The sequence below is a fragment of the Barbus barbus genome (genome assembly GCF_936440315.1).
Source record: "Barbus barbus genome assembly, chromosome: 50".
NCBI classification, from domain to species: domain Eukaryota; kingdom Metazoa; phylum Chordata; class Actinopteri; order Cypriniformes; family Cyprinidae; genus Barbus; species Barbus barbus.
In genome coordinates, this window is record NC_136728.1 from 17,041,502 (window position 1) to 17,180,176 (window position 138,675).

The 138,675-nt window shown below is 37.3% G+C and overlaps 10 protein-coding genes and 1 pseudogene across 15 annotated transcripts in view; 7 read left to right on the forward strand and 4 right to left on the reverse strand.

Annotated features, from left to right (window-relative positions):
* Positions 1-866: 866 nt before the first annotated feature.
* Positions 867-16,840, reverse strand: LOC306868288 (voltage-gated potassium channel KCNC1-like; annotated as a pseudogene). The gene is made up of 6 exons: positions 15,762-16,840; positions 6,910-7,843; positions 4,868-5,044; positions 4,265-4,394; positions 3,393-3,506; positions 867-917 (listed from the first exon to the last, which is right to left on the reverse strand). The product of its transcript is annotated as a voltage-gated potassium channel KCNC1-like (transcript).
* Positions 16,841-20,189: 3,349 nt separating this feature from the next.
* Positions 20,190-32,560, forward strand: LOC306867930 (2-oxoadipate dehydrogenase complex component E1). Its single transcript, XM_079413883.1, has 17 exons — positions 20,190-20,503; positions 20,710-20,862; positions 21,594-21,805; positions 21,947-22,141; positions 24,020-24,289; positions 24,440-24,611; positions 25,647-25,845; positions 25,937-26,249; positions 26,491-26,575; positions 26,918-27,057; positions 27,354-27,504; positions 27,622-27,728; positions 27,823-27,987; positions 28,076-28,158; positions 28,565-28,734; positions 31,045-31,130; positions 31,272-32,560. Exons 1-17 carry the CDS (start codon positions 20,329-20,331, stop codon positions 31,371-31,373), a joined length of 2,778 nt encoding a protein of 925 aa, XP_079270009.1. The 5' UTR covers positions 20,190-20,328; the 3' UTR covers positions 31,374-32,560.
* Positions 32,561-32,916: 356 nt separating this feature from the next.
* Positions 32,917-53,286, forward strand: LOC306868099 (calcium/calmodulin-dependent protein kinase type 1D-like). Of its 3 annotated transcripts, none has more exons than XM_079414120.1 (11): positions 32,917-33,479; positions 44,320-44,451; positions 45,007-45,081; positions 45,992-46,130; positions 46,326-46,455; positions 47,407-47,482; positions 47,570-47,682; positions 49,630-49,708; positions 51,502-51,589; positions 51,670-51,820; positions 51,964-53,286. In XM_079414120.1, the coding sequence occupies exons 1-11, from the start codon at positions 33,385-33,387 to the stop codon at positions 52,056-52,058; spliced, it is 1,173 nt and encodes a 390-aa protein (XP_079270246.1). In that variant the 5' UTR covers positions 32,917-33,384; the 3' UTR covers positions 52,059-53,286. The 3 variants fall into 3 exon arrangements, with proteins under 3 accessions (XP_079270246.1, XP_079270248.1, XP_079270247.1); XM_079414121.1 differs by having other exon boundaries at positions 33,363-33,479; positions 51,935-51,994; XM_079414122.1 differs by lacking the exon at positions 45,007-45,081 and having other exon boundaries at positions 33,281-33,479.
* LOC306868100 (putative cartilage matrix-associated protein) lies at positions 52,447-57,494 on the reverse strand. Its single transcript, XM_079414123.1, has 5 exons — positions 57,245-57,494; positions 57,052-57,105; positions 56,878-56,973; positions 55,194-55,292; positions 52,447-53,801 (listed from the first exon to the last, which is right to left on the reverse strand). Exons 1-5 carry the CDS (start codon positions 57,300-57,302, stop codon positions 53,704-53,706), a joined length of 405 nt encoding a protein of 134 aa, XP_079270249.1. The 5' UTR covers positions 57,303-57,494; the 3' UTR covers positions 52,447-53,703.
* Positions 57,495-64,826: 7,332 nt separating this feature from the next.
* Positions 64,827-73,104, forward strand: LOC306868259 (histidine ammonia-lyase-like). The gene is made up of 20 exons (XM_079414352.1): positions 64,827-65,113; positions 65,281-65,341; positions 65,851-65,878; positions 65,961-66,035; positions 66,142-66,214; positions 66,659-66,725; positions 66,818-66,855; positions 67,323-67,448; positions 67,659-67,798; positions 67,925-67,972; positions 68,381-68,528; positions 68,824-68,919; positions 69,007-69,065; positions 69,684-69,764; positions 69,992-70,057; positions 70,139-70,304; positions 70,428-70,562; positions 71,444-71,552; positions 71,686-71,755; positions 72,391-73,104. Exons 1-20 carry the CDS (start codon positions 64,864-64,866, stop codon positions 72,520-72,522), a joined length of 1,968 nt encoding a protein of 655 aa, XP_079270478.1. The 5' UTR covers positions 64,827-64,863; the 3' UTR covers positions 72,523-73,104.
* An 858-nt stretch (positions 73,105-73,962) lies between these two features.
* On the forward strand, positions 73,963-83,845 carry LOC306868163 (NADPH oxidase 5-like; the record flags this gene model as incomplete). Its single annotated transcript, XM_079414214.1, has 16 exons — positions 73,963-74,082; positions 74,171-74,321; positions 74,829-75,039; positions 76,655-76,892; positions 76,962-77,115; positions 77,656-77,831; positions 78,063-78,245; positions 78,351-78,483; positions 79,251-79,393; positions 80,413-80,583; positions 80,672-80,716; positions 80,811-80,935; positions 81,042-81,126; positions 82,940-83,039; positions 83,104-83,270; positions 83,342-83,845. The coding sequence occupies 16 exons, from the start codon at positions 73,963-73,965 to the stop codon at positions 83,471-83,473; spliced, it is 2,334 nt and encodes a 777-aa protein (XP_079270340.1). The 3' UTR covers positions 83,474-83,845.
* Positions 83,846-84,697: 852 nt separating this feature from the next.
* Positions 84,698-90,255, forward strand: LOC306868207 (D-glucuronyl C5-epimerase B-like; the record flags this gene model as incomplete). The annotated part of the gene is made up of 4 exons (XM_079414288.1): positions 84,698-84,814; positions 85,164-85,749; positions 88,892-89,131; positions 89,231-90,255. Exons 2-4 carry the CDS (start codon positions 85,251-85,253, stop codon positions 90,253-90,255), a joined length of 1,764 nt encoding a protein of 587 aa, XP_079270414.1. The 5' UTR covers positions 84,698-84,814; positions 85,164-85,250.
* Positions 90,256-91,377: 1,122 nt separating this feature from the next.
* On the forward strand, positions 91,378-108,899 carry LOC306868441 (activating molecule in BECN1-regulated autophagy protein 1B-like). Of its 3 annotated transcripts, none has more exons than XM_079414604.1 (19): positions 91,378-91,652; positions 92,480-92,700; positions 93,562-93,620; positions 93,725-93,908; positions 94,337-94,509; positions 94,612-94,678; positions 94,797-96,262; positions 97,655-97,741; positions 97,839-98,021; positions 98,172-98,252; positions 99,258-99,358; positions 99,502-99,612; positions 99,764-99,952; positions 100,084-100,238; positions 100,424-100,563; positions 102,552-102,650; positions 102,732-102,931; positions 103,750-103,884; positions 105,622-108,899. In XM_079414604.1, exons 2-19 carry the CDS (start codon positions 92,569-92,571, stop codon positions 106,146-106,148), a joined length of 4,089 nt encoding a protein of 1,362 aa, XP_079270730.1. In that variant the 5' UTR covers positions 91,378-91,652; positions 92,480-92,568; the 3' UTR covers positions 106,149-108,899. The 3 variants fall into 3 exon arrangements, 2 of the variants coding, with proteins under 2 accessions (XP_079270730.1, XP_079270731.1); XR_013784103.1 differs by having other exon boundaries at positions 91,540-91,652; positions 102,732-102,938; positions 105,622-105,738; XM_079414605.1 differs by lacking the exon at positions 102,552-102,650 and having other exon boundaries at positions 91,540-91,652.
* An 848-nt stretch (positions 108,900-109,747) lies between these two features.
* Positions 109,748-111,338, forward strand: LOC306867927 (muscarinic acetylcholine receptor M2-like; the record flags this gene model as incomplete). Its single annotated transcript, XM_079413880.1, has 2 exons — positions 109,748-109,802; positions 110,008-111,338. 2 exons carry the CDS (start codon positions 109,748-109,750, stop codon positions 111,336-111,338), a joined length of 1,386 nt encoding a protein of 461 aa, XP_079270006.1.
* Positions 111,339-111,856: 518 nt separating this feature from the next.
* Positions 111,857-115,134, reverse strand: LOC306868444 (midkine-A-like). Its single transcript, XM_079414608.1, has 4 exons — positions 114,987-115,134; positions 112,944-113,023; positions 112,685-112,852; positions 111,857-112,585 (listed from the first exon to the last, which is right to left on the reverse strand). Exons 2-4 carry the CDS (start codon positions 113,020-113,022, stop codon positions 112,389-112,391), a joined length of 444 nt encoding a protein of 147 aa, XP_079270734.1. The 5' UTR covers position 113,023; positions 114,987-115,134; the 3' UTR covers positions 111,857-112,388.
* Positions 115,135-116,575: 1,441 nt separating this feature from the next.
* Positions 116,576-138,675, reverse strand: part of LOC306868442 (diacylglycerol kinase zeta-like) — a 28,126-nt gene continuing 6,026 nt past the window's right edge. Inside the window, exons 2-33 of the mRNA XM_079414606.1 lie at positions 130,832-130,940; positions 130,574-130,669; positions 129,420-129,497; positions 129,279-129,335; positions 129,135-129,203; positions 128,985-129,056; positions 128,153-128,269; positions 127,809-127,880; positions 127,630-127,725; positions 127,465-127,547; positions 127,325-127,385; positions 126,877-126,990; positions 126,448-126,588; positions 126,234-126,312; positions 126,060-126,115; positions 125,910-125,972; positions 125,531-125,604; positions 125,045-125,156; positions 124,761-124,960; positions 124,202-124,302; positions 123,979-124,058; positions 123,062-123,131; positions 122,816-122,856; positions 122,536-122,726; positions 120,916-121,023; positions 120,510-120,590; positions 120,380-120,411; positions 119,946-119,995; positions 119,730-119,850; positions 119,606-119,642; positions 119,388-119,487; positions 116,576-118,116 (exon numbers count right to left, since the gene is read on the reverse strand). Of these exons, the coding sequence (XP_079270732.1) occupies positions 118,000-118,116; positions 119,388-119,487; positions 119,606-119,642; positions 119,730-119,850; positions 119,946-119,995; positions 120,380-120,411; positions 120,510-120,590; positions 120,916-121,023; positions 122,536-122,726; positions 122,816-122,856; positions 123,062-123,131; positions 123,979-124,058; positions 124,202-124,302; positions 124,761-124,960; positions 125,045-125,156; positions 125,531-125,604; positions 125,910-125,972; positions 126,060-126,115; positions 126,234-126,312; positions 126,448-126,588; positions 126,877-126,990; positions 127,325-127,385; positions 127,465-127,547; positions 127,630-127,725; positions 127,809-127,880; positions 128,153-128,269; positions 128,985-129,056; positions 129,135-129,203; positions 129,279-129,335; positions 129,420-129,497; positions 130,574-130,669; positions 130,832-130,940 (2,878 nt within the window). The 3' untranslated portion in view covers positions 116,576-117,999. The remainder of the gene's footprint in view (positions 118,117-119,387; positions 119,488-119,605; positions 119,643-119,729; positions 119,851-119,945; positions 119,996-120,379; positions 120,412-120,509; positions 120,591-120,915; positions 121,024-122,535; positions 122,727-122,815; positions 122,857-123,061; positions 123,132-123,978; positions 124,059-124,201; positions 124,303-124,760; positions 124,961-125,044; positions 125,157-125,530; positions 125,605-125,909; positions 125,973-126,059; positions 126,116-126,233; positions 126,313-126,447; positions 126,589-126,876; positions 126,991-127,324; positions 127,386-127,464; positions 127,548-127,629; positions 127,726-127,808; positions 127,881-128,152; positions 128,270-128,984; positions 129,057-129,134; positions 129,204-129,278; positions 129,336-129,419; positions 129,498-130,573; positions 130,670-130,831; positions 130,941-138,675) is intronic.

Below are 138,675 nucleotides of genomic sequence, written 5' to 3' on the forward strand. Positions count from 1 at the left end.
CCACTCCTTTCCTAATTAAAAACAGAACTTGATTTTCAAAAATCAACTAAATTAGTGTAACATTTTGTCTGTCAAAAAATAACATGCTCAATACATGGTAGTATTTAATCAAATTTTCAGCGACTACATATTTTCACAGAAAATCAGAATGCAATCGACGTATATTAAACGTCAAATATTAAATATTTAAGACGAGTCAAATTTTGAACCTGTGAGATTTCATTGTGGGCGGAGCCTGATTAGTCGCGTCTGATTAGTACGCGGTGCATCTCTAAAGTTACCAGCCAAACATGAGCTAAAAAATATATCAAATTGCCATTTTTTCTACAGAAAGGAATGTAAAAGTGAACGGTGCAAACAGTGCAAAAGGCATTTTCTACATGGTAACTACAATAGTACAAAATACGGGAAAACAGTTGCTCATTTTTTTTCTCCCTACTCAAACATGATCACAAAACTTGTGGATTTGTTTTCTTTTTTCCCACTGAAATGCGATTAGTGACTGGAGTAACATTTTTACAACATTTAAACAACAGGTCATGTTTTCACAACACTAGCACACACAAGCACCACGTACAACACTGACACTCATGAACGGAAAAACAACAGGCACTTCGCACAGCACGACAGCACAATAAACCACAAACGGAACAACGCTACATACGGCTGAACAACTACAGCTTCTCTTGGTTACTGTGCTACATCTATGCTGAATTAATTCTCAGTCACAACTCGGAAGAGAAGTGCTAATCTACAACAAACACACAGCACTCGCACACACACACACACGCGCTAAATACAGTACTATCAGGTGGGGGATGTGGCTTTATGGTTGACACACATAGTGGTTGGTACACCATGGTTCATTACACACACTGACTCGGTTGGTTGTCTGCTTCGGTTGGCGCGCTGGTTCTCTAAAAAAACACGAAGAGAAAACAACAACAACAAACAACAAGGAAAATCATATTAATACACCAAACGCACGGCACAGAAACATGGGGGAAGGGGGGGGGGTGGATGAAGAAGATTGGCGGGATTGTTGTCCCTTTAACTGTGCAAGCAAACAGGGTGATGTCTGTCAAGCAGGTGACTATGACTATTCTTTACAGGCTCATGGTAAACTCAGGGTTTACCATGCACTCTTCCATGCTGCATTCATTCAGATCCGGTGTAAGTCTACGGGTTATTGTTAATACGATTAACTCATCAGGTCATGCTGTGATTGGGTTTGTACGCAGTGGGACGGTGTGACATGCTCGGTTAATGACTTATGGCATGCTACCGGTGTGCGAAACAGGGCACGATCACCGCTAGTCCTGCCTCGGCTCTCCTGTTTCAATCCCCCCTGCTTTAACGGGAGGTCACACGCTCTCTCTTTGACCTTTCTGACTTTTTAAGATCCAAGTGTGATTGTGTATCCTTTTACCAGGATTGAATTATGAGCTGGTACCACTGGTGCATAATAGTAACTTTAAATACGGACTGTAAAGTCCAAAAATAGCTGCCGGGAAAAACAGCTCTGTGATAAAGATAGGGTGAAAGATCAAAGAGACATCACAATACAGGCACAGCTTATTGCCAAGCAATGTCATGTATGCATGTTCTGTCAAAGAAACCCAGAGTCTATATACAGATTGGATACAAAATTTATTTCATGCAAGGTTCATATTTACAGTTTTGTCATTCGCATATGTATTTTTGCATAAAAGTGCATGCATTTACCTCTCCCCAAGTAATCCCAAAAGCACACTGATTATTTTACTTTTTAAAAGACGGTTTTTTTTTTCTGTCAACTGCACGATACATTGTATGTTTTCTGTGGGACTTGCTACAGTGTTACACGTTTACAAATGTGATATACACATGTATGTATTCCAGAAAAATCACATTTGAAACTGAGTTTATGAAAAATATGGGTTTATTTGTGAAAATAAAACCTTATTTATATAATAGCTGGTATTGTAATTGAAATTATGCTATTTAAATTTGCCTGCTCTGTTTGAGAAAAAGTTAAAGTGCTTTTTTTCACTATTTGCATCTTAATTTGTTTGTCAAAAAGTAGAATGGTCGACTACAGGGTGTTTAAAAAAAACACCAGAGACCATTGTTTGGGGAAAGGCAAAAATAAAAAAACAATTGCTACATATATTGTATGTCATCGTAAATGATATCATACTCTGCATCAGATATATTTAAAGAAGCTTTGGATGAAAAAACTATTTTTCTTACATATTTTCAATAAACTTACATTGTTTTCTCAGATAGTTTCCCATGCAAGGCATGCAAATGCAAATGAGGTTTCTTCAGTCAAGTTTCTATGTTGGTGACGTGTGCATCACTAGAATCATGATTGTTTAGTGTCACTTCAAACTAACTTTATCTTATATCATATATGAAATAGCCATTGTCTCATCTTTTTTTCCTTTTCAATGGTGTCCAATAGCACCTAATGAAAACCACAGCTTAAAACACTCAGGGTTTGGGGAAAAAAGTAGTTATGAAGGAGAGAGATGGGGAAGAATGAAAAGTGCAGAAAATCGAAAGTGAGGAAAGAAATGAGACAGCATAGAGAAGGTGGTGGTGGGGTGGGGGGGGGGTTCAGATGAGACCACTGAATAGGAAGATGAGAGACTGTGGAGAAAAGAAAGAGAAGAGGACAAGAACAGACGGTAAAGAAGATGAGGAGAAAAAAGGGAAGGAAGAGAAGAGAGGTGGAAGGTCAGAGGAAGAAGAAGGGGAAGGGAGGGGGAAGAGGAAAAGGGAAGGAAGAAGAATGCAAAGAGTGGAAGTAGCAAGAAAAAATGCATGAAAGAAGGGGGCGGAGGAAGAGGAAGGAGCAAATGAAAAGAGGAAGATTGAAGGAAAAGGAAGGAGAAGGGGATGAGGAAGGAAAAGAGAACAAGAAGGAGTGGAAAGGGAAGTGGGAGATGAAGCAAGAGGAAGGAGAAGGATAAAAGAATGAGATGAGGAAGGACAAGGGAAGTAGCAGAGGAAGATGAAGAAGAAGATAAGAGGAAAGAAATTGAAAATGAAAGGGGGAGGGTGAAGTGGAAGGAGAAGCACAGGATGTGGAAGTGAGAAGAAGAGGAGGGAGAAGGGAAGAACAGGAGGAAGATGAAGGAAAAGAGACAGAATAGGAAGGAGAAAATGGAAGAGGAAGGAAAAGGGAGAAGGGCAGAGAATTAGAAAGGAAATAAGAAGTAGAAGAGGAAGGAGAAAGCAAGAGGAACAAGAAAAAGTGAAGAAGAGTTCAAATGAAAAAGAGTTTAATGAGAGATGGATGGTACACAGTGTGAGCAGGCGTCTCAGCGCAGCACTGTGGAGCGAGGGCCTCTGATTGGTTAGTGTTGTTGTCCATGCTACAGGATGGATGGGATGGGAGAGTGGACCTGCTGCATGAGACAGGGCGGGCTGCAGGGCAGGGCTGACACTGAGGCCACGCCTCCAGACATGCTGCTATGGCTCCATGGCTTTTCATAACCTTTATTTGAAGAGAAAAAGGGCTTTCAGTAAAACCTCAGAGCAGCAACTCTAGACAAAGACTCTCTGCCAAGGTTTGCTTGTGAATAAATATGCTTGTTAAAGTAGGTTCATGGACAGATAGCTGAGGTGTGTGTACTGTATGTGGTGTGTATGCGCAGATTAGATTTGGTTAGTGTTGCCTTGTCATGTACTAGTTATGTGCATGGTTAGCCAGTTGACATTGACTGATTGACAAGTCAACTGCATCATCCTCCATGCGTTCTATGCTTCAAACTGTCTACTGCATGCATGGGGTGGTTTCACAGTGCTGTACAGCACAACACCGGTTCAGAGAGACATCAAAGAACTCAGCCAGACACATCAGCCCAACAAGAAACAACCGTACATGTACACCCAGTTTACTGGTACTGTAGCTGGGCTAACTACAGGGCTAACAAGCAACAGAAGTATTTCACTTGTATTTAATGCTTAGCCTAACACTTTCTTGTCCTCGAGGTGTTACCTTTGTTGTAAGAGTTAAGGAAAGACTTTGATTCCCTGGCATAGTCTTATCTTGACCACCCTGTTGAAATGACCAGCACAGTTGGATGTGTAATGCATACTGGTAGCAGTGGCCCAAGAAAAGTACTTTACTAGCCCTACCAGCAAGTCTTCTTTGGTCATCCAGCATCACCATGCTGGCCCCATCAGTTGGACCAGCACCTAACAATCCTGGATAAGCATGGGAATTCATGCTAGGAAGCTGGTCTTTTCAGTAAGGTATCATGGCTAATGGCACCTGTTTGCTGTTAATGTGCAACTGAGAGCTTCTGACTGGCTGAGTTCTTGTCATGTGACCACATGCCCCATATCCCATGCTGCATCTCTTGTGAGATTCACCATCACCAGGACCACCCGCCATTGTGAATCTGCATGCAAACAAGCACACTGCTAGACATTATACTGAAGCGTATTTATTTCATTTACCGTATAAAACCATTGTTTTTTCATAAACATTGTTACGTTTTCATTTAAAATTGGACCCTTACATAATGGTCCACTGAATCTGCCTGAAATACGTACTGTAAAACGTACTGCATTCGCATGAATACATTAGGAAAAACTGGCACGGATTGTTCTTCTCAAAGATCTTGTTCAGACTGAGCTATAAATGAAAAGAAGCCCGTTGACGGCTCACTTGGATATGTCATTTCTATCGCAGCTTTTCCTGTCAACCTTAGAGTAACGGCAGACCTGAGGAGCTATCAGACTGCAAGAAAGAAGGTTGAGTGACAGTCGGTCGTTTTGCACTGAAAGAGCATCTTTGATTGACAGCTGCTCCACTTTCAGACACAGCACTGGCAGTGCTCTGACGGCTAGCAGTGATTGTTTGGTTACGTACCCTTCCTGACTCTCCCCCCCTTGTGATTGGCTCGTTCTCCTCCGGAGGTGAGCAGGAAGCAGGGTCTCTCGCGATCCACGGGGCTGAAGACTTCCTCGGGTGACACCGCCTGGTCGATGTGAGGACAGTCCTCATTGGCCAGGGCAGCTTTGGACGGCTCCCCGTTCACTTTAAAATCTCCAGGCACAGGCAAAGAGAGATGACTCAATACAGATTGAGGCAAGGTGACATGCAGGATTTATTTCAAGCTATCAACACTGCGACACATCCTGAAAGCCAAACCACTCTCAGAGTTCAAACCTGCTGATATATGACATTTCTGGAAGAAACAGAGATGCTTTTCCAACCATGCGTGATTGTACACTTATCCAAATTCACCTGGCTCTAATAGTTTCAAATGCTAGAAAGCCATATTGTCCGGTTATATCATGACCTAGGTCTGGGTTACTTAACCCTGCTCCAGGAGACCCACTGTCCTGCCGAGTTTATCTCCAACCTTAAGCAAACACTTGAACCAGATAATCTCTTTCAGGACTACTTAAACATTAAAGGGAGGTTAGCGGAAGCAGGGTTGGACTTCAACTTTAGCCCCTTTCGCACCGCTTTAGTTCCAGAACTAAAAGTACAGTACTAAAGTACTGGGACGATTTTGCGCAAACTATTTCCCAGTACCATTTAAAGGGTTGCATTCGCACCGACAGTGGGTACTACGAAGTGGTGTAAGCCGGTTGACAGCGACGTCATTTGTGCGCGGCGTTCAACAATGAAAACAAAGAACAAAGACGTTAACAACAGGAGGATGGAGGAGCTGTGATCGGAGCTGTGATCGGAGCTGTGATCGGAGCTGTGTTTTTTTCGCGGGTTTCACAATAATGGACATGGAATGTTTACACAGTATGTGTTTACACGGCGTTTTAAATCATGGCGGGTGAGGGCGTTTTTGTACGCGTTTTAGTACGCGTACACTTACTTTCCTATGGAACCGTTTTAGACCCTACTCTGAAGTAGGAGCTAATTTGTTCCTCCAAACAGAGTTCCGTGAACTAAAACAGTTCCTAGTTCCCGGGGTGCGAACACGCCCAAAAGTGGGTAGTTCCACAGTTAGTTTGGGTACTATGAAAAGGTTCCTGCGGTGCAAAAGCGCCTTTTGTAAAACATTGGGTCTCCAGGAGCAGGAATGAATGCCCCTGATCTACATGTAGAAAATTCAACTTATACTACTTATACATTTTTTCAACTTTTGTTCACACAATTCATTGTCAGTTTCACAAGCCATTTTCCCCCTCCATCCTTAAAACATACCATGCCCTTTTAAATCAATAGATTCTCAGCATTCTCTGACATAACTACACACACTAGAGTTTATGCTACCCTTAATTGCTAGGTTGGACTATCTGTAATTTAGATGCCTGTGAAGCTTAGAGTAGTAAGCTTCCATGAGAGCAAATCCACTGATAAATGAAACGATTTCTGCATTACTAAAACTATTAGTACTTTTTAATTTTCACAAACAAGACCACTAATTACTTACCACTTATTACTAATTAATGTCTAAAATCAAACCTACCCGTTTTTCAGATGCATCCAACTCAAGTTCATTCTAGCTAAACATCTAGAGCTCAGCAGATCAACATGCTGAACTAACAGGTTAATGAGTGGCATTAACAAATCTCAATGAACTTTTCAAATAAAAGTTGTTTTATGTGTAACATAACATGTAACATACTCTAGTTTCAGAACTGAAAGACTTGTCCCCTTGTCCAAAAAGTCAATCTCTTTAAACCCTGTTTAAAATGTTACTCATCAGTGTGCTGACTCATCCAATTGCGGTAAAGTAATAAAGACATGCTAAAGAGATTCTTTGTAAGTCTTAAAGGCATAGAACTAAACTTCTACAGTCAGAAAGAGGGTAAAAAATGTGGTAAGACCAAATTAGTGAGCCTCTGAGGAAATCATTTTATGATATGACTCCTTTAAGGTTATCATTTCACTTTCATTTCACTTTTACAGAAATTTACAGATTCTAAAATATTAGCTCCTACCTTGGTATCTGATCTCGGAAACCTCTTCCTGTGCCAGGGGGCATGTGTCACTGTGCGTGCTGGGTCGCGGGGAGTTAATCGCTGACTTGCAGTAGTTGGGAGACCCCAGTTGAGGTGCTCGTGGGATATGCTTATTTTTTTTCTTTGGTAGTTTTTGTTTCGCCATGGCTAGGGAGTAGTACATGCCAAAGTTGTTCACGATTACAGGTACAGGCATTGCAATCGTTAGCACACCTGCCAGGGCGCACAGTGCGCCCACCAGCATGCCGGATGTCGTCTGAGGGTACATATCGCCATAGCCGAGGGTTGTCATTGTTACCACAGCCCACCAGAAGCCAATGGGGATGTTCTTGAAGTGTGTGCCACTACTGGCGTCAGGATCGTTGAGGTTTCTTCCAAAACGTTCAGCATAGTAGATCATAGTGGCAAAGATTAAGACTCCGAGTGCAAGGAAAATAATGAGGAGGATAAATTCATTGGTACTGGCACGGAGCGTGTGCCCTAGTACCCGCAAACCCACAAAGTGTCGCGTCAGCTTGAATATACGGAGAATTCGAACGAATCGCACCACACGGAGGAAACCCAACACGTCTTTTGCTGCTTTGGAGGACAGTCCGCTTAGCCCTACCTCCAGGTAGAAGGGAAGGATGGCCACAAAGTCAATGATGTTGAGGGCATTTCTGACAAATTTTAATTTGTTTGGACAGGTAGTCACTCGGATTAGAAACTCAAAGGTAAACCACACAACGCAGACACCCTCAACGTAGGTTAACTGCACCATAGTCTCCGTCTCAGGAAAGACACGCTCCCGTGTTTCATTTCCCACCATGTAAGTCTCTGTGCGGTTGATGATGGGATTGAAGGCCTCATGAGTCTCCAAACAGAATGTGGTAATGGACATCAAAATGAAGAACAAAGATGCAAATGCTACCCACTGTGGGGGAAAAAAAAGAGAGAGGGGTTATAAAGGACCTTAATGAAACATTCAAAATAATAATTATTTCAATATATCTTCCAAATTTGTATAACATTCTTTCTTCTGTGGAACACAACTAGGAAAATTGTAGAGGATAGGACTGGTCTATACTGGTAGCTTTCGTATGACTTCAGAAGACTTGATACTTTAGTACTTTTATGGTACTTTTTCCATACTTCTAACAACATGACAGAATGACAGAATTCCTTTTTAGGCTTGTTCTTTGAATTCTTTACAAAACAGCTGTAACACAGAGTTCAGCTACAAATAGGTTTCCCAACAGCAGAGCAGACAAAATTAAATCCAATTACAACATCACGAAAACACTAATTGCTCATAAACACCCTTTTCAGCAGAATTCAGGGAAAGTACACTTGGATAGTGACACGTCTTCAGTTCCTCAGCGTGCTTCTGAAAAGTGCCACGTCAACAAATGGGCGGCTTAACAGCTGAAACTCAAGGTCACTGTGCGCTCTCAAGGAGAGCATAGAATGACAGAAAGGCACCAATATAACTACCCTCCATCACTTTGGAATATATTTAGCCTTAGTTCCCTTCACCAGAGAATCCTGGTCAGCCTCTGGCAAGGTTACCACATGCAGATTTGGTGAGATGGTCCCTCGAGTGCTAGAGAAAAGAGTATGGACGAGGCTTGCAAGCATGGACAGATGGAACTGGATTTCTGTAGGGGAGCCCCACCACAGGATGACGGAATACTGGCTTGTGGTGGAATTACATAAGTGCTAGTTGACCATGTTTTCCCTACCATGGGATCTTCTGGCGACTGAGAAAAGCTCTATCCAATAAGTATGAATTGATTATTCTGCTCAAATTAAATATTAAATTAAGGCTGTGAATCTCAATGACAAATCATCCATCAGCACATATATAATAGGGGTGGGAAAATGCATTCAACATGGTACAAATGGAAATTCAGTGCATTCTTGAAATGTAATAATCACTGTAACACAATGTTTGATATATATATATATATATATATACAGTGCCCTCCAAAAGTATTGGAACAGTAAAGACAATTGCTCTGTTGGCTGTGGAGTCAAGCCATATACAAATATGAATAAAAGATGAATATGAGGCAAAACTACAGAATGTCACATTTTATTATTGGGTGATTCAACACATACTGTAGATGTTTTACCAGCTAAGAAGTTCAGCACTTTTAGAGTTTCATCCCTCTATCTGATGTGAGCATAAGTATTGAAACAGTTGCCTCACAGGTCTTTCTAAGTGATATATATATATATATAGAAACACATGCATGTATATATTTAAGAAAAATATGTTATGTTTATATATTAAATAAATTTATATACTGTATATTATACAATATAAGAATATGAATATATAAATGTATAAACGTAAATATTTTTTAAATATATACTGTATGTGTGTGTGTATTCATATATACATATTAAATATACACAGTGCACATACATATATAATGTAAACAAAAACTTTTATTTCGGAATGCGATTAATCGCGATTAATTGTTTGACAGCACTAATAACCAACTCATGACCAAATTTCATTGTATTATTACTGAACCATAACCAATTACAAATGATTTTCATTCATATATCTATATGCATTTACATTATGTAAGCTAATATCAAATATATATATATTTTTTTTTGTTCATATACCATGTTTTCATGAAGTTTCAAAGCATTAATACACCTCCTCTGCCCCTGGTCTGCCTCTGGTTCTGATGGCTAGCAATACCTCTCAGTTCTTCGGTTCCTTCTATCACATAAATTCTTCTTCCACGGGCAGTTTATATCTGGGTCAGCCAGTGCTTAGTCTAACAGACACTATTCCCTAGATGTGCCTCGTTTCCTGTGTTTGTAGGGAGGAGAAACGTTTTGTCTGAAGAAGCCTACGAGCACTTACACACAAAAATGCACATAAATAACATTTCTCACCACTTATTAAGATCGCTTTGACCTGTAGAAAAAGATGAGTTATGGAAAGGAAGAAACCCTATTTGGCAGCGAAAAGCACCTTTATCCATTGATGAAGGTTCAAAAGAATCCATGTATTTTGATGGAAACAAAAAATGTGCAAGAGAGATTTAAATTGCAAATATTTGAATTTCCTATTGTAGATGTTGTTAACAGTGCCTAATTTGTTTTTTGAAGGCTCTTAAAAGTTTAAAATAGACATTTTTTTCAGTTTAACATCACAGCTCATTGGCGTGACAATTTCCTACAGCTCCACAGTAATTATGCTCTGATTCATTCAAAGACGGATGTGGGATACAACTTGATATCTTGATGATGCTCGGAAGATGACGTACAGCATAAGGAAGTAATTAAAATTGCTACACTTCTCAATGAAGACTATGCTAGTGTTTGTTCTACAGATTATTAACATAGAGGAAAATGATTGTGTTTTACAAACCTGTCTCTGCAAACAATGCCTTTATTTTTTTATAGATGTACCTGGAACTTAGTTTTCACAAGTTCTTTCCAGTTTTGTATCAAATATGCATCAGACGGTCAGTGAACAGACTGGGGCGGTAAAAAAGCAGTTAATAATTCATCAAGGTAAGACATGGATTACATCATCACCTCTGCTTTTTTTGCCCAGATGCCTATAAATTTTGTGTAATTCATGCAAAATAACAAATGCTAGAGATGTCACCTCAAATATTTGAAAAAGGCTCTTTTTTAAAATGCTGAATCACTTTTGCTCTCCTCAAACTGAGGGCGAAACCACATTCTCACGACCTTGAAAATCCCAGAGGGCAACAGTTTGATCCACGAGAACGTTTTATCCTCACTCTCTCATTGATCAAGATAAACCCAAGAACAGCTTGATCCCCTTGATCTCAGGGGACACAACATGATCCGTTTCTCTCCCTCTGCCCTCCACGTCACACACTGATGACTTGAAGTGACAGTCCATTTTAAGTTGTATCCCTCCACACACACACTCATCTACTTATTTTGAATGGTCGTCAATGGAGAAAATGCTTTTTTGGGTCCAGATGGTGTATTTACGGCATCTTCCAGCAGGGGCTAATGCAACCATGCTAACCAGCCAAACCACAATCTCTTGCAGTTTCCAAATGAATATTAAAAGAGTCTTGAGAAACTTTCTGGCACTCTATCTTTCTGTGAATCTAGTGCTTTTTCACACCCATAGGGATGTTGACTGCAGATGGTCAATCTGAAGTGTCATCATTTGCAGCCATTTAATCTGAGTTAAAGAGCCTATTTTCATTTTTCAGCCCTTGAAAAAACATGCAAGTTCCAGTGCTGGGAATGTTGAAACTCACTTAAAGTGCTGGTAACTGTATTAGTTGGTGGGCGGCCCGGCGCTGATTCATTCTGCGTGCAAGTGTGTGTTTGTGTATGAACCGATGTGTTGCTGTGATGCTGATGCAGCTGAGATATGAGATGATCTCATTAAATACACTCACACACAGCCCAAGCAGGCAGACTAATGAATGACGTGCAGCTTGATAATTATTGTGAGGACGAGTCTGGACAAGTCGACATGCATGCAGACAGTCTGAACCGATAGGCCTTGTGTGTTCACTTCCTGTTCGATTATGGCACAGTGCGGCTGGCATTCATATTAAGCCAAAAACTCATCACCAAACACCAATGACTTGTACATAAGGGTACTGTCATTTTAGACACGTCCAAAACTGTTGCAACAGAGATGGAAATACAATTTTTAAATACATGAATTATGTTTCCATCTTTGTTGCCACAGTTTTGTTAGTGCCTCTTTCTGTTCTAAAGAAGGGGGTGTCCCAACACTTTTGTCCTCATGTCTATACAAGTCATTGGTGTTTGGTGATGAGTTTTTGGCTCAAGGTCTGCATATAAAGTCACACCAGAGGTGTTCAGCTGCGATCAGGACTTGGCTTTCTGCAGACCAGTCAAGTTCTTCCACACCGACTGAATCAATCATGTCTTTTTGAACCGTGCCTTATACACAGAGGCACTGTCATGTTAGAATAGAAAAGGGTTCTGTCCAAACCGTGCTATAAAATTAGAAGCACACAATTCCCTAGAATATCATTATATGCTTAAATATTAAGACTTGTACTCATAGAAATTACTAAAGTAGTCAAACATGTTCATTAGAAGGGGGTGACCCAGTACTTTATATAATATAGTGTGATATATATAAAGTACTGTCAAATGATTAAAAACGTTTCCATTTACATAATATGTGTGTGTGTGCTCTGTATATTTATTATGTATATATAAATACAAACACATGCAAGTATATATTTAAGAAAATATGTTATGTTTATATATTAAATATATTTATATATAATATAAAATATAAGAATATAAATGTATATGCATGTAAATATTTCCTAAATACAGTATATGCTGTATGTGAGTGTATCTATACATAATAAATATACACATTACACATATATTATGTAAACTAAAACTTTTATAATTTTTTTATCATTTAATCATTTTACAGAACTAATAACTATATACAGTATATATATATATATATATATATTATAAAGATGTTAATATAAAACAGAATGTGTGATGTAAAATAATAATAATAAAATGTAATGGTTAAGGCTTAATAGTAGACAGCATTGTGTTAAAAAATGTAATTTCTTCTTTCTCACTTTCGGTTTTGGGGTTAAAAATGACCTGGACATTGTTCACATGTTCTTGACCGGTTTTGTGACATTCACACCCTCACAGGCATTACTGTATGAGAACGACAGGACACATTATCAACCACAGAGTGGCATCTGTTGTTTGCAATGCAAAGTACAAACTAGCTAACATCAGAAAACAACAGGACACCTCACTCAAAATGATCCTATTTCCTGTTATATTTAAAAAAAACATGCAACTAAGACAAAATGACCCTTTCACCTGATCCTGTACTGAGATACGGTACTGTAGCGTCATCATTTTGAAAGAGGACCAATGCCAAGTTTTCAACAGTTAGCTTTATAACAACGTTTCTGCAATACTGAGGAAAAACATGCATTTATTTTTTTTTCATACTTGCCAGTTTCTAACTCTAAGAAACCTAAACCTTTTGCTTATCAATACAAAATGCATGCCCTCCCAGGCTGCTTGGCTTTTAGTTTAGATAAAGATAAAGAAAGATGTCATCTGTGATCACAGCAGGTAATTGAATTGTCAAGTTCTAAAGTAATTAAGATAATCTTCCTGATGGAGGGGACATAAAAATAACTCAACACAATTGAATTGACTTGATCTAGTGTAGAAACGGCACATACAATGCAGTTTATAAGGTTGACCGCACCACCTCTGCACATGGGAGTCTAGCCATGACTCCAACATCCCAATTCATTCATCTGAAATCTGTGTATTTTTTCCAGCCGCCTCCACTTGAGAAGTAGAGAGGCACTGCATTTAGACAACGTGGTAAAAATAATCCAGCACCGTTGACAGAAATGCATATTTGATGCAGAAACCCAACTTTCCCATCACGCCTCAGCGATTGCTCAGACTGTGTATCAAAAACAAGTCGTGCAGATGATCTACATCATAAATCCTGGCTGTGGTCGATGTCCATAAGCGGACTTCATCAAACCCATTACTGCTTGATTTGCTACCGGGCAGCATGGTTCATGTTTCTCTGTGGTGCTCCCAGGACTCAGGCCACTTTTCCTCAGATCCAGCAGCTCTCTGCTACGGCAGACAGTGTCGGACAGCCTGGCTCCTGGCAGAGCAGCCCATAGCCAAATGAATAATATATTTCCTTCTAGAAAACCAGTCTCACAATTTATTTGTTTAGACGAGTCATCCACATTCAAAACCTACCTGAAACTCTTTCTACATTGGCGGCCAAAAGTTTGTAAATAAATGATTTTTTTTTTAAAAATTGAAATACCTCTCTTATGCTTACCAAGGCAGTTGTGAAATATTATTTTTTTAAATCGGTTTTCTATTTGAATATATTTACGTGATAATTTTTTTTTAAATGCTCAAATGCCCATTTCTTATTTTTATCAATGCTGAAAATGTTTTTTGCTGCTTATTTTTTTAATGGAAACTGTGATACTCTACAATTCACAAATTTGGGGTAAGTATGATTAATAAAAAAGCTGGAAAGAAGTTAATTGAAAAATGAATACCAAAAAAATATGTTTACTTTTATTCAGCTAGAATACGATAAATTCAGAAGTGACAGTAAAAACAATTATAATGTTATGAAAAAAAATATTTCAAATGAATGCAGTTCAATAAACTTTCTATTCATCAAAGAATCCTGAAATTTCCACAAAAATGTTCAAGCAGCAAAAACTTTTTCAGCACTGATAATAATGACCATTATTAATAACTGAACATCAATAATAATTGAGCAGTAAATCAGCATATTAGAATGATTTATGATGGATCATGTGACACTGAAGACTGGAGTAATGATGCTGAAAATTCAGTGTTCCATCACAAGAATAAAATCTATTCAAACACAAAACAGTTGTTTGAAATTGTAATAATGTTTCACAATATTACAATATGCTTCGATCAAACAAATGCAACCTTGGTGAGCATAAGAGACATTTCATATCCTAATTATTCTAAACTTTTGGCCACCATTGTACGTCTAAGTTTTTTCTACAATCTGCTCGCTTAGATCTTGGAGGACGTCCATCTCCTGCTCCGTCAGTGCCAAAGCGGTGGGCTAGAGTCAGTAGAGCTGACCTGTATTAACCTGGTTGCCAAAACTCGTAGAAATGCTGGGATGTCATTCATCTCCGATTAAGAGCTTATAGGGTTCCTGCTGAGAGCAATGATGGGACAGCGGTGAGGGCAAAGAGCTGACATTTGAAATGAGCTAATGAAATGCTCATAAAATCTCAAGGGGAGTGTGTCTTTTACAGAGCAAGTGCCCTTAAATGCTTTATGTGAGTGCATCTTTAGTGTTTGTGTGCCTTGGGGTTGTGTGTATCTGCGTGTCTCTAGAGGTGAGGTGGCTGCATGTCACACATCAAAACAGGCGAGCTGCAGTGGCAGCGTGCTCCTGAACAAAACATGATCTGTATGGACAAACAAGGATGTGAGCAGTCTTTATTTCCAACCCCTAGTCAGTCATCAAATCACAATCACACGACAAGACGACAAAACTAAGGTGCACTGTGGTAAAGACTTGCAAAAAAATTGAGTTATTTTATACTATAAAAGTATGGCAGTGCATGACATCATTTATGGCCCATCTCGTGGCTTCTTTTATCTCACGAAAGAGAAGGTCGGTATTATTTCAAGGTCATGCAGAGTTGTGGGATGGGCTCAGAAATGTGGTCGCCCAGAGTCTCTGTATCTCTCCATAAGTCTGCAAATGGGCCATTCCACAGGGAAAAAAATCTCAAGAATACATGAGTAAAAATGAGTCTGTGTGTGTGTGTGTGTGTATTGTATTATATACACACACACACACCGAAACGATGTAAACTAAATTAGAATATTTTCAACAGGCATTCTTATATTCAAGCATAATCAAATTAAAAATTTAGCTTCAGATTTTTCTTCAGAATCTTTCAAATCTTGCAGAAATTTACTTTGAACATTTATTTATTTATTTTATTTTATTTTATTTTGAAAATCACCTTTTCGAAGTAGAAAGGACCTAGTGGAATGACCCAGTTGATATGGTTGTATCTATCACTGATTTCTCAAATGATCAATTAAAATCAAGTCACCAATGGGCTCATTAGTATAATTTGACCCTCAATTGGTCTGACACTGTATTGGACTATGCCTAAGCTGTTTTCCTGGTCTGTAAACTGGTTTCAATGTGGTTTTGGGCACTTTTCACGTTGGACGTCCAGCAAACCATAGTTTTTCCCGAAAACACACCTAATAGCATTTCTCAATGAACTCACCCGTGCGTATTTTGAGGAATACGGGTCCTCAAAGAGCGCCCACGTCTTCTTCTGCCATCTGCTCCAGCGCCCGGACCTGTTATCGGGCGAGTCGCCTTGCGCCAGTCTCCGGGTCATCTCAACACCCTCATCCCCCTCGGCCGCCTCAGCAACCGCCTCAGGCTCCGGGTCTTCATGCCCGAGATCCAAAGAACCACCGGTGAAGCTGTCCAAAGCCTCCTCCGCCTCTCGATGCTGTCGGTAGGTCATCCAGCAACACGGTTCCACGTCCGTCTCGTCGATCCCCCAAAACGCCAGCTCCTCCTCATACAAAGGTCCACACACATCCGCCGGGCAATGCAGCTTGCCCGTGCGATAATAGTTAAGAATGTGGGCGAAAACGCCGGGGTGACGGTCGAAGAAAAACTCCCCGATGTTCGCATCATAATCAAAGTTATTAGGCGCGTCGGGCTCCGCCAGCCAGGAGAGTCGAGTACCGGGCAGGGTGCGCAGGGTGCTTCGATAGGTCTGGTGCTTGATTCCTCCGACGTTGATCACGATGCGATCCTTGTCGTCCCCTTGGCCCATCGCGTTCCTCTCTAGTCATATCTCCAACCCGTGGACCGTCATTATACCGCTGGGACCCATTTTCAGGTAATTCAAATGTGTTTACGATCGTGCCAGGTGCGCCTCAAAGTGTCTATGCCAACAGTAGAAATCCAAAACCCTTGAATGACTTCTAAGATGCGAACGCGTTTTCCCTCCAATACCCCAATATCCCGACCCCCCGGCTCGGGTTTGAGGGCGTCAGGGAGGTTTTTTTATGGTGTCATTGGGCGCAAGGTGGTGCTGAACGGACAGCGCCAGTCATCCGTCGAGCCTTCATAACTCCAGCGTCCCTATTGTGTTACAGCTTCCCCTGGAAAACAAAAAGACAAAGCGCTACACGTCCGTTTTCTTTGAGGACGAACCAGCAGCAGATCTTGCCTTCAATTCTAGTGGCCTTTAACAAGGTGCACAATCGATGGTGCTTTGAATAGCCTGGGGTCCCATTGAAGCGGATCGCTTGTGATGACGGTCTGAAGAAACAGGCGTCGCAGGAACAAGGGAGGGTCTTTCATTCACAGGAGCAGAGATCGATCTAAAATGTGTTTTCACGCGAACAAAAACGCAACATGTTCTCGGGGTGGAAGACGCACAGTATGGAAAGCCGTTTTAAAGTATAGTCCTAAGAATGAACTATACAGTCTGTTATTTGCTAGCGCTTAATGTGCTGAATACATCAATATGCAATGCATTCTTTGTCCTTCAAAAACTGAACATCTTATATGCAACAACTATTCAAGCGACTGTAATTTACAGGTTAACTCGGTTACTAGCCTAGTTAAGTAATGGCTGCAATTAGCCAAATTAAATACTGTAACTTGCCTATAGGTTGTATATTTACTAATGCACTTAAAATTGGTGATTTGTGTGATAGTGTACTAGAATAAAGATGTACTATGGAAAGTGGAATAGTTACTATTAAAAATGAATACTTGGAATTCATACAAGTGAATAGTTAATATTTGAACAAAAGACCTACAATAAATAGTTACACAGTAGTTATGGAAGCTTATTTGCACTACATATTTAAAAAAAAAAAATATGCTTTTTCCTGCAACTCAGGATTCAGATTTTTCCCCACTCAGAATTGCAAGATATATCAACAATAGATAAACAATTTGAAATAAAGCAGATTGAAAAATGAAAAAGGCAATTGCACAATTTTGACTTTTTTCTTGCAATTCTGAGAAAAAGGAATTGTGAGATATAGACTCGCAACTGCAAAAAAAAAAAAAAAGTCTGACAGGAAAAAGCCCTCTGAATTCTGAAAAAAAAGTCTGCATTTTTTTTTTTTCTGTGGCAGAAATAAGCTTTCATAAATAGTGACTAATATCATATGTGATACAAACATACTAATAAAATAGAAAAAAAAATATTAGTCACCTTCTAGTAGTTAAGAAGTTGAAGCTACTAGTAACATAACAGACACTGGTTAGTTTTAAGGAATATGTTAAAACAGTTTGTCATGCACACTGCGTCCTATTTGTATGAGCAGCAGGTAACCTTGTGTTTATGCTGGAGCTCAGCTTGTGAACTGCTCCGGGTCCATTTTTAAAGGACAATGTGGCGATGAGGAGGAGGTGCACGACTAAAATCAGAGCACATTTGCCTGGGAGGCATGTATGACCACGTACATGTGAAGGCTGGACTAGGGAGGAGGTGATTTGTTTTATTTTGGGGACATCTGTGTGCTGCCTCCCATCCACAGACCTATAAGACGGAAATAATACATGCATATGAAATATCAGAGAAATCATGCAATCTCACTGTGCCTTATGGGTAACTCAGAATTCATTAATTAATGAGAAAAGCTTTTATTTTTCCATTAGAGAAGCTTTAAGCTGTTTGGGGACCAGATACACCAGCCCATTGCAATTATTGTAATTTAATTTTAAAAGATTTTAGATCTTGATACAGATATAATATAAGTGCCTTCGGTTTAGAGATAAAGGTAATTATTTAAAAAAAAAAAAATCTATATGCTACTTGTAATGCCCTTTCTGAGCAGTGAGAGCCGGCAATGCTTATGTCTGCCTATAGGTGGAAGCAAAGTGTTTGTAATATTATTGAAACACCAAATATAAAATATTATTTGAACAATTTTGTTCTAAATAAATACATAGATACATAAAAATAAATAAATAAATAAATAAAAACAAGATAACTTTTATTTAATAATTATCCTGACCCAATTTTACATTCCAAAGAAGATTATTTATTTATCTATTTTTTATTTATTATTATTAATAATAATAATAATAAATCAAATAGATAAATAAATAATACAAATAAATAAATAAAAATAAGAAAGCAAATAAATTTTAGCATGTCAACACATACCATCTTCATAATATTTTAAAATATGCTGAAAATCACTGAAAGAAAATAAAAAGTATAGTATTATTGTGTTATATTATAGGGAAAACATTGCATTATTGGTATTAAAAATAAGACAAAACCTAGATAATGTAATTTTTATTTATTCAGTTATTATTTTTATATATGTACATATTTGTGTATGTGTGTGTTTTAATTAATAAATAATAATAATAATAATTTATTGTATGTGTTGGAGTGGGAAGATTTTATACTTTATATTGTTCCACTGGATTCTATAACAAAATTTGCTTATGAATTAATTAATTCATTCATTATTACTTACTGTGTGTAATTGTTTTTCTTTTTCTCTCTTTATTGTGTTCTTTAACCTTTAAATTGTTCATGCATTCAGGAGATTACAGACATTGTACAGAAAAGACAAGTGAGTGGCCTATTTTACAAGAATATTGAAAAGGGGGTATCTGTAATAACTTGTCAGCTGACTTGATAAAAAAGGTCAACTCTTATCCAAAAGTAACATGGCACCATATATTTTGGTTAATTAGTATTTGTAAAAAAAAAAATTCTTCATGCTACTGTAAGTTCTGGTATAAATTTCATAACACACAGTTACGCAATAGACACTCTTTCACATAGCAATGTATTTATATATCTGTACAGTTGTCCTTATATACTGTAAGCATTCTCAGCTTCTTAGAAACACCTCTCAGTTCACAAAAATATTTGTCTGGAAGTTTGCTAAATAGGCTACTACACATATTTAAGTAGGCATAAACCAGTTGACCTATCCAAGCCCTCTTACAAACCAAAGCCTCAATTCCAACCAATAGGCGATGAGCAAATCATCACCTCCCACACATTAGTGATGCTCGGTGCGATTCATTGTACAGACTCGGTTCTTTTGAACAGTTCATTTCAAACAACCGGTTCAAAATATCGATTCATCTATTATTTGACCTATATAAGTCATCACGTGGTTCCTAACACAGCATGTTCATGCACCTATATCAGTTTATTGCGTTTTTACATATTTAAAACCTAAATATTAACCTATGTGCTACATTATTACACAGTTTTCGGATTAATAAGTTAGTGAGTTAAAATGCTACAGATGTTTCGCGGTTTAACGAGTCAGTGAGTTCGTTTACATGGACATTATGATACTGCGTAATAACAATAAAAAATCAAGCTTATTCTAACTAACTATAGGCCTAATCAATGCGTTTGGGTGATATTTGAAATCATATATGTTTTAAGTTAGCAGAAATGTGCATATTAGGCTACAAATGCTGTCAAGTTCAAACAATTGAAATTGGTGTAATACAAAAATATATCTGCTGATTAAATTTAGCTTAAACCGATAAAATAATCATTTTTCGTGAGTTTACATTCAGACTTTTCGTGTTATGAAACATAAAGTGTCAATGTAAACGCTCTCGGTTAGTAGTTGACTCGGATTCTATCCGTTTCGTGAACGAGCCGTTCAGACTGGACTGATTCATTGAGAAGAATCGACTCACAAGAGTGATTCATTCAGGTCTCGGACACCGCTATCGTTTATTATGACTCCGCGCTAAAATGCGTGGCTCGTAGGGAAACTTTCTATCGCCTTTTGTCGGAGTCTATTTTATTTATTTCTGCCATGTCAGCGGGCATTATGCTTATTAACCTACACCGACTTTTGCACCGTTCTGTCGGTGCCAGAAGGCCGTTTTTAGCGAGTTTATACCACACTCAGCGGGGAGTCTATGGTTTCAGACCGAGAGAGATTCCGGAGAAAGACGCCGGGCTTCCGCAGATCTCCGCGCTTAACCAAGGTCGATCCCTTAACAGTAACCTGCCTCTAATATAGTCTGTATTATTATAATGTTCATGCTTTAGAGACCCATAGCATACGCTTTGGTAGCGTCTTCTTGATGCATTCTTAAACCTGCGAAAACATTAGAGATGCAAAACAAAACCTGCAATGCTGTAATATATGATGCATTACAAGCCGCATTCGCTGGCTGTCTGATGTAAACAGATCACGGGCTGGCGAGACTGGTGGAGGCCTATCGAGCACATGGACACAAAGTGGCTAAAATTAACCCCTTACTCCCCCAAACTCCTGTGCTGGACAGCGTCCCGGAGATCGGCCTGTTGAATGGAGCCCTTCATGGAGTCCTCAACACCTCTGGTGAGTTTCTGCTTGTTTCATGGTAACTTGCATCATTTTGAAGTTGGTCATAAAATACTTCTTACGTGTGTTCCGGGTTCTGCGGTTAAAGTCTGTGAACGGTATGAATTTAGTAGAAAATGAAAGGCTATATTTCAAGATGTCGATTAGCACAAGAATAATTTCCACGTTCAGTTTTGTGCAGAAATGGGTTTACAGTAATGATATTAACTTGTAAGTCTGCATGGGGAAAGGAATTAGGGTTTAAATGCATAAATGTTATTGTTTTATAATAATTATAATGCTATGATTATTTTAATATATTTTAGTTATTTGTATCTTCTTTTTTTTTAACCTAATTGTCATTTTATTTATTTATTTATTTAAGATGAAATGTGTGATTGCAATTTAAAATGTTAGTTTCCCCTCTAAGTTTAGAGGGCTGGACAATTTGGCCCCAAATGTAGTGATTATATATTAATATGAGAGAAGAAGAAGAACCTATTATTATTATTATTATTATTATTATTATTATTATGTTAGCTTGTAATGTTAAAGTTTATAGCGTAATTTATTAAAATCTGCCATGCAATATCCTAATAATGATGATATTGCAATTTAAATACAACAGTGTGGCATGCTGGCAGCATGCGTCTGAGGTTGAGTTGTATTTGCCACAGAATATTTTTAAATCACACTCCTTTAATTTGGCCCGTTTTAGTTCCTTACATTTCTTCTTGTCTTTATTGCAGGATTGCAGCATTTTGGGAAAGCCGAGGCGACTTCTGAAGAAGTGGTGGCCTATCTGGAGAGAACATACTGTGGGAGAATCTCCGTGGAAACCACTCAGCTCCAGAGCTTGCAGGAAAGAGAATGGTTTGCAGACCGATTTGAGGAACTCAAGAAAGAGGCGTTTTCGCCAGAGGAAAGGAGACAGCTGGCTAAACTGATGCTTGAATCACAGGTAGCATAACCGTTTGCATTTTGTCACTTTTATTTTGAATGCCTCAGAATGCCTGTTACAATTTGAATAGCATGAAAATCATTACACACTTGATTCTACTGGCATCAGCAAATGTATGACTCCGGTGTTTTCTTTTTAAAGGAATTTGACCACTTTTTAGCCACCAAGTTTGCCACTGTCAAACGATATGGTGGTGAGGGAGCAGAGAGCATGATGGGATTTTTCTACGAGCTGTTCCGCTCTTCGGCATACAGTGGAGTGACAGACGTGATTATGGGAATGCCTCACCGCGGACGTCTCAACCTGCTTACTGGACTACTGCAGTTCCCTCCAGAGGTTGATCCTTATTTCTTCTGGCTATATTTTCTGTATACTATAGATTGTAAACTGGATAGACTGGATTAATTTACAGTTTAAAGCATGTCTAGACAGATTAGATATATACAGTCTACACATAGAGAACACACTGAAAATGTGGGTATTAAATCCTGGCGATTAACCGTTTTGGTATATTAAAGCAATGTGTTTTTATGTACTAAAGGTAGCATAAAGGTGCTTTAGTTAAAGGGATAGTTCACCCAAAAATGAAAATTCTGTCATTAATTACTCACCCTCATGTCGTTCCAAACCTGTAAGACCTTTGTTCATCTTCGGAACAAAAATTAAGATAATTTTGATAAAATCTGAGAGCTTTCTGACCCTGCATAGACAGCAACGCAACTACCACGTTCAAAGACCAGAAAGGTAGTAAGGACATTATTAAAATAGTCCATGTGACCATCAGTGGTTCAACCTTAATTCTATGAAGCTACGACAATACTTTTGTGCTCAAAGAAAACAAAAATAATGACTTTATTCATCAATTTCTTCTTCTCCTCTGCGTCAGTCTTCAACATGCGCTCACGAGAGTTGTAGCTTCATAAAATTAAGGTTGAGCCACTGATGTCACATGGACTATTTTAACAATGTCCTTACTATCTTTCTGGACCTTGAACGTGTCAGTTGCGTTGCTATCTATGCAGGGTCAGAAAACTCTAAAATTTCATCAGAAATATCTTAATTTGTGTTCCGAAGATGAACGAAGGTCTTATGGGTTTTGAACAACATGAGGGTGAGTAATTAATGGCAAAATTTCATTTTTTGACGCTGAAAGTCTAGTGGTTAGCACAATGCCATATAATGCAATTGATTGCATTATGATGCAATCGAATGAATTGAGTTCAAGTCCTGACTCGCAATCCGTTGCCAACTCTCCACCCATGCTTTCCTGTCATTCTCTACGGTACCGTCTGCTAAGAGAGCATGAAAAAAAGGTAAAAAAAAAAAAAAAAAATATATATATATATATATATATATATATATATATATTTGGGCGAACTATCCCTTTAAGACAAAAAGCAATACATAAAAATAAAAAAGTAAAAATGTTTCTGAAATATGTACAAAAATAAATAAATTCTACACTAATGAAGTCACAATAATTACTCGGTGACACAGATTAATTTAAAATTCATGTAAATGTTGTGCTGGTAAACTTATTTGTTTGTAATGGAAACATACTATATTAATGCAATGTAATATTTTCGCTGCTGATCTTATTTTGTTAATTTGCTGTTTGTGATGACTCTTAAAGGGTTACACAAAAGGTAAATTCTCTCATTATTTAATCAACCATTATTTATTTGTTCCAACCCTGTATGAGTTTATTTCTTCTGTGGAACATAAAAGAAGATATTTTGAAGATTGTTGGTAGCCAAGCAGTTTTGGTTACTATTGACTTCCATTATATGGACAAAAAAAACTCTGTGACATTTCTCAAAATATCTTCTTTTATGTTCTAAAGAAAGTCCTAGAGGTTTGGAACGACATAAGGGGAGTAAATGATAACAGAATTTTCATTTTTGCATGATTTTTATCCCTTAAAATTGTGTTTGCATGCACATCTTCGGTTTGGAAATGATTCCTTGTTTTTCTTCCTTGTCAGTTTTGTTTATGCCATCTTGGTTTAATTCCTCACCCGTTGTTTCTTCTTAACATCTAATCCTCTGAGTCACGATCACCACCTCCTCATTCTACATGAATAGACTCATTCTCTAAGAAATGACAGTTTATTTTGTAACAGCAAGTTTTGGGAGAACATTATAATTGAGTCATTACCTGCAGCCATTATTAAGCTTTTGACGAACCAAATACTTCTTCATTTCTCACTCTCAGCTCATGTTCCGTAAGATGAGGGGTCTCAGTGAGTTTCCGGAGAACTCTCCCTCTATTGGAGACGTGCTGTCTCATTTAACCTCCACGGTGGAGCTGGACTTTGGGGCGGGACACCCTCTCCATGTCACTATGCTGCCTAACCCCTCCCACCTGGAGGCCATCAACCCCGTGACGCAAGGAAAGACTCGTGGCTGTCAGCAAGTCAAACAGGACGGCGATTACTCCACTGACCCTCATGCACGACCAGGAGACAAAGTCATCTGCCTGCAGGTCCTGAGCTGAGATGTTTCAATCAGTTTTAGGATGTCTGTTTTATTTTCCGGATTAGTAAATTCACTAGTTGTAACATTATGCACCATGCTGAGATATAGTAGTTGTGGTAATGTTATAACATAACAGTTCTTTATCTGTTATGTACAGGTTCACGGTGATGCTTCGTTTTCAGGCCAAGGCATAGTAACGGAGACCTTCACCCTGGCAAATCTCCCCCATTTTAGAGTAGGTGGAAGCATCCACCTGATCGTGAACAATCAAGTGGGCTACACCACTCCCTCAGAGAGGGGCCGATCATCTCTGTACTGTAGTGATGTTGGTATGTATTTGTTAGGGTTGTGACTGATTCTTTCCTTCCTTCCTTCCTTCTCACTGTACATAGATTTCCATATTTTCCAACCTGAGATGTATGACCTAAGATTGGCCTGTCGGGGTTTCTTCTTAATTGTCTCGTTGCAGTTATTTAAACTGAATCCAATTATTTGAGATACCTGAAATAATTGTGCAGGTTTCAATCACATTTTGCATTCCTAATAATAGGAAATTATATTGTGGTTATATTATAATATAAATTCACCCAGCAGTGGAAAATGTGACTGCACCTTGAAAGGTCTTCCTGCAGTTTTAAATAATAGTTTGATAAATAATCTAAAAGCAAATAAATTAAGACAGCCGGTAATATTAGAATTGTTATTTTATTATTGTTCATTAAAATAAAAGTGTTATTATTAATAATAATAATAATAATGATATATTTTTATGATAATACAGTAGTATTATTGCAATAATTATATTTATTTTATTTATATGCATTGTATAAATTGTAAAAACATTATATAATTCAGCCATAATATTGCTATGAAAATAGCCACAGAAACTGGAATGCCGTTAAACAAACAAACAAACAATTTATATACATTGTTGTTGTTTATAATTTAAATAATAAAATATTATTTTTATGTATGATCATATTGAATGGGTTAAAAAAACCAGACTTTCTTTTTTGTTTTTAGCTGATCACATGCTTGAATTTCTGCACCAGTGTTATTTTGGTATTATTGAGATACAATATATTTACTAATATAGGAATTGTTCGTTTATTTTTTATTATATTTATATTTTGTCATATTTTATGTTTTAGATTTTAATAGTTTTTATATTTTGTTTTCATTTTAGTTCAGTTTTATGTGGTTTTTGCCATTTTTATTAGTTTTTTGTTTTAAATTCTATATTGTTTTTTTATTTTAATTTTATTTTCAGTTATTTTGGTACATCAAATTAAACTAAATAAAAATTAGAAATGTTTGCTTTGAAAAATAACAACATTTTTGAAATTCTGTTTGTTGCTGTTCAGGTAAAATGGTGGGATGTGCAATAATCCATGTGAATGGCGATGATGCTGAGGAGGTCCTCAGGGCGACCCGGCTGGCCGTGGAATACCAGCGACATTTCAGAAAAGACGTTATTGTAGACCTGCTTTGTTACCGCCAGTGGGGGCACAATGAGCTGGACGAGCCCTTTTTCACAAACCCCACAATGTATAAAATTATTCGGTGGGTACCTCTACCAGTCACGGTTTTGGAAATTCAAGGTTTTTTTTTTTCCCAAATTCAATGAATTTTTCTCTTTTCATTGCCATTCTAGGTCGAGAAAAAGTATCCCTGATTCATATGCCGACCAGCTCATCGCTGAGGGTCTGATGACAGAGGAAGAGCGTGGTCAGATCAAGACCACTTACTACGCTATGCTCAACGACCGGCTGAACAACATGACCCTCTACAGCCCTCCGCCCACCAACCTCCAGGGGCGCTGGGGAGACCTGGTGGAGCCCCAGAACAGAGTCTCGTTCTGGGACACAGGCGTAGCGCTGCCTCTGCTGCAGTTCGTAGGAGCCAAATCAGTAGACATACCTGAGGAGGTTCAATTGCACAGTCACTTGAGAAAGACACACGTGCAGGTATTGAAAGAACATCTCGCTTGATCTTTGCCCCCATTTTGTGCTGTTTTATGGCATTTTGTAAAAAAAAAAGCAACATGACAGTTGAGAGGTTTAACTTTTATGCATGCATTATGCAACAGTAGGAACATCTGTAAGGATATATATGAATGGCTCTTCAAAAATAGGTTTCTCAGTAAAACAATTGATGGCAGTCCAGTTGATTTGAACAAACCTAAACAAATATCTTGGTTTGACACAGGGACGCCTGCAGAAACTGGAAGAGGGCACAAAATTGGACTGGTCCACAGCAGAAGCCCTGGCGTTTGGCTCATTGCTGTGCCAGGGTAAATTATTCTAAGATTCTTATTTTAAGTCAATTTTGAACAATATTTCTTAAGAAACATATTATTATCAATGTTGAAAACAGTTGTTTTTTAGTGGAAACATACAATTTGTTTAGGATTCTTTGATGAATAGAATGTTCAAAAGAACAGTAGCCTATTTGTTTGAAATAGAAATCTTTTATAATAATGTAAAAGTTACTTTTATCCATTTAATTCGTCCTTGTGGAATAATGGCTTTCAGAAAACAACATCCTACAGACCCTACAGAAACTTTTGATCTTCAGTATACATGAAAATATGTTAAGTAAAAAAAAAAAAAATTTTTATATGTATTTATTGCAGGATTTAATATCCGTATCAGTGGTCAAGATGTTGGCAGAGGTACATTCAGTCAGCGTCATGCTATGGTTGTGTGTCAGGAAACCAACGACATGTACATCCCCCTCAATCACATCAACTCTGAGCAGAAAGGCCACTTGGAGGTGAGGCAAACCAGACACAGACACAACATACACAGTGTACTGCAAACATGAGTTATGCATTGCTGCAATCATTTATCACTTTTTTTAATAAATGTTTTTAATATAAAATTTTATATTATGCTGTTTGGTTGATGGAATGTAATGTGATAGCTTTGTACTGTAACTCAATACACCAGCTGCTCTTCATTCCTGACCTGAGTGGTGTGCGGTTTCGATTATTTAAGCCAGCACATTTTTCTGCATATAATTATGTTGTCTGTGTGTGTGTGTGTGTGTGTGTGTGTGTGTCCTCGCAGGTGTGCAACAGTGCTCTCTCTGAGGAAGCTGTTCTTGGGTTTGAGTATGGAATGAGCATTGCTCAGCCTAGACTGCTGCCCATCTGGGAGGCTCAGTTTGGAGATTTCTTCAATGGTGCCCAGATAATATTTGACACTTTCCTCTCTGGAGGTAAACAAAAAATGCAATCAGATGCTAAGGATCACATTATAATTTGCACAATCTATGGTCAAATGGTTAAATACATCTTTAGAGCCTAAATCCTGTTTTGTGGCAAAACTTCTTAAGGTGAGGCGAAATGGCTCCTGCAGAGTGGGTTGGTCATCTTACTGCCACACGGATACGATGGAGCCGGACCAGAGCATTCGTCTTGCCGAATCGAGCGTTTCTTACAGGCAAGTTAATGCATGCTCTCTTACAGGAAAGGTTCAGACTAAACCCTCGAACATCACTAATAATCTTTATAATCGCACTCTCTTCCTCCTGCAGCTCTGTGACAGTAAAGAGGAAGGTGTGGACGGTGACACTGTGAACATGGGAGTGGTTAATCCTACCCTACCAGCTCAATACTTCCACCTTTTGCGGAGACAAATGATTAGAAACTTCAGGAAACCACTGATCATGGCCTCTCCTAAGACTCTGCTGCGCTTTTCTGTGCGTTATAGATATGAATATGATTTGTTTTTGTGATAAAACTGTTCTGTTGTTTTAATAAGGAATATTTACCTCTTTTTTACACTAGGGGGCAGTGTCAAGCTTGGCTGATATGGGACCAGGAACTTCCTTTAAGCCTGTCATTGGTGATACTTCTGTAAACCCTGCAAGGTATCTTCATTGTCACTTTTTAAACACATTTTTGAAAGAAGTGTCTTATGCTCAAATACAGTAATATTGTAAAGTATTTTTGTAATTTAAAATAACTTTTTTTTTATTTGAGCATATTTTAAAATTTTAATTGTTCCTGTGATGCAAAGCTGAATTTTTAGCATCGTTACTCCAGTCTTCAGTGTCACATGATCCTTCAGAAATCATTCTAATATGCTGATTTACTGTTCCAAGAAACATTTATCAATTGTGCTGCTAATAAAACAGCTTTTATTTGATATAGGAATGTTTTATAATAATGTAAACGTCTTTGTCACTTTAACACATTTAATGCATTCTTGCTGAATATAAGTGTTATTTTCTTTCAACAAAAAAAAAAAAACATACTTTCGCTCTTGTATTGCAGTGTGCAGCGGATTCTGTTTTGCTCTGGTAAACATTACTATGCCTTGTTGAAACATAGAGAGACATTATCAGAGGCAGAAAAAAACACAGCGCTGATCAGGGTGGAGGAACTGTGTCCTTTCCCCACGGAAGCCTTACAACATGAGCTAAATAAATACACAAACGCCAAAGGTGAGTTGCTCATATGCACATCTTTTATTCATGGAACAGCTAATCCTTGTATTAATTAGCATGTGTTTCTTTGGTTCAGTGGCAGTTGCTCTGTGAGGGGCCTTTGTAAGAAATTGTAAATGTGTTCCGAATACAGAGGTGTTTTGAAAATTGTAATGTTCATAAACGACACGCTACACAAAGCACCATGAAAAAGTAAATGCAAAATGATATGTGTTTTTCCTTATTTAATGGAATAGAATGATTAAAAAAAATAGTTTAAAAAGTTAATATGAATCTGATTAATGATTAATGAAAACCGTTTTACACAATAACATTCAAAATGTGGCATCAGTAAGATTTAAAAAAAAAAAAAAAAGTCTCTTTTGTATTTAAGGCTGTATTTATTTGATATGTTTCTAAAATGAAGTAAAAGCTTTCAGCCCAAACGACGTAACAGGCAACGTGCTGTCTTCCAGTGGCGTAACGTTAGCGGATGGGCACGCAGGGCACGTGCTGCAAAAGGCCCCGCGATAATCTCCCCTTGCTGGGTTGTGTCGAAAGACGATGATCTTGTATCGACGATAGCCAGAGATCAAAAACATAAATTGTTGGCAATATTAAGATATTTGGCATTTCCAATTAATGTAGGTCTGTTAGATTCTTATTTTTATTAGGCCTGTTATTATTATTGAAGTTATGAAGTTACTTTTATTATTAAATTAAAATTACAATTAATTTGCCCCGCAATAATTACCAAATAACTGACATGCTGAGAGGATAATAAAAGATTAGGCTCCTCTTTTAAAATGTTTAAAAAAAAAGGAATTTTAAAACAGGTCTATTATACAATGGCCTATAATTAAATATTAACACTGCAGTCATCAATACAAATCAATTAAATAAAAAGCTTTTATTTCAAACACCGACTTTCAAAAACAACCTGTTTAACATGAAATATGATTCTTTAAAAAAAAATTCACTATGTAATATTAGAAATATTAAGGGAATGAATTAGGGATGCACGATATTATCAGACTGATATCGGAATCGGCCAATAATGGCTTTAAATGTAAATATCGGCATCGGCCCGATATGAAAAATTATGCCAATATGCCTATAAGAGGAAAACATTAACTCGCATGTGCTCAATGAGTGCTATTAGATCATGTCAGCAGTGTGCCTCATTCTTGAAGCAATGTTTTGTCTTAATAATGATTAGATTCACTCTTTTGGATGGCTGCATTTAATCTCTGAAAGCACATACAGAATGATGCGTTTGGTGTGTGATAGTTTAAACAGTAATAGCACGTGCAGCGGCAGCAGTGACAGCCTTCCTCGGGTCCTAATGCCCGTTCGGTAAGGAGTTTTAATCTGTAGGGGGCGCTGTTGGCCTACTTCTAATTAAACTAAAAGTAAAATAGCCTACACAAATAACATTTAGACTTTCTGATTAAACAATTCAATTAAACTAATTAAATAATTCATGTCACAAAATAATGAGTTTTGATTTAAAGGTCAGAAGCTATAGCTTACATTTAAAAACAAATCATAATTCTAAAAGATTAATTTAAGTACCGGCCAAAATTTACATTTACATTTATTCATTTAGCTGACGCTTTTATCCAAAGCGACTTACAATTGCTATACAGTATATGTCAGAGGTCGCACGCCTCTGGAGCAACTAGGGGTTAAGTGTCTTGCTCAGGGACACATTGGTGTCTCACAGTGGATTCGAACCCGGGTCTCTCACACCAAAGGCATGTGTCTTATCCACTGCGCCATCACCACCCCCCTGAAAATGATCGGAAAAATATCGGCATATCGGATATCGGCAAAATCCAATATCGTGCCTCCCTAGAATAAATGAAAACAGTTAGCTATATACCGTTATCAGCATATGTTGAAATAGATGCGTCTGTCGTTGTCTCTGAGAGAATATGCGTCAGATGCCAAAAGCTCTGTTATTACTCCGTCATTCTGTTTTTACTTTCACTTTCTGCTTAGGGAATTGACTGAGATTAAGCATTCGCCGGCATAACTCTTGCGCAAAGTTTGCACGTGCTTGTGTGTGATATCCATTGGCTCGCCTTCATGGTTTAAGACTTAAATATTTCCAACAATGCGCTGTAACCAACCCCCCCGTACCGAACCGTGACACCAATGTGTCGTATCGAACCAAACTGTGAATTTTGTGAACCGTTACACCCCTGTTTATTTCCTATTAAAGTGTTGTGTTGTGTGTGAACATGCAAATATCAAACTATTGGAAACAAATGTATTTATTGTTTTATTATATTACATCACATATATTTTCCTTTTCCATTACAGAGTTCATCTGGAGTCAAGAGGAGCCCCAGAACATGGGCTGCTGGTCATTTGTATCACCGAGATTTGAAAAACAGTTAGCCTGCAAGGTCAGGTTAACCACTTCACGCTAATAGAGGGCCTCTTAACGAATGCCTTGATCGCCTCTTAGCTTAAAATCATGACATTCGTCAAATTAATTTGATTTGTTGCAAAATGATTGATGTTGGTCTCGTCATTTGTTTCCTCAGTTGAGATTAGTCAGCAGACCAGCATTACCCGCTCCTGCCGTGGGCATCAGTACCCTCCACCATCAACAGCATGAAGCTATCCTGACCACGTCTTTCTCCTGAAACCACACAACCATCAACTTCAAGAAATTATTGTCTTATTGTAGCAAACAAGCTGACTGGTACACTGACAACAAATGCCAGGCTCTGTTTGTAACCTGAGTGCTAAATAGAGGCATATTGCAGGTTTGACTGTTTAATGATTAGGTACAAGGGAATATCTGTTGACTGAAGATTTCTTACTGACATCTAAATCAGTTTCTCCATACACCTATTGAAAGCAACATAACTGATATTTCAGAAGTAATATTTGGCACAAAAATTTGTAGTGTATACAAGAAATGTAGAAAATGTTTTAAAAGCACTTTTAAATTTGATATACATGCAGAGGGCAGAAGACTGAATGTAGGCAAAGAAGAGAATATAAATAATTATCGTTGTGGCAATCAGATGAATATTGTGATTTGAACTGGTAAAGCTCATGATCAAATCAATGGTGCATTAAATGTGTGCATGTGAATTTAAGGGCTGTTTGGAAACCAACTCTTTCCAGATGAATAACAATAATGATGAATAATCAGAGGAAAATAACAAAAAATAATCGATTTTTACGTGTTTACAAAGTGAAAGTATTAATTGAAAAATAATACCTGGCAAAAATCTCACAGAGCTTAACATAATCGAGATCGAGCTTTGTACACAAAGTTGCCGTTTGATAACTAGTTTATGTTGCTGTGAATGTTTACCTATGATAAACCCATCCAAATCCAATTTATAATGTTGAGTTATATGAATTGTTTTCAGTAGTCACAGTGTTGTGTGGATGTAGCTGAATTTGTACTTGAATACTTATTCTGGAGATAAAAAAAATGTTGATCGTTTATAATTAACATTAATAATTAATCCGTTTGTCGTTTATTATATTCATCCTTAAGATATTCAAATTATTGACACAATTGGAATTAAAATTAATGTGCTCTGAAAAACTTGAAAATGATAACCTAGAAAAGTTAATAAAAAGCATGTGTTTTGGAATATTAGGCTATTAACATTAAGTCAAGAGGCAAAGCTTTTTTCATGTACTGGGCAGTTATGAAATTTTGAGCTTTTTTGCTTCCATAAGGTCTTTTTGTCAGAAGAAGAAAACATTCAAAAAATAAATGTCCACTCAAGTAGCACTTACCCCAAAAATTCTAATTTTATTCAATTGATTTATATAACATTTTATTTTCATTTATAAAAAGATTTCCAAAATAATATATATAAAAATATAAAAAACCTTTAATATGTCAGCAAAATTTTTACATTAAAAGTAAACGTTGTTTTTACATCAGCCGTCTGTTCTGCAAATGCATGCAAATTAGTGTACATTTCAATAGATAATCTATCATTTGCATATTTAAACATGCAGTTTCAGAAAGCTTGTAAAGCAAAACAACTATCTTAAGGTGGTAAATCAACTAGGTAAGTATGGGTTATTTTATTCATTTATTTTAAATGACCCTATTCACCTGTAGTGTCTTGAAATATTCATTATTCATGGCTGCATCAGTGTGTGTTTATTTAGACAGACCGTTTATCACTACACAGAGTTTGTATGGCTAATGGGGAATGCAGTATTACTCTTTATGCAGCAGGTGTACCGTTCCTGACGCAGTCTGTTCAGCCGTCTGCTATCATCCCTCACACGCGCTCACCGGTTATTCACCGGGCAACAGTTGCATTATTTGTCAACCGGTGCGGTACAGCAGCCCTGCTTCGCAGTACCTCGAGAACACGGAATCGCGCATTCGCGCGCGTTACGCGTTCTGTCGCTTTCAGCTCGAGCGCGGTGAGTCAGTGAGGCGGGATTGGTTTAGTCGCTGTGCGTCGGTCAGTCCTCGTTCTGCTGGCGGTACCGTAACCGGGCGGCATGAAACGGAATGCGGGCAACGATTAAAGCCGGTCACACAGTCACAGAGACCGATACTCGCGTTCGCTGCTTCATCCGTTTGTGTTGTGTGCTTCCTGTAAGGCTGGAAAGATTGACGCGTTAAGAAGGTTATTCGGAGGCAGCGCTCACCCTGGAAGCACCATGGCCAGGGGAAGCGAGGAATCTCTGAATGGATCGTGGAAAAAACAAGTGGATGACATCAGGAAGATATTTGAGTTTAAGGAAATCCTCGGGACGTGAGTATGAATGATGCTTTGACATTGTAAACGACTGACGGCGATTAATCTCCATATCAGAGTCAGGGTCCTTCAGTTTGCGTTCTTAAAGTTTGACCTGTGCTGTGAGAATATTCTAATGGTATAGACAGCTGAAACAGCCTACTTAACTTTATCATCACATTAAGCCCATATTTGCTGGGTTATAAATGCCTTAAAAAGTGAACGCTTAGGTATTTTTCTGGCTCAATGACTCAAGAAAAGGTTGCGTTTTTGTTCCTATATATATATATAGCCTGTGAAAAAAAAGCTAGTATAATGTATTTACTCTACTTATAGGCATATATACTTATAGGCCTATTTATTAAAGCGTTAGTAGATGGGATGAATTAAAAATACTTAATTTGCATGTTATCTGTCAACCCTGTTACAATCATAAATAATCCTATCTTTCTAGCTATCTACATCTATATCACAATTAAAAAGATAATTCCCTATTTCTAGCACTTACATTTTATAGGGTTTTCAGTCAACACTGTTACCATGATTTTGTACAGTAAACAAGTGATTATTGACAACTGGATATTTTAATATCACTAATAAATTCATTTTCCAATAGACACTTTTTCATAACACTTTACTTTTCATATATGCTTATATTATTCAGATGTTTTTAGACCGGTTGAAATAAAAAAATAAAAAAAGAGTTTGCATCCCCAGGTTATCTGTTGTCATCAAAAATAATTACTGAAATGAAATATAGATTGATAGATATGTATGTATATATAATTTTTTGAAATCCTCTGCTGTTTTTCACTGTCTTACATTTCGTAGGGTTTGTCAGTCAACTCTACCACAATTGTATACAGTAAATAAGTGAATGTTGACAACTAGATATAAATATCAGTATTAGATAACTTTTCTTAACACTTTACTTTCCATACGTGTTTATAGTATTTATTCAGATGTTATTAGACTGGTTGAGCTAAAAAATAAAAATAAATAAAAAACTAGAATTTGCATCCCCAGGTTATCCGTCAACCCTGTTACATGATTTATACAGTAAACAATTCATTATTGACAGCTGGATGTTTGCAGCAATATCAGCATTTTTCTTCTAATAAACACTTTGTTTCATGACCTTGAGCACACGACTGGTAACTGTTAAATGAGCTGTAAAACTGTCAACCCTGTGACTAGGTGAAAGTGTATCCCAGCATTCCCTTATTTGTTCTTATAAACTGCATAGCTGCATATTGAACCAGACATATAATAGAGTGTTTTGATGTGGGCAGTGTGGTCTGTATCAATGCATAATATATATGCATTTTAAATCCATGCTTAACCTACTTGACACAGCAGGTTTTAATGTGCAGGCCTTCTTCTGTCACTTTTAATATCCCACATCCGGCAACATGGCCTTATGTTGTAATGAACAACTGTTCCTCTTCTGTTGTAGCAGCAATGAAATACAGGTTCATATGGGTTTTCCCTGGTAATTCCTTGAAATAGACCGAGATGTCTATTTATATGGTGTACAGGGACCAAAAACAGGACAGGTTTTTTTGTCCCTTAGAGAAAACATTTTTTATATTTCACCATTTGTGTGGTTTTTATTTATTTATTTACTTGTCCTGTAAACTGTGATAGTCCCTTAGCTGACACATTTGGCACCATTGTAAAATGAACTATGGATAATTTTCCAAACAGTTAATCAGAAATTGATCGCAGTTCATCTGTGCTATAGTGACATTTACCATTGTTGTATTAATTTAATTTAATTTATTTTGTATTTTTTTTATTTAATTTAATATGTTTCAATTTAGTGCCTTTTTAAAGATCTTTATAAGGCACATGATCATGGTCAGGTCTATGATACCTCAAATATTTTATTTTATTATTTTTTATTTTATTAATTTAGTTTTACATAAGGCAGATGAGCTCAAATTTTATTTTATTTTGTTAATTTAATTTGTCTATATACGTAAGGCAGATGAGCTCAAATATTTATTTAATTATTTTATTCAATTAAATTATTATTTTATTAATTTAGAGCATTTTCTAAACATCTGAAGATAATGTGTGTATAAGTCAGATGAGGATGCTTGACCCAAGCATCTGGGTGCTTTTTTTTTTTTTTTTTTGTGACCCACAAACGGACATTCTAACACGATGGAGAGTTGTATTACATATCGTTTTTACTATAGGACACCAAAAGTCTCTTACAAAAGGATTTACTGGCAGCTTTAGTGGATACTGTTTTATTTGTACAAAAGCTCCATTAGTCACGCCATTAGCTTTACACCTCATAGAGAAAACTCCAAATTACATGCTTCCATTTCCCAGACTCTGATACTGTATTATATATCAGCGGTCCAACAGCAGGAATCACAGTCGTGTTTGATTGTCTTAATCTGACTGTTTGATTTATATGACTGCAGAAGAGGGGAAAGACTCAGATTATACAGTTTCCAGGTTTTCTGTTGCTCAGGTCTCTCTCTTTCGCTCTTTGCATGTACAGTTTATAATAGTTTTTTATTGTGTTGTACGCACCATTGCAGAAGAGCTTTTAAGGTCATTCTAATGCTTGGAGGACGTCATTTTCCCCCACTGTTCCAGTCATTTGTGTTCTTCTGATTTCAAAGATGATGGTGATTATGAAAAAATGACCATACGTCATCACCGACAGCATGAATTACACCCGAGGTCTTCAAATCTGCTCCTGGAAAACAGCTTCCTGCAGAGTTTAGCTTCATCCTTAATCAAATGCACCTGAACAAGCTAATTTAGGTCTTCAAGACTATACTTGAAAATATGTGTGTTGGAGCTGAAACTAACGGTGCGTCCGAAATCATGTACTGTTTTAGCTAGTATTCCTGGGCCCATTTAGTCCTGTCAATGACAGAATCATGCCGATGAGTGATGCAGTGTCGACTGAGGGCATCAAAATTTTAGCAGGCATCAAATTTTAAATAGGGTTGGGAATCGAAAATCAATTCCGATTCCAGAATCGGATATAAGGTCAGGAATGGGAAACTTGTCAAATTTAAATTTCGATTCCGCCTATCGATTCCTATGCGCTTTTTTTTTTCTGCATCTGTGAGGACTGGACCTAGCGATCTGCCAGGACCTTGCTCGCTAATCTAAGATCTATCAGAGTTTCCACAAAAATATTATTATTACTAAAATATTAATGTTATGTAAATAATAACTGTTCTCAACATTGATAATAATATACTAAATGTTTCTTGAACAGGAAATCAGCATATCAGAGTGATTTCTGAAGGATCACATGACACTGAAGTCTGGAGTAATGATGCTGAAAATTCAGCTTTGCATCACACAAATAAATTACATTTTAAAATATATCCAAGTAGAAAACAGTTATTTAAAATTGCAATAATATTTCTCAATATTACTGTTTTTACTGTATTTAGATTAAATAAATGCAGCCTTGGTGAGCACAAGACTTTTTTCAAAATCACTTATTTTAAACTCCACATTTTTGAATGATATAGTTAATATAGTCTAATATAAAAATAGAATTCCATTTGGTAGTGGATGTTAAAAGCTATTGTAATGATGTGTGCTAAATTTGACCAAGAACAAGCATAAATCTAGAACACGTTTTACTTGGATTATCTCTCTAGGATTTCCCAACCTGAAGATGACATAACAGATTCTCTAATACGCCTTACACAACATTTTCCAGCCACAGCTTTCAGATGCACTAAACTGAAAACAGCTCACAGACATGCCAGATAAATATTTGTTTAAAAATATGTTCTTAGAAATCATAGAATTCAGCATGCAGATTTCTATAATAATAATGTACCAAGTTCCTATAGCATCCATAAACCTTTTACAATTAGATTACTTTGAAGAAAAGTTGTTTATTCTTCATATTATTCTTAATATTAAATTAAATTATACCTATTTATTATTCATCTGTGCCTTTTATCATATCAGCTATGCTTTACAGTAAGCCTAGACACTCTAAAACACTCCTATATATTCTGTAATGGAATGTAATCTGCATGCAAGCATGTTTTTGATTTATATAAAGACAATGACACGTGTTGTTTTGGTTGAATGACTTTGGCCGCATTTCCTACACCCAATGAGTCAACAAAAACCTCCACCCATCCACACAGTCTCTATTGTTCAAACTGTTTGTACCGCTTTAGGCATTTCTAAATGAGAAAATACCATCAGTGTAGTGTTAATCTGTCAATTTTAGATTAATCCCATCTTAATCCTGTTACCGTCCAAGTGGAGGGGCCAGTTTTCCTGAATTCACCTGAGGTCGTGGTCGCTCAAGTTCAGTATGTCATTGCTGAAATGACAAATAGTTCCTTTTTTTGGTTGAATTATTCTTAATTATTTTTAGTAATAATAAATAATAGTAATAGTTATAAATAAATAAGCCTTTTTTATCCCATAGTTTGTGACTACACCCACATCCCATACGCTTATAATGAGTTATGAAAACTGACATTTGCTTGAGAAATTCAGCATTAGCATTGAGGTCATGGACCACAGAGTCATGATGTATGAAGACTAGTTCCTCGTTGACCTCATGCTATGAAAATGAGGAGTGTAATAGGCAAACATATGCATGCTTTCCAGAGAAGAGCTTTGTTGCAAAATATACTTTACAATCATGTGCATGTCAAGGAACACAAAGCACACAAAGGTCAGTGGATGTGGGTTAATGGCCTTTACCTTAAGGTGTAACACACGTGGCATTGAGTTTCTGAGTATACACTTCCTGTGGCTTTGATGATTTCCTCTGCTGTTGGTTGACTGGAAACAGCTAATCTGTTGCACTCTACTGTATATTAGTTAGAAGGATATTGATCTATTAATTTTATTTGATTTGAACTGAATCACCCAAATTATGGGTTTTGAGGTTTTGTGTGCGTTTTTTTTTTCCTCTTTTTTGGTTTTTGGTTTTATTTTGTTTTGGGTTTTTTTGTGCGCAGCTTGTTAACAAGGTGTGTTATTACTTTTCTAAATAGTCAAATTTGCTGTAATGACTTGGCCCAATAAACATACCTAACAACCACCCATAAATCTCTAGCAACCATATTCATTCATTCATGCATCTTATCTTATCTTATCTTATCTTATCTTATCTTATCTTATCTTATCTTATCTTATCTTATCTTATCATCTTTTTATGTTATTTTTTATTATTTTTATTTGCTGCTTTGAATTGAATCACCTGAATTATGGGTTTTGTTTTGTTTTAGCAACCACCCATAACTCACAACCACATAACATTGCTCTTAAAACTACTCTTTATTTTATGTTATTATTTATTTGCTTTGAATTATGGGGTTTGTTTTGTTTTTTGTTTTGTATTTTGGTTTGCCTTTAGTATTATTTTTCGTTTCATGTTTTGTGTGTTTGTTGACTTGAGGTGTGCTATTACTTTCTAAGCAATTCAGTTTGCCATTTTATTTTATTTTGATTTGCTTCTTGCTGAATTGAAGCATTTGAATTGTTGTTTTTCATGCTGTTTGTTGATGAGGTGTCCATTTACTTTCTAAACAATTAAAATTAGCTGTTTTGTTCTATTTTGTTTTGTTTTGTATTGTTTTGATTTATTTTTGTTTGTGTGTGTGTGTAGCTAGTTGACTCGAGGTATGCTATTGCTTTCCAAACAAGCAAACTTGATATGTTTTATTTTGTCCTATTTTATTTTTTTAATTTTTCATGCTGCTTGTTGACGAGGAGTGCTATTACTCTCTAAACAATCATATTTGCTATGTTTATGACTTGGCCCAATAAACAGTCACCTAGCAACCACCCACAACTCTCTAGCAACTGCATAGCAAGGCATCCATACCACTCGGAGCATCTTAACAACCACCTAGCAACTTCCTGGCAACCATCCATAACACTCCAGCACCGAAAAACACCGCTCGTGTTGTCCTGTGAAAGGTTTCTGAATTACATATGTGTTAATTCTGATGTTTAATGCACTCTGTCCAACCACACGCTGTTGTTTTTCTTCTAGTTTAATCCTTTGCAAAGATGAACACTGCGTCCACTGCAATCTCACATGCTTATGTGAACACATAGCTTACAAAGTACTCAACCTGCTGGGCGCTCGGCCAATGAGTCACTACATTTCTAGTCTCCTGAAGGGTTTACGTTTCAATCACAGATGAGAGTTGAATTTTACAGTTTAAGAAACAAATGACAAATGCTTCATTTTGGCAAAGCACCAAGCCCTATATTTGGTAAACGGTTCAGGAAACCTTTTGACTGAAATACAGCCTTTTGTTCCAAGCTTTCTGGATTGCGGCAAGTACTCGTGTTAGTGTTTGTAAATGACTGTGTGTGTGCCGAGGGATTAGAGTGGATTTTCAGTGACCAATAAAGGCTTAGCTGCAAGCCACAGTGGCCAACTGATTACACATAGTTTTGGAAACAAAATGGCGCCGCTGATGGCAGCTATTGTGCGTTGCTCCTCGGTGTTTGTATTGTTTTTGTTTGTTTTTCCTGTTTTTTGTTTTTCAAATAAGATCAGCTTTACCAGGGATGATCTACTGAACATTCGGCAGAACACACCACAAAATCTTCTACCGGTTTTTGATTTTTCGGACGTTTTGCTGGACATTGTAGTTGGCGGAGCTGTAGCTCTGGTCAAACGCTTCAGGAGGCGCAGACGGGGAAAGAGAGCCGGCGCGCTCGTGAAACTTCGTCAGCGCGGATTTAGAACGGCGTTGCCTAGCATCCATCTGGCGAATCTCCGCTCTCTACCCAACAAAACGGACGAACTCCTTCTGCTCTCCCGGACAAACAAGGACTTTTCTAACTCTGCTGCTCTATGTTTCACGGAAACCTGGTTGAATGGCGACATACCGGACAGCGCGATCCATCTGCCTAATTACCAGCTGATAAGAGCAGATCGGGACACAGAATCAACGGGGAAATCGCGCGGCGGCGGGACATGCTTTTACATCAATGAGAGGTGGTGTACAGATGTAACTGTGTTAAAGAAGATGTGCTGCTCAGATCTAGAAACGCTCTTCATTAACTGCAAGCCGTTCTATTCGCCGCGAGAGTTCTGCTCGTTCATTCTCGTGAGTGTTTACATTCCACCGCAAGCGCACGTGAGCACAGCTCTACAGAAACTCGCTGATCTGATCACAGAGAGTGAACAACAACACCCGGACTCTGTTTTAATCATTCTCGGGGACTTTAATAAAGCAAATCTCTCCCGTGAACTGCCAAAATACAGACAGCATGTTACATGTCCCACCAGAGACAGTAATATATTGGATCACTGTTACACAACAATAAAGGACGCATATCACTCGGTTCCACGAGCAGCTTTAGGACTCTCTGATCACTGTTTGGTTCATCTTATTCCATCCTACAGGCAGAAACTTAAGTCTGCGAAGCCTGTATTAAGATCTGTTAAAAGATGGACTAACGAAACAGAGCGGGATTTACAAGCCTGTTTCGACCTGACTGATTGGTCTGTTTTTGAAGCTGCAGCAAATGACCTGGACGAGCTCACAGAGACTGTAACATCATATATCAGTTTCTGTGAGGATATGTGCATTCCTACCAGGACTCATCTATTCTACAACAATGACAAACCATGGTTCACTGCCAAACTCAGACAGCTCCGTCAGGCCAAAGAAGATGCTCACAGAAAGGGGGATAAAGTCTTGTACAAACAGGCCAAATACACACTGGAAAAGGAGATCAGAGTGGCAAAGAGGAATTATTCTGACAAGCTCAGGAACAAATTCTCTTCCAGCGATCCGGCTTCAGTGTGGCTTGGATTAAAGGACATCACCAGCTACAAAACACCACCCCCCAGCACTCTGGAGAATCAACACCTGGCAGACGACTTAAACGAGTTCTTTTGTCGTTTTGAACGATCACCCCACACCCGCCCAGAACACCCCTCCACACAACCATTCACACCTCCAGCAACCCCTCTCTCCCCCACACCTACAATTCAAATCAGCGAAGACGATGTGTGCCAGGTCTTCAGGAAAAACAAAAGAAGGAAAGCACCTGGTCCAGATGGTGTGTCACCAGCCTGCCTAAAAATCTGTGCTGAGCAGCTGGCCCCCATCTTCACACAGATCTTCAATAGATCACTGGAGCTGTGTGAAGTCCCCTCATGCTTCAAACGCTCCACCATCATCCCCGTCCCAAAGAAACACAAAATTACTGGACTTAATGACTACAGACCTGTGGCACTAACGTCTGTAGCCATGAAATCATTCGAAAGACTGGTTCTGGCTCATCTGAAGGACATCACTGGACCCTTACTGGACCCCCTGCAGTTTGCCTACAGAGCAAACAGGTCTGTGGATGATGCAGTCAACATGGGACTGCACTTCATCCTGCAGCATCTGGACAGACCAGGGACTTATGTGAGGATCCTGTTTGTGGACTTCAGCTCTGCTTTTAACACCATTATCCCGGAAACCCTTCAAAATAAACTAACTCAGCTCTCCGTCCCCACCTCCGTCTGCCAGTGGATCAACAGCTTCCTGACAGACAGACAGCAGTTAGTAAAGCTTGGCAAATTCTCATCCAGCACTCGAACCATCAGCACTGGAGCTCCTCAGGGCTGCGTACTCTCCCCACTGCTCTTCTCCCTCTACACCAACGACTGCACATCTAAAGACCCCTCTGTCAAGCTCCTGAAGTTTGCAGACGACACCACACTGATCGGCCTCATCCAGGACGGTGACGAGTCTGCTTACAGACAGGAGGTTAAGGAGCTGGCTGTCTGGTGCAGTCTCAACAACCTGGAGCTTAACACGCTCAAAACTGTGGAGATGATCGTGGACTTCAGGAGAAACCCCCCTGCTCTCCCCCCACTTACCATCATGAACAGCACCGTGACTGCAGTGGAGTCATTCAGATTCTTGGGCACCACCATCTCTCAGGACCTGAAGTGGGATATTCACATTGACTCCATTGTCAGGAAGGCCCAGCAGAGGCTGTACTTTCTTCGCCAGCTGAGGAAGTTCAACCTGCCACAGGACTTACTGAAACAGTTCTACTCTGCCATCATTGAATCCATCCTCTGCACCTCAATAACTGTCTGGTTCAGCTCAGCTACCAAATCTGACCTCAGAAGACTACGGAGGGTAGTCCGGACTGCTGAGCGAATCATTGGTACAACCCTCCCCACTCTCCAAGAACTGTACTTATCCAGAGTGAGCAAAAGGGCTGGTAAAATCACTCTGGACCCCTCACATCCAGCACACAACCTCTTTGAACTGTTACCATCTGGTCGACGCTACAGAGCTCTGAGCACCAGAACGACCAGACACAGGAACAGTTTCTTCCCTCAGTCAATACATCTCATGAACACTCAATAAATAAACGTAGAACACACAACTAATACATTATCCATTCACCACACTCACTTATTTTATTTTCTCATTTCTAATTTGCACATACTTCACCTGTACATACATAGTCGCCTATATTATATATTATATATTGTGTATTTTTTATTTTTTTTGCTGCTTTGTACATTGGCTATTGGCTATTTCCTGTTATTTTGTTTCATTACCTGTGTCCTGTCCTGTTACTGTCTTTCTGTTGCACTGTGGAGCTTCTGTCACTACAACAAATTCCTTGTATGTGTAAACATACTTGGCCAATAAAGCTCATTCTGATTCTGATTCTGATTCTGATTCATAGTGCATTTGATACAACATCTACAGAATCACAGCAGACATGAATGTGTTCGTACAGGTTTGGCTTTAGTTTAAACAAATATTTGAAAAAGTACAGACTTTTGAAGTGGGTCCTTAGTATTTGAAATGCTCATATATTGGTGAAATTAAATGATTGTGCAGAATTTTTTATTTTATTTTATGTTACTGTCCGTCTGCTGTCTACGTTTTTTTTTTTTTTTTTTTTTTTTAGCTTTATGCTTCTGCTGCCCCTTTGTAGGCTGTCTGAAGCACTGCTATTTTATTTTATTTATACATCTCTCCCTTTGTTGGCTGTCTAAAACACTACTATTTTTATTTTATTTATTTTTTAATTTTATGCTTCTGTCCCTTTTTTATTTTATTTTATACTTCTGTCCCTTTGTAGGCTATCTAAAGCATTTTCCCCCCACTTTGTTTGTTTGTTCATTTATTTATTTATTTATTTTTCTTCTGTCCCACAACTGCTCATTTTATTTTATTTTACTTTATTTTATTTTGGTTCTGTCCCTTTATAGGCTATTTTGTTTTATGCTTCTGCCTCTTTGTTGGCTGCCTTAAGCAGTACTATTTGTATTTTATTTAATAATTGTTTCATTTTATTTTATGCTTCTGTCCCTTTGTAGGCTTTCTAAAGCATTATTTATTTATTTATTTATATTTATTTTCCCTTCGTATGCTGTCTAAATCACTAGTTTATTTATTTATTTATTTATTTATTATGCTTCTGCCCCACAACTGTTTATTTTATTTTATTTTATTTTATTTTATTTTATTTTATTTTATTTTATTTTATTTTATTTTATTTTATTTTATTTTATTATTTTATTTTATTTTATTTTATTTTATTTTTTATTTTATTTAATTTTATTTTATTCTAGGCTGTCTTGTTTTATTGTATGTTTAATTTTATGATTATTTTATGTTTTATTTTATTTTGTTCTGTTTTATTCTGGCTATCTAAAGCACTACTATTTTATTTTTATTTTGTATTTGATTTTATTATTAAGTTTTCATTGTTATTTCAGACTATTAGACCCTACCATATGCTGCTTACCTTTCAAGCACCTTATTTTGCCCTTTTTTCTGTGTTAAAAATCTCCAACCACTATTTTACACTTAGCCTTTCTTTCATGATTTTTTTCCAGCGGGGCGTTTTCTGAGGTGGTCTTGGCCCAAGAGAAGGCCACAGGAGAGATGTATGCCGTGAAATGCATCCCAAAAAAAGCACTAAGAGGAAAAGAGAGTGGAATTGAAAACGAGATTGCTGTGCTGAGGAAGTAAGTATTCTAAAAGCTCCCAGAAAAGGCTTAAAATAACAAACCAAACACCCATTATGCTTTACACAAGCTACTGACGGAAACACTAAAGTTCAAAGGAAGCTGTTAGTGGGAGTTTGAGCTTTTCTCCACAGAGCGAGAGAGATGACTCAGCCTTTACGACACGCCCCTCACAGCCTGCTACCTTTACTGACTCCTACCTGTCCCTGTCAAAAGCTTTGGAAGCATTTTAAAGGCCGTACAAATGATTCATGTGGCCTCCACCGCAGACCTCTCTATTCACCGCACGTTGAGGCCGAGCGCAGGTCTGCGGTTGTCATGGTAAAACGCTGGCGAGTAAAAACGCTGCAGCTGGATTGGAGATACGGTGGTCAGAATGATAGAATTTTTTGTTTAGTGAGTTACATTTGGGAATTTCTTTTGTTTTCATCATCTGCATGAATAAAATAGCTCAACATACCAGCCCAGAACTTCAGCCATCCAAAACAAAGCCTAAATACTCCACTCCACTTGGCTTTGCTGTAATTGATCAAATATTTTGTCTGTTCTTTTCAGGGTCAAGCATGAGAACATTGTGTCACTGGAAGACATTTATGAGAGTCCTACTCATTTGTATCTTATTATGCAACTGTGAGTAGAATCTGTTTGCTACTTCAATTAATGATTTAAGTCTGCAGAGTCTTTGAAAGGGAGCCAAACTATGTGAAGCAGGTTTGCAAGATGGAAAGCTTGAAACACTCAAGAAGTAATCTGCTCTTAATGTGTGACTGTTGAATTTCTTTGAATTGCAGTCCAGGATATTCTTCTTCCTGTCATTTCAATTCACATTCCAGTTCAACGTCCTGTGGGGCGTCCAACTCATGACTTGAAACGGGGCCAATTCTTATTTTGATTCATGCACAAGCCTGCTGCTGTTGTTCGAAATCATTTAATTGATCTGAACAACAGATGATTACCACAGTCTCCATCCTTTATCTATAGGTTGACATGAGAAACATTATCATTTTTTAAACCCAGATTTAAGTATTTTTTATTTTATTTTTATTTATTTCATTGTTTTCTGTTGTTGAATTGAATCACCTGAATTGTTGTTTGTTTGTTTGTTTGCTTTGCTTTGAGTTGTTTTGTTTTTGCTTTGCTTTTTATGCTGCTTGTTGACTCAAGTTGTGCTATTATTTTTCTAAACAATCATATTTGCTATGTTCTGACTTGGCCCAGTAAACAAATACCTAACAACCACCCATGAATCCCTAGCAACCAAATATTAATGTATTAACCACTCTTTATTTTATTTTATTTATTTATTTTTTGAAAAGTGAATATAAAAGCTATAATGAAGTACACTACCATACACCAACATACATTACCATTCAAAGGATGTCAGTATATATATTTTTTTCTGTAAGAAATGAAACCTTTTATTCATCAAGGATGTATTACATTTTAGTGACTGCATGCAATTTTGACTTTAGTAACTAACTATTATATGTTATTTAAAAAAGAAAACATTTGTTAAAAACAGATTTCTTTTATTTTTCAGTGTGTCAGGTGGGGAGTTGTTTGATCGTATCGTAGAGAGGGGTTTCTACACGGAGCAGGATGCCAGCGCGTTAATCAAGCAAGTTCTGTATGCGGTTAATTACCTGCATTCACTGGGGATAGTCCACCGAGACCTGAAGGTAATGATTTCCATCGACTGATTTCCTTCACACCAAAACAAATCGATATACTTTCACTATACAGTATAATAGGAAGCTGAAACATGAGACTTGAAATGTCACCACACTGCGATCACTCACTTCCACTTCAGTACGGTGTAAAATAACTCCCTGTGACTTTTTAACCTTATCACCTTCTCTCTCATCTCTTGGCAGCCAGAGAATCTGCTCTATTTTAACCCACATGAAGAATCCAAGATTATGATAAGTGATTTTGGGCTGTCCAAGATGGAGGGCGCAGCCAATGACATCATGTCCACAGCCTGTGGGACGCCGGGATATGTGGGTAGGGATGTCGATCCACTAAATATCTGTTATTCTGCACCAAATCTGAATATCTAATAAAATGATTGTCATTTTATTGGTAAAAACTGCTAATTAGTTAACGGTAAGTTCTTTATATGGTGAAAACGAATAGATCTATACTGTTACAGTACAATGCTGTTAAATATACAGTTTTTAAAAAGTGAAAAAGAACAAGTTATCTTATACTGTAACCGTACACTGAAAAACCATAAACTGACAGAATTCTCTGTGATGTAACAGCTCGATTTGATTACTGAAATAACTGTCTTATAAGTTTTGTTTTTTTTCTGAAGGGTTTTAGTAATAAATATTGCATCAATTTAATGTAATTTCTCCTTACCACCTGTGTTTTTAAAGTATTTGTCATTGTATAAAGGTAAAAAACTATTTAGTCATTTGGTATGTTAGTATACACTTAATGAAATATATGCATTTTTTTAACCATAGTGCTATTTTTACAGCAAATTTCAGTGATTTAGTTTTTACAGTATACTTAAAGGAATAGTTCATACAAACATAAAATTTGGTGTTTCAAATCCATATGTTTTTGTTTCCATATTTAAATGTTTCATATCCATTTATTTCGGTGAAACACAAATATAACATATTTTACAAATTTCTGTCCAAAACGGGATTTTTAAAAAAAAGGAATAGCAACTTATTAAATCTCCCAATTAAGTCATTTTTCTACGAGTTTATATCTTGCAATTCTGACTTTCTTCTGAGAATTGTAAGAAGTCTGAATTTTGAAATAAAATAAAAATGCAATCATCTTCTTTTTTTTTTATTACATGACAAAAACTAGCTTCTATGGACATGAGATGATCAAAATGATGATTAAATTTGTTTTGGGTCAATTATCTTTAATTAGCCATTTACACTTTAGTAAATGCAACATTTCATTTGTTTTCTCTGTCTTTTATTACTTCAGCTCCAGAGGTATTAGCACAGAAACCTTACAGCAAAGCTGTGGACTGCTGGTCTATAGGAGTGATTGCTTACATCTTGTGAGATTTTTTTCCCACATATGAAACACATTTGGCTGCTTTCAAAACCATTTTTACTGACTACTTTTGAATTCTCGACCTCCGCAGGTTGTGTGGATACCCTCCGTTTTATGATGAGAATGACTCCAAACTGTTTGAGCAAATACTGAAGGCAGAATACGAGTTTGATTCCCCGTATTGGGATGATATTTCTGATTCAGGTGTGTATGGCATTGGAAATCACTGTGAAATGAATCTTATATTAAACAGACCTCATTTACTCACCCTCATGTCATTCCAGACCACAAAAGAAGATATTTTGAAGAATGTTGGTGACCCACTAGGTCATAGTATTTTTGTTTGTACCATGGAAGCCATGGAAGTTCAATGAAACTACAGTGGGGAAAAAAAATTATTTGAACCCCTGCTGATTTTGTACGTTTGCCCACTGATAAAGAAATGATCAGTCTATAATTTTAATGGTAGGTTTATTTGAACAGTGAGAGACAGAATAACAACAAAACAATCCAGTTGATTTGCATTTTAATGAGTGAAATAAGAATTTGACCCCTTCCCAAAACATGACTTAGTACTTGGTGGCAAAACCCTTGTTGGCAATCACAAAGGTCAGATGTTTCTTGTAGTTAGCTACCAGATTTGCACACATCTTAGGAGGGATTTTGTCCCACTCCTCTTTGCAGATCCTCTCCAAGTCATTAAGGTTTGGAGGCTGACGTTTGGCAACTCGAACCTTCAGCTCCTTCCACAGATTTTCTAAGGGATTAAGTTCTGGAGACTGGCTAGGCTACTCCAGGACCTTAATATGCTTCTTCTTGAGCCACTCCTTTGTTGCCTTGGCCGTGTGTTTTGGGTCATTGTCGTGCTGGAATACCCATCCACGACCCATTTTCAGGGGCTTCAATTCCCTGGCCCTGACGGTACATCGTCCATCGTCCCTTTGATGCGGTGCAGTTGTCCTGTCCCCTTAGCAGAAAAACATCCCCAAAGCATAATGTTTCCACCTCCATGTTTGACAGTGGGGATGGTGTACTTGGGGTCATAGGCTGCATTCCTCCTCCTCCAAACACGGCGAGTTGAGTTGATGCCAAAAAGCTGGATTTTGGTCTCATCTGACCACAACACTTTCACCCAGTTAAATCAATGGCAAACTTCAGACGGGCCTGTACATGTGCTTTCTGGAGCAGGGGGACCTTCTGGGTGCTGCAGGATTTTACTCCTTCACGGCGTAGTGTGTTACCAATTGTTTTCTTGCTGACTATGGTCCCAGCTGCCTTTAGATCATTGACAAGATCCTCCCGTGTAGTTCTGGGCTAATTCTTCACTGTTCTTAAGATCATTGAAACTCCACGAGGTGAGATCTTGTATGGAGCCCCAGTCCGAGGGAGACTGACAGTTATTTTGTGTTTCTTCCATTTGCGAATTATCGCACCAACTGTTGCCACCTTCTCAGCAAGCTGCCTGGTGATGGTCTTGTAGCCCATTCCAGTTTTGTGTAGGTCTACAATCTTGTCCCTGACATCCTTGGACAGCTCTTTGGTCTTGGCCACGGTGGAGAGTTTGAAATCTGATTGATTGATTGATTGCTTCTGTGGACAGGTTGTCTTTTATACAGGTAACAAGCTGAGAGCAAACGTACAAAATCAGCAGGGGATCAAATATGTTTTTCCCAACTGTATTTAGTTTCCGAAGTTTTATTTTTGGGAGATTTATCCCTTTAATGACCCTTTAATGAGATAAACTCTTACATTTATTCGTATCAGCTTCAGTCTTGGATAAAATGACACCCTTCTTCACCTCTTGTTGTCTCTTCTACCCACTTAAATGCCATCATTAAGTATGACTTGGCTTTCTTGTGTTTACTTGTCACTGACAGTCACGACTTTTTTTTCCCCATGAGCAACACTTTAATAAGGATTTTTCGAAAGTAACATGTGGTATTGCAGCCAGATATAAATCAGCAGTTGAAAAGCATTATCTGGCGCTAGGCCATTCTGCATCGTTTGAAAATAATAACTCGACACCCACACCTCAAGCTGTTCCCTGGTGTCTGGGGAAGTGTAGGAGGGTGTCATTTTTTCACAATTAGAACTGCTCCCTTGTGTAACTGATTCAGGTTTCTTTATTTTCACATTTGTGTTGTTTTGTAGCTAAAGACTTCATTAGTAACCTGATGCAGAAAGATCCAGAAAAGAGGTTCACTTGTGATGAGGCTCTTCGGCATCCGTGGTGAGCGACCAGGAATATAGACACATTGCGTTTACATCCTTTCTCATGAAAATTCTGTTTCTATAAAGTGGCAGTGTCAATTCAGCATTGCAATACACAAAAAAAATGCATTTTAAAAATATATTACAATAAAAAAACATGTATTTTATGTTTTAAAATATGTTTACATTTTAGATCAAATAAATGCAGCCATGGTGAGCATAAAAGATAAATATATATATAAATAAATCTTATTTATATATAAGGTCATATGGCGTTATTTTGTGTATTTGGTGTAATGCAATGTGTTTATGATGTTTAAGGTTCAAAAAACACATTATTTTCCACATACTGTACATTATTGTTGCTCCTCTATGCCCCACCTTTCTGAAACACGTTGATTTTTACAAAGCTCATCGTTCTGAGAAGCGAGGCATGCTCTGATTTGCCAGCTATCCAGTGCGTTGTGATTGGCCGAATACCTCAAGTGTGAGATGGAAATGTTACGCCCCTCACCGTATTGTGATGCAGTGTCCCGGAGCGACCACACAAAAACAATAAAACCCATTATAAACAAGGCATTTGTTGCATCCAGTGGGGACATAATTACTGATTATAATGACTTATACTGGCTTTTTACGCGTTGCGTTGCATCCATGTCCATGTCTGCATTTGTGATTGGAGAAATGACAAACATTTTTAATGCAAATTTTTTAAATAAGAAAACATGCTTACAGGCTGTGAGTCAATAGCGCCAGACTGTCCTTACAAAGTTGGAATTGCCCCACTTTATAGAAACAGCCTTTGAGCACAGTTGGCAGGCTACTCCCAGGTTCAGGAAATAGTCCTCCGTAAAATGCGCTGCACACACTCTAATATTTGGGTTGAACTGTTCTGGAACAGTGTTATAAATACAACTTAACCACTGATTTCTAGTTGTGTCCTCTTTTGGAAGCCCAAAATAGTTTCACCTTTAACAACGAAACACAGTGTCTTCAGGACATCAGGGAGAATAAAAATACAACAGGGAGAATAAAAATCACGCCCCCTTTCATTGCGTATACATTTGGGCGGTGTTTTGCAAATGTTCCCAGACTGTGACGTAGACATGTGGGGGCGTGTTTAAATGAGCCGTTTTAGGGGGGCGTGGTCGAGTCTTAACTTTTATAAAGAATAGCTCTTTGTTTTTGAGACTTTAGTCTTTGCAACTTCAGGGATCTTATCTATGCACAAACAGCTTGTAAAACTCCAAAGAGAAAGGAAAACTTGAAATCGCATCATATGACCCCTTTAAAAAATACATAATAATAAATTATATTAATTATTACCTTGAAAGAACTGCAATTATATTCATCTCATGATGTTATTGAGCAAACGGTTAAAAGTTTACTAAAACTAAACTGAATACATTTTTTTATTATTATTACTTAAACACTAACTTTCATTTAAATTTTATTTCAGTTAAATGTATTTTATTTTAGCCAGTAGCCAACATTTCTAATTTTAACATGTACTAAACATAACACTAAAATACAAATTGACATAGACATTTATAAAAAAGTAATAAATGTTAAACATAAATAAAATTCAATAAAATTAAAAAAATAAAATAAACAACAAAATGTCAAATGTAAAAATTTAATTAATTTAAAATATAAATGGAAACCATTATAGTATCTCAATTATACTAAAATAACACTGGAGCGCAAAGCTTCATGTTTTTACATTATCTAGTTATAGTCAAGACTCTGCCTGCTTATGGATGCCAGATGATACTACAGGAAGTCCAACTACTGACTCTCCTCTGATTGCAGGATAGCTGGTGATACTGCGCTCTGTAAGAACATCCATGAATCAGTCAGCCGGCAGATGAAGAAGAACTTTGCCAAAGCAAAATGGCGAGTAAGTGACCACTTCCTTTCCCTCCTACGGTGAACAGCATGAAAGGAGATTTCAAATTCTGTATTCTTCTCTCCTCACAGCAAGCGTTTAACGCTACCGCAGTGATCAGACACATGAGGCGTCTTCAGCTCGGCAGCAGTATGGATTCCTCTCAACACAGGAAGCAGAATCCTATATCCATGCCAGGCAAGAGTCAGTCGGTCGACATTTCCTCAGTCCACCGCAACGACTGTAAGTTTTTGCCAAAATATTTCATGAAACTCACAAGACTTTTGTTGACCAACTTAAGTTACTCATCAGCAGTGGTGGTGTGCTGTGTGTTGTATTATGTCGATTGTCGAACAGTCCTTGAGGAGGGTGTTATCTTTGTCTAGGTTCGTCCACGCAAGCGGCAAACTCTTCCTCGAGGACGCCTGAGCGGCACACGCGGCCATCCACGGTCACTACCATCATCACTGGCTCCAAATGACATCACTTCCTGTCAGGCTGCTCACTTAACTGTTGTACTTTGTGGAAAGACGTGTTTTCTCCTATTTAACGGTAACTTCCATTGTTCACAGTCGCCGGTTCAAACCGGTTTTCCTTTCTGGAAAGCCAATGGCGTGCTATAAAACGAGACTGATTCAAAAATAACGGCCTGCGTGAAATTCAGGGGACTGTTTTAGGTGGCTGTTGAATGGAGATTATGAACCTTGAGATGAAGAACATCTGCTTTGAGTCTTAACAGAAGACAGAAAGGTGTAGATAAAAGGGTTTTCATTCATTAAAGAGTTCTCGTAACGTTTTGCTGCTTTATTTCAACCTGCTGCTGTTTTGAAGAACCAAACGATAAATGATGTGAGATTTACAGTTGATGTAGTAAATACAGGCTTTAAACCAATAGCCACGTTTATTGTCATCCAATACGTATAAACTTGAAATTCGGTCCTGGATGCATCTGGCATTTATTATTGAGAGAAGGATGTGAATATTGTATAAACCAACACAAATGTTCACAGCAATTTGTTAATATCAGTGACAGAATCTGGAGTGATTTGTGTGTCAAATGTATAAAATGATGGTGAAAAGCACTATTTTGTGTATGTTTTGGATTTATTTTGTAAGTTTAGTTTTTTTAAAATGTCTTTACATTGCAGTGGTTATGTTGCTTTGTAATATTTTGTGTAAATTCAGGTATTTATTGCTGTTGCCACTTAAATTACTATGAATAGTACATTATTATTAAATATATGTAATATAGACACTGTAATGTAAACTGTCATTATTCTTTTAATTGTGGCTAATGATGAGATTGATAAACGCTTGACTGATAACGTGATTGTTTAATCGCCGATCTATATGAAAAGTACCAGCTTCAGTGACGGACATTTGTATTTGCCAATCTTGTGTTTCAGTGAAGCGAAAACAACTACAATTTCACACAAACATGGCAGTTTTTCAGTTTAACTGAAGCTGTTTTGATATGATGTGTCCACTGATATACGACCATGAGAGGTTCAAACAGTTTCTGCTCTAAATCTTGCATGTCATCCTGGTCTTCATACCGGCCCTCTGAATTTAGCATCTGGCTGCTGGTTCTTTCATTCAGGTCGCAGAAATGATGTAAGCAGTGCTTTCTCTTTAGTAGGTTTATTCTGTGGTGAGTGTTTTTGGTGACTGTATGGTTATACATTTTCATTAAAAACAAAGATAACACCAAATTTATTGTTGACTTATTGTGATTCAAACCAAAAGAGCTGTTACAAAGATTTACAACATGAAATGTTTGTATTAAATGTAGCACTTTGCATTGTCCCAGCACAAAATTAATAAAAATCGGGTTACTTTAAAATTAAGTTAGAATTAATAATGATTAAGTTGTGTCATTATAATGTACAATACATTTTAAACTAGCCAAGTTATTAGTCATACAGTAAGGGTTATAAAAGCCTACATATGAATAAATGTACATATTTTAAAAGAATGATATGATACATGGATTACATACGTTCTGCGTGCATGAATACACATATAAGGCTACGTTCTTTTACTGCATGCCAAAACGCCTTCACAGAATCTACTGTAAAGTACTGTAAAGCTCTCTACCCGTTCTCTTGTAGTTATTATCCTCTGTTTTACACCGTGTGTCGGTTGTACTCATAAGATGGGTCGAGGCCGTCGTAGTGAAACTCTCTCCACTGCTCTGTCTTCTCTCTGGTGCGCTCGTCTTGCTCTGGAGCAGAGTAAAAATGCAGGAATTTTAGCTTTAACTGTGTATTCAGATGATTACACGTAGGCCTTCACAGTACCAGATATAATATTTGAGTAACTGTGTAAATATTTGATGCTATACTGCACTAACAATATGACCATGTGCGTGATTGGCAAGTATAGCTACTGTAGGCTACAGACATGAAATATAGCTTAATTACATGCTATTAGTTTTGTATTGTCACAAATGATAAATGCTGAATTCTATATATTTATATATCAGTCAATTTCTCTCACATACAGTAGCAACGGCATTTATTGTATTACACAGGTCTAGTGTATTTTTTCTCTCAGTAGGGCCTATTTTGAAAAGTATATGCAAGATATTAAAAGAATATTACAGTGAATAATGACATTTGTTTTTCAATTAAACTAACAATTATTTGTATATATTTTTTAAAAATAATGAAATGATGAAATACAGCATGGAATGTTGCAATTCACAAATAAACAATAAAATGTAAGCATAAGTAAATGAAGTAAATAAGATGTGAAATAAATGTATTTATTAAATACATGAAATTAAATATGCCTTAAAATAAAAAAAACCTTATGAAATACGAAATTAAATGCACCTTGAAATAAAATTATGCAGACAATATGACAAATATATCACAAAATATTCAAATATATAATGAAATATTATTATATTCAGTTATTATATATATATTAGTGCTGTCTAATGATTAATCGTGATTAATCGCATCAAAATGAAAGTTTTTGTTTACATAATATGTGTGTACTGTGTATATTTATTATGTATATATAAAGACACACACATACAGCATATATTTTGAAAACATTTATATGTATTTACATGTATATATTTATATTCATATATTTAATATATAAACGTAACATATTTTTCTTAAATATATACATGCATGCCTGTGTATTTATATATACATAATAAATATACACAGTACACACGTTCATTATGTAAACAAACATATATATATATATATATAAGCGAGTACATAAACTGGCATGAATTGTATTTATTAATATTACATGGAACACGAAAAATATCCCAAACTAAATTTAATTAAAGATATAATTAAAATTAAATATAATATTTAATTAATTAATCATATATTCTATTTTTGTTTGTTTGTTTACATACACCTTGAAGTTAACAGCCATTTTCAACCAGAGTCCCGAGGGCGGTGTCCTTATTTATTTATTTATTTTTTTGCTTAATTCAATTTGGTAAACCTGTTTTGTAAACCCTACAAGGTTCAGCTAAGGTCATGAGTAATCCTGTTTGCTTGAGTGACTTGTGTTGAATGATCTCAGAACGCTAGTAATGCTGCCTGATCCAATAGACTGCCAGGTGAGTGATTTGAGTTCTCACCGTCATGCTCCTCTTCAGCGTAACTCTCAAACTCATTCCTCTGTTCCTCGTGATACTCCCTCCTTCTCTCATCTGCGGCCAGCCGCTGTCTCTGTTCAGCTAATAACACAACAAAAAGTGAGAGGAAGAAAAAGGGAGGGAAATAAAAACAGAAATATGCTCAAACAACATGAAACAAGATATGAAAACGTTCACAAATGATTCAGAAGAAATTTTAGCATAGTAAACATACTGTTTTTTATTGTATCATAGTTTTTATTATACCTTTAACTAAATGCAGTTTATCCTCACTTCATGATATGAATTATGAATTATAATGTATTTTCAGTTTAAATAGTATTCTTAAAGAAAGGCTGTTTGTTATTACATCACTGTTTATATTACATAATAGTATCACCTGATTTGGTGTGACAGCAGCAGTGGATTATAAAACACCAAAGCTGCATACTAATTCATTTTATTTCATTTTAAGTCCAAAAGGAGCTATCTATGATTCCACTTGGGATGTTCTACACCATTGGTCTCAAACTCAATTCCTGGAGGGCCACAGCTCTGCACAGTTTAGCTCCAGCCCTAATCAAACACAGCTGATCCAGCTAATCAAGGTCTTCAGGATTACTAGAAACTTCCAAGCAGGTGTGATTTGGAGCTAAACTGTGCAGAGCTGTGGCCCTCCAGGAACTGAGTTCGAGACCACCGTTCTACACAAAAGAAAGTCCTCTTGTCCTGATCTTCACCTCACAATTTGAATACATAGTCATGAATTCTCCAAGGTGAGTCAAACATAATTTCTGGTGAGCCCATAACCATAAACTAACAATCTCAGTCCAGGTCGAAGCCGCGGCAGCAGAGCCCCTCCTCCAGCACTGGCAGGAGCTGAAGACTGAAGGCTGGTTTCTCCAGCCTGCCCTGTGGTTCCTGCTATGTGCTGCGGTTCACCGTCCTTACATTCCTCAGCTGGCTCAAAACGCAGCACCTGTGTGGCCAGTGCTAGCCGCTACTAAAAAGGCTCTTTATTACCGTTTTACACTAGCAAGCCTGACCAAAAAGTCCTAGAAGCCACAAAAGTGATGTGATTGATGAACATTTATTTTGCAAGACTTTTTCTTTGTTTGTGGTCATTAAGATTTTTGTAATGTTTTTAAAATAAGTCTCTTTTGCTCACTAACGCTGCATTTATTTGATCAATAATACAGTATAAACAGTAATATTTAGAAATATTATATTTTAAAATAACTTTTTTGTTGTTGAATATAATTTACATTTTATTAATTTATTCATATATTTTAATTAATTTCTGTGATGCAAAGCTGAATTTGATCTGTTTTATGGCTTTATATTTTTGTGGAAACTGTGATTATTTTTCAGGATTTTTTTTATTTTTGATGAAGAGAAGTTAAAAAACAGCATTTATTTGATTTTATTTTTGTTACATCGTAAATGTATTTACAGTCACTTTTGGTCTGTTGAATGCATCCTTGCTGAATAAAATAAGTGATTTCTTTCAAAATCTGACGGTAAACGTTTGAATGCTAGTGTTCCTATATATACATTTTTATTTATTATTATTATTAATATAAAATCCCCAGTTGTACTCAGTTATTCTGTCTAAATCAAACATTCTGGATTGTCCATTGTAGTTGACACTTGAATTGAGTTTTTACACAAGCACAAATAGCCTCACCGTTTATCTCATCTTGAGTTTTCACAGACCTCTTGCCTCGCCGTTTGAAGAAGCTGGAGGCATCTGCTTCTGGCATGAAGACCTTCCTCAGTGCACCTTCAGTGAAGAAGAACATTGATGAGGAGGAAGAACTCTTGAGAAATATCTACAGCAACATTGTGAATTTTTGGTCACCTTGAGGTTTGACTGCCTTATCTGACACAGCGGCACTGTCGGCTCCATAGAACACTGTAACAGAGGAAACACGGTTGAGGTAAGTCCAAAAGATTTGCCACACTTTCCAGGGAGTATTAGACCTGTGGTTCCCCACATTGGTATATCAACACTTCCCTTGGTCAGTACAGTTAACCACGGTCCAGTTACTCACAGGTGATGACGGACAAAACAATGAGACAGGTGAGAAGAAGAGGTAGAGTCCGAGACATTTTTAGATTTAGCTGAGCAAGAGCAAAGAAAAAGCGGCTGATGTTCTCAGGGGTGTCCTGCCTGAGATTGGGCTTGTGGTCGTGAGAGCAGTGAATGGAATTTGACCAGGAGGGTGAAGGAGGGGTGGAGTCTTGGGAATGTGTTGCTTTTGGGGTGGGGGTGGCACCGGAAAGGAAAGGTGGCAGGGATCGAGCTCTGTGGGATCTCGCTTGAAACGGTCATATGACATGGGAAGGGTGCAGTGTTTTTGTTTTTTTAATGACGTTGGAATTTATTAATAACACTGTATTTTACAGGATAACACTTTATAATAAGGTTCCATTTGTTAACATAGTTAACCAAATTAGACCTAACAATGAAAAATACTTGTAACACATTTATTTAGCTCAGTTTGTTAATTACAATATTTATTAATACATTGTTAAAATCCAGAGTTTTATTTGTTAATATTAATTAATGGACTTAATCTAACATGAACTAACAATAAAAAGTTAATTTATTTTATTAATTAATGTTAACCGGGATTAATAAAAACTGTAACAAATGTATTGCTCATTGTTAGTTAATGCGTTAATTAATGTAAACTAATGAACCTTATTGTAAAGTGTTACCGAAATATGCAAGTTAAGGGCATTTTGTGACATAATGTTGATTTAAAAATGTATATATATATATATATATATATATATATATATATATATATATATATAAATAAACACACAATAATAATAATTCACAAAAAAAAGGTTATGGTGGGGCACTTAAAGTTGTAAAATTGTTTAAACTTTACACACAAAAGATTAGTATGTAGTTATTCAATTAAAATCAAGTCAACATTCTTTGCATAATGTGGCATAATCCTAATTAACAAAAAAAATTACAAATTTCTTTACAAAAAAATGAAATTGCAGTGAGGTAGGTGCTTACAATGGATTTTTTTAGAAGGTTTACATTCAGAAATATGACATTTATCGTTTTAAAAAAGCACTTACATTGATTGTTCTGTTAAAACCTGTGTATTATTCATAAAGTTGTCATTTTTACAGTCAGTTTAGGCATTAGGTTGAACCATAATTGTAAAATTGGCTATAAGCTTACCTAGAAAAGGTTAGCAAGTGATTTTTCACAAAAACAAATCGTTAACACAGACTTTTTTTTTTACATGTTGTGGCTGTACTATATTATTTTAATGTAAAACTGATTATGTTGGCTGATTAGCACAGAATTTTTTTTTATTTTTTTTTTTACAGTGAAATACTTTGAATAGAAGTGAATGAGGCCGATATTTGTAGGGTATAAATGCAGAAATGTGAAGCTTATTATTGTATAAAAGAAAGTATTCTAGGGTTTTTTGCTGTTGTTGTTTTAGGTATTACCTTGTCATTGCAAGTTGTAAAATTGGATACAACTTAACATATAACAGGTACATTGGCTCCATTTTTTTTTTTTTTTTACATTTTAAAATTTTTGTGATAATTAACATCATGCCACAAATGAATACTTATATTCCAAAAACATAACTTATATTCACCGCTAAATAAAATCTGTTGTTTGGATGCATTTTATAAGTACGTCATATATTTAATGTTCTCAAATTCTTATTTTGATTTCTGATACCAAAGTCTTCACTGTGCCCAACAACCTTTTTACACTTTATATGTCTCTTTTACATCCAACCTCAAAAAATAATATTCCCCCTCATGAAAATATGAACTTTTTGGCTAAATATTTTGAGATATGTTTCTGGCCTCAGGGGTCCAAAATATGTAGAGTGCTTTGCACCTGAGGGGTGTGATCCAACACAAGGGGCTCCTCTCATGCCTCATGCCCCAGGCTGGAGCAAACGTCTGCGGTTCTGTGTTTACTTGGGTTTTTTTTTTTTTAAGCCGGAGTCTGGCCAATGGCAGGATGCAGTGAATGATGAAATTGTAAAGGCCTCTTTCCAAGAGTCTGGGGGCCGGAGAAACTGAGATGTGAGAATATGTAAAGGAAAGACTTAGAAAGAGATACACAGTGTGTGTGTATGTGGTTGACTGGATGACAGAGAGAAGAGTTTTGAAGACGCTGCCAGATTGTGTCACACATGCCTGCTTAAAATATTCCTCACTGTCACCGTAAACATGCCAAAACTGCTGCCTTTTTCTGTCCCTCAGAGTCAAGGCTGTGTCACTTGATGATCTTTGAAGTTGTCGAAGCATTATAGAATCTTCGTTGTCAAGGTATCTTGGTCACTGAATTAATTAAAAATGCAAATAACATTTGTTTAGGACTAATTGTTGCCAACAACCACAGTTATTCACTGTCTGTCCTGGAGAGAGTGCCAACTGTCTAGATTTACCTGCTTCTTTGTTAGAAGCTGTTATATCAAAACAGCATAAATAACAATAATGCAATTTTATAAACAACTAATTAAAAAATTATGCGAGATGCATAATTTGGAACGTTTAATCAAATATGAGGATATTTCTGCAAGACAGGGTCATTTTAGTATCATTACTGTTATAGTTACATTAATATTTTGAATTAGTTCTTATTTTAAAATTTAGTGAGTTTTGGTAATTTTGCCAATTTTTTTGTCATTTGTAAAAAAAATTAACAATTTGGCTTCTCATGTACATCTTGTTTTAAGCATGTTTAAATATTTTTCATCTTAAAAAGAATGGAAAAATGCTGATTAAATGTTTTTGTATTGTACTTGCACCACAAGCTGATATGGCAAGCCGTGTTAACATTTAATCTATAAGCCGTACTAGTATCTATTTTCATGCTACTGGTACTTATTTTTTAGAATTTTATTTAATTTCTTTATTTTTTAAGTCGCTTTGGACAAAAGCGTCTGCTAAATGACTAAAAGTAAAGAGTGTAAAGATCATCAACTCTACCGTGCGACTCCACCGGGCAGGGACACCGGCAAGGGATAGAAGTATCGCTTTTTATTGTAGTTTTTTCATTTATTTGTTTATTATTGAAATGTTATATGCATGTGTCAATTTTATTTAATTTCTTTATTTTCTTAAATATGTAGGTATAAGGTATTTATAGAGTTGTAAGTTTTAGTTTTAGTTACTTTTTCTTATTTGTAAGTCGCTTTGGACAAAAGCGTCTGCTAAATGACTAAAAGTAAGTAAAGGAAAGTAAAGTAAGATACTAGTATCTTTCCCATTAAGTGCTAGTACTTATTCATTAGCTACTAGTGCTTATTCTTTAGCTACTAGTGTCTTTTGTAAAGTTACTAGTACTTATTCATTACATACTAGTTCTTATTTTTTAGTTACTAGTAACTTTTTAGACCAGAGATATCCTGAACTTAAAAGACACTAGTACTTTTAAAATTAGCATTTCTGCCCAGTATGCTAATCATATGTTGAATATTAATGAACCAGCAACACATAGGAGAGAGATTAGACAAGAAACGGAAAGGAGATGAATGTACTTTTTTGTGGAAACCACATAGAAAAGAAACAATCATTTGTACACAAGCACATAGAAAACCTATTTTGTCAGTTTTGTAAACACTGTAATTACATAAACATAGTAGTCTAATGTGTTTGTTGGTCATCGAGTGACCTCTAATGGCAGGATGGAGATAAGACACCAATTTTATTATCTGTTATTTTCCTCTTTTTCCTCCAGTAAAAACAATAAATATCATATCAGGGCTGTACCTTAATGTTTTTGTATATAACACTGGTGCTACAGACACTGAATGTTTTTACATTAATGTTCTGTACAGGGCACACAAAATCCGAACCTTACGGTTTTCAGAAAAACATTTTCTTTATTTGGAAAAAGTCCAAACATTATTAATAAAAAAAACAAAAAAAAAAACAGGTTTTCTGTACGTGTAGGGCTGCACGATTTTGTCAGCCAATTTGTTTTTATATACCAATAAATAAAAACATTAAACAAAATAAGGAATATTACTTTTGTAATAACACTATTTCACTATAATATACAAAACTGAGTATTTAAGAATAAATATAATAATAAATATAGCTGCAAGAAAAGGGAAACACAATTACACTTCTCTACACTGAAGAAAAATGTTTACCTCAAAGTTCATAATTATTTGAGCTATTTTTACTCGTTATTTTGTGAGCAATAACGAATACTCGATTCATGTAATTTCTTTTCATTCATACTCTTCGCCGGAGAGCGCCCTCACGAAACTCCACTAGTGAGACTCACTTCCAGGAAATCCCTCACATGGACAAAAACATTCAGCTTTCGCTGCTTATGTAGCCTAGTAGCTAACATGCAGATAGATGTTTTAATGATGAAGCATAAAGAAAATAAACAATGATTGCAGCAATATATGGTTTTATCTATGTTCTTCAAGCCATCTCGGGTATTTTTATAAGAATAAAGTATGTTTAAAATGCAGTGCTAATCGACATAGCCTTTATCACTGTAATAATATAAAGTGGCATGGTTTCTGCCTCATTCTGTTTAATGAAACCATGTCAGATCACAAAAGGAACTTATTTCAAACGCTCGACTGATGTTATGATGTGAATTTGGAGTAAAAACATGTCAATATACTTTTGTTGAACAACAGGTTTGTAATCTTTTCTTTGTGTTTTTTTGGTAACCAATTAGCAAGGTAGGCTAACATACAAAGCCAGTTAGCCCTACTTAACAATCAAATTAAATCAGAATATTAATGTATGTATTGCCATGTGGACTCTGATTGGACGGTTGAGAGGTACTGGGGTGGTGATGGCGCAGTGGATAAGACACATGCCTTTGGTGTGAGAGACCCGGGTTCGAATCCACTGTGAGACACCAATGTGTCCCTGAGCAAGACACTTAACCCCTAGTTGCTCCAGAGGCGTGCGACCTCTGACATATATAGCAATTGTAAGTCGCTTTGGATAAAAGCGTCAGCTAAATGAATAAATGTAAAAGTAAATGTACTCATGTTTATGTAATGATTTGTTTGAATTAAGATATCTCCAAATACATTCTTACTAGTTCTTTATGAGGTTGAAGATATCTCCAAATGAACAGGTAGTGGTAGTTATTCTGTTTGTGATATCATCTTTTAATTTCTGACTAGTAAGTATTGCAATAGTGACTAGTATCTAGTATTTATTCATTAGGTACTAGTACTTATTTATTAGACACTAGTATCTTTTGTGATTACTACTAGTAACAATTCTTATCTTACTAGTCAGATCTGCTTTTTTACTCGTCTTATGTTATGACTAGTCCAAATGGCTACAGTAGAGTTCAATTAAAAAATGTACTAGTAAAATAAAAAATCTTACTAGTAACATTTCGAATAAGTACTAGTATCTAATAAATGTGTACTAGCATCTACTGAATAAGTACTAGTATCTATTTAATGGGTACTAGTATCTAATGGATAAGTACTAGTATCTAATAAATGTGTACTAGCATCTACTGAATAAGTACTAGTATCTATTTAATAGGTACTAGTATCTAATGGATAAGTACTAGTATCTAATGGATAAGTACTAGTATCTAATGGATAAGTACTAGTGTCTATTTAATAGGTACTAGTATCTAATGGATAAGTACTAGTATCTAATGGATAAGTACTAGTATCTAATGGATAAGTACTAGTATCTAATGGATAAGTACTAGTATCTAATAATAAGTACTAGTATCTAATGGATAAGTACTAGTATCTAATAATAAGTACTAGTATCTAATGGATAAGTAAAAGTATTTAAAAAATTAAGTACTAGTCACTAGTGGAATACTTACTAGTCAAAACTGAATAGTTGATATCTCAATGACGGATACCCATAGAAGTCAATGGAAAAAATGGAAAATTTGTTACTAGTAACAATATAATAGTTACTAATCACTATTGAAATAAGTACTAGTATCTAAAGAATAAGTACTAGTATTTAATGAATAAGTACTAGTATCTAATAAATGAGTACTAGTATCTAATAAATAAGTACTAGTATTTAATCAATAAGTACTAGTATCTAATGAATGAGTACTTGTGCCTAATAAATAAGCACTAGTATCTAATGAAAACGTACCAGTATCTACTGATTAAGTACTAGGATCTAATGAATAAGTACTAGTAACTTTACAAAAGACACTAGTACCTAAAGAATAAGCAGTAGTAGTTAATGACTAAGTACTAGTACTTAATGGAAAATATACTAGTATTTAAAAAATAAGTACCAGTAACATTAAATTAGATACTAATGTGGCTTATAGATTAAATGTTAAATTGGCTTGCCATAAGCTGAAACATTTTAATGCATCTCAATGGTCACGAAGGTCCATCTACAATTTGACTGTTATTAATTAATAATCTTTGCTGCTGAAAAGCTACATGAATTCAAAAATAGCAATGCTACTAAGAAATTTATATTGAAGTGACTTATAGGTTATGTTTGAGACGCGTTGATCTTCGGTTATACTTAAATTTGATCTACCAAACACTGCAAATTAATAACTTTGCTTAGACATCTTATTTGGATTTAATTTATGACAAAAAGTGTCTAAGGCTGATTTTCTTCCTACAGAAGAGTTGAGCTGCAGGACTATTGTGAATGTGTTATTTGAATGTGCTTTTGTGGGAAGTCGTGGCCTAATGGTTAGAGAGTCAGACTCGTAATCCAAAGGTGGGGGGAGTGAATGTCCAGCGCTCTCTCCACCCTCAATACCACGACTGAGGTGCCCTTGAGCAAGGCACCGAAACCCCAACTGCTCCCCGGGCGCCGCAGCATAAATGGCTGCCCACTGCTCCGGGTGTGTGTTCACGGTGTGTGTGTGTTCACTGCTGTGTGTGTGCACGTTGGATGGGTTAAATGCAGAGCACGAATTCCGAGTATGGGTCACCATACTTGGCAGTATGTCACTTCACTTCACTTATGTCATCAGCACTGCTGTCAGTGTCTTTGCAGAGCTCCCTACTTATAAAACTGTTGTAGATGTGCGTGGAAGCATTTTCGGCCTCTTGTGCAATCATGTCAACTTTTGGAATAGTTTGTCTTACTCAGCTTCAGGCATCCTTATAAATTAAAATTCTAAATATAAATTTGAAAAATGTAGTATATAGAAAGTTGATGCCATTATCTTAATTGAATATAAATAATTTCCAAATTATATTTTGTCAAAATAACAATAACAGTGACAGTAAATAACTATATGTTGAGTATATATTTGGGGCCAGAAGTCATATTTATTTATTTTTAAATTCCTTAAACTCACTTTTTTTTGCCGATAATACAGAAAATATTAAATTTGGTGGGAGAAAACTTTTTGTGGCAATGTATGTGTATTCTGCTGCTGCTGATGCCAAAATGTTACATCCTGCAAACTTAAACTGAATCACTCAGTCTGACAGTTTGTTGACTGAAAGATTTTAATCTTTTTGACAAGCGTATTATAACACAGAACCTTTGGTGCAGAGATAACGTATTCAAACTGCACCATGTACTCTGTTCTGTGGTAAAGGAGGGGTCCACAGAACAGCCTTTGATTGGTTCATTGCGCCTTGTGAGAAGTGATTTGCATTGCTGATCGCTCTCCTCAGGTATCAGCCCGTGTTTGTTCAATCCAACGTGAATGATGCCTCGTTTCACGGTCCACGTTCGGGACGAGTGGCTAACTGTTCCATGCAAAGATGCCACATATACCATTAAATGGTTGGGATTTGAAGCTCTCAAGCGCTACATCAAGAACAAACCTGACAATGGAGGGATCCAGCACATCAAAGATGTGCATTTTGTGGTCAGAAGATGTCAGGGATTGGGCTTGCTGGACAATGACGATACCATAGAAGATGTGCTTGAGGATAATGACTTTGTTGAAATTGGTAATGTTACAAATATGGTTTACATATTCAGTGTTTGTCAAGAGATTGATCTATCATTCAGTTCTTGGCTGGCTTTGGACAGACTGTTCTTTGGAGACTGTTTACTACAAATACTAAATCCTGTTTTGCAAGATGAGTCAATAACGTTATTTTACTGTTATCTTCAGCTTTTGATGGGGACACCATGTCACAAGATTTCATTCCAAGTCAGCCTGTGACGTCACATCTGTATCTTTATATTGACAATCATCATGTTTTAATTGAATAAATAAATTAAAAAGAAATTTAAAGTTGTTGCAATTAAGCACGTACATCAGTTTTTGCTGAAAAAAATCCCACAATTAAGATAATTTAAAGGCATTATATTAAATATAGACCTGGAAAGTGATACTTAATGCTTAATTTCTGTGATATTTTAATTAATTTTAAATGCATTTTTCATATTTTTTGTGCAGTTTATAGCTTTTATTTATTTTAATTGCACTAAAAGGATGCATTGATTTGACCTTTATTTTTTTATTTTATGACTGATTTCTAACCTTTACTTATTATTACGTATATAACATTTCACGCAGTCTCACATTTGGAATCATTATTTTATTTTTTGACAAAATACAGACTTGCATGTAAATGATTGTTATATCTTTTGGAAAGTCTCTCAAAAGCGTTTAGCTATTCTGTCCATGTGTAAACTTTAACAACTCTGAAAATATCCTTAATGTGAATGTTAAAAACAGAACAAGAGCATACAGAGAACCAGAGCAAGTAAGTATGAAATATCACTACTAAACACAGCATTTTTACTCGCATCAGTAAAACAGTATTAATGACAGCTGTCTGTTTTTAGTACATTTCTCTAGATGGGAACAGCCTGACCTCAACTGATCTAGTGAATTTAGGGAAAGGCTTGTATAAGATTAAGGTAAGTAGAATTATGGTGGACTTCAACATAAGTTTTGTGAAGATTTTACACTTAGGAAATGCATTTACATTTTGGAAATGCATCACCACTGTGATCTGACCCTCAGCTGACACCAGAGGCTGAGCAAAAGGTTGTGCAATCAAGAGAGCTTCTGGACACCATTGTGAAAGAAAACAAAGGTGAGCATGACATCCACTTGCATAAAGGAAATATATGTGGTTTCTATTGTTAGTAATAAAAAAATAGTCCTTTTCCTAAAAATAAAGGTTCCAAATAAAGGTTTTCACAGCAATGTCATAGAAGAACCATATTGGATTGCTCAAAGGACCTTTCAGTGAATAGAACCATTTTTCTTAGTATAAAGAACAATTTAATAACCTAAAGATCCTTTTGTGCAATGGAAAGGTTCCAAAGATGTCAAAGCTTCTTCATGGAACAATAGATGTCAACAAAGAACCTTTATTTTAAAGATTACAGATGGTAAAATGCTGCAAACAAATGTAAAAATGTAGTGCAAGACAGCACATTTGCTGGAGCATGAATATTTAAATAATTTGCATAAATATTAAATTATGTAGGATTTCATAAATGGTACCATCAATATTTTCTTTTTCCTTTTCTAGTTGTGTATGGCATCACTACAGGGTTTGGTAAATTTGCCCGGACTGTCATCCCAGTCAGCAAGCTCAAGTATATATAGTTTTTGAATTTATCGAATATTTTTTACTCCTGAAATGTTTTGCATTTCAATTAACAGCATCTCACATACTTCTCTTTTTCAGGGAGCTTCAAGAAAATCTTCTGCGCTCACACTCCTCAGGTGTGACATATTTTAGTCAAATGAAATATACACTACAAGTCAAAAGGTTGGAAAAATTAGGATTTTTAAAATGTTTTTGAGAAGTCTCTTAAAAACAGTATTATTGTGAAATAACAGTATAAATGATTTCGGAACGATCATGTGACACCGAAGACTGGAATAATGACTACTGAAAATTCAGCTTTGCATCGCAGGAATAAAATACATTTTAAAACAAAACTGTTATTTTAAATTGTAATATTATTTCACAATATTACTGTTTTTACTGTATTTTTGATCACATAAATGTAGCCTTGGTGAGCAGTTCCTTCAGAAACATGAACAAAAATATTAATGAATCCAATCTTTGAACCGGTAGTGTATATGTGAACATATTTATTCATCAAAGAAAAATTCCTGCAATGAATTGACTGATATAATTTAACCAATATATATTTATTACTATATTTGATTATATGTCACTGTAGGTCTAGGAAACCCTTTAAGTCCTGAAAGAACTCGAATGCTGCTTGCACTGAGGATCAATGTTTTGGCCAAAGGGCATAGCGGGGTTTCACCGGAGACACTGCACAGAATGATACAAGCCTTCAATGGTACATTAATGCATCCCGCATTATTTTAACTGAAGAGGGTGTTGTTGGGGATTTTGGTTTCTTTGGCAAAGCAAATAACACATGGTGTGCCATTTCAAAGAACACTTTCATGTTAGTTGCTGCGTCTTTGAAATAACATTAGCAAAGGGTTTCTTTGAATTTCATCCTCAAAAGAGTTTTACCCAAGCTGATATTTTACTCTCTTCTCAGCCTCCTGTTTATCGTACGTCCCGGAGAAGGGTACGGTAGGCGCGAGCGGAGATCTTGCCCCTCTTTCTCACCTCGCCCTCGGTCTGATGGGAGAAGGCAAAATGTGGTCGCCCAAAAGTGGCTGGGCGGACGCCAAATACGTGAGCTCATTTTCAATGGATGATTTGGTTGCACATCTTTGTCCTAAGGATAATGAAAGCAACGCATAAACACATTTCTCCTCATTTAGCCTTTAAAGTCATGTTTGACCTTTGTGTTCCCTGCAGGTTTTGGAAGCACATGGTCTGAAGCCCATATCTCTGAAGCCAAAGGAGGTACGGTTAATCCCCCCATTGTGCAGTCAACATGTTTATCTCTGTTGACTTAGAAAAACATTTTGTGTCAGAAATGTGTGTCCTTGACCTGCCTGGTCTATTTTAACAGCGAAGCCCCTCTTAGAACCCACTGTAACCTTTAAAACAAGTAATTTTTGTGTAGCAAAGTTACAAACTAGACAATCTAGAGAAGAAAGATTTTATAAACTATATATGTGCGCTAAAACATGGGTGCTCAGCAGTTCTTCAGACTGTTCTGGATTTTAGTGGTGATCTCTTTTATATAGAGAGTATTTGAATAGATTAATAAATAAATAGATTGATTGACAGACAGACAGATCAGTGGTTCAGTAGTATAGTTCTGTGATTAAAGATAAAAGTGTTGGTTATGTTTATCTCTGTCCACAGGGGCTGGCTCTGATCAATGGGACTCAGATGATCACTTCATTGGGAGCAGAGGCCGTGGAGAGAGCAGAGGCCATCGCCCGGCAGGCTGACATCATTGCTGCCCTGACCCTGGAAGTCCTCAAAGGGACCACCAAAGCCTTTGATAGTGGTGAGCTTGTGTAAACATGTGATTTGATTGGGCTGGATCTGAGCAGATGTATTTAGACACTGTTCTCAGTTCTGCAGACAGAAACTATAAACACTGCAGTAAACTTTCAGACTTGCCAGACAAAACATGGCTTGGGAGACAAAACAGATTTGTGTAACACTGCTTCACAAAGTCACAGTCCCTGTCACAAATGCAAAACTGCACCAGTTCTCTGAGCACATGCTTTGGTTATACAATGGTGGAGTAATGGGAAGTACACAATTTTGCTGAAAAAAATATATACAATTTCTTTCAGATATTCATGAACTGCGACCTCATCCGGGACAGAAGGAAGTGGCCCTGCGCTTCCGATCCCTGTTAGACTCTGATCACCACCCGTCTGAAATTGCAGGTGAATCCCGCAGTGTTCGTGTGCTCCAATAAAGCTAATTTTTAACAGTTTGGTGGTAACCGCTCTTGCATTTTTCAATAATTGCAGAGAGCCATCGGTTTTGCGACAGGGTTCAAGATGCTTACACCATGCGCTGTTGTCCACAGGTAACATAAGGGCCCATTCTGGGTCGTCCAAAATAAATTGTATGTTTTGTTGATGCCAAGGTTATTATCATATTTAACTAAAACTATAAAACCATTTTTGTTCATTGAAATAAAACTTGAATAAAACAAAATAGCGATATTAGATGAACTATAGGTAACTAGATGGAAATTAGAAATGTTGCGTTGGCAACTAAGTGAAATAGCATTACATTGAAGCTCTAAAATTACAAACTGGACATAAATAAAAACTAAAACTGAGGTAAAAATAATTGAACCCTAAATAGTAATATTTAAAAAAGCTGATAAAATTACTAAAAATTAAATTGGAAATATAAAATAAAAATTTAAATAACTGTTTGACGAATATGAAAACTATTAATAGTCTAATTTAGTTTGCTTTAAATTTGTGAATTAATTGGAAATTAATAAAAACTAAAACTACAATAATAATCAACCTAGTAATATTTTTAAATATAACTAAAACTAATAAAAATTATAAAAGCAAATAACAAAATTGCTATAAATTGAAAATGAAAACAGAAAATCTACAAATACTGTAAAAGCTGGTTGACACCCATGTGAACTATATTTTAATGGATTTTGCCTTAAATTTTGCAGGTCCATGGAATCGTCAATGACACAATTGAGTTTGTCAAGAAAATCATTAATACAGAAATCAATAGTGCCACAGATAATCCTGTATCCTTTTTATCTGAATTTACAATATCGTAACATTGAACTTGTGTTGCAGTACCAATGGTGTCTGTTGGTCATGTGACGTCAAATTGCCTCAAAAATGAATGACTTTTTAATTATTCCTCCTGATAATCGGTTTGGTGTCAAGGTTTGGCTGATTAGCTGGTCAATGCCATAACTACACCAGCCTCTTCTTTAGTTCAGTACTTTTGGCCTTGACTAGAAGTTAGATGGTGTTTGCAGAAAGAGGTGAGACCATATCCGGCGGAAACTTCCATGGAGAATATCCAGCAAAGGTATTTCATCTCAACACAATAGGGTTTATTTAGCAAAAAGTTTGGGTGATGTCTCTGCTGATTCGTTCCTTCCATTCTTAGGCTCTTGATTATTTGGCTATCGGCGTGCACGAGTTGGCCTCCATCAGTGAGAGACGCATTGAGCGTCTCTGCAATCCCTCTCTCAGCGAGTTGCCTGCGTTCCTGGTCAATGAAGGAGGCCTGAACTCAGGATTCATGATTGCACACTGCACTGCTGCTGCTCTTGGTTAGCATCACAAAGTTCAGAAGAGAATAGCTTTCTTTAACCAAATACTAGAAAGTGTAATTTTGACTATTGTACTGAAGTCATGTTGACCATTAACTAAAACAGATGCATTTCTGTCTGCAGTTTCAGAGAACAAAGTGCTTTGCCACCCCTCCTCTATTGACTCACTGTCCACTAGTGCGGCCACAGAGGACCACGTGTCTATGGGAGGCTGGGCCGCACGAAAAGCCCTCAGAGTGGTCGAGCACGTCGAGCAAGGTCCAAAACCTTATATTAACCTCTCATATACCTACTGACACCATCCACCGTTCAATTTAGCTAAAATTGCTACTGTAATGGTGCCCCCTAATGGAGCACCAAGGCACAAGAGCACAAATTGTAATAGTACTTAATATTTTCCAACAGAATTTCAAGTCGTAACTAGTTTGTTATAGCGACTTGATGTCAAACTGCATAATTTCATTCATATGTTTTCATGCTTTCTACTTATGCCCACTGTATGGTTGGGTTTAGGAGTGGATCTGCTTGCTTGCTTATTTATTTTATTTTTTTTAATTGTACATATTGTACGATTCTTTCCTTCTAAAAATCATGTATTTTGGTAAATGTGATTTTTAGAAAAAAATGTTTGGAACGGTACTTAATATTTTCCAACAGTCTCATGGCAAATTCGTAACTAATTAACGTTTTAGTGAAATGGTGGCTAATTCGTACAAATTTTTATGATCTCATTCATGTTTTTGGGATGTTCTGTTTATGTCCAAGTGTCGTTTAATGTTTTTCTTATATTTTTGAAAATTTCACATTTCCGTACGAAACATGCAATTTTTTTTTTAAATCACATTGTATGAAAAAGTATGATTTTTAGAAAAATATTCACATTGTACGAAAACAATTCTTTTTTTTAAGCATGAAGGTCTTCTAAACATAAGCCTCACTGGGGTGTAAGCAGATCATATGAAAATGTACAAATGTATAGGTACGTTTTGTTCAAGAAGATGGGGTTGAGACTTTCTGTTATTTATTTTGTGATTTTTGTACTTTTTGATTTACTAACCACTAATCTGCAAATACAGATCGGAATATATAATTTTGTCAAATAGCAAACCAGAATATGTCTGTTTTATATCTCCTTACAGTGCTAGCTATCGAGTTGTTAGCTGCCTGTCAGGGTATTGAGTTTCTACGCCCCCTACGTACAACGACCCCATTGGAGAAAGTGTATGATCTTGTGCGAGCCACAGTAAAGTAGGTCAAATGATGATACACTAACCCTAAAACCTCCAGTACTATGAACTTTCAGATTAATAATTGGAAAAGCTTCTTTCATTGTCTTCTCCTACTTATTTTTGTCTTTTTTCTCTCTCTCTCTTTTCCCCAGGCCCTGGATTAAAGATAGATTCATGGCTCCAGACATTGAAGCTGTACATCGGCTTCTTGTAGACCAAAAGGTAAGCTTTACTGTTTCTTAGTATTTGCAACACTATTATTATGAAAACATGGTGGATCATAAAGCAGGTGGTAGATCTTTCTATCCATCTAATTTTTAAATTAACATTGTTTTCTAAGTCATTTTGTAATATAAATGTTTTAAAACATGATTTACTTATTTACATTATAGTGTGCGTTATAGTTTCTGCAAGTTTAGCTTATGCGTAAATCATGTGCTCCTTCAATTGTTACATACTATAATTGGATACACTACTGTTTAAATGTTCAATGTCACATGATCCCTCAGAAATCATTCTAATATGCTGATTTGGTGCTCAAGAAACAATATTTATCAATTTTGAAAACAGTTGCTACTTAATATTTTTTTTCAGGATTCTTTGATTTATAATGGACAACAAAAAAAAAAAAAAATGAGTGCATCCTGATTAAAAGTATACATTTCATAAAATAAAAATCATACAGAACTTTTGAACACGTATATACATGTTATATATAAATATACACCTATTATCAATAACATGCATGCAAAAATGCACCTAGTTTTACTTTTCCATGTTTTTTTATTCAAGCCAATTGATAAGATAATTTACACAAACATTCTCACGCCATATTGTTTCTTGCCTGTTGCATTCAGGTGTGGAACATTGCTGGGCCATACATTGAGAAATACTGTATGGAATACATCCCAGAATCCCGCCCCTCTTCCCCAACAGCCTTTGCTCTGGACCCGCCCCCATCACCACGGAAACGGGTCAGGCTGGAGTGACAGAGGATGGCATCCTGCTGATACTGTCCTATAATCTCACATTCAATACATTAGGATGAATTTATATAGAGCATGTAAAATGTGTGCATATTTTAGCATAGTTCTTACTCTTTAATGTTTTTTTCCTTGAATGAAGTTCATTATACAATGTGAAATATTCCACTTCTGCTGTAAGACTCGAGCATATTTTGCCATTTGTTGGTCCTTATGCGGGTTCTCAGCTTCTGAGCGAAGTGTTATTGAATAAATGTCTTGTGATATCAGTTTTGTTTTTCTTTCCCACTCTTTGAGAAGCTAGCACACATTGCCTGCAGAATAGAGACTGATTTCATTGGAATATTGAAATGTGTTATTGCATCAGTCTGGTCTTAAAGGAAGTGTCTTTGAACTCATGACACATCTTTTACAGATGGAAGGATGTTATTTTTTGTTCCTTGACCCTCCACCATGTGAAATATGTTTGACTTTCCCTTTTTTGTCAATTCCCATATTTTACTCAACATATCAGTTTTAGTTTACCTGAGTGTTAAATCTATTAGTTCATATTTGGGATGAAATGCCAAATCAGAATAAAAATTTCATTTACACATATATTTCTTTGTTGTGTAGTGTTTTAAGATGACTTTTCTGTGAATAAAATGCAATTTTCCAGATTAGTAGATTTATAATAATGGTAGACAGAATGAAACATATTATTAGTGTTTAGCAGTGATTTAGTGATGAGCAGTGCATGTATGGGTCGTACTTAGGACTGCTCAGCAGGCGCAGGGATGTCAGGGGCAGCTGCTGCTGTGTGTACGAGATATTGAATGTCTTTAACAATACTGTCCAGCCTCCCTCTGTATGTCTTGCTCTCTCTTTCCCTCTGAAAGGTGATTAACTGGACTAGCTGAAACAGCAACAACTTGAGACTGCAATAAAAGTCTCTGTATCTTTTTTATTCTTTGTGAGAATATTTTCATGAAAAGTCGAAAGAAAATACTTGCAAAAGACAAAGACTGAGAAGATTTACATCTAAAGGTAATGCTTTCTCTTGGGTCACTGTGTAAACTTTGTAGTTACACCCATGCATATGCATTTCATCTATCTGCCTGTCTGTGAGTGTTTGTTTCTATGTTAGGCTATATATGGTATATACATAAATATATGCACAGGTAAATATGTTTAATATCGCTTTCAACTATTTACTAACCGGTTTAAAATGTGGCCACATGAGAACAATTATTAGTTCACTGGTAACACATTAATTTTTATCAGACTTTGTTCAACCACTCTCCTGATACTTCTGTACATTACAACTGTCTGAAAAAGTGTATGTTTCCTGTAAACAGTTGTTTACATGTATGCAGTTATGGACTAAATATGATTCTGAGAGGAGATTGAGACTACATTTGTCTTCGATGATGCTAATACAGTGTGTGTGGACTGTGAAGCAGAGACATGAGTCTAGAAGAAGACTCACGCTGGCTAGAATGGGTCACCAAGCAGTTTGAAAGCATTGCAGGAGATGATAAAGAAATCGACTTGGATGAGTTTAAAACGGCTCTGAAAGTTAAAGAGGTGAGCTTTCTGATCATGGAAACCTGTATAATATTAAGTTATTATCTTGTTCTGAAAAAATCTCAGATTTTTTCTCCTGTTGTTGTAGTCGTTTTTTGCGGAGAGGTTTTTCGCCTTGTTTGACTCCGATGGCAGCAGCTCCATCAGTCTGGATGAACTTCTCGAGGCTTTAGATCTTCTGATCCATGGCAATGAGACAGACAAACTACGCTTCCTCTTCCAGGTCTACGATGTGGATGGTAAGTTGTAAAATACCATCAGCTTTTCCTCTTTCATTCTAAAATTTAGTGGTAATTGTCATAATTTTAGCACAAGACAAAAAAATAAAATCACAGAATCTTACAATACTGACAATGGAGCTTATTTTATTATTCTGAAATGCTTTAGGAAATTTGTTTCCAAGTTAAATGCACAAAGTGATTTACACAAGTAGAATATGTTCCTGGTCCAATTATTTCATTTCTTATTTTGGCGATATTCTATGTAAACACAATCATGATAATAAGAGATGTATTAATACAGTATATAGGCCTATCCCTTGCTGTTCCTTACACAACATTCCTATTAAATTACAAAGATCATAACAGTCCCTAAGAGTAATATCAAAGAATTGGCTGACTGTAATGTTGTGCCAACAACAACAAACAGTTTAGATCCAGGAACATACTTGCGTTGCACCCTACACAGTTTCTTAAACAATCAAAGTTAAACCATTAATTTATTTATTGTGTTGACCTGTCATGTAGGCAGTGGTTCCATAGACCCAGATGAGTTACGTACGGTTCTGAAATCCTGTCTGCGTGAGAGTGCGATCTCGCTCCCTGAGGAAAAGCTGGATGACCTGACGCTGGCGCTGTTCGAATCTGCTGATAAAGATAACAGTGGCTCCATCACGTTTGAAGAGCTGAAGGCAGAGCTGGAGAACTTTCCTGAAGTTATGGAGAACCTCACCATCAGGTGGGACACGATTATACTACAAAAGAGATGATATTCAGATCAACAGCACAATTGCCAGAATGATTTTTGTATGCTACAGTTACTTGCCTGTTACTTTGATTATTTTTCCTTTGGCAACAAAAATAGTAGCCTATTAAATGAAGTGAACCGTTGTGTACGTCTGAGCAACACAATAGTGGTGGTCCATTAATGAATGAACTTGGGTTTTGAGATTTGAACAAAACAGTTGACAGAATGATTCAATGACTCACTCATAAAAACAATAATAACATTTAGATCCTGAATGAATTAAATAAACCAATGGCTCACTTGTAAAAACACATGTTTAGGGTTGTGGCTAAGGAATACAGCTTCGTCCAGAAGTTATGCATAATCTTGCGATAAAATAACAAGAAATTTTATTTGCTACCTATCACATTGTTTTATTAATGTCTACACCTACACCTACCCCAACCCTAAACCCTTACAATAGTCAAGTCAAGTCACTATTATTTGTATAGTACTTTTAACAATGCAAATTGTGTCATAGCAGCTTTACATCAGCTGGGTGGTTTTATATCAGCTTTACAGTATTTAGACAGGAATAGTGTGTGGAAATAGTGTCATTCGCCTCTAGGCTGCAGCAGAGTCAGATTGTGCAAAGGACTCATCTAGTTCCTATGGTCTTGTCCCGATGGCCGTCTAGGAGACAGGGTCTTCACTGATGGGTCTTTAATCTAGATTTGAACTGGCAGAGTGTGTCTGCTTCCTGAACAGTGTTAGGTAGATTTTAGATCCTGAATGAAATTCCTGTTATACTAAAAAAATATACTAAAAAAAGTATTACCCATGATTTTGCAGGGAAATCTCCTCTAATAAGAGAATCAAAACATGCGCCAAAATAACTTTTAGTGCCCATCCGCTCCCATGAAGCATTGCAAATAATGTAATATAGTGATTCTAACTACACTCTCAATTTATCTGTATCTATATGATTATTTTGCCTGAAAGTAGTCCCCAGCTATATCATAACTAGTTACCTAGCTGGGGACTACTTTCAGGTGCTGCGTCATATCATTGCGCCTGCTGCACCCATGGTTCCTTGATTATTACGCCGGAATGAGAGTATAGTTCCTAGCCATATGGGCCTAGAAAATCGCAACTTTTAATTTTCCGTCAGTCTTAGTACACGATGTAACTACAGAAGAGTCAAGTTTTAAACAGGAAAAATATCAAAACTCTTTGGTCATTTTTGAGCGAGATGCTAACGGTCTAATCAGATTCAATAATCTATGCTAAGCTACACTAAAAGTGCTACCGCCAGACCCTGAGATCGACTGAATGGATTCGAAAACGGTAAAACTCAACTGTTTAACTCCTGGGGAGTTGGAAAATGAGCTTATTTTCAAAAAAGTGGAGTGTTCCTTTAAAGGGATTGTAGTTCTTTCCCTCGTTACAGGTTTGAATCAAAGTTTGTAATGTTATGATACACATCATAGCTGGTTGGTTTGTTACTCTTTACCAAAGACCAGAACTAACCACTGTGTAATCAAAAATAAATGCTCCTAAATGTACCAAATTTATTATCAAAATTACCAAAAAAAAAAAAAAAACACTTTCTCTTGTTTTCAACCAGTGCTGCCAACTGGCTGAAACCTCCTGATCTGGAGCAGAAGAAATGCAAGACTCCTCGTTACCTGACGCGGGCGTACTGGTACAACAACAGCCGCAAGCTGTTCTTCCTCTGCCTGTACGCTCTCCTGAATGTGCTCCTCTTCATCATCGCAATGCTGAAGAATGCACATGAAGGCCCCTGGTTCATGGTGGCCAAGGGCTGCGGCCAGTGTCTCAACCTCAACTGCACTTTTGTTATGGTGAGTTGAGCTCACTAATTCATCTAATATTTAATATTTCCTGTAGTGACAGAAGGTTTTGTCTCACAGGTGCTGATGTTGAGGCGGTGTTTGACGTGGCTACGTGCCACCTGGTTGGTGAGAGTCTTCCCTTTGGACCAGAACATTCTACTGCATCAGATTGTGGGCTACGCCATCTTGATCTTCACCACTGTGCACACTGGCGCTCACGTCATGAACTTTGGTAACCTGTAATAAATTTGTTAAAAAATTATCAAATTCACTATCCCTTTAACTCCATAAACTGTGCTATCCCTTTAACTCCATAAAGCCTGACATATAAAATAATAGTCCCCAAAATCTATTTTTTATTTTATTTATTTTATTTATTGTATTTATTTATTTTTATTTTTTGGAAATTGAACAGTATATTGAATCTTTATACAATATCTAAAAAAAGAAAAAAAAGTTGCACATGAGTTGCAAATATGATGTTATCATATTTGACACATCAGGCTTTTATGTCTCATATAGGATGATATAGTGATGACTGAGAGATGAACAAATAAACGTTCCTCAAAAGCCATCAAAAATGGTTTATCGATAATCAAGTAAACCTTATGTGCTTCAGTCCAGTCTTCATCTTTAAATTTAATCTTCTAAAGCCTATAATATCATACACAATATACAATCTAATATTTTGTGTATAAAGTATACGACACAGTCACAAAAACAACATATTAATAAAGAATATTTCTTAATATTCCTTTCCCTCTCTTCTTAGTCCGTATGTCTCAGAATGATGGCATTTACCAACTGTGGGAGTATCTTTTCACCATCCGTCCTGGTATTGGCTGGGTCAAAGGCACCGCCTCCATTACGGGCATTGTTCTGCAGGTTCTCATCTGCTTGATGGTGGTGTGCTCCAGCACGTTCGTCAGACGCAGTGGTCATTTTGAGGTGATGGCTTGCTGATTGAATTCACGATAAGCAACAATCTGCACATGGCTTCTGTGAATATCTGTTGATTTGGAAAATATGAAGCTGTTTCAAGGCCATTAAAAACTATTTAGCAAAGAATTCTGTTTGCAAATTTCAGCACATTATTTCAGCCATGCATACCAACAAATAAAAAAAACATTCAAATATGCTTTGTCAAAGCATAATATAGAAAGGGTTTGTTTTGTGTAGGTGTTCTACTGGTCTCACCTTTCCTACATCTGGGTTTGGGCCCTGTTGATCGTCCACTGTGCAAACTTTTGGAAATGGTTTGTGGTGCCAGGAGTGGTGTTCCTCATTGAGAAACTTGTTGGAATAGCAGTGTCCCACATAGGTGGGCTGTACATAGTTGAAGTCAACTTATTGCCCTCAAAGGTACCTTCTGAGCCAATGTACATATTTTGGTTTATTTTGTTTACTGGAACATTTAGTTAGTCATCCATGCTGAAAGCCTCACCTCTACTGCTTTTTATTTCAAAGGTAACACATTTGGTGATCAAGAGGCCTCCGTTCTTTCACTTTAAACCTGGAGATTATGTGTATATAAACATTCCTGTTATCGCCAAGTACGAGTGGCATCCGTTTACCATCAGCAGCGCCCCTGAGCAGCAAGGTAAAACAACTGGAAAGCATATAGTTATATTATTATACAATATATTGTCGGCTAATGCTACAAATATACCCGTGCTACTTAAGACTGGGTTTGTGGTCCAGGGGCACATATGACAGTGATTTGTTTATATTTCAGGAGTATGTGCATTTAAACGCAATTAAAATGCACTGCAGAAAAATCTTATATTTTGTCAAAGTTTTTGTTTGTTTAACTGCAAAACAAAACCAATTTAAACACCTTTTAGGGAAAAGAACATCAATTTATGCAAAGCAAATATGTTTAACACAATAAGATTTTGTTTTCAACACATCTAAGATTTGTTTTTAGACAATCTGTATTGTTTTTTTATTTTAAAAAAATAATTTTCAAACAAAAAAAAACAAAAAATTTCAATTTTTACTTGTTCATTTTAATTGTTACTTGTTTTCAGATAATCTGTCTTAAGTTTATTTTTCTTAAATCATTTTTTTCTAACGAACCCCCCCCCCCCAAAAAAAAACAAACAAACAAATAAAACAAAAAAAATGCACACAAAGCAAATTTTCAAAACTATAATATTTGTTTTTAATACTTTTTTTAGGCAGTCTGTTAATTCAAGTTTATTTTTCTAACAAAACAGTACAATAAAGTAAATATTTAACACAATAAGAATTGTTTTCAGACAATCTGCCTTGATAAAACAAGACTTCTTTTATACAAAGAAATGTACATAAAGCAAGTGTTTAACAAAATATTTTCGTTAAACTTTTTCTTGTTCCCTCAAACAGATATGCTGTGGCTCCATGTTCGTTCTATGGGCCAGTGGACAAACCGCCTGTACGAGTATTTCAGACAGCCAGAGAGTCAAACCATTAGCAACAAGAGGCTCACCGCCAGCCTGAGGAACAGACGCCATGAAAGCAGAACGCAGGTCTTGGCTTTTCTCCATCATCCACTGGCTGAGTGCCGGAATCTAAACACATAGTGATAGAAGTTCATTACTGTGATGTTTTATTGATGAAATTCATTATAGTTAGGGTCATTTTGTAATCACGTCATTGACATTACCAAGACTTATTGATTTACTTTTTTATATCTACGGGCTTCTCGCCAGTATTTTTTTGGAACAGATATTGCCATTTATTTAATAGAAAAACAAGTTCAAATTGCAAAGTATAAGAACTTCAAAACAAGTTTAATACAATAGACAATTTCACTTCTTCTGCAGTATTATTGAGACACTATTATGGTTTTAATTAATATTTTGAATGTTTTATTTTTATATTTACCGTTTAATTTGAGCTTTTTTCATATTTTTTTTTTTTTATATCTATGCATTTTTATTAATTTTATTTCAGTTTAGATTGTTATTTTAGTACATCAAATTAAATTAAGTAAAAATTTGTGGAAAAAAAAAAAAAAAAAAAAAAAAAATGTTGCCTTGGCAGCTAGCTGAAATGTGACCCTGGACCACAAAAGCAGTCTTAAGTCGCTGGGGTACATTTGTAGCAATAGCCAAAAATACACTGTATGGTTCAAAATTATTGATTTTGCTTTTATGCCAAAAATCATTAGAATACTAAGTAAAGATCATGTTCCATGAAGATATTTTGCAAATTTCTTACCGTAAATATATCAAAACGTAATTTTTAATTAGTAATGTGCATTGCTAAGAACTTCATTTGGACAGCTTTAAAGGATATTTTTTGCACCTTCAGATTCCAGATTTTCAAATAGTTGTATCTTGGCCAAATATTGTCCTATCATAACAACCCATACATCAATGGAAAGCTTATTTATTCAAATTTCGAAACATTTACACTTAAGACTGACTTTGTGGTCCAGGGTCACAAATAAGCTTTTTTTAAGTTAATGTTTATTTTATTTCAAGTAATGAAATTCTTTTTTTGGTTTTAGCTTTAGTAAACCATGTAACTCTGCTCCATGCAGAATGAAATGTTCAAGTCTGCAAGCTGCAACAATACTGTGGCATCTAATAAGGATGATGCTGTTGAATTGACCCTGTACCGGACAAGTGGAACACACACAAACTCCCAGAAGCCCGTCAGTGACCCAGTAGCCCAGGCAGAACTGGGAGACGCCTCTCCGGCTACAAGGGAAGTGAGTTTTCTGTCTGAGCAAAGCTGAACGTAGGTTCTAATATACGTAAGATACATATTAGCCAGAATTATTTTCTGTTGTCTTCCAGCTTACAGCAAAATTGAGTGAAAATCACAGATATTGTAACATTAAGGTAAGTAATTTGATTACAAAAAATTTTATTTAATTTACTGAAAGTGATTGTCTTACAGGAATTGTATGCATTTTTTTATGCCTTTGTTTGTTAGTGCTATGTGGACGGGCCTTTTGGCACCCCGACTCGACAGATCTTTGCATCCGAGCATGCGGTGCTTATCGGCGCTGGAATCGGCATCACTCCCTTTGCATCCATTTTGCAGAGTATAATGTGCCGGTGAGACACGCAACCTCTCCATTCACAAAATTCAAGTTTTTACGTTTCCTTTGCATGAATTCCTTTGCAATTTTTTAAAAAATTTGTATGTAAAATTTATTTTCAGTTATCGCATGAGAAAGCAGAACTGCCCCAGCTGCAACTATTCCTGGTGTGAAACCATCAAAGACAATGAAATGAAACTTAGGAAGGTAAGAGTGGTGATCAGTCGAATAGAAACTAGAATAAATAGGAGGAAATATTTTATTTTAAGCAAATTGAAATTGAGTCAACTATTCCTTTAATCTAGTAAATTGTACAGTTCAACTCCGTTTTTAAAATCTTTTCTTATTGAATATCACAATTTACAAATGAAGTTGAAATTAGTTACATTTAAACATGTTGCCATGATTTATTGATCATATTTTTACAGTACAGTGCCACTAATATTGGCACCCTTGGTTAATATGAGCAAAGGTGGCTATGAAAATAAATCTGCTTGTTTATCCTTTTGATCTTTAAATTTAAAAAAAAATTACAAAATTCTAAACTTTCATTGAAGTAAAACAATGGAAAGTGGGAGAAATCACATGAAATAAATGCTTTTCTATAGTTCACGTTAGCCACAATTATTGGCACCCAATTATTGCAACGTCCTTTTCCCAAGATAACAGTTCTGAGTTTTCTCCTATAATGCCTGATGAGTTTGGAGAACACCTGACAAGAGATCAGAGAGCATTATTTCATACAGAATCTCTCCAGATCCACAACTCAATGTTAGTACTACTTCTCTTCAATTCACCCCACTGGTCCAGGTCAGGAAACGGAGACAGCCATGGCAGAAGCTTCATTTTGTGCTCAGTGACTAAATTTTTGTGTTGATTTTGATGTTTGTTTTGAATTATTGTCTTGATGGAAGGTCCAAGCATGGTCTATTATAAGATTTCTTACAGAGGCAGTCAGGTTTAGATTTTGTATCTGTTAGTATTTGATAGATTCTATGATGCCATGCATCTAAACAAGATGTCCAGGACCTCCAGGAGAAATATAGGCCCACAACATTAAAGATCCAGCAGTATATTTATGGGGCATGGGGTACTTTTTATCCCTGTTTGCACCAAACCCATCTGGTGGGTTTGCTGTCAGAAAGCTCTTTTTGATGTTTCATCTGACCATAGAAGCCAGTGCCGTTTAAAGTTCCAGTCGTGTCTGACAAGAGTGCTGGAGTTTGTTTTTGAATGAGCTAGACGTTTTTTTTCGTGAAACCCATTTGAACAACGTGGTGATGTAGGGGCTGTTTTGATATTTTTTTTAGGCTTTCTGACCCCAAGACTCAACTAATCTCTGCAATTCTCCAGCTGTGGAGACTCTTTGGCCACTCAAACTCTCCTCCTCACCGTGCATTAAGATGATATAGACATGCGTCCTCTTCCAGGCAGATTTGTAACATCTTTAGTTAATTGGAACTTCTGGTGGTGGAAATAGGGATTTTCAATACTTTAGCTATTTTCTTACAGCCACTTTCTATTTTGTGAAGCTCTTATATTCTTAACTATATTCTTTGGTTTTACTCCTTGTGATGGATGATTAAGGGTATGTGGCCTTTGTGTTCCTCATATTTATAATCCTGTGGAACAGGAAGTCATGGCTGGACAATTTCAGTCACCCTGGTGTGCTACAAAATGTAAATATGAATGAATATACTTCAGAGATATTTTACTCATAAGAATTTCTAGGGGTGCCAATAATTGTGGCCGACATGCATTGGAGAAAAACCATTTATTTCATGATGTGAGTTTCCCCCCACTTTCAATTGTTTTACTTCAATGAAAGTTTTGAATTTTGTGAATTTTTTTAATGAAGGATCAAAAAGATAAATGCAGATTTATTTTCAGAGCTGCCTGCTCATATTTACCAAGGGTGCTAATATTAGTGGTCGGCACTGAATATAGATAGCTTCAAAGCTAATGGACATTAACAACTTCAATCTCATGAGGTTTTTAATTATCTTCTAACTTCCTGCAGGTGGACTTCATTTGGATCAACCGAGATCAGAAATCCTTTGAGTGGTTTGTGAGTCTCTTGACCAAGCTGGAGATGGACCAAGCAGATGAAGAGCCAGAGGGTAAGAGGGAGATGGGTTTGGCACTGAAATGTTGGCTCAATCATACTTGTTTTTATGTTTTCAGGCCGTTTTTTGGAGATGCACATGTACATGACTTCAGCCCTCAGTAAGAATGATATGAAGGCCATAGGTCTGCAGATGGCTCTGGACCTGCTGGCCAAGAAAGAGAAGAAAGATTCCATCACTGGCCTTCGCACGCGTACACAGCCAGGCAGACCAGATTGGGCCAAGGTATGCAAGGCCATTATTCTATTCTATTCTCCCCAATATCTTTGATTCTCAGTGTTTAAATGCATTTTCAGGTTTTCCAGAAAGTGTCTGAAGAAAAGAAAGGAAAGGTTCATGTGTTTTATTGTGGTTCTTCTGCTCTGGCCAAAGTCATCAAGGCCCAGTGCGAGCATTTTGGCTTCAACTTCTACAAAGAAAATTTCTGAAGAATTTATAATGTTTCATTTGCTTGAAATGTAAATAATAACAATCATCTGACAATCTGATCTTGCCCATCTGTCTGATGTTGTACGTTTTGTAAATCTTATGTTGTATATTTTCATTTATTTGCAGTGTTTGTGCAAGTAACTTTTTAACACTTTTATTGAACTTGTATGTTTTTTTATTATTATTAATTAATTAATTATAGAAATGCCCTTTCTGGTTATATATGCATCATGTAAATGTAGTTTTTTTCTCCAGTAAGAGAATAGTCACTGCAGTTGGTGTAATGTAAAATTGTCATGTAAATAATAATATGAAGTAATTTACTCTAGAATATACAGATGGAAATATTAGTTACATGTAAATACAATAAAAAAAAGGTTACACTTTATTTTAAGGTGTCCTTGTTACAGTGTAATTATACATTTAAGTACTTAAATATTAATTAACTACATGTAATATATGGTTAGGATTAGGGTTACTCGCATGTAATTACGCATACTTAATTGTTATTATAATAGTAAGTACATGTAATGTGTGTAACAAGGACACCTTAAAATAAAGTGTTTAAAAAAAAGTTACTAGAGAACAGTGTAAAAAATAAATACATTTTTAACTGCTTTGATGACATAAACCGTTACATTGCCAAGGCATAAAAATATTTTTAAAAAAAAATTATAGTCTACACACAATATTACCATATATACTATAGAAGTATTAATATTTTTTTAATTACTTGTATTTATTGTACTATTTATGTCTATGTGTTTAACTATGTTTCAACTATTGTTTCTAGGTGTTAAAACGCTTTAAATCGTTAGATTGTAATATAAATTTGTTGCCCAATACTGTCGCATTGTGTGGTCTCTTCTGTTTTTAGGAGACTGGGGGTATTCTCAGATTTCCTAAAAAAATTAAGTCAAACTCAAGACATGGTTTCACTTGGTTTACAGAGACATCTTGCGATTATGTTCAGCAACGCAGCACTATATGGACTTTATTTATCATTCAAAAAATCATACCTATAAACGTTTTCTTAATCCTTTTTAATTAACCTTAGTATTAATCTAAAATGTATAATGATAATTACGCAGGTGGGCTTGCCACAAACAGGAATCGTGCTTATAAGTCATAATATTCACCTTATGTCACATCTTATCTGACACAAGATTGGCTGCCACGGAAGAACGTCGCCTCCCATTGGCCAGTGCTGCAGCAATACAGCTGTAGTATCTAGTATGTTGCTGATTCGGAGCGAGAGGAATCTCTCCGCATATATTTTCTTTGTCGTCTTCTATATTATGCCTTTAAATACCCTCGAGCGGACGGCGCGCTGGTTTCAGGTGAGCGCAAGTATGGTTTCATTCCGTTTTACAGCACTGCATGTTCAACGCCCTCATTCGCATTCACAAATCACATGAGCCCTCACAGCTTCAATTTAGAGACATGCGATTAGATGTTATATTTATGAGATTTGTTTCTCATTCATAATGTGACCAGCAAGTTGCATCTAAATGATATGTAGATATACATAAACGTTTTTATTTTACATTTAAATTTATTATGAGCGTAAGCCTTCACCAGAAGACTAAAGTATAGGCTACCAGTGATTTGTGATGGTAAGATTTTATATTTTGTGGTTATTCCAAATATATGACAAAATGGTGGACCCATATTTTCCTCTGTCCGCAGACGCTGCACCTGAATCGCTCTAACAGGACCATAAGGGTTTCCTGAGATGTTCCAGTGTCAGTTCCACTATCACTGCATGGCTGTGATATGACAATGCGCTGTCTGGTGGCTCGCATCAATCACAAGACTCTGATAGTCATCTGTTCTGTGTTTGCTCTCATCACCATACTGCTGTGGAACAAGTGCTCTATTGACAAAGACCTGCCCACACAGATCAGACCTCAGCTGGAGTTTGCACCCACCCCAGACGGAAAGGACGAGGACAACTGGCAAGTTCCTGAAGCACCGCCTGGATCCAAAGAAGTCACTTATGAGCAGATCGACTGCCTTATCAATGAAGATGTCATTATAAAAGGCCGTAGGGAGGGTGGCGAGGTGTATCTGCCCTTCAGCTGGGTGGAAAGGTATTTTGACGTCTATGGACGTCTGGCGCAGTATGATGGGACAGAACGGTTCGAGTTCTCCCACAGTTATTCCCGGGTGTATGCCCAGAGGGAGCCTTACCACCCGGACGGGGTCTTCATGTCCTTTGAGGGCTACAACGTGGAAGTGCGGGATCGGGTGAAATGCATCAGTGGTGTAGAAGGTAGTTTGGAGTGTCCCTTGTTTTTCCACCCTACGTAATAATATACACAGAGGTACACTATTTAGATTGGGTTTGAGTTAAGAAGCCGTAAGTCAGGGGTACCCAATCCTGTTCCTGGAGATTGACCTTCCTGTAAAGTTCAGCTCTACCGCTAATGAAACTCATCTTAAAGCTAAGTAAAGGGATAGTTCACCCAAAAATGAAAATTCTGTCTTTAATTACAAACCCTCATGTCGTCCAAAAACCAAAAGACCTTCGCTCATCTTCGGAACACAAATTAAGCAAGGGAACTACTACATTCACCTACTACGCGAATACTTTTTGTGCACAAATAAGCCAAAAATAACAACTTTATTCAATTTCTTTGATGCGCGATCACAACAGTACCATGATGTATGCATGTACAGTCCTCTGCTTGCAAACAAGCCACAGTGCATCCAGGTTTTACGTCAGAACCCCGGCTCCTGAGTCATGGTACTGTTCTTACTACATTTCTGGGTCTTGAACGTGGTAGTTGCATTGCTGTCTATGCAGGGTCAGAAAGTTCTCGGATTTCATCAAAAATATCTTAATTTTTGTTCTAAAGATGAACAAAGGTCTTATGGGTTTGGAAACAAGTTGAGGGCGAGTAATTAATGACAGAATTTGAATTTGTGGGTGAACTATCCCTTTAACATCTTCAGGAACACTTAATAATTACAGAGAGGTTTGTTGGAGCAGGGTTGGCACTGAATTCTGCATGAAGGTAGATTTTCAGGGGCCCGTTTCAATAAGGAGGTTCAACCAACTCCGAGTTTAAACTTGAACTCAGAGTTGACTTACTCTGAGATGGGAAACTAAGAGTTTTTGGTTACAGAACAGCTGAACGGATTTAGTTTACTCAAAGGTTGACTGAGTTAAGTAAGTGCACCACGACTATGAAAAGTCATGATCAGCGGAGCGCCAAAATTATGATTCACCATGGCAACAGCTCCCGCCAAAAAGACATCAGCGTGCGTACTTCTGTCAATAACTTAACTGTTATAATATCAGAGGTGAAAACTGTAAATTATTGAACTAATATTAGTTTTAATGGTATACCATGGCCACAAAAAAGAGAAAAAATAAACAAGAACATGACAGCAGCTAAAAATGAAGTATAAAAACAATTCAATCCAGGTAAAGCTTTAAACATGAAAGGGTCATGGGTGTGGGCTAAATGACTTTCCAAACATTTGACATTAAATTTCATTCAATGTCTATTTCAATGCGCGGCAGCTTTTTCCACATAGTCTAACACGCTTTTCACATAATTAAATATTCTCTAATCCAACCTGTTACATTTCTTAATTAGAGTAATAAAATTAACTACTGACTAGTCCACAGCAAGAAGGCAGAGGGAGAACCAGTGCACCAGCACCACTAACAGATGAAGAGGAGATGGTCAAGTATTGGAAACAATTCTAAAATCCAAAAGTAAAAAGACTTTTGCTTTTGTATTAGGAAATAAAGATGACCATTCCATACAGTAATCACTTTCATTTTCAGAACGTGCGATGGTGGGGATATGCTTGTCATCAATGCATCCAACCTCAGTGGAAATCCTGAAGGAAATTCTGATTATTGGTTTACTTCCAGAGGTCACAGAAAGATGTTATCAAGTGAACGTCATTTATCAGATTAGCCTCATTTAAACCGATTTCTACACCACTGACCTACAGTCCTGTGATACTCCTCTTTGAGGATTTGTAATTCTCAGAAAGAGCGTGAGAGCGATGCACACTTTCCTTAAAATCTGCATACAGGACTTATAATGTGCTCTGCATCTCCGATGTTTTGAAGAAACTACCATTAAAAATATGAATACGAATATGAAAAATAAATAACATAAAAGGTATTTAGTCTTGTTTCCATGAAAAAAAAGAATTTAAGTGATGTTTTATTTTGCAAATTATCTGGCAATGGGGTAAGAAATTAAAAATATCTTATTCTTGTTTCCTTTTTCATTAAGATTATTTTTCTTACCCTATGGAGAACAATTTCATATTTTAACAAGTCTAAATATCTGGATAATTTTTCCTCTATAGAAAATGCTTCTTAACTTCAAGATTTTGTTTTATATTTGTACTTGAAGACAGACAAAAAATACTCAGTAAGAAAAGCTATTTTGCAGCATGAATGAATTGAGGTATTAAAACGTCGCTTACACTTTAAAAAGGGGGAGGAGACAGAAAGAAACTCTGCGTTTAATGAAGAAAACCTGCTCCCGACCAGGTTAGGTTCACGGAGTAAGTTACCACGGTAACTGACTCGGAGTATAAAAGTTATCTATCTTTCAGAAACGGGCTTGACTTACCCTGCTTTCCCAGATTTGACAAACCTCTCATTTTGAAACAGAAAATCCAGAGTTTCCCTCATTTCAGCGTTAACATACTCAGAGTTTTCACTTAACCTCCTTTCTGAAATGGGCCGCAGGAGCAGGATTGGGCACCCCTGGCTTAAAGGAACATATGTTTGAAGTTTGTCAGATAAAACATGAGCTTATTGATGCATTTGCAGATGTCACTCTTGGTCGGAGGCTTCTGTAAATATTTAGCTTATATAAAAGTAAAAAAAGTAAAGTCGTGACGTATTGTCAAGTATGGTGACCCATACTTGAAATTGGTGCTCTGCGTTTAACCCATCCAAGTGCACACACACAGCAGTGAGTAGTGAACAAATGCACACACACACACACACACACACCGTGAACACACACCCGGAGCAGTGGGCAGCCATGCTGCGGCGCCCGGGGAGCAATTGGGGGTTCGGTGCCTTGCTCAAGGGCACCTCAGTCGTGGTATTGAGGGTGGAGAGAGCACTGTACATTCACTCCCCCCACCTACAATCCCTGCCGGCCGGGGACTCGAACCCGCAACCTTTCGATTACGAGTCCAACTCTCTAACCATTAGGCCACGACTTCCCCTTTATATGTAGTTACATTTCAAGTTTAATGGTGCAACACAAAAGTATTTTGTAGTGCATAAGTTGTAACTTAGTGCCCCGTTACATCGCAACTAAGCTAAGTTGTAAGTATCAGGCTTGGTCACTCCTGGCTCAAATGGTTTCAGAAAGAGTTATCCCATTTCTGGGATCAACCTTTTGTGTTTTTATTGTTCACAGGTGTACCAATCTCCACCCAGTGGGGTCCTCAGGGGTACTTCTACCCCATTCAGATAGCTCAGTATGGGCTGAGTCACTACAGCAAGAACCTCACAGAAAAGCCACCTGATATAAAGATGTATGGCATGTCCGAGGAAAAAGAAGGCGGCTCAAGTCCATGGGTTGTCCCTAAGGATTGCACACTCTTTAAGCTCCAGGATCAAGGTCGCTTTGGGTTTGCACACCATTTTGTTACAGCGGGTATGAATTCCTTGTGAAATTTTTGTAGGTTTGAATGATGAATCAACTGTTTTGCTGTGATGATCACAGACAGATGATAACTTTGTTGTATTTTCATAGAGAACTCTGATGGTGTGTCTTTGGTCTTGGACAATGCAAAAGATTTCGTCCTGACCTTTGATGTGAAGTTCGTCTCCAATGGTAGTGTCTCTGTGGTTCTGGAGACCACAGAAAAGGGACCTCCTTACATCATCCATTACATCACTAGTCCACTTCTTCTTTCTTTTAAAGACCGAGAGGTCATCTACGGCATCGGCTCTCGAGCCTCCTGGAGTACCGTCAGTCGCGATTTACTTACGGATTTGCGTAAAGGAGTTGGTTTATCCAACACCAAAGTGGTGAAGGCGACCAAGATCATGCCTAGCCGTGTGGTCCAGCTGGTTCTTAGAGGTTCTGGCTTTATCAGCAATATCACCGTGTCTTCCACTGCACACATGGCTGCCTTCTTTGCCGCCAACGATTGGCTTCTTCATAACCAGGATGAGCATGGAGGGTGGCCGATTAAGGTGACCCGAAAACTTGGAGAGGGGTTCAAGAGCTTGGAGCCCGGATGGTACTCTGCCATGGCCCAAGGCCAAGCCATGTCTACATTAGTGAGGGCATACCTGGTGACGCACAACCCTGCATACCTCGGTGCCGCAATCCGAGCAACATCCCCCTTCAAAAGGGCTTCTGAACAGGGTGGAGTCAAAACGACATTCATGTACAAGTATGACTGGTACGAGGAATACCCCACAACACCTAGTTCATTTGTGCTTAATGGCTTTATCTACTCTCTAATTGGGTTATATGATGTGGCGGAGACGGCGGGCAACAAGCTTGGTCGAGAAGCAGGTGTACTCTTCAGTCAAGGACTGGAGTCACTCAAGGCCATGTTGCCATTGTTTGACACAGGATCTGGAACGGTTTACGATCTGAGACACTTTACCCTGGGTGTTGCCCCTAATTTAGCACGCTGGGACTACCACACCACGCACATCAACCAGTTACAGCTGCTTGCATCAATCGACAGTGCCCCCATTTTCAGGGACTATGTGAAACGCTGGAAGACTTACCTGAAAGGAGGCCGGGCCAAGCACAACTAGACGTTCTCAGATGGCAATTTTATATAAAATCTTGAACTTGTTTAAGAATGAAATATACTGCGCATAATTAAAATAAGCATTTTCACTTTAGATGAAAAGGGTGCATATTGTATCCACTATGTTTGCTTTAACGCAGGGGTGTCAAACTCAGTTCCTGGAGGGCCACAGCCCTGTAGAGTTTTGTTCGAACACGCATACTATACAGTTTTCAATTAAGCCTGAAGGACTTGATTGGATCAGGTGTGTTTAATTAGGGTTGCATCTAAACTCTGCAGGGCTCTGGCCCTCCAGGAATTGAGTTTGACACCCCTGCTTTAAAGTGTCTTGCTGAAGAGCTTGAGTTGTTGTACAGACTTTGAGAATGTGGAGTCACCTAAAATATTTATTTGCAAAATATCATGGTATATTTGAATGTAAGAAGCAATGCGCAGTTGTTTACACAGATTTTGAAGAAAGCACAGCAGATTTGCTCTAAAATTAAACGACTGTATATCTTGATGCATACAATTAGTAAATGTGAGTAGTCACACTATAATGATTGTGTATTAATGAATCTATGAATAGCTGTAAAAATGTCATTATTATTGCATAATGGTAAAATGAGTGTATTAGAAATGTTTTAGAAATATTTGATATTTGTATTTTAAAGCACAATCCTATCATAGTTCTTTGTGTTTTGATACAGTTGAATTTGAATAGTTTTCTTTTCAGTATGTAATTATTTAAAGCTTAAATAAATGTGCTATTTGAGCCGTTTTACTTCATCAGAGACACGTGGCACATATATTAATGCCTTGCCATTTTTGAAGTGGCTTGGAGTCCCATGTAAAACCCTGGCACGTGAATATGGTAATCATTAATCACTGTGGTATATATCAAAATACCACTGAGTTATGATCCGATACAATCACTGTATTTTAGTACTGCCACAAGGACTTTGACGTAGGCTAAATGTCTTAAAACCTTAAAAATACTCTTATTTCTAAGTTAGAAATACATGTGAATAAACCTATATTAAATAAATTAATCCCAATGACCAGTAAATTATAAAAATAGCACAATCTACCTGTTGTTTTTCTGAGGCGATCCACTCTACAATCGATTAACCGACCTAATGCTGTCAGCTCTCGATTAGCATGCCTGCCTACGCCAAGCTATCCACAAACCAGTTAGCTAGCATTATTTCTCATATAGCCACCAGAAAACAAGCTCTCAATGTCCCGATGATTAAAACGGGTTGATTGAGATACTCCTAAATAACATGAATTTCATCTGCTCGGCGCTTCGGATCGGTGGGTTGTCAATCCAGATCGTTTAATAGCGATCCATTTCGGCTAACAGGCTAAGAAGCTAACAGCGTCTTCGATGACATTTCACTGACAAACACAACAGAACAGGTCTGTAAAATATCGAAAAATTCGCTGTTTAACCTACATTTCAAAACATTCGCAGTGCATTTGTGGTCATGTAATTGTTCGAACTAAAATATGTATAAATCAACGTTTATAGCGAATAAATGGTGGCTAACACTAGCTTCAGTTCAGTTTCCATATTTGGGCGGGCACGGCAGTGAGTTATTGTTAGTTGCACGACCAAAAACACATTTAATGCCTTTATTGATGCTGTTTGTGTATATTTTGTTTCTCTGGTTTGCTGTTGATCAAATGTGGATGGAAATTTCACTGGCATGGTGTGGATTTAAATGCCTTGTTTGTTTACATGGTTCACCACATCTGATAGGGCTTTAATTTTACCACAGCAACATCAAGTCCTATTGAGCTGTGTTTAAATATATAAAATGACCATGTCAAAGGTAGTTTTGTGGAGTAATATCATGGCAAAACATACATAGGGTTTACTTAAATCCTAATATGTTGTCTGAAGGATGGTAGAGTGATGCTTGATTTTTGGGCCCTTTGAATCCATAACAGATATTTGTGTTTGTGGTCAAGATATATTGCTATAGAATGCATTCTTAAAACTTTAAAATCAAGGGTTTTGTTGCATGATCAGTCAGTTTTGTCAAGACATCTGTCTGGAGATGAGCTGTCATTAAGGTTGTAAGTCTCTGTGTTGAAATAAAGAGAAAGAACAGTGAACTTGCTCTTGATCACTGTTATTTTATCAGTGAATGATCTCTCAGATGCTGATTAATATGCATCTTACAGACCTATAGATTATTGTTTGTTGGTTTAAGTTCATTGTTTTTGTGTCTGTCCACCAGTCTGCATGGCTGATGTGCTGCTGAGTTAGTGTCCGGCCCTTATGCGAGGAAGGCTGGCTGCCCGGGCCGTGGAGCACTAGAGAGGAAAAATGGCAGTGCAGAACAGAAACTCTGTGCTGATCCTGTCAGGTCGAGAGCGAGGAGCTCGCATGCTGGGCACCCAGCGGCTCCTGCAGCAGCTGGTGGAAGACCGGACGCGCTGGATGAAATGGCAGAGTCAGGTAGGGTATCATCAACCTTAATGATTCTAATAGTTCACTCTGGCCTACAGTCAGCAGATGTTCCTATATAGAGCAGTTTCAGGATATCACAGTCAGAATAATGTCTTTAAGTCCATTTTTGCAGCAGTAAATATTCAAAGCCTTCCTCCCCCCTACAGGCCATCAGCTGAAATACTGTGAAAAAGTGGCTTGTTGTTAGACCTTTTCCTATAAATCATTATTAATCTTAAGAATGTTTTGTATTTAATGAGTGTGATGAATGAAATAAAATTGCAAAACAAGTATTTTAGGTTCTTAGGGCCCCATTTTATATTGTATATAGTTACTATTTAAGATTTAAGTAATACAATATACAAAAAAACTACAATAAAATAATTTTGTTTTTGGGGTATATTAATGTTCTTGTTTTAATGTAGAATAATAAACAGTCTCTCTCTTGAGAGTTCTTGAGATGTAACTTGAGAATAACTGTCAAAATCTTTGACCGTTATTGCGAGGCTGAATTCAAAATTTGTACAGTACATTGAAAAACTTGTCAGAACGAGTTTGCCACATCAAGTTTATGATTTTTAATTGTTAGATGATTTTATTCTAAACTAACAGTTAATATAAATATAACAATATAAATATACAATTCATAGAACTTAATTGTTATATTGATAATTTATTTAAAATTGTATATGTGTATACTATGTATGTATATATTTGTTTATTTATTTATTTATATTCTTTGATTGACCCTGAAATTTCAAAGACTCAGTGCTGTGAAATCTTTAATTTCCAAATTATTATGCTTGCAAATAGTACGTGTGCAAATGTGTGTATATAAATAATACGTATACGGCTCAATTATTTCTACAGAAAGTAGAGTTACCAGATAATCCACGATCAACCTTCCTGCTGGCCTTCAGTCCAGATAGGTAACTAATACATTTTAAGAAAAAAATTAGGAAATACTAAATGTTTAATAACATATGTTTTCGCTTGCTTCCTGAGATGGTAATTACGTCTTTTACTTTTATAGGAACCTTGTGGCCTCAACCCACGTTAACCATAACATCTACATCACAGATGTGAAAACAGGAAAGTGCCTGCACTCTTTAGTGGGCCATCGACGCACACCTTGGTGTGTGACCTTTCACCCCACCATCCCTGGCCTGGTTGCCTCTGGGTGCCTTGATGGAGAAGTCCGCATTTGGGACCTGCATGTGAGCATCAGTTTTGTATGATATTTTAGTTATGCCTAATATGGGTGGACTTTCCCCTTTTGCAAACATTGTTATCTTGTGGGTTTCATTTTCATACCGTTCAGTCGCAGCTCTCGATGGTTATTCTAGTCTGATCAAATTGCAGGTCATCTACATATATGCTAGGACAGTGCTTCACAAACCTGTCCTGGAGGACCTCCTGCCCTGCACATTTTGTATGTCTCCTTAATCAGACACACCCAATTTAGTTCTTGCAGTCTCTACTAACGAGTTGATGAGTGGAATCAGGTGTCTTCGATAAGGGAGACATACAAAAGGTGCAGGGCAGGGGGGCCTCCAGGACAGGTTTGGGAAGCACTGTACTAGGCATTAGAAACTCAGACGTTGCTGTTTAAATGAATGCTGTGGATGTTTTTCCCTATTCCCAGGGTGGTAGCGAAAGCTGGTTCACGGAGAGTAATGTTGCCATCGCTTCTCTAGCGTTCCACCCCACGGCTCAGCTCTTGCTCATCGCCACTAACAACGAACTCCACTTCTGGGACTGGAGCCGACCAGAACCTTTTGCTGTGGTCAAGACTGCCAGCGAGACCGAACGTGTCCGGTGTGGAAGCAATACTGTTGTTTCTTAGTGATCAACAAGAAATAATCATTTTTTTCCTTAATCATTAAAACAATTAATCCTAATTTTTTATTTTTTGGCCAGGTTGGTGAGATTTGATCCTCTAGGTCATAATCTTTTAACAGCTATTGTGAACCCATCCAACCAGCAGGTTAGAAACAACAATTTTTCCTGTATTTTCTGTATTTCCTAAATTTTTGCTGTATTTTATTATGTGCATTTCCCTTTTACAAACATAATTTTATGAGGGTTTTACTGTGTTTCTATAGAATGATGATGACTCCGAGGTCCCCATGGACAGTATGGAAATGGCTTTGTTCCGCCAACGTTCTCTTTTACGCTCCCCACCTGTACGTCGCACGCCCATCCTGCACAATTTCCTGCACATATTGTCCTCCCGCTCTTCTGGGGCGCAGGCTGGCGATCAATCCCGTCCTGCCCCCGAGCCCCGAGAGCCTCCCAGTATGCCCCGGTTCCAGTACCCGGTGCGGACAGAACCGGGTGACCGCCCTGCCTTACAGGGCTGCACGCAGCATTTGGGTTTGGGCTGCCTGTGCAGTCGCTGTGCTGCCTCGCGGAACTTATTCACGCAGAATCCGACAGCCCTCCAGCCTTCGGATTCACCTCAACCGCAGACTCAGTTAGGCCCCTCTGCCTTCTCGCCCGCACCTAGCCAGACCCGCACCTCCACGGACCGACCTTCTGCTTTTAGCAGCGTGTTCAGTGGGGCTGCGGGGAACACTGCACATCGGGGACTCTTGCCTCTTAGGACTATTGATCCCTTGGGGTCACAAGCACCCGGTGCTCTTGAGGGCCCTGGGCGTCTCCCTGGGGCTGATTGGTCTGGTAGTCTGCTGAGCACAGGACATGAACATGGGTTAGGTGCGATTGGGGTGGAAAGCAACGGCGGAAGGGGTGTATTGCCCCCTCCTAGGACGAGCTCCTCTTCTATGGATCTCCTTTCTCTGCACAGGTTCCCCGATGGTTCCTCTTCATCACCCATATACACGTCTGCTACAGAAGGGCGAGGCCTAGTCCTGCCCGGCACGGAGCCAAACCAGGGACGAGCCAACGATGGCACCAGTAGTGGCCATCATCCCTTCTATGACAACACCCAACGCAACAACCCCGCCTCCATACGCAACGTTCTGCAGTGCAACCTGAGCCGTTACTTTATGGAATATGAGCGAATGCAGGAGTTGGAGCGACCCAGTGGCAGCCGAGAGGTGCCGGGTGGACCTGGACCCATGCAGGAGCTGCTCAACAGTAGTATGGACACAGAACGTCCCGGGCCTTCGCATAACAGCTCTTCCAACACTGGAAACGCAAGCACGGTCGCCGGCCCCTCTCAAAACCACCCCAATCGTTGCCGTTCATGCCACAACCTCCTCACCTTCAACCACGACACTCAGCGCTGGGAGCGTTCCGGTCAAACCTCTTCTTCCTCTTCCTCTCAAGACGGACCATCCTGGCCTCTTTCAGTGCCTCCATTTGACGACCCAGGTCAGGGTGCACGAGTGGAGGCCCAGGCCCCTGAAATGAGGCCCATGGCTTTGGACGAGACCTCCTCTGGTCTACAGGACCAGCAGCCCATGGGTCTCGTTTACAATCAGGAGACGGGGCAGTGGGAAAGCGTGTACCGGCAACCGACGGCCAACGCTGCTTCTGAGGCAACACCAGACGCCTTAAACCCAGAGGTGCCTGTTGATAATCCGGACGAGGACTCACTCAGGAGGTATAGAACTAAATTTGGTTTTTGAAGGGATAGTGCTGAAAACTGAAAATGATTTTATTAATTACTCACAATCATGTCGTTCCAAACCAGTAAGACCTTTGTTCATTTTCGGAACACAAATTAAGATATTTTTGAGGAAATCCGTGAGTTTTCCGACCTTGCATAAACAACAACACAACTCACACGTTCAAGGCCCAGAAAGGTAGTAAGGAAATCATTAAGTGAAGTGAAGTGACATACTGCCAAGTATGGTGACCCATACTCGGAATTCGTGCTCTGCATTTAACCCATCCAACGTGCACACACACAGCAGTGAACACACACACAGCAGTGAACACACACCCGGAACAGTGGGCAGCCATTTATGCTGCGGCGCCCGGGGAGCAGTTGGGGGTTCGGTGCCTTGCTCAAGGGCACCTCAGTCGTGGTATTGAGGGTGAAGAGAGCGCTGGACATTCACTCCCCCCACCTACAATCCCTGCCGGCCCGAGACTCGAACCCGCAACCTTTGGATTACGAGTCTGACTCTCTAACCATTAGGCAACGACTTCCTTTATTAAAATAGTCCATTAAAAATTACTACTTCCAACAATTTCTTCTCTTTCGTGTCAGTCTCCATCGTGCGTTCAACAGAGTACTACGATGCATGCGTGTGATGCTGCTGATGCAGGAGCCATCATTCTGACGTAGAACCTGGATGCGCTGCACCTTGTTTACAAGCAGAGGAATGCACATGCAAGCGTCGTGGTACTGTCGTGAACACTCATCGAAGACTGACAGAGAAGAGATTGTTGAATAAAGTCGTTATTTTTGTTTTCTTTGCACACAAAAAGTATTCTCGTAGCTTCATGACATTACAGTTGAACCGCTGATGTCACGTGGACTATTTTAACGATGTTCGTACTACCTTTCTGGGCCTTGAACGTGTCCGTTGCGTTGAAGGGTCAGAAAGCTCTCAGATTTCATCAAAAATATGTTCATTTGTGTTCCGAAGATGAACAAATGTCTTATGGGTTTGGAACATGAGGGTAATTAATGATAGAATTCTCATTTTGGGTGAATTATCCCTTTAAGGTGTGGTCACATTAGTGAAATTTCATAAAACTTTTGCGGTTAAAAAAGGTCTATTGTCTGTTGTCAATAGTGTAAAGATGCATGAAGTCACTAAGTAATCGAGCAAATTTCTGCTTTTCAACATGGCAAATAGGCATATCCGACATGAATCTGTTGTCGAAAATTGCATGGGGTAATTTTTATGCGAGGTTCCCGTTCACATGGATTCCTATTGAAATGGTTGGATTTTGCCTGCAGATTTCCTCGAACATCAGTAAATGTGAACGCGCTGTTACTTTTCTTTCCTGTTACTTATTTGTATCTCATCTTCTACTTCAGGAGGTTGTTGGAATCATCGCTGTTTCCATTCTCTCGATATGATATGTCTGGCTCCAGAGATCATCCCATATACCCAGATCCTGCCAGGTACCTGTTTGAAAGCCTATATGTGCAAACTCAAGGCTGATTATTGGGCTTTTATCTTCAGAGTTTGACTCTCTTTTTCTGTTCCACATCTCCTCAGGCTGTCTCCGGCTGCTTACTATGCTCAGAGGATGATCCAGTATCTGTCTCGGAGAGAAAGCATACGCCAGCGTTCTTTACATAATCGCCTACGGACTCTCTCAAACTCTCAAGCAGACAGCCAGTCCAACAACCCCTCCTCCACACCACCAGAGGCCAGTGATGGAGACTATGAGGACATCGAGTGAGTCTAATAAAACGTTGCATCCTCACTCACGTATACATACAATACAATTGCAATTACTGTTATGTAAATCCATTTTGCTGTGTTCATCCTAGTGGTGTCGAATTTTGCATAATTGTTTAAAATATTTATTTTCTCACTCGGTTACAGGGAGCCTGGAGACAGGACAAGACACAGAATGCCCCGCAATGCTCGAATGTCAGCCCCCTCTCTTGGGCGCTTTGTCCCACGGTAAGTGTCATATGTGACTGTGAAAACAGTAATATTGTGAAATATTTGTACAATTAAAATGACTCTCTTCTATTTGAATAGTTTTTAAAATATAACTTATTCTTGTGATGCAAAGCTGAATTTCTTCAGTGTCACATGATCCTTCAGAAATCATTCTAATATGCTGCCCACTGCTCCGAGTGTGTGTGTGTTCACTGCTGTGTGTGTGCACTTAGGATGGGTTAAATGCAGAGCACAAATTACGAGTATGGGTAACCATACTTGGCCACATGTCACGTCACTTATTTGCTGCTGAAGAAACATTTTCTTATCTATGTGGAAAACAACTGATTAAATTTTTTTTGGAAACCGTGATACTCGTTTTTTCAGGTTTCATTGAGGAACGGTAGTAATTTGAATTAGAAATGTCATAAATTTTTTAGAAATTTAAATTTTAGAATTTTTTTTTTTTTTTTTTTAAGATTTAGAAATCTTTACTGACGACAATCTTTTGAATGCTGGTGTACCAAGTCGAGATAAAAAAAATACATTAAATAGTATATGAAATGTACTACAATGATCTTTCTTTTTGTTTTTGTTGGTTTCTTGCTTTATGCTAATTAATTAATTCAGATATGAATGAATGAATGATGCATTTATATAGCGCATTTATTGTGTATTGCCGTACACCCAAAGCGCTTTAAAATCATGTGGGGGTCTCTCCTCAACCACCACCAGTGTGCAGCATCCACTTGGATGATGCAACGGCAGCCACAGTACAACGGCGCCAGTGCGCTCACCACATACCAGCTACAGGTGGAGAGGAGAGTGTGATAGAGCCAATCAAATGGATGGGGATTACTAGGAGGCCATGATTGATAAGGGCCAGTGGAGGGAATTTGGCCAGGACACCAGGGTTACACCCCTACTCTTTACGAGAAGTGCCATGGGATATGATTTTTCAGAGAAAGAAAATTGTGTTAATTTGTTATTTACATTAATATAAACATGTATTTTTGTCTGAAGGAGGTTCCTGTTACCAGAGTACTTGCCTTACGCTGGACTTTTCCATGAAAGGGGTCAGTCAGGCCTGGCCACTCACTCCTCCATTAACAGAGTATTAGCAGGTACAACAAGCAATTTCATTTCACATCTTTTTTATTTTGTTTCATTATGAAGCACTTTCAATCATATCCCATAATGTCAGAAACATTAGGTACAAGAATAGTGAAGAGAATTAAATGGATCTACTCATAATGCTCGGTTGCAGGTGCATCTATAGGTGATGGGCAGTCAGCTGTGGCCAGTAACATTGCCAATACCACCTATAGGCTGCAGTGGTGGGATTTCACCAAGTTTGACCTTCCGGAGATCAGTAATGGTACGTTCTTCTGAGTACTACTGGTTTTTACCAGTTTTTGCACACATAATCAGCATGACATTATTTGAATGGGTTGCGTGTTTCACTTTTTACTTCTTCAGAAACTACAAAATGCTTATCTTATTTTCTTTTTTTCTTGTTTTCATCTTAGCCACTGTGAATGTACTCGTTCCTCACTGTAAGATCTACAACGATGCCAGCTGTGATATTTCAGCGGACGGGCAGCTGCTGGCTGTGTTCATTCCCAGCAGCCAGAGGGGTTTTGCGGATGAGGGCATCCTAGCCGTCTACTCCCTCGCTCCCCATAACCTGGGAGAAATGCTGTACACCAAGAGATTTGGTCAGTGTTTTCAGCAACTCGGCAGCAGCTCATTTTGGCAGTAACTGTGAACATTCCTGTTTAAAGTTTAGAAAAAAAAACTTTATTAGCAGAAATTTGTTTTTGAGTTTTGCTTTTGACTTGCATTTCAGGTCCAAACGCAATCTCGGTGAGTCTTTCACCCATGGGCTGCTATGTGATGGTAGGACTGGCCTCCAGACGGATCCTACTCCATCCCACTACCGACCACATGGTGGCGCAAGTGTTTCGTCTACAGCAGCCACATGGAGGAGAGACCTCCATTAGAGTAGGAGCTAAAAAATAAATAAATGCCATATTGCAGGATTATAAAATATTGTTCATTTTACAATATAAACTGAGTTTTATTCATAGACCCAAAGCCAAAAAGAATGATACAGTACTGTGACTAAAACTTAGTTTTTCTGCTTGCTGTGTTTTTGATGGTTTTGCTTTCTCTTGGTATCCTTTTAGATGATGTTTAATGTGGTGTACCCCATGGCTCCAGACCAGAGAAGACACATCAGTATTAATTCAGCCCGGTGGCTTCCAGAACCAGGCATGGGATTGGCCTACGGAACCAATAAGGGTGACCTGGTCATCTGCAGGCCAGTGTAAGTTAACACCCAGCTAAAACAACAGTCAGCAAGTAGACCATCTGTTCCACATGCATGCTTTAGTCCTTATCAAATTTGAATTTCCTTATTACATCGTAAAATCCAGTATTTTATGTTTTATTCATTTGCCAAATGTTTTTATCCATAGTAAATTACAGTATACTTATTACAGGAACAAAATATTATGCCTTAGGAAACAAAGGTTTCAAAACCTGCCTTACTGCTTATTGTCTACATAGGCAGCTGCCTGCTAAGGAAGCATCCTAACTGAAATACAATCTCATAAGTGACCAATTACGTAGACTGCAACACGCAAAGCACACAGGATTCATAACTGAATTTTAACAGTTTGAGTTAGCATGTTGTTGCTAATAGCATGAAATTCTAGTATGAAAATACATATATTGCTACAATTTAAAATAACTTGTATATTTGAATATATTTTAAAATGTAATTTATTCCAATAATGTCAGGCTGAATTTTCAGCATCATTACTCCAGTCGTCAGTGATTCTCAATGATTCTTCAGAAATCATTTTAATATCCTGATTTCATAAATATTGAAAACTTAATATTTTTGTGGATGCTGTGATACTTTTTTCAGATTTTTTTCCCCCATATATAGAAGGTTCAAGTAATTGTTTGAAATGGAAATCTTTTGTAACATTGTAAATATATTTTACTACTTATGATCTATTTAGTGCATCCCTCTGAATCAAAGTATTATTTTACTGTCCCCATTTTTTTTTTAAGTGCTTTGTCATAGATTTTTGCTTAATTTAGATTAAATATTTATACTGACCATATATCTCATATTTAACAATTAGCATGACTGTGATGCCTTAAAATATTTTCTCTGTAGGCAGCAATTAGGTTTTGCAACAGAGCAAGTGATAATGATAGTTTGTGAATTGCTTCTATTTGGGATGGTGCCAGTAACTTTTTGGCCCTAAGCCCAGATCTTTAACCAGTGCACCACACGCTTTAACCAGTGCACAAGATTAACAAAACAAGTGCCAGTGCGAAGCACAGTAGCCATGGAAATTTCAGATAGAACCAAGCACAGTTTATCGGCGCAGTAAAAGCCGCATTTTTACAACCAGTTATTTCCATAAACGAGTTCCAGAGCTTGTGTCAATGTTGACACGGTGAGTCAAACAAGCCAAAGACTCAGAGAGTTGATTCATTATCTGTCTGTCAGCAGTTCATCTTCAACAATTGAATATTCAAGCGAGTTCCTGATCCCAGATCAGTGTCAGTTTTCAGATACATGAACTATATGAGGACTTTTGATAAACCACCATGTTACCTGAAGCCGCCTTTCATTAGATTACCTTCTTCATTATTGGCAGGAAACTCCTGTGTTCAACTGGAAAGAAGCTATTATTGTTTTTTAACAAGGTTACAGGCCACGTGACCTCTGCGCCCCATGACTTTTGCAGCTCATCGCTTTCAAGGAATTCTCCCCCAATCTGATGGGTTTATAATCAGATCACAGCCCACACGGACAGATGGAGAACGTCACAATAATTCCATTGCTTCTTTGCAATTCTGTTGTTCAATTTATAAAATGGTCAAGTCTGGGTGCATTATTGGTCTTGAGATTGGTCGGAGATCTGCACAAGGCTCTCTGGAATACTTGATTCTGATTGGCTGTTCTACAATCAGCTATTTTCATACAGTATAATGCTAAACTGTATAATCGACCATAATCGTCCCATTCAACGGATGCCCTGCATTGTTGTGCAAGCTTCATGGATTGTATCATTTTGCATTTCTCACATGATAAACTATGATCTTTAATGTCCATTTGTTTATTTATATATTTGGTACTTAGCTGTGTAATAAGTGGGATAATGTACAATCAGCCAGTCATTATCGCAAAACGAATCCCTTCGTGGTGATAAATAACCTGACGTGAATCATACGTTGCCATTTACTTAGCTGTGTAAACAATGAAGTCTAAAATATCTGTTTTGATGTCAGTGATTTCCGCAGTGATGGGCACAGTCCGTCGGATCTGAACTCGGATTCTTTGTTTACCGTCAGCAGCAGCAGCCGAACCCGTGGAGTGGAGCGCCCAGGGTCAGAAATGAGCAGAATCTGAAGCCATAGCTTGTCATAGTCATAGATCCAAAAATGCTCATCAGTGTTTATTTCTTACAGCACCAGCAGGTCCGGCTGGCGATTTGACCGAGACATGGGCCTTATGAATGCTATTGGTTTGCAGCCACGTCAAGCCGCCCCTTCTGTGACCTCACAGGGGACGCAAACACCAGTGGTGCGACTGCAGAATGCCGAGACTCAAACGGAGAGAGAACTTCCTTCAGCCAGCACCTTCCAGAACGCACACACATCCAGACACAGTAAGACGTTTGTATGAATGTGATTTGCATAAAATACACTTTTTAATTTTAAAACAATAATATACGGTAAAAAATCTAGCTAAAAATCTTTTTTTATTTATGTGCACCATTATAACATGCAATATTTCCCTACATATACAGCAGGGTCCAAAAATTAGTGAAAATCCTTTGTATTTTGCAACATTATATTATTATAATGCATGTTAAAAATTATATTATTAGAATAACGATTTCATTTTGAGAAGATGAACTGATCACTTAACACAATTTTTTTTTAGTATTTTGTTTGACCCCTTTTTGCTTTCATGCACATGCACCAAAGACTTTCATAACTTTAGTTTTATTTATTTTAAACCATGAAACCTTTTTTGTATTTACAATATTAAATGTGATCTTAAACTCCAGATCTTCTATGTATTTTTTTTTTTAATCAAATAAAAGATTTTAATTACCCGATTCACTAGATTTTTCTTCTGTCAACATTGAGCGGATTGAATCATTTTGATTTGATTCATTGAAATGGACCGTTTTAACTGATTCAAATTAATAAATAGAATTTATTAACCATTTTAGGAAAAGTAATAGCCACATAATCAGATTTCTTAATTTTATACTGCTAGCAAAATCATTTTGAATATTCAACATGTATAGTGCCGATGTAATGCACCAATGCTAAAGAAAAAAAAAAAAAAACCTGCAATGAAGTGGCCACAGTGATTCTAACGGATATCTGTAACGCTCCAGTTCATTTCTCTGTAACCATGTTAAGTAATATTGATTATGTCCTCTCACAGCTGCAAAATGTGTTACTCTTGCAGTGATTCACACAGCCAGCACCAGCACTGAGAGGCACGCGCCCCCAGAGATGACACGCACACTGTCGCACACACCAGTTCAGGCATCGTTTTCAGAGGGATCGCTGAACCGGACCAACTTGCCTGCCACATATCACGGTAACTGCTTTGTCTCACTCTTTCTCATCCTGTCTCTTCCTCCTTCGTCGGACACAGGTAATGGAGTGAAATTGATTGAACTGATCTATCTGAGATCTGTGTTGTGTCCTGCTGAGGGCTTTACACTATTATCACTGTTTCAAGTACTTTATTACCTGCTGTTAGCTGGTCTAATTAAATCTGCGCCTGTTTTCTCGATTTAATGGGACCCAGTGCGCACATGGGAAGTTAATAGATAACTTGCTAAGACTTTGTTGTTGTTGATTTTCAGTCATTAACCAAAAACCTTATATGCCGGTATAGTTAACAGCATATCACACTCACAATAATTATTTTTGCTGGAATTTATGGTGATAGTAGTTTGATAATGGCTTAAGTTATAGTAGTTAATAGTAGGTAATTGTTTTAATTTGTTATTATTATTTTTTTTAAATAACCTGGCTGTTTTGTGATTTTTTTTTTTTAATACATTACAAATGATTGGTACTTCATCTCATTTGAGAATTTTCTTTTTTTAGTTGTAAACTTGATGGAGGCCAGTCAAAAATATTGTTTAATAGCTTAACGTTACTTAAAACTTTTAAATTAAAAACTCCGTAAATAAGTTCTTCCTCGTCTTAATTCTGTTTTCGCATTGCTCCAACAAACTCAAACAAAATCATATAAATAATGAAAAGCAATCTTACCCAGTAATGTTTGTGCATATATTTACAGTAATATAACAAATAAATTCTGTTACGCTATATAGGGCTGGACAATAATTCAATATCAATATATATCATGATATAATTTTTTCAGTAACGGTTATATGTGACCCTGGAGCACAAAAGCAGTCATAAGTAGCACAGGTATATTTGTAGAAATAGCCAAAAATACTTTGCATGGATCAAAATTATTGATTTTTCTTTAATGCCAAAAATAAATAGGATATTATGTAAATATCATGTTCCATGAAGATATTTTGTGAATTTCCTACCGTAAATGTATCTCAACCTAATCTTTGATTAGTAATATGCATTGCTAAGAACTTCGTTTGGACAACTTTAAAAGCGATTTTTCTCAATATTTAGATTTATTAATTTTTTTGCACCCTCAGCTTCCAGATCTTCAAATAGTTGTAACTATTTGTCCTAACCAACCATACACCAATGGAAAGCTTATTTATTCTTTCTCAATTTCCAAAAATTTACCCTTATGACTGGTTTTGTGGTCCAGGGTCACACATGATTTTTAAACACATTTCTGGTATTTCAATATACATTACAGCATTTGTCACTTGCTGTGTTTCCATTAGCCTTCAAATTGCACAAATTGAAATTATTTCTAAAATATTATAGTTTTATAGGAGTTTTTATAGACTTGGTAAATTCATTTTTCAGAAGTTTGTAGGTACAGGCATCAATTGTGGGCATTCTTGGCAGTTTTTCTGAGGCTTTTTTTTTGTATTGTTCATATCGATATTGAATTATATCGCATCGACTGAAATGAAGAAACATATCGTGAAATAAATTTTAGCCATATCGTCCAGCACTAAAGCTATAGCAACCGATGAAATGAGATCAGTCAGCAAAATTTGATATCAAGGTATCCGTTTTTGTTTTCCCTGGGAATCGAACCCCATGACTGTGGTGTTGCTTGCACCGTTCTTAACGAAATCTGAATTTTTAACGCAATTTGAATCTTCGTTTTGCTGTTATCTGATATGAGCGTCTCGCTGTCCTTTCTGGTTTTTCTTAGTGGACCCAGCAGCTGAGCCTGGCCCAGGAGAAGATGCTCTGTCTCGGATCCGCCGCCTAATGGCGGAGGGAGGAATGACGGCTGTGGTCCAGCGGGAACGCAGCACTACAATGGCTTCTATGGGTGGCTTTGGAAACAACATCGTTGTCAGTCATCGGATTCATCGTGGCTCACAGACCTTGGTCAGGACAACTCAGGTGGGAAACCCAACCTCGGAAATGCCTGCAGGACTCGGTATCTCGACTCTTTTTCACACTGAACCCTTGGTAGACTCTCTAGAAGCTCCTGGGCCATCCAGCGGTCGTCCACATCCGTCACAGTTTACAACTCGTTCTGAGGTCACGGGGGCATCTCCTTTGGTTGAGACGGACTTGTTTGGTGATCGTCAAGCTGATGATATGCAGCACCACCCATCCGCGAGCGGTTTGGATATGTCCAACCGTAGCAACAATAATAACAATGACCATAGCAACAGCTACAGTGAAAGCCGGAGCCGAGATTACCCTGATGACCTGTACGGCAGATAGTCTTAAGTTCACAAAGACGAACATCTCAACTGGTCTGCATGGTGCTGGAGCATTTCGTGGTGGACCCTTTGTTACACATAAAACATAGCATTTAGTGCGGAGCCACTGAACTTCCCGCCTCAGTTCTAACTCTTCCCACTCTGGCCTTACTTGGGAATGAATGAGTGCCAAGTTTTTCATGGTATCTCCTTAACCCGGGAGGTGCCAGCCTCACCTTTTTTGTCAAAACAACAGATTCTTGCTTTGGGGAAGCATCATTATTGCACTTGCGTGTTGCACTTAAGTTATAATTTTTCTTCCTTTCAAGGTTGAGTCTCTTTCATCATTCCATGTGAGAAAGGGCATCATACTTGAATCCTTCCTGTACTTCAGTACGGAATAACACTGTTGTAGTTAACCACCCTTTCAAGCTCTAGGAAAAATAATCAGCCAATAGAAGTGCCAGATGAGGCTGGAGGCGTGTCCTTACGATTCCTTTGGATCCCATGGGGTCTGTTGTCTTCAGGACATTTCAGTTTGAGGAACTGAAAAACAGTACAGACTCTTCACAGCTAAACACTAACTCGCACAACATCCTCTAACGGTTTTTGTGTTCAAATTCAGAGATTATGCTTGACGTGATTGTTTTTTGTGTGTGCGATAATGTGACTTTCAGTGGTCAAGTTATTCAGTCGATCAGTATCTAGAACAAAGTCTGCTTTGAATTTCTCAGACTGGAAAGACTCGTCTGCGTGAGCGTGTGTCTTACTAAACTTCCAGATGGTGAATTTTATGATGGTTTTTAATTTGAATTTATTTATGTTGCTTGAAAAATACACTTCTGAAAGCATGTCATCTGTAATTGTCCGTCGGATAAAAAGCAGTTCAGGAACCCTCAAGCTGGTTCAGATCGCTCATATCTGCATGTGTGTCCTATTCCAGATCTTTTGTACAAGGAGGCGGGCTGAAGCTGAATGCGGAAGGTGGGGCTTAAGCAAATTGGCATGTAGGCTGTAGAACGCACATGCGCATCAAGTGAAATTTTGGTACGCTGAGCAGTTTTTATTGGGCTTTTATACATTTGTGACCGTCATGGAGTGTCTAGGAGTCAATTCACGTTTATTGCAACTGTTTCCATTTAACATGATGCATTTTTACTAATCCTCCTTATATAATTTCCCAGAAATACCTTAATTAAAATGTAAAACAGTTAAAATTGTCATGCCAGATCAATTTTACGTTTTAAACACAACACTTTGCGCAATTTAACCAATTCACCATTAATTCACCTCAAATCAGCTGATTGGCCGACTGTTTCTATACATTCTTCCAATCGCAAGAAGCCTCTTATGATGTGTAAGAGATAAATGGCAAGTGATTGCACTTAAGCGCCCTTTTCTCCTGCACCAAGAACAAAGTATCAGACAATAAACCAGACATATCTCTATCATAGATATGGATTATGAGCGATAATCACTCTTGCATAACATAGAGTATTTCTTGGGGACTGGACACTTAGGAGAGAGACGGCCCGATATGTGCGCACCCTGCGAGAGTCACTGACGACGGGGTCTGTATGTGTGGATGTGTATGTCTGCGAGTGTCCGCCACTGAACCTAAAGAGTTTTATTATAAATAAATGTAGCATTATAAATGTAGATGATAAATCGAGGAAAACTTAAATCCATATTTCGGGATGGGTTTTTTTTTTTTTTATGACATATTTGGCTTGTGAGCTCTATTGTGCTTATTTAGATTCTCGTGTACGATTGGTCAACTCTAGCGATTTGAGTTGTCATGCATTTGCATATGCACAGGCCTTTCGTTAACAAGCATTTATAAAAAAATATCTCCCTCTGCTTTTGTGTAAAAGATTGTTATTTTAGCTGCTTGGCTTGAATTGGTAACTTTTTTTTGTACAAAAAAAAAACTAAACAAATAAAACGGTCCCCAATAGGAATGGTTTGCTTTTTGAACGTTTTTGGATGTAGTATTGGATTGTGGTCTCATCGCAAACAATGGCAGCTGAGGAACCTCTCGGAAACCACATACCCTTTGGTGTTTTTCCATGAGTTCAGTGCCTTGGGGAATCTTCTCCTTACTGAACCACAAAAGCCATTCTGATGTGCGACAAAACCAGAATGGCTTCTTCATAAGCCTTTTGACTGTTGAGTGTTTTAGTTATTGGTAGAAATATTGGTAAAGTATGGTTGTGTTGGCTGTCATTTTGATTATTTATTTTACCCTCTGTATGAATGACAAATGCAATCCTGATTTTTAAAAATGCTTCTATGATAAGAGAGAAGGACCTTTTCACGTTATACTCCATCAAGGACACACCTTTTCCTGATTTTACTAATTTCTGACCATATGCACAGCTTATTTTTATGAAGTCGTTTCATGCAGGGCTTGTTTTAGACTTTTAGGCCTCCTGACAATTCATTTGTTCTGACGAGAATAGCTGACGGCGACCGAAAGTGTGACATTTTAAAAACTGTAATTGTGTTCTTGTTGGATGTGTGGTTATGTATATGCTCTCACTGCTGGATCGGTACCTTAGCTGAAGTCGTGGTGGTGGAAAAGACCAGAATTCAAATCCCTCTTCTGACCAGACAAGAGGGACGTGTTGTTATGGCTTACCATAAATGTGTAGTTGGATCTTTATTTAGTGAAAATGAGGATTAGGTGTTGTAAAAGAATTTCGTTGGGACACCAAAGATCCTGTGGCAATGACGATTATGAGAGTTTTAATAAAATGGGAATATGGAAATTAATTTGGTTGTTTTTGATGTTATTCATTTTTATTCATTACTATACAATACAATGCATTTCATGAAGCTATCCGGGACATATTTTTGCATAATATCAGTAAAAAAAAAGACAGCATTGAAGTATTTTATTCCTTTAAAGATATGCAATACAAATACTGTACTACAGCAATGATTTCCTCAAGTTATATTTGTATTATTATTTTGCATATTGTTTTATTAATTTATTTTCTATTTGCTTTGTCAATTTTCATGACGGTCAATTACACTTTTTTTTTTTTTTTTTTAAATTCTCCTGAAAATGATCGCAAAATATGGTCATAAAAAATTAGGAAAATGTTTATTTGATTTAAAATAATTGTCTTATGTATAATTAAGTTTCTTCTAATTATCTTATATATTGCATTGTTTTCATAAAACCTACTCAGCCCCTCCCCCACAGCGTTACCTAAGTAAACATCTGTAATTTGTTGTAGTATGTGTGATGCTTAAAATATTAAAATAGAATCATAATAAAATTATAAAGATGTGAAACAGCTGTGGTGCTTCATTACAGGTTGGGTAATTAGATTCCATCCCTTATGTAACTGCTGCCTTCCTCTTTAGATGACAGGAACTGTATTAAGCATACATGCTTTAAAAAGGCAGCACGAAACTAGGAGGAATTCAGCAGTAACATGATCGTTCCACACTACTTTGATCATCTTCCAGTAAATTTAGTGTATCGATACAGCCTAAAGAGGTTGGATGACTTGTTCCTGGTTATGTATTCGGAAGGTGAGGATGGGTGTTACTGTTTGAGGAATTAAAAGTCCTCCCAGTCATTCTCTCATACAGACGGAGCTGGAGATCATGGAAACTGGACCTGTCGTTTTCTCAAGGGACTTTGAGTGGTTCGTTTTTAACGGTAAGTTTGCTGATTAGATCATGTTAGGGTCATAATTTATTGTTTTGTCTAATTTATATCTTCATTTCTATGTGCAACCAATTAGAGTTGTGTATTTTAGCATTTAAAATGTACTATATACTGTCGTTAGAGTACAAGTTCAAGTTGTTTGCTCATATGTCAAGTTAAACACCTCTTTACAACTTGATTTATGATAAATTTCCAGGCTCCTCCACAAGTTCCTCCATCATGGTCAACAGTAGCATGCACAGTCCCTTGCCCGAGGAATCATACTTGGTATCGGGAAGACCACGTCGTGCATTCGGGACTGTAGGGGTGGTCATCATCATACTTATCACTAGCTGCATCAGCCTGCTAACAATCCTGGGCAACGTCCTGGTTCTGCTTTCAATCAAAGTCAACCGCAATCTCCGAACCATCAACAACTACTTCCTTTTTAGTCTTGCTTGTTCGGACCTTATCGTCGGTGTTTTCTCCATGAATCTCTACATTGTTTATGCTGTAAAGGGATATTGGCCTTTGGGACCGCAGATGTGCGATTTGTGGTTGGTTGTGGATTACGTGGTGAGTAACGCCTCTGTGATGAACCTCCTACTGATCTGTTTTGATCGGTACTTCTGCGTGACCCGGCCTCTGAGTTACCCGACCAAACGTACCGCAAGGTGGGCTGGGGTGATGATTGCCGCGGCTTGGTTACAGTCTCTGCTTCTCTGGGCTCCAGCTATCCTGCTTTGGCAGGCTGGGAGGGACAGGAGCAATATCCCAGAGGGACAATGTTACATCCTGCTCCTCGCTAACCCTGCTGTAACCCTGGCAACCACTATCCCAGCGTTCTACATTCCAGTTGTAATAATGATGGTACTCTACACGAAAATATCCCTGGCCAGTCAGAGACGGGTTCATAAGTTGAAGCCTGAATCCGCAAACCTGCTTGATCCATCCAAGACAAGTGGAGGAACGTCAACCGTAAACCCTGACCTAGTGAATGACATTAAACCGGATGACCCATGCACATTTAAACGAGATTCAAAGCTCGTTAGAATGAAACGCCTGTTTTCTGTAGAGTTCAGTAAGACAGATGACTCCTTGGATTCAAGTCCTGATGCCTCTATGGAAGAACGAGGGCTGGGTGCAGAAACCTCCAGCCCGAAGACCTTGACGGCATGTGTGGAAACTAGCAGGACAACGCAACCTCACTGTTTTCAAAACCATACTGCCATTCAGGTTCAAGGTCAAGCGTCAAAGGTTATCTCCAAGAATGCCAGACGGAAGGCTCTGAGAGAGAGGAAGGTGACAAAGACTGTCCTTGCAGTTCTTCTGGCTTTTATTGTTACTTGGATGCCTTACAGCGTTATGGTTCTGATTGGTACCTTCTGCCGTTGGTGTGTCCCTGAAATTCTGTGGATGGTGGGTTACTTTATGTGCTACGTCAACAGCACGGTAAATCCAGTGTGCTACGCACTCTGTAACGTCACCTTCAAAAGAACCTTTAAACGACTGTTGATGTGCAAGTTCAGAAATCTGACATTAAAATGAGTCAAGAGTTCAGTCTCTTATCAATGACTCCTGGCCAACTAAAGAGGAACCTGATTCGCTCAGATGCTTTGTGACTGAAGCTGTTTTACCAGAGCCAAAAGTGTAAATAAAGTGAAGTATTTAGTAGCTCATATTGTACGCATTAAATGTATTAAGTATAAAAGTCATTAAGTTGATTCTTATTTTTTGTGAATATGAAGTGAGAGGTAAAAATAAACATGTTTGAGTTATGTTATTCATCATGTCGCTGTAATTGCATTTGTTCTACGACTTGTATCAGAAAGTTTTTTTTGTTGTTTTTGTTACAGGTTAAGACTGTTACTCTTTGTGCAAATTGGTAAAAAAAAACTAATTTGTGTAAATCATAGTTACATTCTTATGGTAATTTGTTTAGAACATTATTAAAATTGCAAATGTACAACTATATTGATGTCATTCAAGTAATTTTTCCAAGTTTGTACGTCTTGAACAATAAATGTGTAAACTTTGTTTTTAAAAAAAGCACCAGAAAGTATTATTGAAAATACAATTTCATTTATTCACAACCTGTAGACGTAATCAGTTAGTGGTGTAAATTTGATTGTACATCCATCAAATCTAAAAACATAAACATTTATAAACATAGATACTCTATATAGGCCGTTACTTCCAGGAGCGACGTTCTTTTAAGCATTCAGCTTACATGTTATAACGTACAGAAATTGTCTTCGTTCGGTTTGTCGTAATTTACAAATACTTTCGTTTAGGGGCATAATTAGGCTCTTACCAGTTTTTCTCTTTAGTAAAGACAATTTGTTAGACAACAGATTTGCTGCGGCCTGTTTTATACATGCAAAGTCAATTACAATTAAAAATTCGCTACAGAGATCAAATTACAACAGCATAGACGCATACATTTACTAATTGCAAAACAAAGAAAGTGGAAATAAAAACAATAGGTAGGGCTACAGTTTTTTTTGTTTTTTTTTTTCCTCAGCATTCACCTTTTGGAGGATTTGGGAGTGTCACATAGGAATGTACCACTTAGTGGGCAATGGGGTGGTCTTCAAGTTAGTTCTCCTTCCCTTTTCCTTTCTTCTTCTCACCTCCCTTGGGCTTGGGGGTCTTTGGAGTGCAAGGTTTGGACACTTTAATGGTGGTCTGGCATTCAGCTTTGAACAGTGCTTTCTTCAATGTCCCAGACCTGCTTCTGGTTCCTGTAATAGTGTCACATTCGGCCCAGCGACCAAACTTGTACTTGCAGTCAGCTAGAAAACCAAGAACAAACTCGAGTGAATGGCCTGTCTAAGTGTATTTTAACATCCAGACATACATTCAGTGTATTCATATAAAGTAAATCTCCTTACCGCCGAAGTCTTTCTTCCAGTTGCATGGGACTTTGCACTTGGTTTTCTTTGTCTGTTCATTGCAAGTCGCCTCCCGAATGCCGGCGCCACAGTCGCCGCTGTTGGGCACGCATTTCCCATACTGCCATTCACTGCACTCAGCATCTGCTTTGGGCTCTTTGCCCTTTTCTGTTGCAAAACAGAAAATGATGATTAATGATATCACACCAAAGGAATGTGCATTGCATCATCTGAAGTCATTTTGTAAAAAATTAAGAACCTTTTTTCTTCATGCTGGCTTCCACGGTGATCATCAACACCACCAGCAGCACAAGTGCTATAGAGAATAAACTCCGCATTCTGGGGGAAAAAAGAAATACAGTTGATATTAATTTCTGTTTATGTAGATGCAAATGTAAAAATACATAATTGTATTATGTACAATTAATTAATATTTTTATTAATTAATGGTACATAAAGCCTGTGCTTTTGTCATTTTTATGTTTTATTTACTCATATTTTAATATTTCTGTTTAGCTTTTTATTTCAGTTCTAATTTTAACTTGTTTCAGTTAGCTGCCAGGGCAACATTTCTAATTTTCATTTAGGCTATGCTTTTTAAGTGCAAGTTTTCTGTCTTATAATTACATTTTATTTTATTTCAGCTTTAATTCAATTATCAAAAAATTTCAAAGATATGTTTTGGTTAATAGCAACACCTCAGAGGACAACATCCAACCAGGTGTTCATCACAACCACCAGCATCACATCCGTTTGTGTTTTTGCTCTATATTATATGCTATATGCATGGAATATTTTATATATATACACCAACATAAATATATATTATGTTGTATTTATGCTAATCAAAAACGTTCATATCTGATAGCTGTATTATATTTTGTCCCTTTGTTGTGTTCTAGGCTGGTTTAATTAGCTTTTTTTCAAACTGATTAATTCCATTAACTAATGGTTAGTTAACCGTTTAGTGGGATTAGTCGGTTTGAAAGGTAACCAAAACAGACGAAATCAGATATGAATGTTTCCTCTGTACTATTTGAATTAAAGACACTGTGTACACAATGTCCTCCTCCATCCTAGCAGCTCGCTGTGTGACTCCATAAAAGAGCCTCTCTATATTTTCCTCTTTCTCAAAAAAAAAGAAGCGCACAGCACTTCTCCTTTTCATTCTTTTCCTGCCTCCATTAAAGCAGGCTCCTTTCACGGCGCAGCCCGCGGCACGGCTCCATTATTCAGTCAATCATAAATGTGAAGGGCTCCTCGGGGTTGGAGTTTTTGTGCGAGGAGAAATGGGGGTCCCCTGCCTCCCCTCCTCAGTCTCCACAGGGAGAGAGGCCAAGTACTCAAAGACCTTCAGCTGGGCCTTAGAGGAGCCTGATTCACTGGCTCCGAACAAAGCAGGATCTCGCCTGTTTTGCTTCCCTCTCTGAAAGGGCCTGAACACAGATCCCATGCTGTGTCTTGAGGAGGAGGGGAGGAGGGGAGGGCCTCCCTTCGACTCCTTTGAATCTAGACCTATTTGCATTGGAGGACAAACCCCGCTCTGTTGATGCAAGCGGGGATGTGGGATGCTGCCTTTGATAAATGCAGAACTGGACATTTTGAAAACTTCCTCAAGGAGCACAAAGTTCACCATCGATGGCATGACACCCCAAGCGCAGGCTCGCTCTCGCATCTGGAGCTGAATTGAATCGCAAGGCCTGATGGTTCTGATTTGGAGAAGTGGGTCAGCAGTTGCTGGAAGCTGGTGCTCTCTGGCACTTCAGAGAGCATCATTTTCCCTGACAGCGTTAAAGCGCCCTTTCACACCAAAACACAATCTCCACGACTCTATTACAGCATGAATGCAACTATTTAAAGCGACATCCGGAATTAAATCAACTATAATAAACAACTTAGCGATAGCTATATAGTGTCGCCGTTCAATTAAACATAATATTGACGCTATTATTTTAAACTCATGAAATATTCTCATATTAAACGCAAGATTTTATAGTCTAAAAATCGTAAAATCGTGCTTTGAGTTAAACGCTTACTGACGTTCAGCGCGTTTGTTTGTTATTATGACAGTGCGTCCATCCGCCTCCTTTCATATGTCATATATCACATCATAAACGCCCAAAACATTATTATGAATAGAAATGCATTCTATTATCGCACTAAAACTCAGATAAAATAAGCATATCCAAATAAATCTGGTAAATCCGGTTAATCGCAGATATTTGCATTATTTATCACCACATCGACTGCAGTATAATAACGAGTTGTTGGGTTATGATGATGATGATGATGATGTACTTGCCTTATTGCTGTGGATATGATGCTGTGCTGTGAGCGTGTGTCTGTGTTCAGCTCTCTCTCTATGATCTCTGCTGCTCTTTGTGTTTCTCCGAACTAGTTTGAGCTGGTCGCATAGCTGTGCACTTACACTCTCTCTCTCTCTCTCTCTCTCTCTCTCTCTCTCTCTCTCTCCACGTGATCTATCTATCTATCTACCTATCTATCTGTCCTCTTTCCTGTTGCACAGTATAATTATACATCTACTATCATGTAATGACATTTTTGTAATTACATATACATAAAATTAATAAATAATCAAAATTATGATTATGGAAAGATATTACTCTTATTTAATTGGTACATTTCTTTTAATTTATTTACTTTTACATTTATTGCTTTTTTTGCCACCTTTTTATACACTTGGTTGCTGGAAATGAAAAAAATTTGCAAATAATGTTTTATTTATATTTTATTTATTTATTTAGCATATATAAATACTTGAAACAAATAAAACAAATTATAATAATGCAAAATTATCTTTTTCAGTAATTTTTTAAAATTGTCCTTATTTGGATAAAAGCATGTCTGCTTAAATGACTAAATGTAAATGTTAATGTAATTTTTTCAGATTTTTCTTATAATTTTTTTACCCATTTTATGTGTAAAAAAGAATATTGGTAAATAAATACTGTATTTATAATATCAATTATAGATGCATAAAACAAATAAATATACAAAATTATGATAAAGCAAGATTTAATTATTTAATACATGTTTTTCTTATATTTGTCACCTTTTATTTATACAAAGCTACTTATGCTTGGTGTTATAAATAAATAACATCTAATACAATCCTATATAATAAAAAAAAAAAAAGCCATTTATTTCCTGTTGTACAATTAGTCTATTTTATTTTCTTAGCTGATTATTTTATTTGTTTCCTCTGTTTTATGTTTATTTAATTTTTTTATGACCCTGTCCCTTTAGAATATCTAAAACATTTTGAATTACTATTGTTTTGTTTTGTTTCTTTTCCTATATTTGTTTTTTAACTCTGTCCCTGTGTTTTTAAGTTCTTTGAATTACCATTGTGTTGGAAATATTCAATATAAATAATCCAGTCTATCTGCATATTACATTATATGATTTCACCAATGATTCACCAGATGAGTTTGCGTGAAATGTTTCTTTGACTTAACATACTATCTACCAAATTTAAAATAAGCTGAGGTTAAACTGATTTAAAAATACATTTACGTCCTTTCCCTATACTCCAGAAATGGAGCTAGAGCAGGAGACAGAAAACAATAAGCTTATCTCCGAAATGATAAATGAGTCACAAATGTCAACACATCCATCACTGCCGGTAACTCATTCAGACATAAAGACCTCCTAGGAAGAGGCAGAGTTCAACATTATACACAGTTTACCACCCGGCACTCCAAGACCTGAAAAGACGCCATCGCTGTGCAATAAGAGAATGATAATGATGACGACATATGCGTGCACCACTTAATATATCAATAATCTTAGTCAATTAAACCTTATAATCAAAGTACACTCAGTAGATATTGCATTTTTTAGTTTTTTTTTAAGTATTTATTTATTTTTCCCCACGTAGAGAGTAACAATCCAACCCAAAGAACAAATATATGACTTTTCCTCTAAACAAAATTCTTATCTACTCTTATAAATAAAGCATTATCTAAGTTCATGTCACATACAAATTAAAGACCTTTATATCAGAACAGATTGTTCACACATTTGTAAAATGTTTGACGGATTATATACATGTATCATCTATTTGGAATTGCATAGCAACTCATACAAAGCACTGACAAAATACATATTCTATCATAATGACATCTCACCACAAACACACTATGGCAATGCTGACAACACGCCGTTGTCAAATAGCTGCTTTGTAAAAAGACCAGCTTTCCTGTCTCTTTTATTATTCAAGCATTTAGTCAATTGTACACGTACATAAAGTGACCTGGTTGAATATACAAGAATTTAAACCGCAGATGATGATATAAATATATGTAAATATATGGGTAACTCTGTTGCCCTGCCATTTGTCACTGAAAATGTGATGTATCATCTAAAAACTGTACCAGAAGAATTTTCTGTGTACTTAACATGCTCAATTTGACCGGAAACCAAAACCAACGAGTTCCAAGTTGCTGCATGACTTCATAAATTCTATAAAGAAGCTAAAATCACACTGATGAGATAAAATGTTCATTTAAAGTATAGCAGTCAGTGCAAGCGATCTAAGAGATACGATCCCATTCCTGAAGGAAACTTCATTAATTTAGGCAAACATTAATGGTCATAAAATAACCAAAGGCAAATCTATTGACTAAGACATGATTACAGTTTATAATATATTGTGACTAGAGAATTGATTTAATGCTATCTAAGGTAGTAATTAATGGAATGTTTTTATGAAATTCAAGCATTTACCACAAAGAGAGAAACTGGCCGTAAGCAACAGCTGAGGAAGCATTCTTAAACGCAGGAATGAAAACAACGTCTATCTCGAATCAGAACAAACACGTGAAGTGGAAGCCAAGCTAAAGGAAGTGGACTACGGTCACATAAAATCTGTAAAACGTTTAGATATGCAATTCAAACATTAATATTTTGTAATCCGAAGCAGCAAAAACCTCTCCTGTTAATCTCTCATGAGGTTTGTCTGTTTTTTTTTTTTTTATATATAGTAGTTTAGTAACAGCCACTTTCATAAATGGTATTTCAGCCCTGAAATTCCCAAAATTTTGCACATTGGGTCCTAAGGAGCAGCCCTGAAAGCTGGACGTGATGTAGCAAACTCATGCATTCTGAAACATGACTCAAACACTGTCTTTTTGGCATTACAATCAATACAGAGAGCAACAAACTAATTTCCGCACACATGCTGCCTCATAGCATTGCTAACGTGTGGCCGTACCGGATAAACCGGCCATGGGAGAGAGCCGATAAGACTCTGTGGTTTGGTGACAGATGGAAAGGATGGTTCCGGAGGCCGGTCACACAGTCGTCTCATGGTCCTCCCTCTGGATCATCTGGTGGTGTTGTCGGCTTTCTAAGTATGCGGCCAACTCCATGTCTCCAGCTCTTTCTGCGTACATTTTTGGAGTTTCACCCTGCAGAATGACAGCAAGATATTTTTTAATTCATTAGATTTTATTTTTATTTATTTATTTTTGGCAACTTTTTAGATATACTGATGCTTGCTGGAATAAATAAATCTATAGTATAATATAATACAGAATACTATTTGCAATTATAGACAAATAAAACAAACTTATTATGATAATGCAGGAATATAATATTAAAAGACATTTATTTAATGCAATATGTTTTCTTAGTTTTGTCACGTTTTATGTATACAAGTATGCTATAAATAAACAAATAAGATTTACTATAATAAAATGACATTTTTACACTCATAGATAAAACAAATAAACTAAATTTTGCTAATGTAAGATACGGGAAAGACATTTTTTCTTATTTAATTCATACTTTTTTTGTTTTTACCTTTTATTGTAACATATGCTTGGTGGTATAAATAAAAACAAATAATATAAACACACGTAATAGTAATATATTAATAAAATAATAATACGTTTAACGAAGTTTTAAAAAATATGCTTATTTGAATATTGCAGGATCTGACATCACATGGTCATTTGCATATGACCGCCTCCACAGCAGCACATCGGCGAATAGTTATACACCATAGCACCATAAACCCCGCCCACTGGCATTCGACGCATTATATTCATTTATACTGTCTCCAGTATTCTTGACGTACTACTGACAACAGAACAAATGGAAGAATAAATGGACGTTTGCTTTGACACGTCCAGCTCGTTTCCATCTGCAGAGATTTCAAAAGATCCTCAGACTCAGAAACAAGTGTGTGATTTATTTTAATGATGTCCCAGATCACGTCTAGGGTTGCCATTAATGACTATTTTTATTTTGATAAAAATCGACTAAAATCGATGAATCGCGACAGCCCTAATCACGTCGGAAGATTATATGTTTATTCGGAGCATTTGACTGCAGATGGTTTTGTAAACGAAGCACAGTGTAGATGGAGAGTTCGAGAAACTTTTGTTGTGGAGGAAACAGCACTGATAAGTGGGAAACAGCCAACTATACTGGATCTGAGAGCAACTGCATCACAAACCGTAAGTCAACAATTTCATAATGCTTTGTCTAAAAAAAAAAAACAATTATATGGATACTTTTTCAAAACACTTATATGCAAGGGGGCGATGATACTTTTTTAGACAATGACATTAGCCAAAAAAAAAAAAAACAACATATGACTATAGGTGTTTAAATATCATCCTAGGAAATGTTAAGAAATAAAGTACAGGTATAAGGTCCATGTGAATGTTCTCACCCGTAGATCTGTCTTCATTAAAGACACTCCGGCCTCCACCAGGTAATAGCAGATTGTTCTCTGGCACAACGCAGCTGCCTTATGCAGGACCGTCTCCCCTCTGAATAAAAAACACAGAGAAACACCTCCTAACCAAGAATGTCAATCAAAACTAACTCCTTTATCCCTTTCACCACAAATGGAGTAAAAGATGCCGGAGTGGCTCCAGCACTACTTACGTTGATTTCTCTGTCACATCAAGGATGCAAGCAGGAGCTGTTTACCAAAAACAGTGAAAGATAATTAGAAATGAGATGCAAGTCAGAAGTCAAAAATCTAAATATTAAGCTCCAACCAACTCACAATTATCAATGATGTACTTCACAATCTCTTTACTGCCTAAAACGACTGCATGATGGAGGAGGGTGCAGCCAAAACGGTCCTGGACCAACAGGTTGGCCCCGCCTTCATGCATCTGAACCAGCTGAGAACATGAACGACCAGAGAAGAGGACCATGAGGTCTGGGAACGCAGAGCGCTACTGTATGATATTGCTGGAATAGGTTATTTTATGAATACCTTTTCGAGGTTGCCAGACTTCACAGCATCAAAGATCAAACTGATTGATTCTGAAAGACATTGAAAAAAATATAAGTGTTTTTTACTGTACCAAATGGCTCTAGGAAATTATAGAAAACGCATGAATGTGATAATATATTTTATTAAATTATATTTGATAAAATACTACTAATAATTGTTTAAAATAGTTTATTTTATTAATAATATTTTTTCAAATAAATTAATAAATTAATACAATTAGATATCATATCTAATAATACTCTAAAAGAAATGGAAAAATATGCACACTTTTATTGTACTAAATTGGTATATTTTGTAATATATTTTAAAGTTGTATTTTTATAATAATATAAAAATTGTTTATTGTATTTTCTTATATAATAGAATAAACTATTTTTACATTATTATTATAAAAATATATAAAATGTGTGTACCTTGATCACTGTCACTCCAGCCCGAATCTAATCTGTGAAATTAAAATGGAATATTAATACCACTATTCATAATCAAAACCAACTACATCTGTGTGTCTCACCAGCGATGATTATTAAATATTGTATGTACCTTGGCACATCAAGTGATGATGCACATGAGTCCCCATCGAGTGTGTTTGAACGATTCAAATTCATAATTTTTGCTCCCCTCCTTCAAAATGAAAGACATTGGACAAAGACAAGCTTATGTAAGATATTCATTTGAAAATGGATATCTTCTGTCCCTCTCACTAACAAAACAAATGACGGTGCAATGGTATATTTCAAAGTACCATGGTATTATTGTGCCATTGTAGTGTACTTTTGTTGCAGATGGGCATTACAGAGCCCTAATTAAGAATCATGGGATGAATAACTTTGTTATCTTAGTAATGATGTTTACTATAAAAAGGCATACTTGTGTTGTCATGGAAACAATCAAAGCTTTGGATGTGAAGGTCTGAATGAGACCACAAAGCGCTCAGTTTGAGATGTACCTGAACAAGCCTGGCTTTGTGGGAGTCTCTGGATCGCTAGTTTGCTTGTATGTGTCGCTATCCGTGTTCGCGCTTTCCGTTTGGCCTTCAGCATGCGTCTGGTGAACCCTGCGAGAGCATGATGGGATGGACAGACAACAGAGAGGACGATGTGTTTACATGCTGTGGGGGGCGGGAAACTCATTGTTTGAGAGATGTGTATAATTTACTGTAACAGAACAACCGCCACAATGAGGGCGGACAGATGGGATGTGTTTTTTCAGCGATCTGCTGTGCGTCAGGCAGGGGGAGGGTGAATGTAAACACAGATAAATGAGTTTTTAATAGCAGGGGCCTTTATGAGGGACTGTCCTGTCCTGGATGTATCACGCAGATCTGTGCTCGCTCACAGGAGACTTTGGCACAAAAATGCCGCTGTCTCTCACTCTCTCTGTCTCGCCATCAGATGTGCACACAAATACACAGACAAAAAGACTTCCCCTGAGGGAATAGACTACAGCTGAAGAGCAACTGTCGTTTTCTTTTTTTTAAACAGGAAGGAACACATTCGGTTCAGTCTAGTGTTACGTATTTACTGCACACACACATAAGCTTCTCTAGATATGTATGTATTTGGGACATTCTGAAATTTATATCAATTGGTTTTTTTTTTTATTGTTATGCTAATATAATTTATATGTTTGTATTATTTATTTATAGGTATATGTATTTATAATGTAATATAATATTGTACATATAAAATACATAATATATAATATACATACATATATATATATATATATATATATATATATATATATTCTAAAATAGATATAATAAAATGTTTAACAATTAAATGATTTAATAATAGTTAGAGGAACATTAAGAGGAGCATTTTTTCATATAAATAAATCAATTTCGTTACTATTTTTATAATAATATTGTACATACAAAATACATAATATAAATTAGATACAATAAAATATATTTTAATATTTAAATAATTACAATATTTCATTTATATAATTTAAATATTAATTTATCATAATTATTAATTTATATATTTATAATAGTTTATTGTATTAATGGTATCAAAAAAGACACATACATAATTCCAGTTCAAATTTTGACTTAAATTATTACGCTAATATATTTAATACATAAAATAAATAGTATAAAATTGATTTTAATATATTATATTTTGATATTTAAAGATACTTAATTATTTTATTTATAAATGTATATTTATAATAGTTTGTTGTATTTATATTAATAAAGAAATATTTATGCATAATAAAGAAAATTATAATCATTATGGATTCATGCTAAACCTACATCTGTTTTGGCAAAATTAACAAGAAATTAATAATTAAGACATTTTTTTTAGTTCCTTAATGAGGGTTTTGTGCACTTTTGCTGTTTTTCCGGGGATATTCTCAGAAATTTCATGCCCACAGGCAAAACTAAACCTGCCTACGCACGTACTCTGCTAGATGACGGTGTTAAAATGATCTGCCAAAGTAAAAAGCGACATAAAATTGCACCTTGAGGCTGTGCAAAATCTGTTTGCAACCCTAACAACATGAGTTGATACAGTTTCACCACACATTTTGTTATCTGAAGTGACTCGTTTCAATCTACCTGCACAGTGGAGAAGGCCCGGCAGAGCAGGCAGGAAAAGCAAACTGGTCTGTGCTGTTGGAACATCCCCCAACAGTTTCCATCGCCCCCGGCATTCCGGGCGACGTGCCCACCGTCTCCTTGGTGACCAGCTCCGGGTCCAAGATGAAAAGCTCATCCTGAGAGATCTCCGTCACATAGTTTAGATGCTCCTGCAGAGATATGCAATGCTGTAGGGTAAAACAGCACAGTGTGACATGCAACACAGATGTGAAATGTCAAAGTTGCCTTTTGTTGGTACCTGACCGCGGTCTATTCTGTAGAAACGGTCTGCTGTATTAGCTGTAAACAATCCAAAAACGGAAAAAATCTGATAATGGGGTTTTCAAACATCACACTTCAAAGTTTTGGAAATGTCAAAAGCAATGAATCTCACAAAAATGATTCAACATAGAAAGCCTAAGTTACGTATATATAATTATAACACTATTATTTTAGATAAATTTTATGCTGTTTTTTCTAAATGAACTTGAAATGCTCTACTTACAATCCAGGAAGCACCATTTTGGTGAAAGCTTTGGCATGTGCAGTGTGTCTGTATTCACACCATCCCCCTCCTAAAGAGAGAGAGACAGAGAGAGGAAAAATACACAGAGAAAGTGCAAGTGAAAAATGGCTCCTGTCCAAAATGGCCTCACTGCGTGAGTTCAATTAGTCACAATGTGTTTTTCTGACTGTAATTGAACAGGAAGTCAACGTGCAATGGCTGTCACATCCTCAATATAAGCTGTTTGGCATGAATAGTGGTAATTATAGTGGAAAGTGACTCTTAAAAGTAAAATACATCATTTGTGTTTCAAAAACGTGTTAATGTCACCACAAGAAATAGATTTTGAGCTAAATTAAATGAAAAATTTAGTTTCTTTTCAAGAGGTAGCATTAACACAGAAGTATTGTTGTTTAGCCAAGAATGACTTGGTTAAAGTCCCCATTGCAACCCATTTTACTACAGTTATCTGATTTATATATGATAGAAACAATATTTTCAATAACAAAAAAAATAAAAATCTGTAGGACAGGATTTTATCTATTAGAAATTGTTTGGGTTGTTAAAATGGGTGTTTCATGCCAAATGGGCGGAGTTGGAAAATAAAAGAGCTTGATGATGTCACTGAAAAGGAAAGTTGTTTTAGAGGTGGAGCAAGTTATAGTATTTTGATGAATGATTACAAAGACAACTTTTTTTGGGATAGCATGCACAGATGAATCGTTTACAATAAGACAAGTAACATTCATTAAGAAGGTAAATAGTCAATTCTGATTTCATTCTGACATCAAGCCAGACTTTGACAGTTCAGATCCTCCCCTTAACCTCTGCAAATGAGGAAGGAGGTTGTAGCCAAATCGGCCTGTTGGCACATTTCTAACCAGGATTCAACAAGGATTCAACAAGCTGAAAAGCACCTCATGTAGCTTCTCGATATGCAGCCGACACGTCTCCAAATCACTGTTCCCGGGAACTGTTATTATCCCCATAGGAATCGCTGAGAAGGTGAAAGAAAAGAGGAAACACACGTTAGGATCGGTTTAAATTAAGTCGTATTTGAAAAGCAGAAGCTTTTCTGGGAGTGCATGAGTAGGTTCTCAGAGCTGTGAAAAAGAGAGAGGACGAGGGTGAGATACTCACAGGCCTCCCTGAGCTGCTCCTTATCATAATGAAGAGCTTCATAATCACACATGCTGATACGGTTCACCTGGATCTGCACTTTCTCTGTGATGGGCTGCTGACTTCATCCATATGGAGAAAAAAACAGTCAGATTTCCTCTAGAATTGAATGCAATTTAGACAAATGGACAGACAGACAGATGGGTGGGTGGATGGATGGATGGATGGACGCAGATAGATGACGGACAGACGGACGGACAGACAGACAGATAGATGGATAGATAGGTAGACGGACGGACAGATAGATAGATAGAAGGACAGAAAGATAGACAGACAGACAGACAGATAGATAGAAGGACAGAAAGACAGACGGACAGACGGACAGACAGACAGACAGACAGACAGACAGACAGACAGACAGACAGACAGATAGATAGATAGATAGATAGATAGATAGATAGATAGATAGATAGATAGATAGATAGATAGATAGATAGATAGATAGATAGATAGATAGATAGATAGATAGATAGATAGATAGATGATGGACAGCTGGAAGGACGGACAGACAGATACTGACTCATATAGTTGTGGTAGAGAGATTCTTCTCTTGGTCTTCTGCAGCATGTTGGCCTGATTCCTGAGGGTGATGCGTATGACGGATGGAGCCAGTCTACAGGGTTCTCCATCCACCTGCACAGGAATGGGCTTAAAGGTTGTCAGGGTCACCTCCTGACACTGATGAAGCCTCTCACCATGTCCTCCAACCTGCAGCGTCGCCTATAGAAAGAGAGAAGCAACATTTGGATGGATTCAAGGGTAAATGTAGAACAAATCCATTAAAGAACCAAAGCCAAATCTCACCAGAGAGGTCATGGTGAAGCCAATAACCTCAATGAGCCCGTCGTCATGTTTCTGTGGCCCAAAGTCATTGTGCTCACTTGGGTTCCCCCATGGCATCGTACCAGCGCAATATCTACAGAACATAATGCCCAGCTCAGTCAGGATAATCTCATTTTAATGAACTCTAGACTAGTTTCTTGCATCTAGATTATATTTTATCCTGGAATAAACATCATTTGGAACAGCGAATATCTTTTTATAATGAGGTTTTCAGTACAAGTTTCCAGTCATGGTTTGATGACATGAAATTTGATGTCACATGGATGAAATGGTCTGACTGCCAACTAGAGTGAAGTTTCGTTTTCTCAAATAAAATTTTGCTATGCCAAAATAAAGAGGATCCTTCTCAAATAGCGCACAAATTAATACAAGAATGTACAAAGGTTCTCTTACATGGTAGTTACATAAAACATTTTTTTTGTACAGTTCCGTTTCAGGTCAGTTTACCTGGGGATGTTGAGGAACAGGAGGCACTGCAGTTTCATATCCTGCACTTTACTAGTTAGATCAGTACCATCACACTGCACAGGAAATAAGAAAAGGCACACGAGGGAACATTGTAAGTATTTGTGCTTTTCTGAAATGTAAAACCCTAAAGCTTGTTGTGTTTCTGATCAATTACATATGCATTATTAAGATAATAATCAAGATAATAATTATTATTCATTAACATATATATATACAGTACACATGCATAATCTTAAGTGTTATTTTTTTATTAACTTTCATATATAAAATAAAATAAAAATATTTTAATTATATTTCCAGTTTCTAATACCTTGGGTCATATTATATAAAAAGTGTGTACATATACAACTCAACCTACCACAACCCTGATGTGTTTGGACAGATCTTTGGAGCTTCCCATCAAAAAGTCTGAGAAGGCTGTCTGCAGAGGAGCACATGTATTTGAGCAAATATGTTACATTTTATACATTCCAAAAAGAATAAACTAAAATAACTACATGACACTCACCCCTGCATAAAACATCTTATTGCGAAGTCGACTATTGAACCGTTCTGGTTTAGCCTCTGAGGAAACAAAACGTATTAGACATTTGAATCTTTTATCAAACCGCAGATTTTATATACAGTATGCAAACCTTCACTTCTTAAACCAAATTCAAATTACACGAGTGAGTGAGCACACCTCGGGATTCGTGAAACTCCAAGGTCACGTGCGCATCAAATCCGAGGCTGAAGTAATTGTTGAAGACGTCAATGGGAAGCTGAAATAGATATGGAGAAGTCATTAGTTCATTAGTATAAAAACTCGTTACACCCTCATTCATGCTTGACTTGTGAAGCTAGAAGTATGGTGTTCTTCTGCTAAAATCCAGCACCCTCTACTGATGTCAGCTGACCTTGTCGGTCTGGTGGTCGTCTCTCTCTTCCTCGCTGGCCTCTAAATTGGGTTCCACGCTCAGGTTCCATCGGTCCAGCTGGACGATGTTGCCGTCTTCTACATGGGACAAGATCTTGGACACCGGTTCATCTGTGTAGCCCTGAAAGTCAACAAGTACACACATTTTCAAAAAAAAATAAAAAATTATAATAATGTAATGGTTAACAAATAGTGGGGCCATTTTCTCTTGTTATGCCACTTTAAGAATGTGTCAGCTGTAAAAATGACGTTTAAACCACAAAACTCATGCTGCAAAACAAAACGTGGTTATATTAAAATAGAAAAAAAATTAGAACTGAAGCTAAAACTTCATCTAATATTTGAATGCCCCAAGGAAATGTATTAAGATTTATTAGAACATTACAATCAAGAGTATTCAGGTTCGTACCCCGCCCCAGTTGAGAGTCCTGGCCAGGTCATTTCCTGTCCCGAGGGGAAGCACGGCCACGGCGGGTTGAGGGTTCAACTGCAGCTCATCCAACACTGAGAGAATCCAGCCAACCTGTTCAAACAGAGCATATAAATCACGTCATGGACCCCATGAACGTCCTGACCAAGGGTCATCATGATGAAACTCATTTACATTCAATATCTAAGAGCAATATCTGAGATATTGGCTCAGATCAGTCAGTGTTATTTTAGTTGTGGTGTGATGCCTAATACATAAAAAAATTAATTTTACTTGAATCAGTTTCAAGTACCTGTCGAGCATGTCGAGCACATTGCATGCTCGTTGGAAAATTTGCATACTGTGCACATACTGAAACAGTATGAGCAGAAATGATATTACCCACCATCCGGTTTTATCTAGTTAAGACCTCAGATATTTGACTAACCGTTCCGTCACCGCCACAAACAAGGATACGTAGGTTGGGCACTTTGCTGTACATTTCTAACCTTAAAAAGAGGAAGAGAAAGTGTAAGAGAACATGCTCAAAGCGACGAAAGAAAGAAAGTACGATGTATCGCCTCTTACCCCTCTCTCGGACCTCCCTGAGTGAGGTCAAACACTTGCCGGGGGTTCAGATACCACATGAAAGAGCGGATGATTTTCGTTCCCTTTATAGAAAAGAAGAAGTGCTATTATGTGGCTGTAAAGTAACGTTTCTATGCACTAGGAACTTTGAGTGTTGCTTCTGACCTGGTTTCCGCCACTCTTCGGATTGACAAACACCAGTAGAGGCTTCATGAGCTGAGAAGGAATCGGTCGCACAAAAAAGTGCTTCCATTTGCCATCCTGCAAGAGAATGAAATATTTAAATCTTGTCTTATATAAAAGCATATCACTTTTGTTCACCAAAGTTCAGAGGTTTTTGCTACCTCTGTGGCTTTCTTGCAGGGTTTGGCCTTCAGAGATGTTTTCTTCTTTCTTTTACTGCTCTTCAATGATGCCTGTATAATAGGGACAGTTTATAGTCATCTTTATAGACATACTCATTTTAGTGTTTACGTTTGAGCTCATCAATGCAGGTGGCCTCTTCACCATGTCCAAACCATAAAACACTGTATCATAAAGTTACATCATTATTAGTACTTTAGAAATGCATTTGGAAGATATACATATATAACATTCAAAGGTTTTTGAATGTCTATTTGTTCAAAAATACAGTAAATATAACAGTAATATTTTGTATAAACCCCGTTTTCTTCAGGTCAGATGGTACCTGTTGTCTGCGGACTCTGATGATCCAGGTTGGAGGGATGATCACAGCCGCGTGAGCTCCGAGGGAACACGTCTCATCGATTTTCTGCAGCATGAAGCAGTTCACCTTGTTGTGATACTGTAAGACACAAAGCAGAGTACATTGATTGATATTTTATCATACTTTAAAATAAACATTTTATTCACTACCACTCAAAAGTTTTAGGTAGTACGATTTTTTTAATGCTTTTGAAAAAAGAATACAGTATAAACAGTAAGGGTGTGAAATTCTATTACAATTTAAAGTAACTTTTTAATATTTAGATATATATTAAAATGCAATTTACTCCTGAGATAGCAATGAACATAAGCAGCGTAATCAGCGCTGTTTACGCTTAGGATGAAGGACGCGTATGCATTGTGATGCTCTCCAAAATGGCAGAAGACAGTAACTCGGGGGAGAAGAATTGTTGAATAAAGCCATTATTTTTGTTTTTGTGCACAAAAAGTATTCTCGTAGCTTCGCAAAATTGAAGTTGAGCCACTGATGTCACCTGGACTGTTTTACCTATGTTTACATTAGTTGCGTTGCTGTCTATGGAGGGTCAGAGAGCTCTCAGATTCCATTAAAAATATCTTAATTTGTGTTCCGAAGTTGTGTTTGGAACAACAAGAGGGTGAGTAATAAATGACAGAATTTTCATTTTGGGGTGAACTAACCCTTTAATGCACCCTTGCTGAATAAAAGCATTAATTTCTTTAAAAAAAATCTTCCTGACACCAAACTTTTGAACGGTAGTGAACATTGCAACCATTTAAAAAAAAAATAATTTTATCAGATGTGCAACACTTACTGCTTGCTTACACCAAGAGCAGCTGATGGCCACGATATCTTTACTGTGGAAGGAAAATTTCTGCTGGAATCCCTGAGGAAAGAGTGAAATTAGGCCATAAATACTTTCTGAATGATTACACGTTTCAAATTTTATGAGTCTTGCACTGACCTTTCCACATTGCCTGCATTTTCCATCTTGCCGTCTCCTATGGACCCAGTGATGTCTCATGTTTGGAGTCTGAAACACAAACCAGCTCAGTTGTTTAACAAAACTAGTTAGATAAAGCTCATTTTAAGGGACAAAATGTCTAACCTCTCGGACATTTCTCATCCCTGGATCTTTAAATGATGGCTTACATCTGAAGTTAATCTATGGGAAACAATCAATTTCATTTGTTGAGATAAAAAATTCCAAAACATTGTACATATTTCGGCTTTATAACAATCGTCTAACCTTCTCCAGCTGATCCATGCATACAGTGTGAACAGCTATTTTGCACGATGCACATTTGTGGCGAGGAAGAGATTTTTGCTGAGAAAACAAAATGAAACAACAATTGGCATTTTAGTAATACGTCTGAATCTGTGCGTATAACATTTAACCAGCTCGTGCAGGGATTTATTTTTTTTTACAAAAGAAGCGACACTACTATAAACTACTCATTGTGCTGTTGATCGTTTTAAGAATAAAAATATGAGTCATTTGGACTATTGTAATGCACTGCTAGGTGGTTGTCCTGCATCTTCAATAAACAAGCTACAGATAGTCCAAAATGCAGCGGCTAGAGTTCTTACCAGGTCAAGAAAATATGATCATATTACCCCAATTTTACAGTCTCTGCACTGGCTACCTATTAAGTATCATTTACAAAATATTATTACTTGCCTATAAGGTTCTAAATGGTTTAGCTCCTGCGTACCTAACTCGTCTTCTACCACGCTACAATCCAACCCGCTCCCTAAGGTCACAAAACTCTGGACTTTTGGTAGTACCTAGGATAGCAAAGTCCACTAAAGGAGGTAGAGCTTTTTCACATTTGGCACCCAAACTCTGGAATAGCCTTCCTGATAACGTTCGGGGTTCAGACACACTCTCTCTGTTTAAATCTAGATTAAAGGCACATCTCTTTAGCCAAGCATTCACATAATGCATCTTATAATCTTGTACTGCAGTTATATCTGATCAAATGTACATTATTATTATTCTTTAGCTTGGGTTGAACAAATCATTTTTGCTTAGATGGAACAGCAGCTATGCTAATTATGTCTCTATTTGTTTCTCTGTTTCTGCCACGGTATTAACATCCCGAGGTAACTAGGAAATACAGAAGCTTCAGTCTGGATCCAACCCTTAAATGATCTGAGATGACCTCTCTTTTCTGAGATCTGAGAAAAGATAATGCCAACCCCTCAGAGGACCTCAGAGGATGCCAAAGCTCAGACAACATACAGAATTACCAAATTTTCCCATAAGTTAAATATATTATGGTTCTGCAATATATAAATATATTGTGGAAACTTAATTTCCTGTAGAGCTGCTTTGCAACGATTTGTATCGTAAAAAGCGTTATACAAATAAACTTGAATTTGAAACTTGAACTCATTTACCAGTGACTTGGCAAAACAATACGTCTCTCCAACGTAACAGAAATCTCCAGACGGACTGGTCTCAAACAACAGGTGTTGACCAAACTGGGCATTTTCCTGTGGAACACAACTAACCAGTAAATTAAACAGTAATTACATAGATTAATATGGATTACTGTGTAATGAGTTGGAGTTTACTGCCAACTGCCATTGAGGTAAATGAAAATGATAACACTTGGAATCCTAACTTGCTTGTTAAAATGCAAAGGAGTAACTCACAGTCCAATCCACGGTGCTGCAGATCTCTTTGTTGGGTTCACATTTGGCGGGTATTATGGCGCCGGATTGGGCAGCATTATCCTGCACACCAGCCTTGGCAATGGCTTTCCTGACAAAAACAATGACAGTGACATTAAACAGACTAAACAGACTGTCTGTATCCATCATATCTTAAGTCAATTAGGACACTGATCAAAAGAAATACAATTATGAATATTTTTCCCTGAAAGGATGGCATCATATTTCACACAGTTTTCCACCTGGAATGCCTTGAGGGTCTCTTTGAATTGCATTTGTTTAATTCGATATCAATCATTATTTGACTATTTTCACTAGTCACCCACAATGAGAATTGTAGAGCATGGCTTGGACATCTATAGGTTTTTCTGCTTTTAATCTGTTTTCAGTACTCCCACAATACACTGTGGATACCTGATGTTTAGCCCATGCCATTCAGCTCACCAAATTTGCAAGATGCAGCACTGGATTTTATGCTAAACAACAAAATGGCTGGTCTTTAATGTAACTTTATTTGATGCACATCTATATAGAATCGAGTGTGCCATCTGTACATCAACGTTCATGCTAAATGTTAACACGATAGACAAGTGCAGAAACAGATGTAGCCTCTCCTTATACAGGAACTCTGATGCAAGTATGGCTATCAGTCGTGACAAGAACGTTATCAATGAAGTTTATGCAATGAAAACACAGGAAATGCATTTCTAAAGGCAGATATTACCTTTAGCTTTGGATGGGGCATTTCCAAGGTTTTTTTTTTAATCCTTTTGTAATCAAAAACTTGCTCACCCTGACCTTTGTGTCCTAATCCCTACAGAGTGAATCAGTGAAGCTTAGCAACCTGTTGATGAGAAGCCCACTGGGTGATCAGTAACGTTGATGAGTCACATTACCTCGCTGTGGTAGCAGCTGCGCTAATGAGTGAGCGCCATGGTGCTCGTATCCACGGGATGGAGAATGAGAAGGTCAATGCAATGAAAAGCTACGTTGCAACTGCCTGCACTTGCATTCAATGTAAATGTTTGAATGATTGAGAAATTACTAAAGATATTGACTTGAAAGAGAGTTCATAAGCGGAGATTCACATGTATTGCAAGTCATAGTATCTAATCAGAAAACCTGTGCATTGCCTTCACTACAATATAAACTATTTAGGGATGCTCATAATGACAGCAATCTGCAGCGGCATCTTTATAAGAGAGCGAAAATAAACTTAAGCAGAGGTCAGCTTCATCCAGTTGTGCAATGATGTGATGCAGCAACTGTCAAGCAACTTGGTGACCTCCAGGAATATAGTTGTCATTGTGAATGCACCTTTGATGCTACAAGCCTAAAGAAACCGACTTTGCCAAATATTAACCATCTTCTCATTGTGCTCCTATGCAAAACCTTTGTCAGAGTTCCTCAAATCTGGCCTTAGAGTGCTACTGCCCAGCAGAGTTTATCTCAAGACCTGATCATCTACCTGTAATTTTTCTAGTAACTCTGAAGACCTTGATTAGCTTACTCAGATGTCTTTGATTAGGGTTGGAGCTAAACCCTATAGGGCACTGACCCTCAAGGGCCAGATTTAAGGAACCTTGACCTAGGTCATATTTAGTTTCTTTGGCTGTATCCGAAAGCAGAAAATGCTACCTACGCAGGCAACATACACTCTTAGAAAAAAAAGGTACAAAACTGTCACTGGGGCAGTTTTCAAAAGTTACTAATATGTTTTTTAAAGGTACTAATATGTACCATTGGGGTGTAAATATGGTATTATGTATCTTTTAGCTTTTGTACCTTAGGGTATAGCCACAGCTTTGTACCTGTGCTGAGGTAGGAAGGCAGGATGCAAATCTTAGTACTGTAATTGTCACATTCTCTCTACTGAGGTACTGCCATCTGATCGATTTTTGAGGGCTGCATAGATATATCATTTCCTGCCACTATCCTGTGTGTCTGATTCTATCACACACTCTTCACCAAAGCTTTGTCTGTTTTGTTGTTTATACTGTTTAACCTTTATACTGCCTCAGAAGTTGGTCCACAATCAGTTTCGGGAGTTACCTTCGAACGCAAAGGCTGCCTGCAAGTCATTGACTGATAGGGCAGCAAGGCAACAAGTCCACTGTCTAAGCTTTCTGACGAGCCTTTGTGTTGTTCTTGTATTTCGTGAAAATCTAGTTTACGAGCACAGCATGAAATAATAACAACTAGATACAACAACAGAAAGGTTTTACATACGACAAGAATCCACTCCAAGACTCCAGCCTGGGATCATAATAAGCTCCCAGGAGAGGATTGAGAGTTGTGTGACCCCTGTAGCAGGTAGAGCTTCTTCGGTTAGGAAGCGGCAGGCCTCTTCCTGGCCAGGGGCTTCCCGCTTTCGAGATGGTGGAGACCCGTCGATGGCGCCTCCTCTGGTTGCTGCGGCAGTAGCGGACGTGCGGGCCCGACTCCACGTAGCCATAATGTGACGAGTTCCTCCGGAGGCAGCGGGGGACTCGGATCAGCGGGTGGGCCTGGACACGCTCTGCCACCACAGCCAAAGGAAGGCATTCCTGCTGGCATAAGACAGCAGACTCTTTGATCTCCCAGTCTGACAAATCTGCCTCCTCTAGGAGCTCTTTGCACAGCCCCAAGTGATGACTCTCCTCCGAATGGCCGCTGGAGTCCTCGCTATCACTGTCGCTGTCGCCTTCTGAAAGAAGCACATCTGTGTGACTCCTGAATTTCGTGCTGCTTCCCTTGAGTTCCACTTGCCCTGGCAATGGACTTCGGCTCTCCTCATCCTCTTCCTCCTCTTCTGTCATCTGAATTAAGCTGGCCAGCAGCATGGATGGGCCCAAGAGGTGTGTGTCTATATTGCGGAGCTTGCCCACCTTCTTCCGGCGTACAGCAAAGCGAGGATTGGCCTTCGGGGTGGTGGTGCTGGACCGCCGTCTACCACTGCTTTTCTGAACTGGTTGACTGCTAGTGATTCGAGGTAAAGCCTGAAGATGGACACTGGATCGGCGTTGCTGGCTCAACGAAGTGGACGGAAGACCTACGCTGGAGCGTCGACGGGCACGGCTGGCTGGCACTGCAATGCTTGGCCTCCTGTGTCGAAAGGGTTCAGGTATGTGGCCATCATGAATGGCTTCTCCTGTCTCCTTCCTCTTAAAATGCCGTCGGAAAAAAGTGTCCATGGTGGCTGGAAGAATACAGTTCTTTTTCTAAAGTCCCCCCTGAGGCTGTTGATTGAAAATGTAGCCGGTCAGCATAGATTAACCATTTTAGCACTAAGTTCTAAAACTTCTGAAAGCTTGTTACACTGACCTCCATTGACCAAGATTTAAACCTAATCCTTAAAATTGAGATAATCTAACCCAACACATGCCAGTGCTTCCCGAAATGGTCAAATTATTGGCAATTATATTATGAAAACACAAAATAACCTCATCAACAACAGACTTCACAAATCTGTTAAAACCTGAGATAGCATTATTAGCAGATCTGGTCTACCAAATATGTCCTTTTAGTTAAAAACCCTAATGGGGACTCCACAACATCACAACATAACGTACAGTATGCTTCTCTTTTTAGAAGGATCGTCTAGACATGAGTTTATACTGGTTATTAACATTATTATGAATGTGGAAAGCTAACTCCGCCTGTCCTAGCACAGATTTTCCTGGGGTTTACGCCAGGAAAATTTGCCTTCCAAATCGCGTTAATACTAGCAAAGCCAGTTGACTACAAAGGTGCATTGTGAGTCCACGGGTGGTGACATCATGTCATAATGACGTGAAAGGCACTCAAGGAAATTAAGCTCTGCTCAGCTCATGAACGTCCTAATTATCACACGGGGATGTCCAGGGCAGATTATAAGGGCTCTCTGACCCTACAGTAGGACTGACAGTACATTACAGCACAAACAAATGTACCTGAAAAAAGTAATTGAAAATTGCACTAAAAATTATTTGTGTCTGCACTAAACACTTCTATGTAGAAAAACAACTGTTGTTGCTCTCCACCTAGAATAAGGAAGTGACACTCAACCAAGACTAATGACTGTCAGGGTCATCTCTAGTAATGGTATGTAATTAGTGAAGTGGGTTCATTTAGTACCAAAATGTGCACTTAAACCCAGACTCTGAGTTTGATTAGCGCCATCTAAAAAAGACAGGTAATAATATCAGATGATAGTTTGTCACTGATTACATGTAGATTAGGGGTTTTGTTCGCTTACTCTGCAACAGATTTAATTAAAAAGCACAGTTTAGACTATTTTATATAATTCTGACATATATAGCAATGATATTATTGTTAATATTTGTACATCGCAATGTATATAAATGTTACAATATATAATGATTATATACATATATACAGTATATATATATATATATATATATATATATATATATATATATATACACACACTTGAAAAATATGTCTCTCTTAAATGGTCGAATTATTATTGTTTTTTTAAATATTTTTTTAAATTGCATGTCACAATGTATATGTTGCAATATATGTAATGTAATGATATATACATATAATAATGATATAATAATAACTTTACTATATATTTTCAGTAGTATTTATAAGAAATAAATGTTTGGTTTATAATAAAATAGTATTTGTCAATATAATTAAAAATGTGTACTACTCAGCTACACATATAATTTGTTTATGTCTGCTACATTTAAACAGATTTGCATTATACAAAGCTTTATGCATTAAAATATAATTATTCATAACAGCACTCGCTATAAGAACAACAACTGGTCCAAACTCACTGCTAAATATCCACATACAGTACAAACACGTATAAACCCTCTCTAAACACTACGTTTTAAAGCTTAACTCTGCATTTCTGTCCAGTTATTAGTCAATATCCAGCAACAAAGATATTATACGACCTGAGAGTTTAGCTCCCCAGCTCCTTCCCTGACCGTCTCCTCACAGTGAACTGACAGAGAAAGTCCAAGAGATGAACAGGTGAGACAGCCTCCCTCCACACACACACACAACACACAGACAGAGATGAACTACACACAACCCAAGCCTACAGGAAGGGAAGCCCCACAAACAACACAGCTCACTGGGAAGCAGCAGCACACATCACAGAGGAAAGAGCCATCGACTAGGCAGGAGGTAACCAGTAGGAGGGAATGCAGGGTGCATCGAAGCCTCCAGTTTAAAATAATGACCAATTATCAGCTTAACACTGGGAGTTTGTATGAGACGTATGCGAGCACAAGCGTCTGCACTTCCTAGACTCCTAGATCATGTTCCTGGCACATATGCGGCTGACACCAGGTGCTTTATAGGAACACAATTAATGGTTTTATCATAATTATCTCCATCGTGAACATTGTGCAAAGCCGCTTCTGCTTTTGAACAGACCGTTATGCATATTGCTTAATAAAAACAGGACATAGCACTAATTCTGGCGCAAAACAACTCGCGACATGCAACACCCACAGCTGTGAAGATGATCTGTGTGGTTTAACCCACGAGAGCAGCATCAGGTTTAAACAGCATGTAGGTTTTTTAACCATTGTAAAGCTAATCATAAAGATGATGGCTTTAGTGAAGACACCTTGTGTCTATTCACGTCCCCTAATAGGACGACAAGGTGATGCCACTCCACCCCAAAAGCACAATGAGTTTAATTTCCATTTCAAGGCCCTCGTGCTGTTGCATTATGGATCAGCGGGTGAGGAGTGAATGCGCTTGAATATCAATTTGGCAGCCTATAATGAACATCGTAGTTTTGTTACGCCGGGGGTACAAGCTTTAAATACTGAGCATTAATGTGAGCCACTTGATTGTGCCCCTTGTTCTTTGGGGCACTTCTGTGCGTGATGGATGTACACAGAGCTGGAGACTCCATGTGGAAGTAATTACTGTCTTTTAAGTAATGGGGGAGTGAGATCTGCTGGATGTTACCATGGAGTGGGACATCATGGCAACCAAACCTGCTTAGCTGTCCTCTAGTCACTGTGAACTTCGCTTGATATAGAAACACACCCCAGCGTTATATTAATCATGAACTAATTTGTCTTTTATTTGACACCCTTTCAAAAGGTGCACTTTAGGTACTAATATGTCCCTTTAAGTACCTTTAGGGTACTAATATGTACCATTTAGGGGTAAATGAGGTACAAAGATGTACCTTTTAGATTTTATACCTTAGGGTCCTGTCCCAGTGACAGCTTTGTACCTTTTTTTCTGAGAGTGGAAAAACAGTGAAAAAAAGTTCGACATGATATCAAAATTAATGCCTTCACAAAACTTTTCTTTAATTCTTAATTCATCAGTACAGTTACAATCACATCAAGCTAATATTCATAATATTGTATCCACTTTTTTGTCCTATAGTGAGTCCTACTTTTTTTTTTTTAAAGAAAGGAAATTAATACTTTTAGTCATCAAGGATCATTTAAATTGATCAATTAGTGGCAGTAAAGACATTAACATTGTTTCAGAAAATTTATATTTCAAATAAATGCTGTTCTTTTGAACTTTCTATTTATTAAATAAGCATCACAATTTCCAAAACAATTATATACATTTATGCATTTAGCAGACGCTTTTATCCAAAAATAATATATTCAAAAATAATATAATATTATAATAAGAAATGTTTCTTGAGCACTAAATCAGCATATTAGAATGATTTCTGGAGGATCATGTGACACTGAAGACTGGAGTAACGATGCTGGAAATTCAGCTTTGCATCACAGGAATAAATTACATTTTAAAAGTATTAAAAGAGATAACAGATATTTTAAATTGTAATAATATTTTACAATATTACTGTTTTTACTGATCAAATACACGCAGCCTTGGTGAGCATAAGAGACTTTCAAAAACAATTAAAAGACTTAATGATGCCAAATTTCTTATATCAATTGATTTCTTATCCATGAACTCTTCAGTTAGCAGCTCAAAACTATATAACAATTAGGCTCTATTATCATTAGACATATATTTGTCATATAAGAACAGAGAAACAGAAAATAAATGACTTATTTGACCTATTTACTTTCTTAGTTCACATTCCTGATCTCAATGCTTCAGATTCATCAGTCTACATCATTTCAAACAATTCCCTCTTATTTTTTTCCTCTGGATAAACGTCTCTTTGAACAAGTCTCTGTTGTTGCAGGAAAGCTGATCCCGTTAGATTGAAGAGGAAAGGGATGGCAATGCCACCACCTGCTGGATAGGAAACACTGAGTCCATTAAACAAATGCGTTACCACTAAAGGTGTTCTATCCACATAAATACTTCTCAGATGTTCTTTTTATTACTTCATACTATTTAGCTGCACTCATTCATCTTTTTTCATATTTACATATATTTCACAAGACAAAATATTAACTGAATTTACACAAATGATCTTGTTTAAAAGTTAAGTTTTGGTTCTTAATATGTTGTGTTGACCATTTGTAGTTTCTGTTTAATTTATTTATTTTACTTTTTGCAAATGTAGTATTTTTGTCTTGTGGTATATTTTTTAATATATGTAATGTATCACTAAATAAATTATACATATTATTTTTATTATTTATTTTTTAAAGAAATTAACCATCTTAAGGATTCTGCAAGGGGTATGTGAACATATGATAACAGCTGTGGGTATGTGAACAATAGTCACACAAATAATGCCAAAGGATATTTACAGAATGTCATCTGCTTTCGCAGATGATTTCAAAAAAATTTTTAATTTTTTTTTATTATTGCTTGGACAAAATGCTACACATTTCTTTGTGAAATTGGAATATGACACTATAATAATATAGCACTTGAATATTATTGCTCTTTTGTTGGTTTGGATTGCTTCT

Bases quoted from the DNA above. Each gene is read 5' to 3' on its own strand.
- LOC306867930 (XM_079413883.1), top strand. From the start codon at position 20,329: ATGTCAGCGGGCATTATGCTTATTAACCTACACCGACTTTTGCACCGT. The intron at 22,142-24,019 runs GTTGATCCTTAT...TCTCACTCTCAG, and splicing joins TACTGCAGTTCCCTCCAGAG to CTCATGTTCCGTAAGATGAG. The intron at 27,505-27,621 runs GTAAACAAAAAA...AAACTTCTTAAG, and splicing joins TGACACTTTCCTCTCTGGAG to GTGAGGCGAAATGGCTCCTG.
- LOC306868099 (XM_079414120.1), top strand. From the start codon at position 33,385: ATGGCCAGGGGAAGCGAGGAATCTCTGAATGGATCGTGGAAAAAACAA. The intron at 33,480-44,319 runs GTGAGTATGAAT...ATTTTTTTCCAG, and splicing joins TTTAAGGAAATCCTCGGGAC to CGGGGCGTTTTCTGAGGTGG. The intron at 45,082-45,991 runs GTGAGTAGAATC...TTTATTTTTCAG, and splicing joins TTGTATCTTATTATGCAACT to TGTGTCAGGTGGGGAGTTGT.
- LOC306868100 (XM_079414123.1), bottom strand. From the start codon at position 57,302: ATGTCTCGGACTCTACCTCTTCTTCTCACCTGTCTCATTGTTTTGTCC. The intron at 57,106-57,244 runs GTGAGTAACTGG...CCTCTGTTACAG, and splicing joins TGTTTTGTCCGTCATCACCT to TGTTCTATGGAGCCGACAGT. The intron at 53,802-55,193 runs GTGAGAACTCAA...ACTCTGCTCCAG, and splicing joins CGCTGAAGAGGAGCATGACG to AGCAAGACGAGCGCACCAGA.
- LOC306868259 (XM_079414352.1), top strand. From the start codon at position 64,864: ATGATGCCTCGTTTCACGGTCCACGTTCGGGACGAGTGGCTAACTGTT. The intron at 67,799-67,924 runs GTGAGCTCATTT...TGTTCCCTGCAG, and splicing joins GCTGGGCGGACGCCAAATAC to GTTTTGGAAGCACATGGTCT. The intron at 69,765-69,991 runs GTATCCTTTTTA...ACTAGAAGTTAG, and splicing joins ATAGTGCCACAGATAATCCT to ATGGTGTTTGCAGAAAGAGG.
- LOC306868441 (XM_079414604.1), top strand. From the start codon at position 92,569: ATGGCAGTGCAGAACAGAAACTCTGTGCTGATCCTGTCAGGTCGAGAG. The intron at 93,621-93,724 runs GTAACTAATACA...TTACTTTTATAG, and splicing joins CTGGCCTTCAGTCCAGATAG to GAACCTTGTGGCCTCAACCC. The intron at 98,253-99,257 runs GTAAGTGTCATA...TTTTGTCTGAAG, and splicing joins CTTGGGCGCTTTGTCCCACG to GAGGTTCCTGTTACCAGAGT.
- LOC306868444 (XM_079414608.1), bottom strand. From the start codon at position 113,022: ATGCGGAGTTTATTCTCTATAGCACTTGTGCTGCTGGTGGTGTTGATG. The intron at 112,853-112,943 runs GTTCTTAATTTT...GTTTTGCAACAG, and splicing joins AGCCAGCATGAAGAAAAAAG to AAAAGGGCAAAGAGCCCAAA. The intron at 112,586-112,684 runs GTAAGGAGATTT...TTGGTTTTCTAG, and splicing joins CTGGAAGAAAGACTTCGGCG to CTGACTGCAAGTACAAGTTT.